The sequence below is a fragment of the Embiotoca jacksoni genome, unplaced genomic scaffold, assembly GCF_022577435.1.
Source record: "Embiotoca jacksoni isolate LCO1_2020_lvr unplaced genomic scaffold, fEmbJac1.0.p SCAF_69, whole genome shotgun sequence".
NCBI classification, from domain to species: Eukaryota; Metazoa; Chordata; class Actinopteri; family Embiotocidae; genus Embiotoca; species Embiotoca jacksoni.
In genome coordinates, this window is record NW_027185424.1 from 1,154,002 (window position 1) to 1,298,180 (window position 144,179).

A 144,179-nucleotide genomic window follows, 5' to 3' on the forward strand; every position below is an offset into this window, starting at 1 on the left:
ATGCTGGAAGGAGTCTCCCCTCCGCATCAGGACCGAGTCCAGACGTAGTGCCGCTCCTCACGGCCATGTTTTCAGGCTGCATTCACACCTGCAATTATTTGTCTTAACACAGTCCAGACAGATCACATGATGACACCACGGGGATGTGGAGTCTGGTTCGATAGATGAACTGTTTCTCTGCTTGTTTGCCGGCTGACTGCAGCTCCTCGTTGATCCCAGTTAAACTGGAGTTTAGTAACCGTGTCCTGCAGCGCGACATGAAGCTCCTGCACTCATTGTAGAAATCTCCTTATTTAAATGTGGTGGAGCTCCAGCAGCTCTCGATGACACCTGATGTGTGTCGGGTTGATGTTTGGGGTGAAATGATGCAAAGTGCATCCTGAAAAACACCAATGTAAATATCATGTAGTTCAAATGTTGGAACGCTTTTTGTTGATTTAACCACTGCTGCTTCATTTTAATGTTACTAAAGGGAAAAAAATCACTGTTCAAAAAGGTCAAGTAGCTGTTGAAGTAAACCATCAACAAAATGTGATGAAATGTGGTCCAGGTTGGAAAAGGTCCCAGAAAATCTCAAATCTGCCCACCACACAGGAGGAGGGGAGAAAGAGTGTTTTATCCCCTTTAAGTGTTGCGTATTATACGACCAGGGATGACGAGGATTTCCCCTCTCGGATCACTTTTCTTTTCTAAAAGGTACATGTCCATCTGTCTCCTCCTCCACGCCTCCTGAAGTTCAGCAGCCGTGATGTTACTGATGAATCAATCTCACTGTTGTATAAAGTTCATGTAGAGTTGACGTGGTCCTCCGAACTCCTCTTCTGTCTAACGGATGCTCATGTTCCCTCCCGCCGCCACTAACAGCTGATGTAACCTCGGAGTCTGATTGTGATGTCCTTGTTCTGCTGTCTAGTTGATTTAAAGCAGCAGGTGTGTGTTGGTCTGGCGGTGTTCAGACGCTCCTGCTCCTCAGCTTCCTCCAACGGGTTCAAAACATCAACACCAAAGGTCTCCGTCTGCTCCTGCAGATCGTCGGCTTCACTAATTAAATCCACATTTGAGCTTTTGCACTTTAAACCTGATCCCTTAAACAAAAATGGTCATAAGTCTCTACGTACGTGGATTTCTTTCTTTTATGTCTTCATAGTTGTTGTAATTGCTAATGGCAGCTAATCTCTGAAATGACTGAATAACACTGTTTTAGCTTGAAAATGCCCCCCCCCCCCCCCCCCCCCCCCCCCCCGAGAAGTTGTTTGTGAGTGAGTTATGTGTCGGGTGTCTGTAGGTGTGATGTCATCACAGACCTTTTCTGTTTACTCCTGGTGTTAATAAGCATTTCTGTCTCCACCCTGCGATCCATCAAAAGAAAATTCATTGGTCTTAATAATCACTTCAACGGTGCTTTAAAGATTAATATTCATGTTTTAAAGGACCAAACCTGCCCAGTTGGAGGTTTTACTGCCTTTTCTATTCTAATTGTTTAGGTTTTTTATGTGTTCTTTTTGTTTGACAGAAAACATGGCAGATTCAATGGCTACTGACGGGTTTTACAGTCATGACTTTCCTTTTTAAACGTACCTACAGCTTATCTAATTGTCAGCGCTGATCTTTGATCAGCTACAGTTCAATAAGTGTCACATGATGAGTCGGCTCTTTCTGTCCGTCACTCGTCACTCGGCCCGCCTTCCTCTTTTCTCCTTCACATTCACACCGAGTCAGTGTCACATGCAACCCACTTCAGATCTGACTTTCAAATGTCATGGTGAGATAGGGATCGTCTGCTGTCACTCAGAGAGAGGGAGAGAGAGGGAGGGAGGGGAGGGAGGGAGGTAAGTGAGAGAGAGAGAGGGAGAGAGAGAGAGAGTGAAAGCTGCAGCTCAGTGAAGGCGTCTTTGTCTGTTGTTGCACAGTTATGTCATGTCATCACATCAGGCCAGACAACAGGCTGTTGTTGTGCTCTCTCTCTCTCTCTCTCTCTCTCTCTCTCTCTCTCTCTCTCTCTCTCTCTCTCTCTCTCTCACCCACACACACACACACACACACACACACACACACACACACACCATGAAGTCATTGCAGATGAGGGCCTTTATCTGAACAAACATGGTTTTGAGTATTAGACAGAATATTGTCCCTCAGAAGCAGATGTGTGATGTTTCACACCCTCCTTCAGGAGACGCCTTCATGATGTCACGTTACCTTCACTTAACATCAGGATGAGCACGACCTTCCCTCCTTCATCAGTGCTTTGACAGGACATCTGATGGCTTAAAAATTCTTTAGAAAAACTGAGAACTGTCAAATTTCAATCGTACTTCAGGGGAAAGAAAACCATCTTTTACTTGTACAGCTTATTTTAGTGTATGTAACAAAATCTCGACTCACCGTCTGCTCCTTCTGGAGCTTTTGGCCACATCTCTGTCTTCCTCAGTGAATGACGCTCGCTCACAGTCCTATAATGGTCCTACGCCAAAGACCATCTTTGGACCGAGACCAGCGGCTGTAATGGGACCAGAGGGACACCGGAGCAGCTCCGGCTGCTGATGAAGACCGAGATACATCCGATCTATGAAAAGCCACTTAGTGTTCAGTCAAACGTAATTTATTTTATTTACACATTCTGAGATTAAACTGCAGAAAAAGTCTGAATGTCAGAACAATTCTTCAGAGATGTCTTAATGTCCCAATTCTCTTTCAAACACAAGCCGTGGTCGCTCTGCTGCACGGACTTTATTTTTTAAATCCCATGAAGGGTTCAGTGTGCTGAGACAAAATAACGTGTGTTTGGTTCAGCCATGTTTGAAAGCCAACATGGAGGCTGTTCAAGCCTGCAGCGCGTCCTAACACCACTAACTGGGATAACGGCGCCCTCTTGTGGACAGACGCTACTTAAAAGCATCTGCAGGGTCTCACGTTCACCTGCCGAGTGATAGGAGTAATATCCTGATGGAGCAGTTTACACCCCGCCTACTTTAAACACCTCCACACACACCTGACCAATCACTGTGGGAGCCTTTCTTTGTTCTGCCTCCAGGTTTCAAACTGTTCCAGGATCTGACAGGTTTTATTCCTCCACACCAAACTGAATTGTAAAGCCTTAAAACTCTGAGCTTGGTGAGTTGTCTGTCCTGACATCCGTGTCAGCACGGTAACTGTCAATCAAATGTTTTTTTTATTAATTTCTCTGAGAATTCTGAAAAAAAAAAACTTTTTAAAGAGGTGTTGAGATGAGACGTGTCACCTTAGAGGGTTCAAACTATGCAGCAGCACGACTCGCTGTTCTTACTGATGATCCTCTTAATGCCAGTGTCTTATACAACTTTGTCTGTAACCACATCAGGAAGCAAATGATCTGCCAAATATTCTGATGTTTTAGTGCCTCCGTTTCCGAGCTCCGCCTCTACTGTAGCAGCCACGTTAACAGGTTTGATACCGTTTCAGTGCCACGCGAACAGTCGATGGCCTCAAGTCCTTCACATAAAACCTTTCTCACCCCAGTTGATCTATTTCCAAATAGACACGTTTTCCATGTACAGTCTAACTTATGCTGTCTTAACCTCCTCCTCAATAAATCCAGCTGTTTTTTAACCTGTCGCTGTCTGTGCCGTTGATGAGAGGACGAGGCTGTTTCATGTATTATGATCTTTCGGGCTGTAACATCAATCAGGATATCAGAAAATTCACCAGCAACTGTTTTGATTGGAAAATTGTCCAAATATACCCAGAAACAGAAATTCATGCATTTCAACAAGTGCAATTTTAAATACATTTTTGTTGTTAAATGTTAGTTCAACAATTATTTTTTTTGCATGATTTGTATTTATGATATTGTTACAGAGTTGTAAACATCAAAGGTTCATTCATGTTAACTTATTAGGGCCCAAGCACCGATGGTGTGAAAGCCCTATTGAATTATTCTTGTTCCTTATTTTTCTCCGCAAAGAACTCCCTTTTTGGCGGTTTTATCATGTGAAAAAACTCATGGAAGTTGGTAAACACGTCTCTCCCGGCAAAACGTTTTTTATTCTTGTGGATAAAAAGAGATGCCCCGGCGGCCACATTTACCTAAATTCACCAAATCCGGTGGACACGTGTATCACACCGAGACACAAAAAAGTTACATTGCACCACGCCCACTTGCAAAACACATCAGATGTATCGTCTCACCACACCGGACGTATGTGACACGTTTCGTGAGGTTTCAAGCATCCTTTGACCTTAAACATCAACTTCCTGTGTCACGGTGAGACATCCAACTTTGCCGCATCGTCACGGCGACGCCCATTGACGAAGTCGAACGAATGTCTCAATATATCGTCAACTACATGTTTAGGTTATTGTGACCCGACTTTAGGTTCATGGGATCAACCAGCTCGACGTAGAATGTGAAAGTATGAAAAGTCATTTCCGGTGGCCACCAGGGGGCGCTATGACTATGAGCAAATATTACCACACAGGGGTCTTCAGGGCGGGGCTGTTATCATACCTGTGATGTTTGGAGAAGGTCGGTCCATGTACATAAGATTTAAAGCAACTCATAGTTTCATGGCGAGACGCTCAAAATGGCCACCACGCTATGGGCACACACATCGATGAAAACAAATTATTTTGATAACTTTTAATCCCAAACATGTTTTCTATCCAGAGAACCTAAATTCAAGTCGGTCCGACAAAATCCCTCGGAGGAGTTCGACAAACTACAACGTGTCAGAGTCGCCCAAAATGGTGACTAAATTCAAAATGGTGGACTTCCTGTCGAGTTGACGTAACGGTGCAATGTAACTTTTTTGTGCGTCCAGGTGTGATACACGTGTCCACCGGATTTGGTGAATTTAGGTAAATGTGGCCGCCGGGGCATCTCTGTAGGGGGCGCTCTCGAGACGTTTGGCCACGCCCACTCGCAACTCCACTAGAATACGACATTTTTCACCGGGAGACAAATGTGTTTCCACTTTCATGAGTTTTAGAATATGATGAAGATTCCAAAAAGGAAAATCATTTTTCGTAAGAATAAGAAGAAGGACGACGAACGAGAACATTTTTATGAAAAACAACAACAGGGCTTCAAACCAACGGTGCTCCGACCGAATAAATCACAGCATCACAGGCATAGTGGTGCAGGACTTATGACTGGTGTCTCTCAGAGGACAGAGAGGAGGGAGAGAGGAGGGAGAGAGGGAGTGAGGAGGAGGGAGAGAGGAGGGAGAGAGGGAGTGAGGAGGAGGGAGAGAGGAGGACAGAGAGGAGGGAGAGAGGAGGGAGAGAGGGAGTGAGGAGGAGGGAGAGAGGAGGGAGAGAGGAGGGAGAGAGGGAGTGAGGAGAGAGAGAGGGAGTGAGGAGGAGGGAGAGAGGGAGTGAGGAGAAGGGAGAGAGGAGGGAGAGAGGGAGTGAGGAGGGGGGGAGAGAGGAGGAGGAGGACAGAGAGGAGGGAGAGAGGAGGGAGTGAGGAGGGAGAGAGGAGGGAGAGGAGGAGGGGAGAGAGGAGGGAGAAAGGAGGAGCGAGAGAGGGAGTGAGGAGGAGGGAGAGAGGAGGGAGAGAGGGAGTGAGGAGGAGGGAGAGAGGAGGACAGAGAGGAGGGAGAGAGGAGGAGAGAGGAGGGAGAGAGGAGGAGGAGGACAGAGAGGAGGGAGAGAGGGAGTGAATGTTGTGACTGACAGGTCCAGAGTCTGTTGATGTGGTCAGGTTGTCAGTTTGAGAGAGTCAGAGATAAAGAAGTGGTCGGAGACATGAAGTGGAGTTACAGTGAGGTTAGATGTGGAGCAGTTTGTGGTGAAATATAGTCCAGGTGGTTCCAACCTTTGTGAGGAGGAGGGGAAGGACTGAGGGAGACAGCAAAGGAAGACAGGAAGAGCACAAGGTCAGATGACTTCTCAGTCTGGATGTTAAAGTCACCCAGAAGGACAAGTGGAGGACCATCTTCTGGGACATTTGACAGGAGGACGTCTAATTCGTCCAATAAATCTCCCAAAGGACCTGGAGGACGGTAGAGGACAATGTTTAATTGTACCGGATGAGTAACTGTCACAGCATGAAACTCAAGAGACAGTGAGGTAGGAAGTGGAAGTGGGTAAAGAGAAAACCTCCATTTAGGGAGATGAGTAGACCTGTACCCCCCTCCCCCCCTACCAGAGGGTCTGGTGGTGTGGCTGAAGGAGAAGACAGAGGAGAGAGCAGCAGGGTGGATGTGTTGTCTGGTGTGATCCAGGTCTCAGTGAGACCAAGGAAGTCCAGAGACATTTAAAATTACATTTCAGAATAATAAAAACAATACTCTTTAATCTGTGTGTTAGTAATGTTTATTGCTTAGCAGAAATTATTGCCAAAAACATTGTCGTCCCACCATTGTTATCAAAAATTGTAATGTGCTATTAGGTCATGAGTATGAGCAGTGAGAGAGAAGAGAATGTCATAATTATACGACAGTCCAAAGTAATTTAATGGGGAGCCTTAACAGCACTATGCTATAAGGTGCTGTAAAACTCATATTATGTAGGCCTACTTTATAGCTGCACAAAACGTAATGTTCATAGTCTTTACAGCTGGGATTTTACAGCACCGCAAGCATAAGTAGAGTGAGAGTTAGGGTTCGGGATTGTGAATCGTGGAATTGAGGATGTTGAACATGTTATTATGTACTGTCGGAAAATAATTTAGAGAGCGAGATAAAAAAGGAATATTAAATTAAAACTGCAAGCAGTGATGTACGGGCCCTCGCACTCTGGCGCGCCGTCTCCCCGAAGCCGTCTCCCCGACGTGCAGCACGCGAGGGGACCGCGTATACCCGCTTAAAGTTGCTATTTTTGTCTCATTTCCTGTCTCCAGCAGGGGGTGCTGGCGAAGCGTTTGGCCATGCCCACTCACAAAACACATATCAGATGTATCGTCTCATCACGCCAGATGTATGTGACACGTTTCGTGAGGTTTCAAGCATCCTTTGACCTTAAACATCAACTTCCTGTGTCACGGCGAGACATCCAACTTTGCCGCATCGTCAGGGCGACGTCCATTGACAAAGTCCAATGAATGTCTCAATATATCATCAACTACATGTTTAGGTTATTGTGACCCGACTTTAGGTTTATATGATCAACCAGCTCGACGTAGAATGTGAAAGTATGAAAAGTGTCATTTCCGGTGGCCAACAGGGGGCGCTATGACTATGAGCAAATATTACCCCACAGGGGTCTTCAGGGCGGGGCTGTTATCATACCTGTGATGTTTGGAGAAGGTCGGTCCATGTACATAAGATTTAAAGCAACTCCTAGTTTCATGGCGAGACGCTCAAAATGGCCACCACGCTACGGGCACACACATCGATGAAAACAAATTATTTTGATAACTTTTAATCCCAAACATGTTTTCTATCCAGAGAACCTAAATTCAAGTCGGTCCGACAAAATCCCTCGGAGGAGTTCGACAAACTACAACGTGTCAGAGTCGCCCAAAATGGTGACTAAATTCAAAATGGTGGACTTCCTGTTGAGTTGACGTAACGGTGCAATGTAACTTTTTTGTGCGTCCAGGTGTGATACACGTGTCCACCGGATTTGGTGAATTTAGGTAAATGTGGCCGCCGGGGCATCTCTGTAGGGGGCGCTCTCGAGACGTTTGGCCACGCCCACTCGCGACTCCACTAGAATACGACATTTTTCACCGGGAGACAAATGTGTTTCCACTTTCATGAGTTTTAGAATATGATAAAGCTTCCAAAAAGGAAAATCATTTTTCGTAAGAATAAAAACATCCAAGAACGAGAAGAAGAACATTTTTACGAAAAACAACAACAGGGCTTTCGCTCCGATGTTCGGCGCTCGGGACCTGATTATATTTTATTATAAGACAGGATAGGTATGGACTGGAAAAGGAAGACTTCGCACAGAACAGGACTTCAGGAAATCAGAAGGGGGTTTAACACAGGCAGGATTTGGAAATAGGGTGGAGGTTCCAGACTAACTCTACACACCCCGAGACGGTAGGTGGCGGTATGCACCTATAAAATTGGTTTGCAATCCGCCAATAAACAAAAAGAAATGCACCTGTCCTATCGGTGCGCACCTGCGTCACTCCAACCCTGGCCACGCGCTGGCAGCGGCTACAAGCGCGCGCGGCACTCAGCAGGTTTAGTTCAGTGCGGTTGGCGAACTTCAGCCGGGCAGGACGAAACTTCACATGGGAAACTTCGTTGGTGAGTTCTTGCCTTGGAAATGTTCAACTGTACCTTTTCGCTAAAGTCAATGTCTGCTGTTGTTTCCGCGTTTAAGCGCAATGAAAGTTTTTGTTACGCCTTCGGAATTTTTTATTTTTTTAAAGTTGATATTTGAATGAAACGTCGCTCTGACGGCAGTTTGGCGCATTAAACCTGCTTCACTAAACATATGTGAAGTATCCAGCAGGTCTTTGGCTGGATGCCAGTGTTTCTGTCGCCGTGGAGCTTTAATAGGACTCTGGTTTATTAAACCTCGTGCTTCTCTTCAACAGAAGTCAGCTGTATGTTGGTTTGCCGAGTAAATTGCCACTGAATTTGTTCGCGGATTGAGGGATGACTACGTTGTTTCTTCTTTTCATGTTGTTATGAAGTTTTGTACTTGTAGTGTATACATTTTGAACCTACTTTTAAATGTGCGAAACCTTAATTCTATTTGTGAAAATGTAAAAAACAAACTTTCCCTGCTTTTTTCACAGCAAGACCCCATTAGACCTGGTCCAGATTTAAAACCAGTATACTTGGATCAAACCTGTACTCGCTCATAATAGAGACTAAAGATTGTCCAAAATTTTTTTGACTTGTGAAATCTGGATTCTATTTGTGAAAAAGCAGTGAATTGACATTTCACTGCTTTTTTTTTTTTTTTCAGACATCTAGATAAAGTTATATCTGGTTCAGATCTGTATTTAGACAGACTATCCTAGAGAGGTTGAACATTTTGTCAAACACAGTTTATGATTTATGAAACATTTATTCATTATGTAAAAATGCAGCAGAGGGACATTTTAATGCCCCCCTCCCCCATGGAGATGTGGACTAGTAGCCCACAGTCAAATGCAGCAAAATGTCGTTTTTTGTGTGATTTCACAAATAGTGTAAAAGTTTGCAATTAAGATCTTGAACAATCTCTAGCCTCTCTACAAGTCTAGTCCGGGTTTGACCTGTCTTAAGTGTAGTGGTTTAACATCTACTGCAGTTTAGATGCAAAAACCAGCAGTGAAATATCCCATTTATTCAAATTTTGTAAAGTAGAATTAAGGTGTTACAGGGCCGGCCTTCAACGTGAGCCCGACTTCAGCTGGTTCACTGCCTCTCTGCTGTCTGTGGTCAAACACTGACGGGGAGAAAGTTCTGCAGTCAGCTGCTGCAGGTGGAGAACATGCATGTGATCATCAGGGTTTTCCCAGAATAACCAGCAGAACATTGAAGAGCAGCACCCAGGCGTTATTTTACAGCCTCCAAGACCAATGAACAGAATAAAACTGCTGATCCCAGGTTGTGTCTGAGAGATGGTGATGCTCAGTCTGGTGAGCAGAGCCTGGACTTAGCTGTGTGTTTAATTGATTTGTAAGTGAATACAATTTCAGTATTTAAAAAGTCAGTACTGTGTTCTGCTTCCCACCTGCTGATAAAAGTGAAGGTGCTATCCCCACCGTTGGCACCAACGTGTTGTTCAAGCCCGACCAGGCCCACTTCAGGTGGACCATCTATTCTCATATTAACAAACCCAGCTGCTCCAATATTACACTATTTCTGCTCACGCACATATCACTCTCCTTCTTTTAATAACCTCAGCTTAGCAGAAAGCGATGGCTTCTCTCCCTCTTAGTCCTGCTCGCTGTGTCTTCTATTGCTTTACATGCTTTCACCTTTAGTAACAATGGTTTTCAACTGCGATGAGTTGGTCGTCGTCATCTTGAAGAACGCTGACGGTCAGAAAATCTCAGTTGCATATCAGTGGAAGCAGGCGGATCATTGGTGGTGTTGGAGCTGCAGGTCGACTACTGCGCAGTCAAAATACTGTCAAAGAAAAAGTCCTGTTTGTAATAATGCTGCTGCAGTTTGCTACTCGGTGATGTTGATTTATATAAAGTACATGATGGGTTGTTTTTTTTCCTTTTTAAAAGGACCAATTGGATTAATAAGCAGTACAGTTAAGAGCAGCAGTATCAAACAATATCCATCCCTGTTCCTCATTTACTGTATATACAGGGAACTTGATCTCATCTTTATGTTATGTCTTTATTTGTTGTGCCAAATTATGGAGAGTAGTTTCAATAAGAGTATCAACAAGTATATTCTCCACCGACGGGAAACTCTGCTATCGGACAAAGTCACAGCACACGACCCTGCGAATGTTAAAAGAAGCCCAACAATCTTGGACAGCGATGTTCTGCCTGTTGACATGAGAACGTCACTCAGGACACCTCACTGCTTCAGTGCTGAAGGCTTTCTGAAGCATCTCATGGCTCTTTTGCCAATTTTCAGTTTGACAAAATAATTTGTTGTGCGCTCTCTGCTCAAGTCTACAGTGACATTGCAAATGTGCACGTGCCTTTGGTCACAAAACACATGGAAGTCAAGTATCCAGCGGGTGAACCTGAAGTACTGGAGCACGTTGTGTTCACACAGCGGGAGCTTCTGATCCACCCTGAAGTACTCAGCAGTCAAAAGGCCATCACATTCTTTTCCTACTGTGTGCCATAAAAATAATAATCACAAAATAAGACTCATATTGAATAGATTTGAACTGCAATTTACTTTTTCATCTCATTCATACTCTTCTGGTCTGGTTCTGTATCAAAACCCTTATTAGGTCTGTTTTATTACTAAAGGACTGGGTTCACTCTTGTCCTCATTAAAAAAAAAAAAAAGAAGAAGAATACCTTCACAACAGGATCAGAATGAATTTAGATTTTAAATGTTTTTATTTTTAAATGTGTTTTTTTCAACAGCAAAGTCTTTATAAACTTAACATCTCACTCGAAAGAAACCTTAAAAACCTTTTTAAATGCTGTCACAAACACCAGAAATGAAGTGAATGATACTAAAGAGCGCTTCTGTCTCATTTACAGTGTTGCCACCGTCAGCTAAAATCATCTTCTTCTTCTTATAATAAAGAAGCCTGTCTTGAGTGTGAAAGACTGCAGGTCACACGATTCCTTGTATTGGACTTGAAAGTGTTTTGTGAGCACTTGTGTAAGAGATCCTATCAGTCCCGTCGGGCCGAACCTCGCATGTTACTCCGGCACATTCTTGGAAAGAGGAGGGGAGGAAGAACCAGTCTGTCCAGCTCTCAGCACAGACGTAATGCTGCACCACAAACACACGTTTATTTCTCCAAATGAGGAAAAAACATGTTCACAGTTCTCTTGATCTGGCTGAAATTGATTTACATTTTTGAAGTGCTTAAAGATCCAGGGCCAACAGAAGCAAATGAAATGGTGAAAGTTGTCCTACTGTCTGAAGGTGTACCGAGTCACCACCTCAACTCAAAGCCTTGTTTTGATCCTCTCCAGTGTGCCGTTAAAAGGATTGCATTACGATGTATATCCTATGAAACTGCCTATGTCTCGTCTGTATGATGAAGCTTTGAAGAAAAAAATGGATTTAGAAATTTGATCCAATTTAAACATTGTTGGATTTTGTGTGCAGCTCCATGCCCACTACTCTTGATCGAATGACACACGAACTCGTCATTGCTTAAATATGAAACGCATGTCACAACAGCCTAGGGACAGAGCTTTGTAATGACGACTGTCAACATATAAGTATACTGAATTTTTCACGTAATAAAGACGGGTGAAACACCTGCAGTATAATATTTAGAATTTCCTCACTGATTTTACAACGAGCATGGTTAAATAATTCCCTAACTTCTGATGGCTTCACAACATATTACATGTCAAAAATAGTCCAGCTCCTCCTGTCGGACTCTTATTAGGATTCAAAATAATGACATCATCATGATGCTGCTGTTTCCTCCAAAGTGTCTAGTAGAGCCGCGAGTGCAATTATTGAGGATGGAATAGAAAGGTACAGAACGCAAGTAAATAAAGGTTAAATTATTAATTTTACTAAGAGTACAAAGTACTAAATCAAGAGATGAGTGCATATCAGTAACAATCAACATAAGATGAATGATAAGTACATATATGAATACGAATAAGATAAATTCAATCAATGACTGAATCTAAATAACATTTCTTCACAATAGAAGAATAGGAAAGAGCAAAGATAAAATGATCAGTGAGAAGATGCAATGTAACACTGTTGGAGATGTAAACACATGCTGGGAGCTGGAAATTGACTGTTCTTTTAGCCTTTCTTAACAATGTCAATACAATAACTCATCTTTGCATGTTAAGAATGTTTTTATGAGGAGTCTATAACCAAGATATTCATTTATTATGATGATGTGTAGTGTAAAGTATGCTGGGAATGTTTTGGTCTCCATTCAAGTTTCTGTCTCCTCCTGAGAATTTACTAGTTTTCTGAATTTGTAGCAAGAAGAAAGTAAGTTCAGATGTTTCACTTTTTTATTTATTTTTGTAAATCCTATATGGTCCGATGGTTTAAAAGTCAACACAAGAGCAGACGTAACCTACATTACAAATAGCCAATGTGAAGGGGCGAAGATTCCTGTTACAGCATCCAGAGGTGGACATGTTGATGATGACATTTAGAAATGTGACACTTGACCTGCTTTTACAATCGCACACTATTTCTTTTTACTTTTAGTACGGACAGCAGCTCCCTTTAAAATGAACTGCAGTTTCATGTACTATGTTTACAATTAAGAAAAACTACGTCATCATAAAAATGTATCTTGAACTTTGACCCACTTTGTCGTCTCCATCGACATCTGTAGTTTGAAGTGAGAAGAAAAAGGACGAGGTTTAGAACGAGTACGCTTCCTTGTAATGCCTCTTCTTCTTTTTCTTCTCCTCCTTCCATTTGCGGGGGGAGTATTAGCGCCACCAACTGGCTCAGTTGATGCGAAGTATTTTCGGCTGTGCAAAGGATTGTGGGTCAGAACAGCCAGAGTAGAATGCTGGCCTGCATACTGCAAAATAAGAGTATGTATGTATGTATGTATGTACACACACACACACACACACACACACACCATATATATATACACATAAAATATGAGATGAACCAGTCTGATCAAGAGTACCTCTACTGCAAAAATACATTGTTTTCTGAACTGTAAGCCAGGGACAGCTGTGGTGGAGTTGGTGGAGTTGGTAATCAGAAGGTTCCCCGTGTCCTCTTTCCCACTTGCCAAAGTCTTTGGGCAACACTGAAGCCCAGTTACTCCCGATGACAGCTAGCATCATGTGTGTGTATGTTTGGTAGATGAGAGGCTAATTGTAAAGAGGGCAGACCATCCAACCTGCGTTTTGTCATTTGACCCTAAAATTTCTCTTCTCAAAGTTGCTATTGTTTGTCTTTTGTAGGTCTGAACTATTTAATACAACTCTTAGAGTTTCGACTGCGTATCAACTGACAGCAGATCTGTGACAGAGCTTGTCATTCTTGTAGCTTCATAGCTGGCAGACTTGTTGGGTCAGGTAGAGTCGCTCAGCCCCGCCTAGATACCTGCTGGCTTTGACATGCACCAGTCTGACAAGCACCTCATCACTCAGGTGTGGCTCAGCTCTGCAACTCTCAGGACAACACGATACCTTTTTCACATGCTGAAGGAACGTTCCGGGGTTCCTAGTTTCCTTTTTTTTTGTGGTCAAACATTGTTTTGGAGTGTAACTAAGAGAATAATTTTTGCAAATCTACAATTACTCTGAGAAAGTTTAAGGAACTCCCCGGTGACATCTGAGGAGCAGCTTGGTAGATATCATATCTTTTGTTATTGGATCCAAATCTCTGGATTTTTAAGAGTTGCATTCTATTTCTTTGACATGTAGTTTTATGTACGTTCTGTATGTCTACACTGGCATCAGTATTACTCGTACTGTGGTTGTGCACTTTTTTTTTTTTAACTTGCTCCCCCCACCCTCCTATGAAATTACATACAAAATGGTATATCAATATATACTTTACATCATTGCATGTACTGTCATCAATATGTAAATCAGGCCGCCAGGTTGGTTTCTATCTGCGTAGAAAAAACAGTGTTTCTGGATGACTTTAAAAACCTGATTGAAGCCTGCCGTTCCTGTGTGTTGTGTGCGTGTGCATGTGTAGACCAGTTCAGGTGTAACTATCCATCCCAAATAACCTGAAGAGGAAAATATCCCGATTTGTGTATTATTTTTTTGAGCATATGATAATGGATGCATGCCATCAGCAACAATTAGCTGCTGGAATCTGGTTAAACTTCTTGAAACTGGAGACTGGAATTTCAACAACGAACACTTCCTCTTTCAACAGCTGAATGGAAAAAAAAAGGAAATGCCACTATGGGGAACAGTTTTTTTTTTTTCGTGCTGCACAGAAGGATGCGCTGGCTAAGCTTCAAACTAAACTTGTGAAAATGAAGAGTTATAAGCCTCATCTTAAAAGTAGAGTGCATGTCTGCCTCCTGAACCCAAACTGGGAGCTGGATCCACAAGAGACGGGCCTAAAAGCTAATTACGCTGCCTCCTATTCTACTTTAAAAACTCTAGAAACCACAAATAAGCCTTTTGGAATAACAAAGTGCTGTTACTTGATATGGTTTCATATGCTGATAGGATTCTCTGTGAATTTGTTGATTTTACAGGGAACCAATGAAGAGAAGTTCAAATGGAAAAATATGATCTATCTTGCAAAATCATGTCAGTACTGTTGCTGCAGCATATTTAATCAACTAGAGCTATTTCAGAGTGTTCAGACATAATTGATAAGAAACAATTACAATATTCCGACCTAGAGGTAACGAATACATCGAATCGTTTTTTAGTATTGCAGAAATCTTAGAAAATATTGCGCAGGTTTGAGAGGGCAATCCTGGAGACATATATTGCCATTTCAAATATGTTTGAGTTTTTTTTATGTAATCCTGTAGTGTGAACGAAAGTAAATGAATATTGGGCAGGAACCCACATTAGCCAATGAGAGCAGGCTCACGGGATGGCTTCATCAAACCCACGAGGCCACAGCCAAGTAGTAGTAATGTGGAAGTGCATCTCCAGGCAGTGGAAGGTCAGAATGTATAGAACTGAATGCATTTCTAATCATCCCAGGTTTTCACTGTCCCCTCTGCCTGTGTAACGTTAGCTTGTAGCATTAGCACTAGCCCCATGTGAGACTCTCAATAAAACTCTCATCCCAGCTTGCCTCCAGTTTACACTGCAAAATGTCAGCCATGCTTGATTCTGTCTTCAGTCATGACTTCATCCTTTTTTCTTTTTTTTTTCATTCTCCGCAGTGCAGTGCGCTTTGCCATGAGACCTAACTTTCCCTGAAGGTCCTCCATGCACCGATTTCCTCATCACATAGCACCGATGGACCCTCAGGTGTGCCCCCCCCCGATGAGCAGCATCCTCGACAAATCCCCGGCCAGCACATTCAAACCTGGGCATTCGCGGAGCAACAGCACGGGCTCATCCAAACAGTCAAAACAGGTGAGACCAGATATCCAGCTGCAAAGCATGAAAATGAGAAAATATAAAGAATAATTAGCTGTGTTTGTGTGTGTGCACACATTGTATATACATCTGTAGATTTACGTCTTTTTTACATATTAAAGTGTTTTATTGTGTCTCTGTCAGTCTCGTCACTGGGAGGTTATGGATGACTTGCAGAGTTTGGATGTGTGTTCAATTCCTGGCTCCTCTATGGACCTCAGTATCCCTGGGATCTGTGAGGGCTACCTGATGAAGAGGAGGAAGTACCCACTGAAAGGCTGGCACAAGGTGAGCTCAACACAACTTCAACACAGCATCTCAACTACTCTGCTTTCACATTTCCTCAATGCAACTTAAATACTATGCCATGATTATTGTCATTAAATTAATCTGTTCATATTTTTTTTGGATTCATAGTTTGGTCAATAAAACATCACAGAATAATAAAGATGTCTTGGGCAAATCTCTAAAGTCAGAATCTGTCAGATTTGAATGAGGTTGGTCGGTGACATTTCACCAGTTAGCTGCTTTAAAATGTCTGCGATCACTTGAAGCCCAGTTGTTGAACACAACGCTTCAGGGAGGAGAGAGTTAAACACCGTAAAACGGCACAATACAGAGAAGCTGCACCAACTCACTGAGGCAGCATCTTCCAACAAGTCACTTCGTTCAGTACCAGAAACGCATTACAAACATACTCGTAGAACTGCAGTGACGTCCACTAACTATTTATTTACTTTATTTCTGTGCAGCCGTTTAATTTCAGCTCAGTGTGAGAGTTGCTAATGCATTTTTCTGTCATACTTTAATGTAAGAGGCTGAAACCAGATAATTTCTTATAATTTATTTACTGAATTATTGTTGCTTGAAAATGTTTGCCGTGACTTTAGGCCTCATGATCTGGGTTGTGTGTTTATACGTCTGTGCAGACGACGCATGTTCCTATTCTCTTGTGATCGGTTGTCAAAGGTCACATGGACGAACTGATTCGATTTTAGGGCTCGAAGGTCAAGATCACAGAGATTGCACCACACTATCTATTTTTTGTCTTTATTGGTCAAATTCCTTTAAAGTCTTCCCTACATACAGTTGAAACCAGAAGTTTACATACACTGTGCAAAAAGACACATAACACTTTTTTTCTCACTGTCTGAAGTTAAATCAGACTAAACCTCTCCTGTTTCAGGTCCGTTAGGATTACCAAAATTATTTAACTTTTGCTAAATGTCACAATAATGAGAAAGAGAATTTCTTAGAGAATTTTATATTACTTTCTTTGAGGTCAAAAGTTTACATACACCAAAAGTACTATGTCTTTAAACAACGTGGGCAAGCCCAGATAATGATGTCATGGCTTTTGAAGCTCCTGATAGGTTAACTGACAACATGTGAGTTAATTGAAGGCACACCTGGGGATGTATTTTAAGGCCACACCTCAAACACTCTGCTTCCTTGTTTGAAATCATGGGAAAGTCAAAAGAAATCAGCCAAGAAATCAGGGAGAGAATCGTGGAGCTCCACAAGTCCGGTTCATCCTTGGGTGCAATTTCCAGATGCTTGAAGGTGCCACGTTCATCTGTGCAAACAATTATACACAAGTATAAACATGGGAATGTCCAGCCATCACACCGCTCAGGAAGGAGACGGGCTCTGTGTCCCAGAGATGAACGTGTTTTGGTCCGACATGTGCAAATCAACCCCAGAACAAAAGCTAAAGACCTTGTGAAGATGATGGCTGAAACTGGTAAGAAAGTGTCATTATCCACAGTAAAACGAGTCCTGCACCGACATGGGCTGAAAGGCTACTCAGCAAGAAGGAAGCCATTTCTCCTAAAGAAACATAAAAAAGCCAGATTACAGTTTGCAAAAAGACACCAAGACAAAGACCTTAACTTCTGGAGACATGTCCTGTGGTCTGATGAAACTAAAGTGGAGCTGTTTGGCCATAATGACCACCGTTACATTTGGAGGAAAAAGGGGGAAGCTTGTAGACCTGAAAACACCATCCCAACTGTGAAGCATGGAGGTGGCAGCATCATGTTGTGGGGCTGTTTTGCTACAGCAGGAACTGGAGCGCTTCATAAAACAGACGGCATCATGAAGAAAGAACATTACCTGGAAATATTAAGGCAACATCTCAGGACATCAGCCAGGAAGCTAAAACTTGGGCGTAAATGGGTCTTCCAAATGGACAATGACCCGAAGCATACTGCCAAAATAGTTAAAAAGTGGCTTGAGGACAACAAAGTCAATGTCTTGGAGTGGCCATCACAAAGCCCTGACCTGAATCCCATCGAAAATTTGTGGGCAGATCTGAAAAGGCGTGTGCGAGCGAGGCGGCCAACAAACCTGACTCAGTTCCACCAGTTCTGTCGGGAGGAATGGGCCAGAATTCCATCAGAGTACTGTAAGAAGCTGGTGGAAGGATACCCAAAACGTTTGACCCAAGTCATGCAGTTCAAAGGCAATGCTACTAAATACTAAGGAACTGGATGTAAACTTTTGACCTTGAAGAAAGTAATGAAAAATTCTCTAAAATATTCTCTTTCTCATTATTGTGACATTTAGCAAAAGTTAAATAATTTTGGTAATCCTAACGGACCTGAAACAGGAGAGGTTTAGTCTGATTTAACTTCAGACAGTGAGAAAAAAAGTGTTATGTGTCTTTTTGCACAGTGTATGTAAACTTCTGGTTTCAACTGTATATTATATGAGTCTGAAAAGACATGCGTATCAACTGCTACTTGACTGGTTGGCAGTGACTTTAGTTTTCTTTCTAACACTTCACTGTGATTGGTTCTTTTCAGAGATACTTACTGTTGGAGAAAGGAATTCTCAAGTACTCAAAAACACAACAAGATGTAAGTCATTAACACACATAGCCATAAGCTTGCTTCAGTTGTTTGGATTCAGCTGCTCTCTTTGATTTTGAGCTTATAGTAGAAGGAAATGGTAAGAACACTCTTATTATTTTAGATTCAGAGAGGGAAGCTCCACGGCTCTCTGGATGTCAGCCTGGCTGTCATGTCTGTGAACAAGAAGTCCAAACGCATAGATCTGGATGCTGGAGACAACCTCTACCACCTCAAGGTAAAAAATATATTCCTCTTGTTGGTGCAGAATGAATGAATGGAACCAGCGACAGCATGTTGTTGATCAGATCACTCTCGGCAAAGCAAAAACATTTAAAACACATTTCTGGATATTCTTTAGTCTGCAGTAAAATTGACCTTTTTGTGTTTCTCAGTTTTAATGAGTCCTCTTTTCTTTTTTTCCTTTCCTTCCGGCATGCTAGGCAAAGAGCCATGACATCTACTACATTTGGTTGACCAAGCTGTGCGCCCATCGTGTGTTTAGGAAAAATGAGGCGATGAGCGTCCATCGTGGCGTCCTTCATGCTCTCTCCTTGGGACAGAGCACTCTGCCAGCTATGACCTCACTTTCCCAGCAAAGCAGAGCAACGGTCAGTAGAGATTCCTGCTCAAGTAAAGCGTCACCAGGCCAACAGAAAATGTAATTCCTGATATTCTACTGTAAATCATAGCAACAAAGTTACTGGTCCTCAGTGGTGTTTGGTTTCGCAACTAAATCCATGATGTTCATCAAAATTTGGTCGGTCAAACATCAGAAGATAAAGAAAAACTGTTGGTGGTGCTAATTCTCATGTGCCATTAAACTACAGCAGTTGGGGGTGCCACAAGATGACGTCATTAAAAGAGCTTCAGTCATGCCTTAAAAGGCAGAAAACTATGGAAATAGTGATGGAAATATCATATTTCTAAAGATTATGCTAAATAATTTGCGGTCTGGTGATTGTGGAATAATAGTTCCATTCTTAAATGTGACCAACAAATGTTTGCCTATCTTAACCTAAGGAATAATTTGACAATGGATTTGAAAACAATCAACACAGTATTATATTATTTCCTGGAATGACAGTTGCCTGATGGAAAAAAAACCCAAGTAAAATAAGAATATGATTTTTTTTTTGGGAGGAGGGGGCAGCAGCAATCTGTGTGACTTTAACTGTGTTTGGTCCTCCAGCCTCCTCACTATGCCAGCTCAGCATCAGTATACAACCCAGAGATGGCTGGCTCTGCCCCGGCCGTTGCTTCTCATCCAGGGGTGACCAGCAAGGTGTCGGCATGGCTGCAGCAGACCCACGACATCGATGCTACATCCACCGGTGAGAACCATCTGACATCGGAGCCAGACTGATTGATCAGTCTGACCATATTAATCATCTTTATTTATACAGCACTTTTCTGAACTTACAGTACAAAGTACTTCACATAAAACAAGCCCATCAAATCAAAAGAACCCATGGGTTTGAACAAGCCTTCAAATCCAGCAACACAGTAATAGGATTAAAAAAATAAACCATTTCAGAATAAAAGAAATAAAAGTGTATTACTAAAATCAGAAAAGGCTTTCCAATACAAGTTTGTTATGAGAAGAGATTTATTGACCTCGTTTCCTCAGGCAGCGCGCTCCTGAACTTGGAGGCAAACGGGAAGTCCAGAGTTCAGGGAAGATCTAAGAAAGAAAACTGTAGATTTACATTCCTCAGGAATGTCTCTTTCTGATCACCTGCTGATTCCAAGATCATCAGTTCAAACATCTGTACTTAAGTACAAGGTTGTTGGGAGGTGCAGCCTCTTACCAAGGTCTGAAAGAAGACCCAAAGTGTAACCCTCCACTATAATAATATATTATAATAATGATAATAAACTTCCTGATGTGATCCTTAGTGTCCACACAAAAGCCAGAAACCTTTTCTGTGTGTCTGAACTGTAACCTTTGACTGCCTGTCTTTCAGACCTTGGTCGATGTCAAGCAGAGCTGACAGAACTGGCTCAGCTCATCCAGAGACTCAACTGGCTGGAAGGAGGCCTGCCAATCACAAACACCGACCTGGAGATGCGAATCAACATGCAGGTGAGGACTCTTTTCACAACGGACTGTGTCGTTGCTCAGGTCGCATCTTACAGGAGAAATAACAGTGGGCTGACATCCTTCATCCTATTTTTAACTCAAGCAAATGTATTGTAATGCTTTCATTCCTTTGTGGGGAAGTATAGATAGCAGTATGGAGGCAACAGAAATACATTCAGCAACAGGAAAAAAAATGTTGTTTCGAGAGGAACGTCAACTCTTTTGATCTTTTTTTAGAATCTCTCTCTGGAAAAACCCAAGAAGAAGACGGGGAAAGCGACCGGTCACTCCAGGACGTTGTCCCGTGTTGAAGCAATGGGAGGAATGGTGAGAACCTAATACTTTCATCATAGCAACATCATTTGGCTTTCCACAGAGAATCCTAAATCCTATGAAAGGTTTAACCTCGGAGCACTGTTCCTCTTCTTTCTTTTTGTCTTTTTATTTTAGTTCACTTCCAGCCACCTGAGTACTAATTGCAGTTCTGGTTTGGGGGCGTCCGTTCAGTCCATCCCTGACTACGTCTACACTCAGCTGTCCAACCCTCAGGTCACCTCACCCGAAGCCAAGAAGCTGCACCAGGACATCTGCACGATGTCTCAGAGGGGTACGGCCATCAGTCTGTTTGAAAGTGGCTCTCACTAGATTCAACTTATTCTTTATAAGAAGTGTTTATTTTCCAGACAAGGCTAAAAATACAATTTTGCAGTTTATAATGAAGTAATTTATGCAATATTCAAAAACTTAGTGTTAAGATTCACATGTCTTTTGATATATATGCAAAATAAAATGAAGCAATTTCTAAATCCCTCTGATACTGTGATTACCGTTGATTTGACTTTAGTCTACTGATTGGCATCAGTTAATTAACTGAAATCAGTTAGTGTGATTCATAAAGTTTGTGTATGTCGTGTTGCAGTTCACACTTCTCTCAGGTCCGTTCATGAGGTTCTGACCTTGGAGAGAGAGAGACTGAGGCAGGCCTGGACCGGCCCGGATCTCAGGAACAACACCTCACAGCAGCTGGCTACACTCTGCAGCACTCTGTCTGAGGTAACTCTCTCTCTCTCTCTCTCTCACTCGCACACAGACACACACACACACACACACACACACACACACACACACACACACACACACACACTCTCTCTCTCTCTCTCTCACACTCACACACTCTCTCTCTCACACACACACACACACACACACACACACACACACACACACACACACTCTCTCACACTCACACACACACACACACACACACACACACACACACACACACACACACACTCTCTCTCTCTCTCTCTCTCACACTCACACACTCTCTCTCACACACACACACACACACACACACACACTCTCTCTCTCTCTCTCTCACACTCACACACTCTCTCTCACACACACACACACACACACACACACACACACACACACACACACACACACTCTCTCTCTCTCTCTCTCTCACACTCACGCACTCCCTCTCACACACACACACACACACAGACTCTCACACACACACACACACAGTCAGAGACAGACACACACACACACACACACAGACTTTGTTACTCCTTCGTTACTCCTTCATTGCTTCTTCACTGTTTCCTCCACAAGCTCCAGCCTTAATACTGATCATTGCTTCAAAATATTAGTATCGACCTGAAAAAACAAAACAATGGAGGCCAGGCCTTCACTGTCTGTTTTGTGAGGTGCTGTGTGAAACTGTAAAGCAGGTTTGGGCTGTTTCTCAGCAGGATAGGCACAAGTTATCACAGGTGTGACCTGAAGGAACACACCTCGAGTCTTTCTCTCCTCATGTAACACAAAGACACAAGTCAAAGGAAGTGTTGGTACACACTGAAAAGCAGGAGTCCAGTCAGGAGAGCTGTTTGTTGCTGCTTCCACACTCACTCGGTGACCTTTCTTCTTTGGTCAACACCAAAGAAGAAAGGTCACCACAAGGTTTTTTCTTTGCCGCTGGTTTGTTGGCTGCATGTGTCTGTGTTGGTGAGCATCCTCAGCTGCTGAGACTTTCAGCTTTCTTTAGTTCTTGGTTGCCTGGCAGCCAACTGTCACCCTGTGTTCATTCTGAGCAACATGTCGGTTCGATGACACCTGTGAAATCTTACCTGTTGACTGATTTTTTTTAAAGGAGTTTTATATGCAGATCCATTTCCTGCTTGTGGTTGGCACTACTCGGGCTATAGAAACGGTTCTTGTAAATTCTTTTGTCCATTAGGTGCCGTATTCACAAAGATTCTAAGAATTCTCTCAAAGATCTCCTATCTTAGACGAAAAAGATTTAGCAAGGAGTCTGAGTTTAGGAGTGATTCAGGAAACTTCTCGGAGCAAGGAAAGGAAAGCCTGATCTTTCTGAGGAGGTGTGGTTGACCCCGTTGCTAGGTGTAGTTGACCCCATTGCTAGGTATGACTCATCCTTTTAAAAGATGTAATTGGTTGATTTAAAAAAAAAAAAAAAAAAAAAAAAAAAACCACTCTTGGTGAGAAAGGGCACAGAATGGACAGTGACATCCAGTGGCAATAAATTGAACTGCGTGCTGCTGAAAGGCTTTCTGTTTGTGTGCTCACTACAGATGAAGGTTGTAACAGACTTGTGTAATTTTTTCAAGTCACCAAATATCTTCACGCTGCGACCTCTTTCATTTCTGCCGTTCTTTCATTAAGCTGGAGAAGTGAGATCGACCACAAACTTCCTCCCTGCACCAGATCATTTGTAGCGTTTCATTCCGTGTCTGAAGAACATTTCTCTGACCTCGCTGTACTGCTGCAATTTTCTCCTGTTTTTAAGAAATTCTTGAGCCTTTTAAAAGTCCTCCTACCAGCTTTTTTAAGGGTTAAGATGCTTCATGAATATCTTTTATCTTTACAAGGATCTTCTCCGAACTTTAAGGGGAAATTCTAAGGAAACCTCTAAGAATTTTCTTAGAATTTTGCCACCAGGAGTAACTTTTAGTCTCCCTGGAGTTTTTCAGTGTGATCAGTGTTTATGGATCAGCTTTGGCTTAGAGATCATAAATTGTTAACAGCAACGCCTGCGTTATATGGACTTTTAAAGTCATTGGTGTTTACCATGCAGAAATTTAAACGCCATTCACTTATTTTATTGTAAATTTGATTCAATTAAATTTTATTTATATTGCGCCAAATCACAACAGAGGTTATTTCATGGCACTTAACACATTAAAGTCCTTACAGCAGAATTTTACAACATTATACAGAGAAACCAACAATTCAACAATTCCCACATAAACTAGGAGGGAAAAAACTCCTCTTTAAGGGAGAAAAACCTCCAACAGAGGGAAGAAAAACTCCCTTTAACAGGAAGAAACCTCCGACAGAACCAGGATCAGAGGTGGGCGGAGCATCTGTTAACAGAACCAGGCTCAGAGGTGGGCGGAGCATCTGTTAACAGAACTAGGCTCAGAGGTGGGCGGAGCATCTGTTAACAGAACCAGGCTCAGAGGTGGGCGGCCATCTGCCTCGACTGGTTGGGGTGAGAGGAGAGCAGAGAGAGAAAAGGACAGAATAGAGATACAAGAGAAGAACTGTTGGTGGAGACGACAATCACAGAGCAGAGACATGCAGCTCCATGACGGGACATCTGGAAAAGAAAGAACAGAAACTATATGAGCGAAGGAACTTAATGGAGACAACAGATAATAAGAAGAAACTATGGGAGAGAAAAAGATGGTGAGGTATGAGTCAGTTAAAGAGTAGGAGGAAAGAAAAGAAGATCAGCATGTAACGAGGTCCTCCAGCAGCCTCGGCCTATAACAGCATAACTAAGGGTTGGTTCAGGTCTACCTGAGCCAGCCCTAACTATAGGCTTTATCAAAAAGGAACGTTTTGAGTCTAATCTTAAAGCTAGAGAGGGTTTCTGCCCCTCCAACACAAACTGGGAGCTGGTTCCACAGGGGAGGAGCCTGAAAACTGAAGCTCCGCCTCCCATTCTACTTCTGGAAACTCTAGGAACCACAAGTAGACCAGCGTACTGAGAGAGAAGTGCTCTGCTAGGATTATATGGTTCTATAAGATCTCTAAGATATGATGGAGCCTGGTCATGTAGAGCTTTGTAAGTCATCAAGAGAATTTCAAATTCTATTCTTGATTTCACAGGAAGCCAGTGAAGAGAAGCTAAAACTGGAGAAATATGATCTCTCTCGTTAAATCCCATCAGTACTCTTGCTGCAGCATTTTGGATCAGCTGCAGGTTTTTAATGAGTAATTTGGACATCCTAACAACAAAGAATTACAATAATCTAGTCTAGAAGTAACAAACGCATGAATGAGTTTTTCTGCATCACGCTGAGGAAGGATTTTCCTGATTTTATTAATATTACGTAGATGAAAGAAGGCAGTTCTGGAGATTTGCTTTATATGGTGTCTAAAGGACAAATCCTCATCAAAGATGACTCCAAGGTTCCTCTCAGTTTTGCTGGAGGCCAAGACAACGTCATCTAGAGTAACTAAGTGATTACAGAAAGAGTTTCTGAGGTGTTTAGGACCAAGTACAAGAACTTCTGTTTTGTCTGAATTTAGAAGCAGGAAGTTTTTGGTCATCCAGGCCTTTATGTCTTTTAGACAGGCTTCAAGTTTTACTAACTGATTAGTTTCATCTGGTTTTATAGAAAGATATAGCTGAGTGTCATCTGCATAACAATGGAAGTTGATGCAGTGCTTCCTGATGACATCTCCTAATGGAAGCATGTAGAAAGTAAAAAAGTATTGGGCCTAACACTGAGCCTTGTGGAACTCCATAACTAACTCTTGTTTGTCTGGAGGGCTCATTGTTGACATGGACAAACTGGAATCTATCTGATGAGTAGGATTTGAACCAGTCTAATGCAGTTCCTTTAATCCTCGTAACGTCTTCTAATCTCTGTTATAAGATCGTATGATTAAGTTGTGTTGCCCCAGTATTTTTAGAGCTTCTCCCCCAAAAGGGATGCAAAGTCAGGATTTCTTCTCCTTCGTTTCATTGATTTTTCCCAATAGATTTTTGTAATAATCTTTTGCAACCCTGACTTCATAAGTGATTTACTGAGTTTCAAGAGTGACCCGTTTCACTCTTTTATGAAGGATTTTCCATCAGTAGAAGATAATTGATGGTTAACTAAGTTAATCTGCTATTTTATGAAAGAAAGAAAAACACCCATTGAAATCCATAAATCACTTAAATGTTTTGTAACTTGACATTAATTCAATTGAATTGAATTGTGCTGCTAAAGCATTACATATTTCATGTCAGCGCAGAGCGAGGTGAAAACCTGACGCATTAATGCTGCATGGAAGTGCTCTGGAGTCTGCATGGCAGTCGATGCATTTATTTTTGATCATCTGTGTTTCCTCTGCATTTCTCCTGCATGGCTGGTCTTTGTATGTCCACATGTGTTGTATGTCCACACGTGTTGTATGTCCACACGTGTTGTATGTGTGTGTAGTTTGACATACAGTCCCATCTGACCAAAGTCCACTCGCTTTCCCTGTCCTCTGACTCTACTGAAGAATCCTTCTGCACCGTCCGTCCTTACCAGGTGTGTACTGCATTGTGTGTGTGCGCGTGTGCGCTGCGTTGTGTGTGTGCGCGTGTACTGCCTTGTGTGTGTACTGCCTTGTGTACTGCGTGTGCGAGTACTGTGTGCGCACGTACCACGGTGCATTAGTACTGCGTTGTGTGTGTACTACTACGTTGTGTGTGTGCGTGTGTTTTTTTAATCGTCCTGTCAGTCATTTGCATCCATTTTTATTTTGAAATTTTGTCTCACAATCGTTGAGAAATAGTTTTTCCAGAAATAATGACAGCATCTTAGACTAAGTTTTGTCCTGCGGTTGATGATGGTTAGATTGATGAACACGGCTGACGGACCGACGCTTGGTGATATTTTGTGGGTCGCACCAGTTTGTATTGACCCTCATCTGAATGTGTCTGTGAGTGGATTGCATCTTTTTCCGCCTGTTTGTTGTACGCTTCTTGCCTGTCACTTTACGTCCCTGTTGGCTGATGGTCTAAAACTCCCTCTTATTTTCTACACTTTAATGGCTGATTTTTCCTGTAGAATGGTAAAATACAGTTTGAAACACAAATCCTTTTTTCCCCTTATTTGTACTCATCACAGAGGACACCATCCATGGGTCGTCACATTCATCGTGCACCCTCCGTGGCAGAATCCATGGTAGAGTATTTTGACGCCAGCGAGGTTATAATGTGTGAGACTTCATCTGAGGCAGAGGCTTCAGATGAGTCAGGCCTGAGTGACATCACCACCACCAGCAACTCGGAGCCTGAGGAAGGACACTGTGAGTGTTTACCTAACTTGTTACCAGCATCAGTCAAATCGTCCTGCCAAACCACACCAACATTTACTGACCAGCAACTCTGAAGATGAAAAAATAATGTCTCTTCTCTTCTCTTCTCTTCTCTTCTCTTCTCTTCTCTTCTCTTCTCTTCTCTTCTCTTCTCTTCTCTTCTCTTCTCTTCTCTTCAGCCACAGCCACTCTAAACTACAGAGCCAGTTTGAACAGCGCGACTGATAAACCCAGCTCCGTGCCTACAAATACTGGTAACATCAATCTAGTATATACAGAGTACACATTGGAACTGTAAACGTGTCTTATAGGCAGGAAGAATGATGATTGTACAACCCTGTTTCCAAATAAGTTGGGACGCTGAGTAAAATATAGCCTAAATAGAAAAACAAATGCTTTGCAAATGTCATAAACCCATATTTAATTAAACAGACCAAAGACAACATGTTGAAACAGAGAATTTGTTTTGTTTTATGAAAGATATATTCTTATTTTGAATTTGATGCCCGCAACACATCAAAAAAAAACTTGGACAAGGGCAACGAAATACTGAAAAGTTGAACACAAAGGTGTTGGGTGGAACATCTTGCAACTAATTAAGTTAATTGGCAACAGATCATTAACCTTATTAAGTATAAAAAGAACACCCTAGAGGGGCAGAGTTTCTGTCTATCAGAGAATGGTGAACCCCTCTCCATCTTCACTGCTGTGTGGGCAAATAGTGCGACAATTAAGAAAAAATGTTTTTTCAAAGTAAAACTCCAAAGAATTAGTGGATTTCATCGTCTACGGTTCATAATATCATTAAAAGATTCAGAGAATCTGGCAAAATCTCTGAACACAAGGGACAAGGCTGGAAACCAATATTGGATGGTGGTGATCTTCGGGCCCTCAGGCAGCACTGCATTAAAAACACACTATTCTGGAGTGGAAATCACTGCATGGGCTCAGGAACACTTGTGAAAACCATCGTCTGTGAACACAGTTCATCGCTGCATCCACAAATGCTGTTAAAACCCTCCAAAGAAGAAACCAGATAGAAACATGATCCAGAAACACCCCCGCCTTCTCTGGACCGAGATCATTGAAGATGGACTGAGGTGAAGTGGAAAACTGTCCTGAGGTCTGATGGATCACAATCTGAGATTCTGTTTGGAAATCATGGATGCTGCATCCTCCAGGTTAAAGAGGAGAGGGACCATCCAGCTTGTTATCAGCTCAGTTCTAAAGCCAGCATCTGTGATGGTACAGGGATGCATGGGTAGCTTGAACATCTGGAAGGAAGCATTAATGCTGAATGATATATTCAGGTTTTGGAGCAACATATGCTGCCATCCAGACAACGTCTCTTTCAGGGAAGGTCTTGTTTATTTCAGCAGAACAACGTCCAACCACATTCTGCACGTATTCCAACAGCCTGGTTCTCTAGTAGAAGAGTCCGCTGATAAACTGGCCTCCTGCAGTCCACACCTGTCAATCATTGAAATAGTTTGGTGCATCATGAAATAAAAAATACGTCGAATGAGACCCTGAACTGTTCAGATCCTGTATCGGGCAAGAATAGGACCACATTTCACTTCTAAAACTCCAGAAACAGGTCTCCTCAGTTCCCAAACGTTTACAGAGTGGTGTTAAAAGAAGAGATGATGCAACACACTGGTGAACATGATCCCGTCCCAACTCTTTTGAGACATGCTGCTGGCATCAAATTTGAAATATGCATATATTCATGCTTATAAAAAGAGTTTGAGTTTCCTTGAATACCTTGCATTGTTTTATGTTGCTACGATTTAGGTCGTCGCACAGTCCTCCCAGCCCCAGGAGCAGACAACAGCCACATTGGCATTATGAACATGCTTTACAACAATATTGGCAAAGACCTGTCCAGAATCTCCATGCCTGTTGCTCTGAATGAGCCGCTGTCCTTGCTGCAGAGAGTCAGTGAAGAGCTGGAGTACTCTGAGCTGCTGGACATCGCCAACCACATTGACGATCCATTTGAGAGAATGGTAAGTCGGGTTTACATAGAGTCCTAACCAGCTGGAGCTCAGAGCAAGTTGAGCTCAGTGGAAGGTTTATGAATAACTGAGAATAAACATGTATCTTTCTAGGTTTACGTGGCAACATTCTCCATCTCGGGTTATGCCTGGGCTTCCTGGAGGTATCGCAACAAACCCTTTAACCCCGTCCTGGGAGAAACGTATGAGAATCACAGAGAAGACCGAGGATTCTACTACATCAGCGAGCAGGTAACCAGCAGAGACCGACCTGCTGACTAAACATCAACATCTGCTTTATAACACGCTATAATGCTGTGTTGTATGTCGTTCAGGTCTGCCATCACCCACCCATCTCTGCTTGCCACGCAGACTCGGAAAACTTCACATTCTGGCAGGGTAGGCACAGCATGTTTACTGATCAGTGCATGATCCACCTGGACCTTACCGGACCGGACTATACTAATGTCTCATCGGTCTGTCTGCCCTCAGATCAGAGATGGAAGAACAAGTTTTGGGGAAAGTCAATGGAGATCATCTCCAGTGGACTGGTCAATGTTACCCTCCCCAAGTAAGTCACTTACTTTTAATCATACCAGTCACACAATAATGCAGATCATAGTGGGTCTGGAAATAGTAGTATAAACTACTAATATTTAGTTTCAATAAGGGGCAGCTGTGGCTCACACTATAGTTTGGCGGTTCAAACCCCATTTCCTCCAGTGTACATGCCCAAATGTTTTTGGGCAAAAAACTGAACCCCAAGTTTCTCCCGATGGCGGGCGAGCACCTTTTTATGGCAGCTGTGTCGCTGGCAAGCTGTCCTGGCTCAGATGCAGCAGAACAGGCCCAAACCATGATAGTACTACCTCCATGTTTCTACAAAGGGATAAGGCTCTTATGCTGGAATGCAGTTTCTTCTTTTCTCCAATCATAACACTTCTGAACCAATAAGTTCTATTTTGGTCTCATTCATCCACAAAACATTTTTCCAATAATCTTCTGGCTTGTCCATATGACCCTTGGCAAATTGCAGATCAGCAGCATTTTTTGGAGAGCAATGCCATTTCTCTTGCAATCCTGCTGTGCACACCATTGTTGTTCACATTAATGAATATAAAAGTGTTCGTAGCTTCAGGTCTGAAAAATGAGGCCGATCCAGAAGTGTCTTCAGCTGCAATACCAGCGAGTGCCACTAGAGGTCGGCTCCAAAAAGCCTCCGGCTCCATAGACTCCCATTCAACTTCTCTCATCAAATCCAAAGTGAATAAAATGTGTCCATCAGTTCTCTCGGTGTTGTTAGCTAAAGTCACTCCTTCTTATTAGTTTTCTGGAGGTCCATCTGAAAATAATCCCTCATTCATTAGAAAAGAAGATTCAAGAAGACCTGTTTTTGGGGGCGTGTCTGTTTGATTGACAGGCCTGTGGTGCAGTCAGGTTACAGCTATCGGTGGGTGGGACGTAGTATCGTCAGGTTTCCAGTCAGATTCACCGCTGGCTCCTCCCCCAGTTTGTCCAAATATGGTCACGTCCTGCTCTGAGCGAGCAAGAACAAAAGTTTTGTGAAGATCAGACTTTGACAGAACCCTGTTCTTCAGATAAAACGGGGCACCCACTTCCACTTGATAATCATCCAATTGACTGAAAGAAAAATTAGTCTAATTTCACTATTAAATTAACTGCTAATAATTTTGCTCAATAAATAAATGCGAGTTAACCTTGCACTGCCAGTCCTCTGATTATCCTGTTACTGAGGCATTGAATTTCCCTTCGATAATGGCAATCAGTTATGAATGTTTGAGGGTCGCTGAGTAAAGAGGCTTTATGTCTCTTTGACTACAGCTGGAAATATTGTGAAGAAGCTTTAGATTCATAGGACTGCAGCCAATCTCCATGGATACAATGATGTGTTTGGAAGTTTTCCACAAACTGATGCAGGAAGAAGACGCAAGAGGACTCCACTGTTGAGAGAAAAATATTCACAAGCTGAAATGCTTCCGGGAGAACTTCCTTTGGACAGATGACACAAACCTGGAGCTTTTTTATACTATATTCATATGTCATATTTCTCCTGTAACAATATTCCATTTATTGTAAACATATGTTTATATATATATAAACTGTGTCACTTGCATTATAGTCGTATCGAGGGACATTAAAAGCTGCAGAAGTTCATCAAATTTGAATTGAAATAAAATCTAATTGCATCATTTGTTTGTATGTGTGCGTAGTTACGGCGACCACTATGAATGGAACAAGGTAGTGACGTGTATCCACAACGTGCTGAGTCAACAGCGCTGTTTGGAGCACTACGGCGAGGTGGTCATCAGAAACACAAATAGCGACGTCTGCACGTGCAAGATCACATTTGTCAAGGTCAGCACACACTTGTTCACACGCACTGCCATCTTTCACTGTTGTACAGACCGACGTCTGACTTGCGGGACGTCTACATAGACATGAGGACTTTTCTTGTCCTAACCTCCTCTTTCGACCACCATGACTTTCCTGCTGATTTTGCAGTCTCGCTACTGGAGCTCTGACAGCAGTAAAAACGAGGTGCAAGGTGTGGTTCTGGACCAGGCTGGAGAGGTGATCCATCGTTTCGGAGGCCTCTGGCATGAAGGCATCTTCTGTGACACTCTGCCGACACCAAAGTGCATCTGGAAGCCCAGTAAGTAACATGGCCTCACGTCCAAGTGCTTAAAATCCATCACACAATACTGTCTGAAGATTACTGTTGACCTCCGCCGACTGATCGGACTTTCATCATTCTTGGAACTGACTAAACTATTGATGTATTCTTTTTCACAAAAACAAATGAATCTTGACAATCCATACTTTTTTTTGCAAATGGGGAAACTTATCTCCCATAAATTCGATAAATTTTTCCACATTGTGTAATGTTCCTATTCTTAATATATATATATAATGTAATTTTTGATTCAGATGTGCAGCCTGATGACCACTTCCAGTTCTACGGCTTCTCACAATACGCCCGAGAACTGAACGAGCTGACTCCGGACCTGCGGGCCGTTCTTCCACCTACGGACACTCGTTTCAGGCCCGACCAGAGGTACAAACAAGCTTTTGTGTTTCATTTAATTTAAACTCGATTTTTACCCTGTTTACTGCACCATTTTCTTTGTGTCCCGGTTGTCGATTCCTGTCCCTCTTTTCTCAATCAGGCTTCTGGAGGAGGGGAAAGTCACGGAGGCGGATAAAAAGAAAGATGAGGTGGAGGAGAAGCAGAGGGAGAGGAGGAAGGAGATGGCAAAGAGAGGGGAGGAGCATGTCCCCAGGTTTTTCAGGTGAGATGTTACGCTTTGGAATGTTTAGGAAGGAAGGTTTGGTATTCCCTCAGCACTCACATCAGCAATACTTAAGAATAGTATTCCTGTAATAGGAGACTCGCAAGAGACAGATACAAAATTTGTCACAACTAAAGCATCTTGTGCGTCTTCTTCTGTGGTGGTTTAGTGGCACCTGACTAGAGAATTTGCACCACCAGCTTTTATTTCAACGAACTTTCCAACAAACAAATAACTCTCATTTTCTTTTGCACATTTTCTTAATTCAGTTAAAATTTGTGCTACATTTGGTTTCTAACATATTGTAAATATATATGAATTGTTTGCATTATTGATTTGGGGTACAGCTTTTTCTTTTCTCACAAAGACACGATTTCAGGAAGTTTAACTTTAAGACAAGAAATAGTACAGCTCACAACTGACTATTAAAATCACTTATAATTTGTAGACTTTGGCCAAACAAGGTGTAACATGCTCATCAGTAAGTTACATATATTGATAGCCAGGGCAAACGTGACTTTTGGGGCTTATCCAGTGAGGGAGACTGTCGCAGTTGGTCCCATGCAAACGTTCATGAAGCAGCTGTAGGAGAAGGCTCACCTGCTATTAACAGATGGTCGTAGATGATCCGATCACAAGTGGCCAGCTCTCAGTATGGCAGTTGTACTATCATGTGACACAAATGCATCTTGAGTGACCAATTGTGGTCGGATCTCACCTCCTCACTCTATATTCAATTCAATTCAACTTTATTTATATAGCGCCAAATCACAACAGAGGTTATTTCATGGCACTTAACACATTAAAGTCCTTACAGCAAGACTTTACAATATTATACAGAGAAACCAACAATTATGCAAAGAAACATGTAGAAATGTGTACAAATTGTCAAAGCAATAGGTACCTAACACCGAGATGTCTTCTCTTCACTGTAGGTTCACATTTAAGTGCCATCTAGTAGTAGTTTGTGATGTTTATCACATTTTTAAATGTCTGAACAAAGTTTAGTATATTTGTTATTTGTAACCTGAACCGTTAGAACCTGGTCTGTCAAATTGTTCCCTGCAGGTTGGGCTCTGCTGCTGTGGATAAAAGAACTGAGCGAAGGGGTTACTGGTCTGATACGTGTCAGAAATTAAACAAGATGAACTGAAATAAAAAATGATGAACTCAGAGGAGGCTTTGGTGAAACAAGCGCCACGTTACAGTCTGTTTTTAGTCACTATGCAGGGTCAGATACAAACACGGGAACGTGGCACCGAGAGCTGCATTTATTTTTGTTTCTTATTCAGAGGACATCAGCTGAATAAGCGTTTTTTGTTTTTTTTTACGTGGCCCAGGACTCATAGTTTAGACACTGCTAGAAGAATGTGACCAGTAGCCCCTTCGCTCAGTTCATTTATCCACAGCAGCAGAGCCCAACATGCAGGGAACAATTTGGTAATCTGACCGATCACGTTCAGATATTTTAAAAATGTGATAAATGTCACAAATTACTAATAGATGGGGCATAAATATGAGGCTTCGGTGAAGAAAAGATGTCTCTTAGTACCACACCACCTCAGAATGTGGTCAGGGCAGATCAGATCCAATGGTTCCTCGGTGCATTCACACCTGTATTTTAAGAGGACCACTTGTGATCCAAAAAACCCCGGGATGAATCCGATCACATTTTATTGCCAGGTCTGCCTGAGGCAGGAATCATCGAACCTTTTTTTTGACACTGCCCCATTTATTCACATAGCTGAGCTCCACTAAACCAGCTGAAAAAACTTCTGTTATGTGAACAATAAAAAATATATACTCAACACACAGTTGCGCGTGAGCTACAGGGTAGCTATTGGTTGGAGACACTTGGCCTAAGGTGTATGTTTTACTCTTTACCAGAGGTGTTAGTTTATTCAACTTACGTTTGCCAGACTAACCAGCTTCATGGCCACAAGAGACACAAATGACAATATTCAATACTCAAAGAAAACTTGGACAAGTGAGATTTATGCTTTATGTCACAATAGAAAATGTCTGCCCACCGCTGCTGCTCTGCTGCTTCCGTGAGCATCTCTGGGGAACCACGCTGGCCTGGTTCCCCCACACTGAATAAAACCGCCCTGAACTGGGAAAAGTTAAACTACCCATCCTCTGGTGGTGGCTTTATATTTATTGCACACTTGAGGGCTATCAATCTTATACTTTCAGCAAGAAACGAATAGGCCTGTTTCCCAAAATGTCAAATTATTCCTTTAAATGTTTATTTTATTTATTTATTTTTAAATATTGGCAGAAAAAGCATTTTCAAGACGATTGCGTCACAATTTTGCGTGCGTGTCTGTTTTCACAGAAAAGCAGTAGATGAGGCCGGCAGAGATGTGTGGCTGTTCAACGGAACCTACTGGAAGCTCCGCAAAGACCCTGGCTTCTCCAAGATGGAAAACCTGGACCTGTGGTAGAACACTAATCGTATTGCTGAGGCTAAATGACAGCAGCCAGCTGCTAAGCGCTTGGTGGCATGATGGAAGAGGAAAAGTTTACCCTTCTCTTGGTAAAAAAATTATAAATTGTAACCATTTTAGATCAATTCCTTGTGCATAAATAGTCCCAGAAGTGTGCTGCTACTGTTACTGTGGGGGATGTAGTGCAGAAGTGCTCTCAGAAGCATAAATGAACCTCCAATTGGTTGTTTTGTGCCATGTAGAGGTGAGGTGCCACTATGGAAAAAAACACGGACTGATTTAGACGAAGGCGGATGTGTTTTCTGCCTGCCTCCACCCATAATGGAAACCTTAAATATTATTATTCACAATTCAGCAACAAATATGAACTGGAATTTTTCTTTTTAAAGCCTTTATTGCTGCCCTTTAGAAAATTGTGGGTAAAAATCTAAACAAGTGAGGCCTCTGGCTACATGTAAAACAACTTATATCATACTTGTGGGATGAATGTCAGATTATATATTATGCTTTTAGTTTTAACATGTCTGATTATTTTTATTCAGTGTCATTGTTGACTGCTTCATAGCAGTTGTGATGTATTCAGGAAGTCATTGTGTCAGAAGCTTGCTGCCTCTAAAGGAATCTTGAACACATGGGGGCCTAATTCTGGTGCTTGTTGGGTTTATTACAGGTCAACTGGTGCTGTCCTGCTTTCTTTCTCAGGGTGTTACTGCGTAAAACAACCAATTGGAGGTTTCTTTCTCAGGGTGTTACTGTGTAAACTTGGTCAAGTTGGTATACATTTTGTTTTCCTATTTCCTTTTTGGTTTGTTTTTGCACACTGCAGATGCTGTTTTTCTGCACACAGGAAAAATAGAGCTCTCCTGTTAGACAAGCCATCTTCTCTGTTGAGGCAATGAACTATTTTTTTATTGATGTTTCAACAATTGATTTTTAAAAGAAAAAGAAACTTCTGTTGAATCCTTGTCAAATGTTTTTTTTTTCTTCATGTTTTTTCTTTTTTCAAATAAAGGTTCGATACTTGGCACTCTTTTGCCTCCTGTTTAACTTTTCTTCATTACTCATCTGGAGTTTTAAGGGAGTTTTTTGCAGTAAAAGTGTTGAAATTTGAAAAAATTGCAAGCAGAGTACATGAAATTGTGATTTAAAAAAACAAAAATATATATATATTTTCTTAAACTACCTTTATAAAGAGTAATATGTAAACATTTTCTTTGAAATAAATACTCTATGTACATCAGACATATTTTAGTTATAATCTTTTCTTTCTATAAGCTGTCAAAATACGAGCTTTACATGCCGTTTAATTAATATTAATTTAACACAGGCCGCATGTATGCACGAAAACAAAGGGCAGTCTCCTACAATTGGAAGTGTGTATAAACCTAATTTAACATACAGTATTCCTCATTCCAATAATAAGACCACATTTCCAACAACGCCGGTCACTTCTGTTGTTTTGCGGGTAGCTAGCACGGAGTTTGTTTTGCTGATGAAAGGCGAGGGAGTAGAGCCATGCTCATTCTAAATGAGGTTGGTTTTTTTTTCAAAAGTGATTTTTGTTTGGAAAGACTACTTTATGCCTCAAGACTTGTAGCAGAGCTTCTGCAGAGGAAACTTTTTGTGGAAGAATTGTGGGAATTTTGCAAAATTGAAAGCTCCCGTAATATTGTAGCGATTGCTTGGATTTTTATTTGCATATGTGGTTTAAATAAATTTAAACCAAATTTATTAGCTTTCTCTTGTTCCTGAGGTTCAAATTGCAGTTCAATTAGGTCTCGAGACAAATCTCAACACACTGCAGGAGTCCTACTCGCTTGGAAGGGGAGGGTGAGACCAGGGACGTCTGATGGTTACAATCTGCAGCATCACCACTAGATGCACTAAATCCTACACACTGCTCCTTTAAATGCAATCAATAGGTGGAGCTTCTGGGCTTTGTTTACAGCGCCCCATAGTGATCATTGTGGGAATATGAGATGTGATATGAACAGAGAAATCTGCTTCTGCATATCCCTGGGTACATTATAAATACTTGAATCTTGTACTTGGTACAGTCACATATAGTATATACATATACATAAACAACATATATATGTTAGTACACTTACTGGTGTTCTTGAGTTTTGATGGTGAAGTATTGTCTGAAATCACACATTTCTGTTCTGCACTTACTGGAAATAACTGACATTTGACTGCATCACCCACCAACAACCACCAGCTTCAGTTATTTGACCTAGAAATGCACCAAATAAATATATGCTTTGTTCCAAATGAGGTACTTCCCATAGTACACTAATAAACAGTGTTAAAATTCATGGACTATACAAGTAAGAGCAGTGTTGTTTCAAAACGCACACTGCTGTTCTGCACTTACAGGAAATACCTTCAGCATGTGAACACATCCCCCTTTAAAATATCTACAGCTTTAATTATTTTACCCAGAAATCAGTATGTTTTTGTGTCCTCTGTTTAAGACAATTAATAAACACACTGATTCTTCTGTCCAGCAGCAGCAGTGGAAAAGAAACACTTTTATGTTCAGGAGCAGCTGCAGCTTCTTCAGATGCCTTAATTTGAAAATTCTCTACGTACGGAGCCAAGATGGCGACCGTTTAGGTTGGAAAGTGTCCAGCGTTTCACACTTCTTTTTTGGACCGTTTTGAGTTCATCATGCTGGTACTGGTAGTGTTCTGCATGTTTCTGTGCTGACAGTGTGAACACACTGATGGACTCAAAACAGTGAGTGTTAGTACACAAGAACGCCATTTGGAACACGGGAATACTGATGGCGTCTGTCCAACAGCAGTTCTGGTACTTACCCTGCGTTCCAACAGCCATACTAACATACTATTCAGTACACCAGAAAAAATAGTTAGTATGTCCCAGTACTTACTATGTTAAACGTAGGATGCCAAAAGAACCAGGATGACCTACTACATCCGGTCGTATTTTGTGCTTTTTATGCAGACTCCTGATGTTACTGAACATGAAACTGCAGTTGTGAAGCGTTTAATGTGACATTCCTGAAATCATTACCTTCGATCCATTTTTTATTTTTACTATTTTCCTAAAACATTCAATATCCGACAAGCAGAATTAGTGGGTGGGTCGGGACATTGGATTTTTGGGGGTGCACACAGACAGATAGGACAATGCTGGAATGGCTTCAGCTAAAATTAGACTTGTGAACCCCACATAACATCTCTGGAAAGACCTGAAGATGGCAATTCACAGATATAACCTGGTGAAGCTTGAGAGAATCTGTAGGACGAATAGGAAAGACCAAAATCCAGATGTACAAAGTCTGTAAAGGTTTACCCAAGAAGAACCGAAGCTCTCCCTAATGCCAAAGGGCCTCCTACAACATACTGAATTAAAGGTTTCAGTACTTTTACAAATGAGGGATTTTTAATAAATTTGCAAAAAAAATGTAAAAAATGTTTTCACTTTACCATTGTGGTTTATAGTGTAGATCAATGCAGAAAATGGAAATTTTATCAATACAACATGTGTGCAAAGACAAGATTTCTGAAAATATATATCAATGCAGATTTGAAATCACATGGGAGAAAAAAACAAGCTCATCCTAGTTCAGCAGCTGTGTTGATGGAGTAAATGTTTAATGGTCTGAACTTTATATAACACTTGATCACCTCAGCAGTCTCAAAGCACTTTACACTGTTTCCCATTCACACACTAACGGTGCAGCAATGACATGCAAGGTGCTCCAGGTTCAGTGTCTTGCCCAAAGACACTTTGGCATGTGGACAGGAGGAACTAGAAATCAAACCGCCAACCCTTTGGTTGATGGGCAATCCCCTCTACCATCTGAGCTACTGCTGCTGAACTGTAATAACTGAAGAAAAGCAGCTACTCAGCATCGAGTAAAAAAAACCCCAAAAAACTCTATTTATATTACGTTCAACATTAGAATTTAAAAAAGAAAAGAAAACGCATCACCTTCTTCCCAAGAGGTTTTCCTGGAGAGGTTATGGTGTAAAAAATTCTACCATTTTCATGCATAAAATGGTTTCTCATGTTATAGCCCTATAACCTATTATGTCTATTGTTTGTACGATATAGCAGTTCAATTGGTGACATTGAACATGTACGTTGTCGATGTACACTGGTGCACCTGCACTTCAAATCAATGTTTTATATTTTTAGTTTGGGACAAGACAAAACTTGAAATGAAAAGTACTCCACTGTGTTTGTATTAATTAATTTTCTGACTGCAGTGTTGAGAAGATGTGATCTGGACAGAACAAGTTAGAGTCGAAGGTGTTTCCAGGGGCGGTGGGGACAGCTTTCCATCCAGCAGTGTTTGTCTTTGCAGATGATGTCAATTCCTTCTTCTGAATCGAGTGGCCGACATTCAAACAAGCGCAGAATATCTGAATTAAAGTATCATAATGGTTTCTGATCTGTTCTTGCTGTCTCTGAGATTTCTGCCTCCATCCCAACACGACCTGTGTTTGTGGCCATTGTGGTGTCTTCAGCCAGACATCCTTATCCTCATCCTCATCCTCATCCTTACCTTGATCCTTTTTCTCATCCTTATCCTCATCCTCTTCCCTTTATCCTCATCCTCATCCTTTTCCTCATCCTTATCCTCATCCTCTTCCCTCTATCCTCATCCTCATCCTCATCCTTTTCCTCATCCTCTTCCTCATCCTTACCTTGATCCTTTTTCTCATCCTTATCCTCATCCTCTTCCCTCTATCCTCATCCTCATCCTCATCCTTTTCCTCATCCTCTTCCTCTTCCTCATCCTTATACTCATCCTTATCCTCATCCTCTTCCCTTTATCCTCATCCTCATCCTCATCCTTTTCCTCATCCTCTTCCTCTTCCTCATCCTTATACTCATCCTCATCCTCTTCCTCTACCTCCTCCTTATCCTGAGCCTCTTCCTCCTCCTCCTCGTCCTTATCCTCATCTTCATCCTCTTCCTTTTCCTCATGCTTATTCTCATCCTAATCCTCATCCTCATCATTTTACTCTTCCTCATCATTTTCCTCATCCTCATCCTTATCGTATGTTAGGTGTTGTCTCAGTTCTTACTAAAAGTTGCTCTAGCAGCTGTGAAAACTTTAAAGAGTTGTAGAGTAAGGAAAACTCAGCCGCTGTTGTTTAGTGACGAGTGACAGTTTTTTATTTCACCAATCTAATGTGCATTTTATGCACATCTGAACTTGTTGTCATTTTGAAATGTGCAACATGTCAGAAACATCTCAACAACTAATAGAAGACTTGCTATTAAGATTTCATTCATACATCGATGGTGCCCAGAAGATGAATAAGCACGTTGGTGCTGTCCTGAGCTTCCCTGCCACACTGCCCACAGGTAAAATGTTGCTTATTTACATTAATTCTCATTGTCACTATGAAATATTATAATTTTAATCACTTAAAAAGATCTGATAACTTTTTCCCTTGCGTGATCATTAGACCACAATTTAAGTTTATTTAATATTTTGCTTTATAACTTAATACCTGCAAAAGTAATATCTAGCTCATTAGCCTCAGCTGTTTTTCTTGGTGTTTGGTGCTTATTAACATGCTGAATTAATATAGTAAACATTGTACTTACAAAACATCAGCATGCTAGCTGGAGAGAGAGTTTTCCTCTTGTACTCACACAGATTATTTGATTTATGCTTTAATTTAGTGGGTAAAGGTAACAAATCACAGTACCTTTTTTATCCAAGACCCCCACATTTTTATTCTTAGGGTCCCAAGTCCATATCACAACCCAACTAAGCTGCCTTTCAAATATATCTCCCCTGTACATTTTACATTTGCTTACTTTAGCAATGTGTTTGCTCAGATCGACATTTCTCTCCTTCTGACCTGTGTGGGGCTCGAGACGAATCCTCAGTAGAAAGTAATGCCAATACAAACTGCGCACAGTAATGTCTGCTAACCCAAAGCAACACTGGTTTTATGAAGAAAAGTTAATGCTTAATTTTTTTCAATGTCATTTTTTGTTGATGTGATACTAAACTGAGGAAACTCCGTTAATATCAAAATCTCACACAAACCAACAAAACTGAAACCAAATTGAATTTCTGAGTCATTCTTTATAGATAGTAGTTAGACAAAAAAATACCAAGGTCCACTTACAAGCTTCATCAAAATCGTTGAACCATATCATCTAGCCATCATATTACACATTTGAACATCAGATGAAATGATCAAAAGCACGGGAACAAGCTTGAAAAAAAACCCTTCAGTTTGGATTGTTTTGTCAGATTAAACAAAAATGATGCGCATCGCTCAACAGCACTAGAGATAAACCAGAGCATATGTGATGTGTGTGTCGCAGCTAATGCTCCACTGGTATCTACCTGTTCTGGGAGAGGAGGTGGACATGGTGGAGGAGTACAAGTACCTGGTGTCTCCATGACAACAGACTGAACTGGAAGACCAACATCAACGCTGTCTACAAGAAGGGGACGAGTCGACTCTTTATCTTGAGGAAACTTCGATCCTTCAATGTGTGCAGCGAGATGTTGGAGATGTTCTACCATCTGTTGTGACCAGTGAACTGTACTTCTAGTAGTCTGCTGGGGGGGAGAGGTGGGGGGGGGGGGCATTGGAGCCGGAGACACCAACAGACTTAACAAACTGGTGAAGAAGGCCGGCTCTGGACGCTGAACAAACTATTATCCATATTGGATAATTCTGACCACCCTCTCCACCTGCTGCAGGGACAGAGGAGGACATTCTCCAAAAGACTCCTCCAGCTGCTGTCACAAGGACAGATACAGGAGATCATTCCAGATACAAGAGATCATTCCTGATACAGGAGATCATTCCTGATTCCAGATACAGGAGATCATTCCAGATACAGGAGATCATTCCTGATACAGGAGATCATTCCTGATTCCAGATGCAGGAGATCATTCCAGATACAGGAGATCATTTCTGATACAGGAGATCATTCCTGATACAGGAGATCATTCCTGATTCCAGATACAGGAGATCATTCCAGATACAGGAGATCATTCCTGATACAGGAGATCATTCCTGATTCCAGATACAGGAGATCATTCCTGATACAGGAGATCATTCCTGGTACAGGAGATCATTCCAGATACAGGAGATCATTCCAGATACAGGAGATCATTCCTGATTCCAGATACAGGAGATCATTCCAGATATAGGAGATCATTCCAGATACAGGAGATCATTCCTGATACAGGAGATCATTCCTGATACAGGAGATCATTCCTGATTCCAGATACAGGAGATCATTCCTGATACAGGAGATCATTCCAGATACAGGAGATCATTCCTGATACAGGAGATCATTCCAGATACAGGAGATCATTCCTGATACAGGAGATCATTCCAGATACAGGAGATCATTCCTGATACAGGAGATCATTCCAGATACAGGAGATCATTCCTGATACAGGAGATCATTCCAGATACAGGAGATCATTCCTGATTCCAGATACAGGAGATCATTCCAGATACAGGAGATCATTCCTGATACAGGAGATCATTCCTGATACAGGAGATCATTCCAGATACAGGAGATCATTCCAGATACAGGAGATCATTCCTGATTCCAGATACAGGAGATCATTCCTGATACAGGAGATCATCCCTGCCCACCGCAATAAGTCTGTACAATAACTCACCTCTGGCAAAATCCATCACAGTACAATAACACTGTTGACTGTGTTTCTTGGTTTGTTTGTATCTAATATAATATACATATATATATATATATATATATATATATATATATATATATACTGTACTGTATATATCGATATATATATGTTGACTGTGTTTCTTGGTTTGTTTGTATATAATATATATATATATATATATAATGTACTGTATATACTGTGCATTTTATATTTTATATTTTTTACTGCTATTTACTGCTATTTTATTGCTTTTCTATTATTCTATTCTATTATTTTATTCTATTATTTCTATTATTATCTTATTGCTTCTGTATGCTGCTGTAGCAAAAAAATGTCCCCTCGGGGATGAATAAAGTAACTACCTACCTACCTACCTACCTACCTTACACAAGTGTGTGTACACAAACGACATTAGACACTCAAAGGGGACAAACTGTGACCAGTGTTTCCACCCTAAAAGGCGAACTTCAGAAGGACTTGGCTTGCTGAAATATTTCCGAGGCTTTCAGACTTAGTTTGGCTTTCATTTGTAAAACACCAGCAACTGAGAGTCACAATCGCTGTCTAGTTTCTCAAAATGAGTTCATGTCTTTCCACCACGTGATCACAGACACGATGTAAGTTCAGAATGTTGTGGTGGCTGATTATGACTTTTTACTGTAGTTTCAATACAACAAGGGACACGTTTCCGTGTAAACTCGAGTGTGGAATGTTTCAAGTTTAAAAATGTTGTGAAATGAAAGAGTAAAATATGTGTTGATTGAAAGGATCATTCCAGTGTATTTCCCATTAATGTGTATATTGTGGTGCTACGTGTAATACTAGCTTTGCAGTCCTCATCTGTTTTTTACGACCTGTTGTTTCTCCGAGTCTTTACAACACTGTCAGTCAGCCTTTCAAAAAAAAGGTTGTTTTCAAGCCTCATATGTCCCAATTTCATAATTGTAAGAGTAATTATTACTTATGAGTTACTTGTGAGTATTCCTACTATCCTATTATCCTATGATTAGGTATTATTATTAGGTAATCTCAAAACACTTCAATGAAAAATTATAACTATCCCATAATAATTAGAACTTCTGCTATAATCATAAGATGTCAGGCCATGATTATAGATACATAGTCAGAATTTGCAGATTCTACAGTATCTAGCATTATCATATGCTCTCTCTTATTTATAACTTTCAAACAACTGTCATAAAGTTTTGTGAGAAACTTTTCCATGATTATGCGATTATGATAGTCATGAAAATCAGATTAATCATCAAGTCTTAAAATTACAGCGTTGCAAATACTCCCTTAATCATGAGAGCAAAAGTGAGAACATGTTTAATGATATACATTATGTAAATGGTCTGTGCTTGTATAGTTTTATCACCTTTCGGTCGCAAAGCTCTTTAACATGTTTTCCATTCACCCATTCACACATTAATGAGACAGATCACCATGCACGGTGCTGCCATCAGGAGAACATTCATGATGGTACAACATCGGGAGCAACTTAGGGTTCAGTGTCTTTCTCAAAGACACTTAGACATATGGACAGGAGGAGCTGGGGATTGAACCACCAACCTTCTGATTAGTGTTCAACCCACTCTACCGTCTGAGCCACAGCCTCCCTATGTGCTAACATTTAACTGAGAAATGCAAAGAATTGCATCGTAAAGTTTGAAATATCTTTGATTATAAGAAAGGTATTATAAAGAAGTAGGTAAATAGATGAATTTGGGATAACTTTTTATTATGAGATTGTAGCATAATAATAAAAGCAATGTCCACAATTTAAGATATAAAATCACAATTGTGACATAGCTTTCAGTATAATCATACATTTAGAGATGCCATGACTCCATCTTAAAGTTGTTCAAAACTATAAAAAAAAACAACTATATAATATAGTTTGTCATTATTACAACAGGACAAAATAATTATTAAAAATCTTTTAATTTATAATCATGAGATACTAATGTTTCCATAACCATTAAATACTGGGCTATAATTATATTATGGTAAGTAAGTATGAGAAAAAAAAGAAGTCATAATCTGAAAAACAAAGTTGGCTAGATGGGGATCCACTGGTAACTGTTTTACTCAAAGCAAAGGTAGTGGCTCAAACCAGACACTTACATTTCTACACCAGAAGATGGCAGTAGCAGCACTTTCTCATTTATCACATTTTGGGAGAATTGGACACGTTTGAGTTCAATGTAACTACACCAGCAGTAGATTAGTCCCATTTACTCTCGTCAATGCTCTGGTATATTTCCTGTATCCTTTCAACTCTTTCCTGGCTTGGTCAACTGAGTGATTTACATATTTTAATACGAGCTATTGCAACTGTAGCCAAGAACAAGCATATATTTCTTTCTACTGTTTTCTTGAATTTTGCCTCAGAATAGCGAAGTGTTTGTCTCAGACTCAGAACTTTGAATATTGTCATTTTGATCCTCCACAGCATGAGAGCAGTAACATGTGGTTTTATGCATGTTGAGACGTGAAAACAACACAAGTGCTTCAGGCAGTGTGCGTCGGATGATTCCAGGGTTTCTTCTGTCTCCAGGGCTGATGTCAGACCAGCATATGTGCTCCTGTCTATGTTTGGATTTCACACAGATACGGCACTGTTGTCGTGTTCAACATTTACCATTTCTTCTATGTACAAATGGCTAGTTTGGTTGAGAAAAGAGGAAACCGCACTTGATACAGAATTGTGGATATGGTGTGAGAAAATATCTGGCAATATATCTAGTGTGTCGTTGGTGAAAAAAAATTATGAGGTTTACCAGGAAATGAAAAACACACCTGGAGGATAAAAGAAAGACTTGTTCTGTAAATGCAAAGTGGCTGGTTTAATTTCACAGTCTGGTTGGAATGGAACAAAATAGTACTCCTTGAGCAAGGCATGTTAACCCCCATACTAGAAGGCAATAGTAGAATCGAATGAGTTCCGTGAGCAGCGCTGAAAGATGCATGCAGCTTCATCAAACCATTCCTGGATAAGACTTTAAATAGAAACCCATCAAGATAAGCTTGGTTCCCATATCAGCTAAAAATGCTTGGTAAAAAAAAAGTCAAATCTTGCTGTTTTCCAAGTGGGAGTCGATGTGTTTGATGAGGGCGTCGTCAGGGTAACCAGTTGGGAAGGTGAGCTGACACAGAGGACAGCTTCGAACAGCACTTTCATCTGACTCCATCCACAACTACAGACAGAGGAAAACAAAAGTTTCAAATGGATGAACTTCCCATTACAGCAACATCCCACAAGCCACTGTAATGACCAAAACGTGAACAAGCTTTGTCGTTCTCTCTATTAGAGGATGCCCGAGATGGATCTGATATATACAGATATATATGATCTGAGTGTACAACATGGTCTTCTAGAAATGAGTTTTAAAAAATTGGGATCATCTTTCGTCTACAGACTTGATTGTGTTATGTTTACGAGAACCACTGTACCAACATGACTCTCTAAAATCAGTGTTACATAATGGCTTGTTTCTAGATTTACTGTTGCTAGGCTAGCAACTGCTTTCAGTAGGTTTACGGAGAGTCCTTCAGAGTTTCTGCAGGGTCTGGTTACGTGTTTTGCTGCCACAGAGAAAATAAGCATGCTGCATGTATACAACTTTATTGCAGAAATTAACCATATGCGCCCATAAAGAACAAATGCTACCTGTTAGGGAAAAGGATTCAAAGTGTTTTAAAAGCTTGACAAGAGAGAGCATACAAATTACTAAAATTTGTGTTTTACACCTTGCTATATTTAAGGTTTTACTTATTGGAGAGAACAGACTTCAGTAATGAGGACTCTCTTCTTGGATTAATGGTATTCCCAACAAGATTAGTGTAAAAGTATTTTTGACAATCACCTTTATGACTGTAGACCATTCAGTCAGCTGCCTGTCTGAAAACTGTGAGCAGTGTTATGGTTTTAGTCTTTCTTCCCTTCAATTATTCAGTTTATCACTTGGACCACTCTCCTCAATCTTTCTTTCTCTCTATGTCGTGACGCCCACCTCACCTGCAATCAGCCCATATACTGGGGAGTTTATCTACTCCCAGTCTGCCAACACTAGTTTCTGGATCATAACTCTTTATCTCTTGGAACTTAACCTTAGTTGAGTGCCTTTTCCTCATCAGAATATGTCATCATTGTATCCTGCCCACCCTTTGGACTCTTGTTTCTCCTGTCCCCTTGGTATTGTGTTCACCTGCCAAGCCTTTGTTAATTTAACAATTTGGTGTGAGTAAGAACCTCTGTTTGCTTCAACCTGCCTTAGTGTCATGGATATGACTTGTATCTTTGGACCCTGCAGCCACTGGACTCCAAAGGCAGGAGCTTGAAGGGGTGAAACGCTTGCATCGCATTTGTTGCATCCTGCTGTAGACCTCGGGTGAATTTTTAAATCTATTGGAGCAGCCTTTGACCATTGATGTTGAGCACCAAAACTCTATCACTGCTGCCGTCATTGGAATAATTTAAATTCCCTTAACTCAAGTATAAACTGAAGGCGAAGAGGAGGAAATATAAACCAGCGGTACCGGCGATCTTAATGGGGAACGTGAGATCGTTGGCCAATAAGACGGACGAGATCGGCGCGCTGGTAAAGACCCAGAGGGAATACCGGGAGTGCAACATCATGTGTTTCACTGAGACATGGCTGCACTCACATTTCCCAGACCACAGCACGGCCGTACCCAGCTTCAGGACTGTTCCCGGCTTCAGGACAGTTCCCGGCTTCAGGACCGTTCCCTGCTTCAGGACTGTACCCGGCTTCAGGACAGTTCCCGGCTTCAGGCCAGTTCCTGGCTTCAGGACCGTTCCCGGCTTCAGGACCGTTCCCTGCTTCAGGACCGTTCCCGGCTTCAGGACCGTTCCCTGCTTCAGGACCGTTCACGGCTTCAGGCCAGTTCCCGGCTTCAGGACCGTTCCCGGCTTCAGGACTGTTCCCGGCTTCAGGACCGTTCCCTGCTTCAGGACTGTACCTGGCTTCAGGACCGTTCCCTGCTTCAGTAGCGTTCCCTGCTTCAGGACCGTTCCCGGCTTCAGGACAGTTCGGGTGGACAGAGACGTTGTGCAGAGCGGTAAGAAGAAGGTGGAGGGATTGCAGTCTATGTGAACGAGAGGTGGTGTAATCCCGACCATGTGTGTGTGAAGGAACGTTTCTGTAGCCCGGACATTGAACTTCTAGCCGTGGGGATGCGCCTGCATTATTTGCCGAGGGAGTTCTCGTCCGCCATTGTTATCGCTGTGTACATTCCTCCATCAGCTGACGCAGAGGCAGCAGTGGACACCATCTACTCCACTGTGTCCAGACTTCAGACTCAGCATCCCGGTGCATTTTTGTTAGTTACTGGATACTTTAACCAGTCGGGATAAAGTACTGCCAACTTTGCACCAGTATGTTAACTGCCCCACCCGGAACAATAAAACTCTGGACCTACTGGATGCTAATGCCATGGATGCATACAGTACTACTGCCCTTCCCCCCTTGGTAGATCAGATCACAACCTGGTCCTGCTGACTCCCAAGTATGTTCCTCTGGTACAGAGGCAGCCTGTAACCACCAGGACTGTGAGGAGGTGGGCACAGGAGGCTAAAGACGCCCTGCAGGACTGCTTTGAGTCCACGGACTGGGATGTGCTGTGTGGACCACATGGGGAGGACATCAACAGCAGGACGGACTGTATCACAGAATACATCAAATTCTGTGAACACACCACCGTACCATCCCGGACTGTACACTGCTTCCCCAACAATAAGCCGTGGATCACCAGTGACCTGAAGGTGCTTCTTAATAAGAAGAAAGCAGCCTTCAGGTCTGGGGACAGGGAGGTGATCAGGAGAGTGCAGCACGACCTGAAGGAGAAGCTCAGGGAGGTCAAAGACTCCTACAGGAGGAAGCTGGAGGCCACACTCCAGCAGAACAACGTGAGGGAGGTGTGGTCCGGTATGAAGGAGATTACTGGGTTCAAGGGGAGAGAGAGACAACCAGGGGGAACCTGGAGAGGAACAACCAGGGGGAACCTGGAGAGGAACAATCAGGGGGAACCTGGAGAGGAACAACCAGGGGGAACCTGGAGAGGGCCAATGAGCTAAACTGTTTCTTCAACAGGTTTAGTTCACCACTCTCATCTGTCTCCTCCACACCTTACACCTCCCAAACACCTCTGCTGCCTCCCCCCTCCTCCCCTCTGCCCCCCCTGGTGAGCTGCATAGACACAGAGCCCTCAACTTCAAAGGGCTCTTCCACCATCGATGCCATGACCCCTCTCCCCCCCCTTTCTGTGACGACTGGCCAGGTTAGGAGACAGCTGGAGAGACTCCACCAGTGCAAGGCTGCAGGACCTGATGGCATCGGCCCCGTGGTCCTGAAGACCTGTGCTGTCCAGCTGGCTGAGGTCCTACAACACCTCTTCAACCTGAGCCTGAAGCAGGAGGAGGTCCCGGTGCTGTGGAAGACGTCCTGCCTGGTTCCTGTACCGAAGAAGACGACTCCATCTGGCCTCAATGACTACCGACCGGTTGCCCTCACATCTCATGTGATGAAGGTGCTGGAGAGGCTGGTCTTGGCCCACCTCAGGCCGCTGGTGAAATCTTCACTGGACCCTCTGCAATTTGCGTACCAGCCTCATGTGGGAGTGGACGACGCCATCATCTACCTGCTGCAATGAGCTCAGTCTCACCTGGATGGAACCGGTGACTCTGTGAGAATCACTTTCTTTGATTTCTCCAGTGCATTCAACACCATCCAACCACTGCTGCTGAGTGAGAAGCTGCAGGTGGCGGGGTGGACACGTCCACCGTCTCCTGGATCACTGACTACCTGACAGGCAGACCACAGTTTGTCCGTCTGGGCAGTGTGCTGTCTGATACGGTGGTCAGTGGTACTGGAGCTCCTCAGGGAACTGTTCTGTCTCCTTCCTGTTCACCTTCTACACCACTGACTTCCAGAACAACTCAGAGTCAAGACATCTGCAGAAGTTCTCTGATGACTCTGCAGTGGTAGGATGTATAAGGGATGGACGGGAGGAGGAGTCAGTGGTCGGTGTATAAGGGATGGGCGGGAGGACGAGTACAGGGCAGTAGTGGAGGACTTTGTGGAGTGGGCTGGTAGAAATCACCTCCTTCTGTACGTGGCCAAGACCAGAGAGATGGTGGTCGACTTCAGGAGGAAAACGACGGCTCCACAACCGCTGAGAGTTCTGGGAGAGGAGGTGGACATGGTGGAGGAGTACAAGTACCTGGTGTCTCCATGACAACAGACTGAACTGGAAGACCAACATCAACGCTGTCTATAAGAAGGAGATGAGTCGACTCTTTTTCTTGAAGAAACTCCGATCTTTCAATGTGTACAGCGAGATGTTTGAGATGTTCTACCATCTGTTGTGGCCAGTGCATTGTACTTCTCTGTGGTCTGCTGGGGGGGGGGGGGAGAGTTGGTGGGGGGGGGGAGCATTGGAGCCAGCGACACCAACAGACTTAACAAACTGGTTAAGAAGGCCGGCTCCATCATTGGCTGCAATCTGGACAGCCTGGAAAAGGTGGTGGAGAGGAGGACGCTGAGGAAACTATTATCCATATTGGATAATCCTGACCACCCTCTCCACCTGCTGCAGGGACAGAGGAGGACGTTCTCCAATAGACTCCTCCAGCTCCGCTGTCACAAGGACAGATACAGGAGATCATTCCAGATACAGGAGATCATTCCAGATACAGGAGATCATTCCTGATACAGGAGATCATTCCTGAATGATACAGGAGATCATTCCAGATACAGGAGATCATTCCTGATACAGGAGATCATTCTTAATACAGGAGCTCATTCCTGATACAGGAGATCATTCCTGATACAGAATATCATTCCAGATACAGGAGATCATTCCAGATACAGGAGATCATTCCTGATACAGGAGATCATTCCTGAATGATACAGGAGATCATTCCAGATACAGGAGATCATTCCAGATACAGGAGATCATTCCTGATACAGGAGCTCATTCCTGATACAGGAGATCATTCCAGATACAGGAGATCATTCCAGATACAGGAGATCATTCCTAATACAGGAGCTCATTCCAGATACAGGAGATCATTCCTAATACAGGAGCTCATTCCAGATACAGGAGATCATTCCTGATACAGGAGATCATTCCTGTCCACTGCAATAAGACTGTACAATAACTCACCCCTGGCAAAATCCATCACACAACAATAACACTGTTGACTGTGTTTCTTGTTTGTTTAAATATTTAAAAAAATACATATATACTGTACTGTATATACTGTGCATTTTTATATTTAATAGTTTTTTACTGTTATTTTATTGCTTTTCTGTATCTATAAATGCTGCTGTAGCGAAAGAATTTCCCCTTGGGGATTAATAAAGTAACTACCTACCTACTTACCCACCTATAAATTCATAAAAGATTAAGAAAAAAACGACTAATGTAGCTCCATGTCTGGTGTGGATGTAATTTGGCGACTACTTTTTAATATACACAATCTTAAATTTGCTTATACATTTCTATTTCCAGTACAAAGTGGTGTTTGGTTGTCTGTTGTGTGTGGTTTTGTGCTCCTGCAGTGAGCCTATTTACCCACCAGCACTGCAGAGAATATTTTAGTATCTTTATGTAATTTCCATCATTGTTTTCCACTCACATTAATAGATGGCCATGACTGAGCATGCTCAGTGTTTATGAAGGGAGGCAGATGGCAGGAGAGGGTGGCAGGGCCCTCAGGGGCGGAGAAAGATGGATGCTGGGGCTGTTTCCTAGGAGATGGAAAAGAGGGGTGTAGAGGTTGTGCCCTCGGTGACAACGAGCCTATTCCAATTGCACCAAGTGTCCGAGGCGGGCTGGCAGACGGCGACAGATACGTGCATACATCCTGTAAATTTAGAAAATTGTCTTCAAATAATAAGAAATTGCTTTAAATCCAAACGAAGAGTCACAAATATCAGCATCACTGTCATCACCTCTTCATCTTCGGAGGACTGTGGTGGTGTCACCAGTGGGGTGGGCTCAGGTGAGTCAGCAAGGTGACAAAAGTGGTGAACCTGGTGAACGAGTGGCAGGACAGAGGAAATAGTGCAGTTTAAAGAATTATAGAGTAGCAGCTGTTGCTAAACAGCCACTCCAACAACTTTGATCTCTTCCTTTTATTAAGTGGGTGAAGGATGATGTCATGTCCACCCAAAAACTGTGCAGGTGTCAATGAAAAAACTCTATAAACATATTTTTAGGCCTCTCCTGAACACAGCATTATTTGACTTGAGGTGTTTGAGGTGAAGCACGCATTGTCCAGAGTTTTGCAGCATTACATTCCTTTTCTACACAAGGTATTACATATTCTTCCAAGCCTTGAAACACTGGTGTGTCTGTCTACCTTCTTCCCCTGACTGTTTGCTTTCAGGAAATCTAAGCAACACTCAACTGCTCCTGACAAATCAGTGGCACCTGATGAGGCTAATGAGGTCCCTCCTCCAACTCCCTCCCTCTCACTCGGCCAGGGAGGGAGGAGCAGAGTCTACCCACACCGCATTATTTGTAATCTTATCTTAATAAATGTAATATTTGGTTTACCCAATTTTCCTTCTTGCTATATGTTGCTGCCCTTGTGCTGGGGTGGCAACATTTAGGGGCTTGTCTGGGATAGACTTTTGGCACACAGCTACATATTTTGGGCTATTTTCCTAGATTTTGTAAACTTTTTTAATTGAGGTCACCTCCCTAATGTGGTGTGGTGGCATGTAGCCTGTCACTTTTTTGTTTACTACAGAGTAGAGCAAGTTATTGTTGACTTTAGGAGTAAACCCTGGTAAGTTAGGTGCTGACTGAACAGTTGAAGTGATCTCTCAGTTCTTCCCTCAGCTCACTATTTTATAATTTTGCCTCTTTTGTTTTGAGGTAATCCTGGGTGGGGACACTAGTCCCTGTTGCTGGTATGCTGTACAGTGTTTATAGTCTAGTTTGGCTGGTGGTGTAGTGCAATACTTTGCCTCGAGCCTGGTACGCCTCACTGAAGAGGGTTAGGCATAGAATTGTTTTCTGGTCACCTGTGAGGCTGGGATTTACTTTTTGAAAGCGCTTTGTTTGTAATAATGGAGATATGCAGTACTTTCTTTAAATTACGTGTTTGCATGCACATGATGGCTGTCTTGCGTATACTGCGTCTGTTTGGATGATTGGTTTTGCACGTCCTAAGAAATTAACCCAACGCATCCACAAGATCCAACATACACATGACCGATAAGGGCGGTGTTGGGGCAGTATGAAGATGTGACGGGGTCAAGGACCCAAGAAACAAAATGGAAACAAGTCTGAGACTGTTACGTCCATGCACAGCGGAAAATGCTGAAAAACAGAGTGGGGACGGAGCCGACGACGTGTTTTGTCCCCTTGTCATACCAGAATCACCAAAGTAGTGACCCTCTCCATTGTCACCGTGGTTATTGTTTACAGCAGGCAGATCAGGATGTTCTAATGGTATTATTGTTTCACCGGTGTGCCCTCTGATGGAGTCCTCCAGTAACACACATAGTACGTAGTCAGGTATATGAACAAATACGTTCACAACGCAAACAACAGCAGGTACTTGTATATCTCTGACCTAAGATGACAGTGTTCACTGTGCTTTTGTGGTCAGGAGAGGAAAGGTGCTGGTTTAAGCTGTTGTGTTGACTGTGTGCAACTTAGCAGTTTAGGTACCTGTTGCTTTGTTACTTGAATAGTTTTGAGTACGAACTTTGTGTCAGAGCACAGTTGTCCATTTTGTTGCATGCATCATAACACATGCACCCTAGCCCTAACCACCAGGCAATTAAGCTGCCTATCTGAATTTGTGTGTTACTTGTGGAGTGAAGTGCTATTGTGGTAATTTAAGTTGTCTTCTGATAGGTAAAGTGTTTGCATGGAGAGAGCTTTGTCTTGTCGTTACGTGTATAGTTTTACTACTTTGTTCAGACACTTTGTGGTGTGTATCAGCACACGATAATGTAGAAATTGTCATTTCAGTGTTTGTGGTCCCCGTGCCTTTAAGAAAGCTCCTGGTTGAGACAATATGTAACATACTTGTATGTTGGTATGTCTGTGAAAGTAAAGTACATTTTATATCTGTTTCTCTTAAAATGCAACATGGGAACCATCATTATTCATTGGAACAACAATGTGTGAGCAGATGCCTCCTCCAGGACCAAGATGGTGTTACTGCAACTTTGTTGCTGAAAAATTGGATGCCTAGTTAATTCATTCATTTTAGGACATAATTTGTTCTTTGAATTTAATTTAATTACTGAATATAATATTTGTTTAATAAGTTTTTCTTCTTTCTTAATGTTGCTGCCCTAAAGCCAGGATCGTAACAGTAGCACTTAACTGTCCTCTGAACTCTACATGTGTCTAAGTTGGCTGTTAGAGTGACATTTAGCACATTTTAGCAGAGTTTTAAGGCATTTTAGTGTCCGAGCAACTGGTAGTTAACAAAATCAGATATCCTTGCTCACTTAAGCCTTATTTCAATGTGCTGACAATCAGAAATTTAAGGCATACTTCACATTTGAAAATGTGCATGTACATGCGCATGTACATATGGTTGTAATGTTTACATTTCCATATTCTTGTGGTGTTTAGGAGGTATTCTTATTATAGCATGTTAGCACACAAACATTTGCTAATTACCTTTGAACCCACCTGATTCACCAGTACTAGTATGAATCAGATAAATAAACCCTGAGAAAATATCAGATAATCAAAGTCATTTTCTACAAGCATGAGGCAAGTAAGACTGTTAACAATGAGGAAAGTCACTGACCAAATAAAAGCGCCGTCTCACCTCAGCAGCCAGAGGGAAGGCCCGGTCCAGAGCACAGTGATGAGGACTGCTGCTCAGACTACTGCCCCCCCCCCCTCTCTCTTCCCCGTCCTCCGCCTCGCTCTCCTCCAGCTCCATGAGCTGACGCAGGTCTGACCACGCCCACCAAGGAAGTGCGTAGCTGAAGTTTGGCTTGGCTGTAGGCGTTTGTGTCCCCGAGGAGAGGCCGAGGCTTGGGGAGAGTGGACACTGGGTCTCTCATCATGCGAGCTGTGGGCCTCTGGATAGCTGACGGCTCAGACACCTTGGGAAAGGAGAGGAGGAGGTCCAAAGGTCAAGTGACATCTCTGCACAGTAGTCGATTTCACTGTAAAGTGACACAAAAGAGATGGTCCACCTGTCCCACTAATTCCCACCAAAACATGTGTAGCCTCACCTCTGAGTAACTACGGCGACCCTGGAACTTTGCTCGTAAACGGTTGCTGGTTGACTGATGTGAGTAGGAGGCGGGGCCATCACTTGCGGACAGAGGAGGTGAGGGAGTGGGGAGGAGCCTGTCGGGTGAGAGCGAGGGGTGTTGGGGAGAGGTGGGAGAGTTGAACTGTGGAGCCGTAGGAGGATGACAGACTGAAGGACAAAGAGAGAAAAGGAGAAACCGGTAAATAGATTTAGGCTGTCAATCATTCAGTCATTACACAATATACAGTTATCAACCCACAGCTGGTTACACAAGTTGAAAACTGACGCATTAACTCAGGACGTTAATCTACAATGTACAACCAATCAAACGTTAGAATTTTTAGTAGCCAAGGTATAAAAGTATGTATACATGTCATACATAATGGTGTTTAGTTTAGAGCTTTTCAGGTGTCCCACTAAATCAAAGCTGCTGAGCCAGCAGCTGATCGTCCTGTCAGACCTGCAGAAACTCATACTGTTGCTGTACAGTCACACTTCAGCCCTTTTGAAGAATATGATGTGATTTGGTTTTCAGCCCTTAATTTATCAAATCAAGTGTTGTTCTAAATCACTTGTCAACTAAAATGAAAGCGTGCAAATTCTTATTACTGTTACTGTTTCTATTGTATTTGCAGACGTTTCCCCTCACTAGAACATTTCTGTGTTCTCTGGCAAACTGGCAACAACATTAAACTATGTTTTGATACAATACGTGTAATAAGTGGATTTATGCACTAAAAAGGATGCTGACACATGTTGTTTTTTTTCCAGAATTCTGAAGCCGGTACGCCCATAAAGCAGTAACCTGGTCAGGTAACCTACCCGGCTCCTGTGAGACATGCTGCAGGAGGTCGCTCTGTTTAGCCGCCAGGCTACGAACACGACTCAGCTCCTCTGTCAGCTCAGTGTAGGCTAACGCTAGGTTCACCCTGCAGCACACACAGCACACATATAAGTAACATGTTGGACAAACTCCATAGACTTGTTTCACAATATTTTCCTCTGTAAAAAAGGACTCACTGTTCGTCCCCGGCTTTCTTTATCCATTCTACGTCACAGTGTTCACAGTGTGGAGACAAATCCTGGGACTGGCCGACAGACAGAGCTGTTAGGGCTGGAGCAACTCACACATTATCCAAGCCAATTCTTTCTCTTTCTTTTCTACACAAGATTTTTTTGCATATTCTCCTTAGTCCTGAAATTGTTGTCATTTTCTTACCTGTGGATTTTATCCATGTGTGGCAATTAACAGTCCTCTGAACCCTACACACATGCTTAGGTTGGATGTTAGAGCAACATTTAGCACTTTTGAGCCCACATCCCACCACCACCACTCAATTTTCATGACAACCCATGAAGACAATGATTTTCTTGCCCTTTCATCTTTCTGGCCCCATTTTTAGCCAAATAATTTCTCATCCCTGTTCTTTAAATATCAGTGTAATTTTGTCATCCTGCCTTTCAGACCTCCAAACAGTGCTTTGCTCAGGTCACCTTTGAACCTGTAACCACATCCTGTAACACAACGATATCATCGGGTCATGCAGTCCACTTGCAGTACCCCAACCATGTGAAAAGTTAAACCACTGGAGCTCAGCAAAAATAAGATTTTCAAGGGGTGTTAAGTTCCTGTTTAATCCCCAGGCCTACCTGTCTTTGTGCTTCCTGTAGCTGTGTTACCTCCTGCTGAAGCCTCTGAAGCTCGGCCCTCAGGTCCTTCTCCCTCTGACAGGCTCCCTCGGCCTGCTGCCGCGCGCCTTCCAGCTCGGCCTCCAGTCGCTGCAGCTGGAGATCCGACAGGGCGTCCAGACTGCGGGAGCTCTGCAGAGTTGGCACACGACCTTCTGACAAAACAGGACAATTAACAGCTTCACTCAACTTCATCTATTTTCTGCTGGTAAAATTTCACAGAATAATGACTCCTACAGCTTTGGGATGACATGCACCAAATTCAAGTATGTGATGGGATTGTTGTGCTGTGACGTTTCTGAGAGATCCTGTGTATTGTTTCTGTAAAAAATGGGAAAAAGTAGCAACTAAATGGCTTGAAAATAAAGTTGTTTTTGTTTATTTGCAATATTTCAAAAAAATCAAATAGCAAATAATATTACAGTTGGAGATTCCCCTCAGTATGTAAAAAAATGACCTTAATTGCGCCACCATGTTTAGTTCAGTTTATTGTGAATAACCCCCACACAGTATTTTCTCTATATAAAGTAACACAGATGCTCTCTGCCTACTGCAATGTGTGCAACTCGTGTGGCCAAACTGGTCTGAAAACTGTCAAAGCATTCTAATATAAGATTTAATGAGGAAAATGCGTATTTGTAATTGTTGGGACTAGAATTCACAGTCATAGTGACTTTAGCATTTGACCACCAAAATCAAATCCGTTTATCAATGAGTCCGATTGAACGTTTGATAATGAAAAGAAATGATCTGAAGGCTTTCTTTAAATATAAACTTTACAAGAATGTCAAGGGTTTGTGCTAAATTTAAAGAAATTTCTTCAAGGCATTGCTTAGATTTGCGTTCACAAGAGTGGAACTGATGGTCAGCCCGAAAACATAAAGCATCTGGCCACAGCTATTACTGGCACAAAGGCATATCGACAAAATCCGTTTTTTAAGAACTGAACAGGCTATACTTCTTTACATTCAATTGAAGCATGTTTAAAGTTATGTTTAATTTATCTTACTAATCACCGACACTATATCCCGCGCAGCATATTTGGGTGGCATGTCGGTTTGATTGACAGGTGTATGGTTGAATATAAGTGAATTGTACAGGATTGTTTTGGGTCTTGTTTAACGATGACACTCATTTCCATTGGAAACCATTTTATTCAGTATTTTTGCAACGTCTTGGCTGCTAAATGTCTTCAGATCTGTCTTTTCTCCCAGTGACTTGAGGTGACACTCTCTATTGTTCTACCGCTGCAGTAAATAATGTGAAAACCATTACAAATCCACACCATGGTTGAGGTCCATCATCTTACAGACATGTATTCGTTACAAAGACTTTAAAACTGCAAGTAAATGGCAGAAGATTGGTTTGCTGTGTCTGTTGACTTTTTAAGACCTTTTGATAGATGGATTCATGGACTTCATTTTAGAAGACAATTATTGCCTTAGTTCTACATACATATGTTTAAGAATTTTCAAAGATCCACCATGTATAAGCCTCTGATACATGGCTGACTTAAATGGCTCCTTTGATGGTTGTAATACTAGTCCTACTCCTCGGCCACTAATACTCCATTGATCTAACTTGTGATCCAAATAATGCTGACCTCTGGGTACGTCCAGGCTGGCGTGGGGTTGAGACTGATGCGTGTCTTTGCTGTGGAGTTGAGCTCTGAGTTTGTGAAAGGAACTTTCTCTGTGCCTGAGAGCCGTCTCCAGGCTGCAGATCCTCTCCACATGCTGCTCCGCCAGAGTCGTCTGACACACACAAACACAAGGACTTGGAACTGAACCGTAAACTGACACCAAACACTATGGATTCAAATATTTACAAAAAAAACCAACTAAAAAAAAACTTGCTTATATGTACATTTACCATCTTGTCTAGGTCTCTCTGGACGTTGTTTTTCTCCAGGTGAATTTTCTCGTAAGCCTGGATGACTTCCTCCAGCCGCTCCTCTCTCTCCTTACTCTTCTGGAGCTGAAACAAACAGGAGGACTCTTTGTAACAACCATTACTACATTCAATATCAACACAGCAATGAACAAAAAAGATGATTGTGAAGTGATTTCCCAAACTGTCTGTTTTAAATTTAATAACTGGTTAAAAAAAAACTACTTTCTGCCTAGAATATGACGAAATGTAAGCTGTTACTAAACAATGTAACCATGACAATATGAATGATGGATAAAACTGTAAAAATATGAAAAAGTTTTAAGACAACCAAAATTAGCCTTTATGTTGTGCCTGCTAATCATTTGCTGCAAGTTTGCGCTTCAATTATTATTATTGTAATTCCTTGTTGTGAGGATGTCCAATTACTTGTTAAAAAGCCTGAAATTTCTCCTATTTTAGCTTCTCTTTATTGGCTTTCTGTAAAATCAAGGATGGAATTTAAACCAGGCTCCCTCTTATCTCAGAGATCTTATGGAACCACATCATCCTGACAGATCTTATAGAACCACATCATCCTGACAGATCTTACAGAACCACATCATCCTGAAAGATCTTATAAAACCACATCATCCTGACAGATCTTATAAAACCACATCATCCTGACAGATCTTATAGAACCACATCATCCTGACAGATGTAATAGAACCACATAATCCTGACAGATGTAATAGAACTACATAATCCTGACAGATGTAATAGAACCACATCATCGTGACAGATCTTATAGAACCACATCATCCTGACAGATCTTATAGAACCACGTCATCCTGACAGGTCTTATAGAACCACATCATCCTAACAGATCTAATAGAACCACATCATCCTGACAGATGTTATAGAACCACATCATCCTGACAGGTCTTATAGAACCACATCATCCTAACAGATCTTACAGAACCATATCATCCTGACAGATCTAATAGAACCACATCATCCTGATAGATCTTATAGAACCACATGATCCTGACAGAGATCTCTCTCAGCCTGCTTGTGGTTTCCAGAGTTTTCACCAGCAGTATGTAAATCAGAGTTTCAGTTTTCAGGCTCCCAGTTTGTGTTCAGGAGCAGAAACCCTCTCGAGCCTCAAGGTTCCACTCAAAACGTTCCTTTTTGATAAAATTTATAGTTGAGCTGCTCTGGTGAACCTGAACCATCTTGCAGTTCTGCTGTTATAGACCGAGGCTGGTGATGCACTGGGCTTCTTTCCTCTCACTCTGTCATTCTCGATAACTCATATATAACTTCATCTTTTTCTCTCCCATAGTTTCTTCTTATTATCTGTTGTCTCCATTTAGTTCTGTTCTTTCTTTTCCAGATGTCCCGTCATGGAGCTGCATGTCTCTGCTCTGCACTTGTCGTCTCCACCAACAGTTCTTCTCTTCTATCTCTATTCTGTCCTTTTCTCTCTCTGCTCTCCTCTCACCCCAACCGGTCAAGGCCCACCTCTGAGCCCGGTTCTGAAAACAGATGCTCTGCCCACTTCTGATCCCAGTTCTGATTACAGATGCCCCGCCCACTTCTGAGCCTGGTTTTGTTAACAGATGCTCCGCCCACCTCTGAGCCCGGTTATGTTAACAGATGCCACGCCCACCTCTGATCTAAGTACTGTTAACAGATGCTCTGCCCACTTCTGAGCCCGGTTCTGATTACAGATTCCCCGCCCACCTCTGAGCCCGGTTATGTTAACAGATGCCACGCCCACCTCTGATCTAAGTACTGTTAACAGATGCTCTGCCCACTTCTGAGCCCGGTTCTGTTAACAGATGCTGCGCCCACCTCTGAGCCCGGTTCTGTTAACAGATGCTCCGCCCACTTCTGAGCCTGGTTTTGTTAACAAATGCTCCACCCACCTCTGAGCCTGGTTCTGTTAACAGATGCTCCGCCCACCTCTGAGCCCACCTCTGATCTAAGTACTGTTAACAGATGCTCTGCCCACCTCTGAGCCCGGTTCTGTTAACAGATGCTCCGCCCACTTCTGAGCCTGGTTCTGTTAACAAATGCTCCGCCCACCTCTGAGCCTGGTTCTGTTAACAGATGCCACGCCCACCTCTGATCCCGGTTCTGTTAACAGATGCTCCACCCACCTCTGAGTCAGGTTCTGATTACAGATGCTCCGCCCACCTCTGAGCCCAGTTCTGTTAACAGATGCTCCGCCCACCTCTGAGCCCGGTTCTGATTACAGATGCTCCGCCCACTTCTGAGCCTGATTCTGTTAACAGATGCTCCGCCCACCTCTGAGCCCAGTTCTGTTAACAGATGCTTCGCCCACCCCTGAGCCCGGTTCTGATTACAGATGCTCCGCCCACCCCTGATCCTGGTTCTGTTAACAGATGCTCCGCCCACCTCATCGCACCTCTTCTCTCCTCCTGACTCCCACTAATCCCATTTATCCAATCGCAGCATGCGTCAGGCCTTCTATCATGGGTCGTACCGTTCAAATAAGGTGCCCTTTCTTTATTGTCCCTCTTGCTTGTCTCGCAGGCACACACCGCCATCCCAGCTTCACCTACCAACAGGGGACTCAGGACTCCCTCAGGCTCAGACGCCCTCCCTTAGAGCTGGTAGGATCTGCAGCGGCCACAAGTGCCATCGACAGAGTCTGCACCAAAATCTCTCCAATCATTTGTCACATTTTGTAAATAAATTGTTACATCTCGTATTAATGCAGGGACGTCTCTTCTAGTTGAACTAAGTATAATTTGTATCAGCTGAATGGATGGTGAGTGCTCAGATTCACACCTTCACAGTTAATTTCATAATGTAATGCCTCTCAGGTTTTGGTAAAATTTACTGTCTGCACAGACACAGTTGAGACGATTTGCAAATAACTGCAGATACAGTTGCAAAGTTGGAAGTGGTGCAATTGACCTTTTTACAGCAGCGTCGACAAACCCAATAAACAAGTGTTGCAGGTTAAATTTATGGATGGACACGATAAATCTTGGAATTGGAGTGAGCAAACCAATTGAAATACTCAGCTCATGGTATAAATTACTAGTACTTGTAGCAGGAATAATATTAATATATACCTCCTGAGTGAGGGAGTTGATCCTTTGTTGGAGGTTGGTGGTCTCTGACTGGATTACACTGGTATCTTTGATGATAGGCTCACAGGAACAACACAGTATCCTTTCCTCTCCAAATTCACTGATCATAGGAAACTAAAGGAGAGGAAACATGGAGGGGAGAGAAGACGAGAGGAAGCTGTGATGCAATTCATGAACGTCTCCATACTAACACATCATTTTTGGTGTGTGTGTCTGTGTGAGAGATAAAGTGCTACTCTCCACCTTGACTTCATAGTGTTTGAGCTTCCTCTTGATGCTGCTGTTCTCCCTCTCCAGACTGGCCAGCCGAGTCTTGATGTCATGATAGGCTGCGGCTAGGGCCAGTCCCGAAGCTGGGTATATTTCCTCTGGCAGCCGATTTGCTGACCAGCTGATCCTGGGTACGCCTACGTCATCTCTAAGTCCCTCTCCTCCTCCCAGCAGGCCCAGCTCTTCTCGGCCAAACAGATCCATCGTCAGTTAACTGGCGGAAAAAGGAAATAAAAAAAGATTTGTACAGCAGCTGATCTGTGGGAAATGTAGTGCAAAAAAGTGGACAGAAATGTCACCTCAGCATGTCACTTTGCATTCTTCAACTCACACAGCGAGAGCACCAATGACAATCTATCTAACAAACCCAAAGTCCCGGCAGATGTGACAATCAAAGCAAAACTGTGTGTTTGTGTGTTTTTAAACTTTCTGGACGATTGGCTCGACGTTCTCCAACAAGTTTGCAAAAATAGGGACAAAAAAATTTGAAGTTAAGAATTTTGACATTTTTAAAACAGAAGACCAATTAAGAGATTAAAATGGTTGTAGAATTTTTTTGTGCAGTCCAAGCTGTTTTTTGAGATAATTACATAAATGTAAAATGTATTGTAACGGCTCCACCTTGAGATCAATGAGCATTATTATTTTGTGCCTTAGTAGTTGGAGGAACTTGTAACCTACTTGTCTTTTTTGGTGTATTTTAGTCTTACGGTTTTTGCTGCACAATTAGTTTCCACAGACAAAAAGAAGAAGAAGAAGAATCGGAACAAAGACAAGAGCGGTTTGTTTCAACCCCTGATTACAAAGGAAACAGACCCTTTTTTGAGGTAAAATTGAACTACAAATTCTTGACAATATACTTGACTGTCAATACATTTTAATCTGGTAAAATAAGACAACAGAGATTTTTGATGACATTTTTGCCACATCTGTGTTTGTTTGAAGAGACAAAGCAGGCACCATCATCACCTAATGTTGAACCAATGTTGAAATGCATTAAGATGCAGTTCCACAAATGACCTATTTGCTCAAAGAGCATTCACTCAAAGAGCACCCAAATAGTTTTGAAAATACAAAACCTGCAGCCAAGTGGTTTGGTAAACAGTGACGGTCTTATTTTCAGCTTTTTTACTTTCTCTGTTCGTAGAGCGCTTCCAGCCACAAAGTCACGTAAACAACTGCTGTAAACTTTGGTGAAGTGGTGCTTGACATTAGATATTTTACTGACACGCTCGCAATGCAAATTAGACAAACACACTTGTCGTTTACAGTTGTAAAAGAAGTTTCCCATTTTTCATGAAGATAGTATACTTTTTGCCTTTTATTTTGCCTGCATACTATCCCTGTTCATTGTCAAATCCTTTGCATTTTTGTTCACCTCCAAGTATCCCTGATGTTACTACGTCGCTGCTGTAATTGAACTTGACAGCAGCAAGGAAAAATCGACAGATTTACCGAGAGACTGTACGTTATCAACTTTACATACATATTGTTCGAACCTTCCACAATCTACTCAGAAGTGGGTTGCGGGTTGAAGACCCCTGGTTTTTATGGATGAGTCAGCGGTTTCGCTACGTAACATTAGAGCTACATTTATTCATTTCTACAAAACCTTTTCTCAACAAGTCTTCAGCTGCTGACCAGAGGAGACGCATGCAAGTCTGCAGTACATTAACATTTCATACATGAACATCTTACACAGGATGAACTGCAGCTTCAACAGCAACCGGCCGCACACACTAACTGAACACACACACAGATCCCCACCGTGCAATTCTGGAAGAAAGATGGAGATTTGTGAAATGAAATGGTCTTATAATTAAAACTCAAATCTTTATTTTGTGCTATAGTAATTTGAAAAGAATAGAATTTTAGTTTTAATCATTCGTGTCAGTGGGTCACTGCCTCGATTTCTAATCTTGACTGGCAGCCAATAGTCAGTGATGTACAACATTAGCATCAGAAGGTCAAAGAGAGGATAAGATCATTCTTCATTGATAAGAAGCAGACCAATGGAATTTAAAAGGAAAGCTTAGCAGCACTATGCTTTACAATGCCGTAAACACTCATATTATGTACTTTTTAGCTGCACCAAATTTATGATTTGCCATCATGTTTGGAGTTTTACAGCACTTAAGAATAAGCAGAATAAGCACAAGCTTGTCAAATGCCGTGGCCGGTCAAAATGGCTTGCAGGCCCCAAATTTGGCTGCTGTGGATTAAACAACACTGATCGTGTTAACTGAAGCAACTCCAACTCTCCTTCACAAATACACCACGGATCTATGTTGTTCAGTGTGTATGTGTGTGTGTGTTTAAAGCCTGAGGACAACTGCAGTAACACGGAGGTGGAGGGGAGGTCAAACATCTCTACCGATAACTCCCACTCTCACAGCCCACAGACTCCACCTCCCACTCACACATTCAGCCCACACACTGCCTGCGTATATCATCTATCTGTTCCACCTCTACATCTCACTCTACAATTTTGAACTCAATTCACTCTATTTAGTGTGTTTTTGCCTTTTTTTGCAACAACACACACGCACACACACGCGCACGCGCACACGCGCACACGCACACGCACGCACGCACGCACGCACGCACGCACACACACACACACACACACACACACACACACACACACGCAGTGTCAGCCAAGGGCTTATCAGAGCAGGCCCATATGTCTTCATTGCATGGTTGTTTAATTTATTAATGGACTAAGTCTGCGTTTCCCACAACTCCCTAAAGTCAAACCCAAAACCGTGGACTTGCACATCCTCTGTGTGCATCCATGTTGACCACATTCAGTGGCTGCACTGATCCTGAAACCATCAGTTTCATTTCATTTACATTGTTTGTTATCCAAGAACATTTTTGTGCATTTAACAAAGGGAATACAAAATTAAAGAAAATACAGTATTGTTTAGAAAATGTATAGAAACAACTGAACAGTGCTATCCAATGGAAAAGTGTTCAAACTGTTCAGTTTCTAGTTGTAGACATAATTGATTCAAACAACTTTACTTGTTCTTCTATTTGCAGAATTATCAAATGAACTATGGAAAAATTCCGCGAAAAAGTAGACCACCTGATTTGATTTTTTTGGAACAAGTGTCACCACAATCAATGGTGCATGAAAGTTTGAAAACCCTTCATTTACTATATTTCTGCATTAATATCTCCAAAAACATCGTCTGATTCCTAAAAGTAGATGTCAGAACATAATTAAACAAATGAGACAGAAATATCTACAACCCCGACTTTGAAAAAGTTGGGACGCTGTGTAAAATGTAAATAAAAACAAAATGCAGTGATTTGTAAATCTCATAAACCCATATTTAATTGCAAATAGACCAAAGATAACAAATCAAATGTTGAAAGGGAGAAATTGTATTGTTTTGTGAATTTTTTTTTGCTTATTTTGAATTTGATGTCAGCAACATGTCTGCAAAAAGTTGTTACAGGATCATGTTCACTATGTTGCATCACCTCTTCTTTTAATAACATTCTGTAAAAGTGTAAAAGCTACCCATGTCATGGCAGCACATGTTGCTCCAAAACCTGAATATATCATTCAGCATTAATGCTTCCTTCCAGATGTTCAAGCTACCCATGCCATGTGCACTAATGCGTCCCTGTACCATCACAGATGCTGGCTTTAGAACTGAGCTGATAACAAGCTGGATGGTCCCTCTCCTCTTTAACCTGGAGGATGCAGCGTCCATGATTTCCAAACAGAATCTCAGATTGTGATCCATCAGACCTCAGGACAGTTGTCCACTTCACCTCAGTCCATCTTCAATGATCTCGGTCCAGAGAAGGCGGGGGTGTTTCTGGATCATGTTTCTATCTGGTTTCTTCTTTGGAGAGTTTGAACATCATTTGTGGACACAGCGATGAACTGTGTTCACAGACGATGGTTTTCACAAGTGTTCCTGAGCCCATGCAGTGATTTCCACTCCAGAACAGTGTGTTTTTAATGCAGTGCTGCCTGAGGGCCCGAAGATCACCACCATCCAATATTGGTTTCCAACCTTGTCCCTTGTGTTCAGAGATTTCTCCAGATTCTCTGAATCTTTTAATGATATTATGAACCGTAGACGATGAAATCCACTAATTCTTTGTAGTTTTACTTTGAAAAAACATTTTTCTTAATTGTCACACTATTTTCCCAAACAGTCTTTCACAGGGTGGTGAACCTCTCCCCATCTTCACTGCTGAGAGACTCTGCCTCTCTGAAATCATTATTATCTTAATTAATAGTGAGATGTTCCACCAGGTGTTTTTTTTTTTTTTTTGACTTTACACACATTTTTCAGTCTTTTGTTGACCGTTCCAACTTTGTTGAGACCTGTTGCTGCCATCAAATTCAAAAAGAGCATATTTTTTTATATTTTTTATAAAACAACAACATTTCTCCATATCAACAGTTGATATGTTGTCTTTGGTCTATTTGCAATTTAATATGGGTTTGTGAGTTATTTTGTTTTTATTTACATTCTACACAGCATACCAACTTCTTCAGAAATGGGGTTGTAACTTGGTCATCAACCGTTTATGAAAATGATCCAATATTACAATAAATGTGAGTGGGAAAGGTATGTGAACCTTTGCTGTCAGTATCTGATGAGACCCTTGTACATTACTTACTGCAACAAAACGTGTATGGTAACTGTTGATTGATCTTGCACATTGGCCAAAAGGAATTTTAGGTCATTCCTTGATAGAGAGCTCTGGAAATTGACATCTCTTTGAGAAACATGAAGTTAGCAATTTCAGCAACCACAGTCAAATGTATTTCTGGAGCCAGAGCAAGCAACATTCAAATGAATTTGACACTGCTGGCTAAGGCGAGTGATGCGGAAATAATGTTCTTCAAGGCGGAACAATAAACAAATCTGTGCCGTCACGTTTGCAATGGTGCACATTCAGTAGGTGTTCAGAAGGAAGAAACATTTGACAGGGACGAAAAGAAAAATGCTTTCGGAGACAAATGTATCACAGCTCAGAGGGGAGTCTGCATTTGTGGGTTCCTGACTTAAAAGCTCATTTTCATGTGTAATACATTACTTAAATGTGTATGAATCATGCACCCCCTCATTTCTCCTTCTGTAATCACCCACAAGTTAGATTTTCCCTTTGAAACAGACAAATGTAGAGAGTAAATGAGCAAATCATTTTCCTTCTCGTCAGTGTGGCGTTGACAGCTATATAAAACACCTGCTTGCAGTAGATCTTTTACTCAATTAGTTAGTCATGAACTAGGCAATGTCACGGCTTCACAGTGGAAGACAGCTAATGAGCTGTTAATACAAAGCAGTACACTCATTGTGCCTGAATGAGGTCATGGTACATTTATCCATGTCACTACAACCTACAGTTGGTGCGTTGGAAATACGTCTTATTTTCACTGAAAATATTCTATCAGTAGGCCAGCTGTCACCAAAGTTTAAAGCTGACCCACAGTGCCTTTTCAGAATGAACACAAAACCACAAGCTAATGTCCAACACTTACATTTCAAAACACCCGTCTACTGTAAATATACTGCACGTGTGCACATGGAGTAAATAACAGTGAAGGTTTCAGACTCTCTTTTGTTCACTACTGGTCACTGTATCAGTTCACTGCAACATAACAGATAGCATGAAAAACAATGTTAAAGTTAGTCATTGTAACATACATGTTACTGTTTTTTAATATGTTGACTTTTCAGCTGCATAATGTCCTGTTCAGTGCATGTCTTGGTCAGGTTAAAAAAAAAAAGCTGTAAATGTTGCGCTCAACAACTTTACAACTCACTGAGAGTGAACAGGGCAAAGCCTTTGGCCTTTGTGAGAAAAAAATGGATCGTTTTACACTAAGGGTTTAAAACTATTAGTAACAGAAGGATAGCTGAATTTATATAAACCCAAATGATGAAAGAAAGAAAGAAAGAAAGAAAGAAAGAAAGAAAGAAAGAAAGAAAGAAAGAAAGAAAGAAAGAAAGAAAGAAAGAAAGAAAGAAAGAAAGAAAGAAGGAAAGAGCTGCTCAATCATTATAAAAAAAAAACAAGGATGAGAAATAGAGGGGAAGATCCTGGAGGACATGGCACCATATCTGTGAGCACAGCTGAGGGCTGAGAGAAAGGCAGGCAGAAGAAAGGAGGGAATGGAAATGGGGTCGGTGGCCTGCTCCTGTAGTCATGTGACCTTTTTTACATAACACCCATGTTAGAACAACTTCCCATATCATCCCAAATCCTTCAGAAACATTATAGTGTGGCTTCAGAAAGTAATTAGACCCCTTCACTTTTTGCTCACTTTAATGTTTTGTTGATTTAATTCTAAATTAAAACTGGCATTTTCCCTCACTAATCTGATTTCAGTAATCGCTAATAACTACATTAAAACTTGTTTTCATAAATTATCGCAAACTCAAATATTCCACTTACAGTCCAAATCATACTCTGGTTTGTTGCCAAATAAGTTTGCATGTACAAGGAAGTTGCCTTCATGTGGTGGGATGACAATCAAGAAATAAGAGAAAAACTTGTATATCCACGAAGCAAGAATAAGATTACAACTAACACAAAAAAAGGTGATATAAATATGTGAATAAAATTAAATAAAATTTTACATTGAAGTTTATTTAAATAAAAAAAAAAGTATTCTATATGTGAAAAGAGCCATTCAGTCACAAAAAAAAAAAAAAAAAAATCAGACCACTTATAATAACTCTAAATTGTGGACAGGTTTATCTTCTTGAGATGTGTCTAGAGCTTGATTGAAGTAAGACTATGGCAAATTGAATGAAAGGAAGGAAGGAAGACACGTGCACCGTTTCTAAAAAAGTTGGGGCACTGTAAAAAAATGTAATTAAAACAGACTGCAATGATTTGCAAATCATGTAAACCTACACATAATTGAAAATAGTTTAACAAAGACAACATATCAAATGTTGAAAGTGAGAAAATGTATTATTTTATGGACAATCGTACTGAATATCATAAAACGATTCAGAGAATCTGGAGAAATCTCTGAACACAAGGGACAAGGCTGGAAACCAATATTGGATGGTGGTGATCTTCGGGCCCTCAAGCAGCACTGCATTAAAAACACACTATTCTGGAGTGGAAATCACTGCATGGGCTCAGGAACACTTGTGAAAACCATCGTCTGTGAACACAGCTCATTGCTGCGTCCACAAATGCTGTTAAAACTCTCCAAAGAAGAAGCCAGATAGAAACATGATCCAGAAACACCGCCGCCTTCTCTGATCATTGAAGATGGACTGAGGTGAAGTGGAAAACTGTCCTGAGGTCTGACGAATAACATTTTTTTTCATTCTTTTTTGGAAATCATGGACGCTGCGTCCTCTGGGCAAAGGAGGAGAGGGACCATCCAGCTTGTTATCAGTGCTCAGTTAAAAAGCCAGCAGCCGTGACGGTACAAGGATGCAGCGGTGCTCATGGTATGGGTAGCTTGCACATCTGATGCAGAACGATATACATGGTAATACAGGTTTTGGAGCAACATAAGCTGCCATCCAGGAATGTCTTTTTTGAGAATGCATTGCTTAATTTCAGCAAAACAACGCCAAATGGCATTCTGCACATATCACAACAGCGTGGCTCTGTAGTGGGAGAGTCCAGATCCTAAACTTGGCATGCTTGCAGTCTAGACCTGTGTCCCATTTAAAAAAAAAAAACATCATGAAAAAACAAACAATAAAGGTGACCCTGAACTGTTGAGTGGCTGAAACCTTATATCAAGCAAGACTGAGACAACATTTCATTTTCAAAATACCAGCAACTGGTCTCCTCAGTCCCCAAATCTTTACAGAGTATTTTGAAAAGAAGAGGTGATGCAAAACACGGGTGAACATGTCCCTGTGCAAACTGTTTTTACATGTCTTCTGAACTTTAACTATGTGGGCAGAACTTTAAGCATTATGTCTTTTCAGCTCCAGACACTGCTTATCACATGCTCGTACCATTCCTACAATGAAGCAGTGTGGTTGTAGCAACCTATTGGGGTTCTTCTGAGTAACAGGTACTAACTGGTCAGAGCTGAGGGAAATCAGTCAAATCGAAGAAAACCAGCTCCAAAGTGCAATGACCTGAGACTGGAAGAATGTTTTACCGCCCAGCATCACAATGACCTGAAACATACTGCCAAGACAACATTGGATTGGCTTTAAGTCTCTGACTGTCCAATCTGGCTCTGTGGAGAGACCTGAAAATGAGAGTTCACAGATGCTTCTCATTAGGAGGATCAACAGGAGGAATGGGATTAACTGCCAAAGTCCTGGTGTCCAGAGCTTGAGTCTTTCCCAAAAAGATTCAAAACTAATTGCTTCTGAAGGGGCTTCTACAAAACTCTACTGTGTGAAATTATACAGTAGTTGGGAGTTTTCATTAACACTGGTGAAAGTGGTCAAATGTAGTTAGTGAATGATTTCACACACTTGTTTCATCACTCAGAGGATGTTTGGCCAATTGAGACATGTTTTTTTCTTGATTGTACTTTCCTTTAATGAAGTCAGGTCTTGGGTACATATTCTGTAGTGTTGTAGATAATGCTCTGCCCTCTCCTCCCACACATGTACATGTACATACAAACTTAACATGTACTTTGAAAACCTCCTCTAAAACAAACTGCTGTTGCAGCCAACCACATGTAAAGCAAAGTTTTCTACTACTTCTGGCCCTGCTGGAATTGATCCAGCTTTTGTATTGACTGAGAATGACCGCCCACCTCCAGTTAGTTTTAGTTATTTCAGATGGAGGAAAGTTCAGTTAAGAGAAATAACAGGTAAGACCAAACATGTTTCAGTTTCTCATTTAAAAGAAGGAGTTATGCAAATACAGGATTTGGGTGATAACAGAAAGCCAAGCCTTTTACGAATCTGACACAGTTTTACAAACAAGTTTCATTTATAAAATGTTTTTAAAGAGTAGTGAGCCCTGTGCTGATAATTGTAGTTTAAAAGTAGTTTAAAGATGAATGTGTTCATGTGTAAAAAAAAAAATGTGTGCGTGCCAGTTCTGCAGCTGCATTACATTCTTCCAATTAACCTCAATCTTGTTTAACTGTAAGTCCCCTAAATTTATTTCCATTTCACTGGGGCAACTACTAAACTTGTAGGAACATTTGAAATGTGACTACGAGCCACTGCTAACTGGTTCTACTTGCTACTAGATTTCTGAAAGGATTTAAAACTAAGAAACAAACACAACCCAATTTAAGATGACAGCTACTGACAATTTTGAGACAGACCACAAGGCAAAACTAAAACCTATATTTTATGCCTTATCAGTTGACGATCTACTTCATTTAGAAATAACCAAACCCAAACTCTTATCAAACAAATGATATCAAATCTAAAACTGTTGACATTAGCAGCTCCATTTTTGTGACTTTTTCAGAGCATGAACACAGGTCTAAGTTCTGTTAGCTCTGAGCAGATGTAGTTATGGCCAACGTTTTTGATAATTTGGTGAACACAAATGCAGTTGGATTAGCACAAAGGAGTAAAAGGAATAAATAATTAGAAGCTGACTTCAGTTATGGCCAATCAAATCAGTGCCTCTTATCATCTTTAAAACCGTGGTGGTATTGTCAGATATGTAATGACTGAAAACGGAGCAGACCTGCATCACCAGTCAAACTTTATGCAAGTAGAAACGGAAATACTTGTCCAGTAGTTTCAGGCTTGTAGTCAGCAAATGTATTACTACGAGTAGGTCTCCATTGCCTTGGAATAGATACATAATATTAGAATTAACTCTTTCCCTGGTATTATGAGAACCGCTGTCCAGTGTAGGAAGCAAAGCGGTTTAATTCAAATGGTAAACCAAAAGCACGGGCATTAATTGAACATCAAAGAGATTAAATAACACTCCTTAACTATACTGAACGATGTTGAAGGCAAATTGCACGCACTCAAAGCCTCCAATGCAATTAAATGGCCTAAGCTGTCATACATAAAATTCTCCTATTACTGTAGCACATACAAGTCCGGCAGGAAGACGACCAAAAGTTAGTTTGCACAGGGTGAAATAAAGTGTTCTAATTAAAGATTTAAGCCACACAAGTTAAAAAACGGACTGACTTGATCTACGTGGACGGGCTGCCTGAGTAGAGGCTGCGTTTGTTAACTGCTGCGGCTCACAGACACCAATGACATTTACTCCTGTGTAAACGTAGCAAGAGATGAGCGTATCAGAACTGAAACTTTTTGGTGTAGATGTAGCATCATTATAGAAATTTGGTACGAAACCCAAGGCCTTTTTCAAGGCAAGATACTAACGAAACAGTTTGGTGGGTGCCATAAAGTATCAAAGTTTGATAACCAGCTATACACACCACAGCTAAAAACACGTGGTACCTAAAATTTAAAGGACTTTTTAAATGGTAAAGTCTTTTATCTTCAACACAACTCCTCTGTCCTTAAGTTACAGTTACTAAAAAAAGTGCAAGCCTGCAGCTAGGTCAGTTGGTTGTAGCACTTCCTTGTAATCAAGGAGGGTTTATCATTGCATGGTAAGCACTACATATTAATATATGAGATTTAAAAAATGACACAGAACTTTAAAACCTTTGACAGTAACAAATAGGATCTTAGTCAGGTAAAATAATGAAAATGCATGAATTAGCATTTTATGGAAAACCACATTCCTCCATTAGTTTGGTTATACTGCTTGCACACGTTCAAATTAAGTGACATTTAAAAAGAGAGAAAATGTAAAAAATGCCACTTGCTGTACAATATTTACAACCTCTGTACAGATTTAAGGCTGATGATGTGATTAATTCAATGTGTGAGCTAAAAGGTGTTCACAAAGCCACAGTAAAGAGGAGGAAGTGTTGGGACGCCGAGCTGAAAAGCCTTTTTAGTAGAACAGATTGATTGTTACACTGGGTCAGCCTGAAGTGAAGCTAATGCAGAATTTACATCAAATTGTTTACAGCTGGGTGGGAAAATATGTCCATGCCAGTGCATGAATTGTAATTCTCTGCCAAAGACAACAACTGTCAACAACTGCAAGTGCATCAAAATAAAACACAGTATTAATACTAATACGAAAAAGTCAGCCCATTTTAGAGGAGCTGTTAGGGCTGCAGGATCAGCAGAATCTGGATTTGTCTTGCTTTCAAATGATATTACAATTTTCTTGTTATTTATTTTTTTTAGATACATTTTTGTTGCACTCATTTACGTGATGCAGAAAGAAACGTAACACAAAAGTTGACGGTGCCTGATATAGGACCTGCACATCAACTTTACAACAGAGAGTGAGCGCTCCTGTTTTTAGACGTTTTTAAATGAAACAAGTTCACGAGTCTGACACTGAACATCAAAACAAGTACGTCCAGTGTCTTCTACTTACACCACCTTTAAACAAGTCTTTTTGTGCATTTTCTCTTTTTTTTCATTCACTCAGTCTTACTGGATTTATTTTCCTTACTGCCGGTTTGTGCTGCTGGATCAGGTGCTGTGACATCGTGTTGTCATTTGTTGAGGGAGAAAGTGGGAATGTTTGATGCAGTTAATGTCCTGAATTAAATGTGGCAGAATTGTTGTCATTTAGAAATGAGATTGCATAAATCAAGATCGCATTTTCAATATGATTAATTGTGCAGCTGTAGGAGCAGGCAAGAACCAAAGTGCTGAGTTTCCATGGTACCTTAGGTTAGACCTGTTTAAAAAATAATTAGTGGCAATAACATTTATAAAAATAAATTGAATTTACAGATGTAAATCTGATTTAGTGCTAATCTTGCTTTATGAGATTTCTTGGCAATATGAGCAAAAATAAACATTTTGTTTACTGTATTTCTATCAGTATTACAAAAGTGAAACTTCATATCATGCATCTTGACATGAACTACCAACTAATGGGAGTGCAAGGAGGTGTTGGTCAGTATGGAAGTGCAAGCACACTTTAAGTTTCTTCAAAAATGTTCCAGTTTTCAAAAATATATGCTAATTATATGCAATTTAGTATTGCAGTTTTATACATTCTCATTCACCTTACTTAAAATCACATTGACTGTTCATTTTCTAGGGAGAGTGGTGACAGTATACTCTCTTCATTTATGGACGTTGAGTCTAAAGGTGGAGGGATGAATATCTAAAGATGAGTACAACTATGACTCCTGCTCATTGCACAATAAAAGCTGGTCCTGATGCTGAAGTGAGGAGGACAACATCGGGACTCTGAGAAGGGGTCATGTCTCTCCTCCCCTTGAAGCAATTAAGCTCCTGTGTTGCCAGTATGATCCAGAAAACGGAAAACACTCGAAGTCAGCTTTATTAAAACGCAACAATATAGCTTAACACGTTCCCTGTGGCAGGACCGCATATAATCACAGACACTGGCGCTGCTAACTGCATGTTCATATTTGTCCTCCATCATTCGGTAGTGTCCACATCACAACGCATCTGACGGACTGAGAGTTTTAATCAACCTTGTCGAGCCTGGACGGATTTTCTCCTCTTTGTCGTGTGGAGGAGATGATAGTGTCCGAAGGTTTCATTACAGCGTCGCTGCTGAGCCAGTTTCCCGACAGCATTCACCGCTGCGCAGCCATAACATGACAGGAAATACGGAAATCTTTCCACCGGTAAAGAATCAAGATGACGGCAGATTGCAGCGGCAGACACACGGTGACAAATTCTAAATGAATATAAAAGCTGGTTTACTTACGACTCTGAAGAGAAGCCATGAAGATGGTGCGGATGGTGTTGAGGAGGGTCGACATGACTGGAGTGACATCAGCAGTGGATGCCTCGGTGTGTGTGTGTGTGTGTGTGTGTGTGTGTGTGTGTGTGTGTGTGTGTGTGTTTCCACCTCCCCCTCTGACCATACAATAAAAAGGGAAGGGTAAGAAAATAGGCTACACAAAGCAGGTCACATTGCTGTCATTCTATTTACTCAACCTTTCTTTTGATATTAATAAAGGAAAATATAAGCTACACATGAAGTGGATAGAAAAGGTAGGTATGTGAACCATTTAAAGATTTTCTGTTTTTTGGTATTAAATGGTGTAATCTGATATTCACCTCAGTTACAAATATATTCAAACACAATAATAACATAATTATTGAACACATGGACTTAATAACATGCAAGCTTACAATTGGTCTTTGGTTTAATGTAACGTAGTAATGATAGAACCTTTCAGACTGATAGATCTCAATTACTTTCTTTCTCATTTGTTCCTGAATTTCTTTGGATCTCGGCATGATGTCTATCTTTTGAGGATCTTTTGGTCTACTTCACTTTGTCAGGCAGGTCCTGTTGAAGTGATTTCTTGATTGAGAACAGGTGTGTCAGTAATCAGGCCTGGGTGTGGCTCAAGAAATTGAACTCAGGTGTGATAAACCACAGTTAAGTTGTGTTTTAACAGGAGGGGGCAAACACTTTTTCACACAGGGCCATGTGGGTTTGGATTGTTTTTCCTCCCTTAATAATAAAAACCTTCATTTAAAAACTGCATTTTGTGTTTACTTGTGTTATCTTTGACTAATATTTAAATTTGTTTGATGATCTGAAACATTTAAGTGTGACAAACATGCAAAAAATTTGGAAATCAGGAAGGGGCAAACACTTTTTCACAACACTGTATACAACCTTACCACAGCAGATGCATATGCAATCACTGAACCTTACATGCACTCATCCTCTGAGTGTGTTCTCATGAAGCATGTAGAGTTGGTTGACCCTCACTGTACTGGTCTGGTTTCAATCTCCTCCCACCTGCAGCAACCATATGGATGACTTCTGTTTGTTCTGTGTAACCTTTCAGTGGCCTTAATTATTTTCAAAGCAATGCTTAATACAGATAATATTTTTTTAATAGCTGTGAAAACAACAACACCAAAACATTCTTCAGAATGTTGCACTGGTAAAAAACAATATAAGAAATGAAGCAAACATCAACAAGTTATTCAGTAGTGTCAGCGTCAAACCACATCAGAGAGCGATCCCACTTTAGACTGTATGGTCACATTTGTCAGTGCACTCATTTACACACACCTGACTGTGCAGTCAGTTCACATTCTTTAAATCACGGTTTATAGAACAGTGCTTCATTAGTAAGAAACCCAAATAGAAAACAAAGAAAAGTGTCTTTCCCAATCACACTTCACTTTGACTTTTAGCTAAAAAGTGATTGCAGACATAAAAGCAAATTACAAACGACAGGTTAAAACTCTGGCTCACTTTTCTTAAACTGTAAATTACATGAGCTTGAAAAAAAAAAGAAGTGAATCCAAGCTTGTAGTCTTTTAATTGATAGTTTTCTGGTCACACCTATACATAACCTTTTGTACTGTAACTGCCACTTTGGTGTTTATAATTTACTAATAAATCTAGTGAGTAAAAGCTGAAAAACAAAACGAATTAAGAAAATAATCTGTATATGTGGTAGCTTTTTGGTGATACCACCTTTGTTGTGGCTCACTTATCTTATTCACATCTAACAGAACAAATACACTCTTGTATTGATCAGTCCAGCCATCCACACAGGCTGTGTAGTGAGCATCTTACATATAGAAATAACTAACTGAAGGCTGCCAAACCACCGCAGGACCTAAAGCTCAAACAGTCCCTTTATGTCTGTTGTGTAGATGGAGACAGTACTGAAGCTGCTGCTCAGCTTACACTACAGCTTCTGTGTGGACACCATGGATGTATTAAAGGGTAAGTGTGCAGAATTTAAGGGAATCTACATGCAGAAATGGAATGTAATCTGGGATGTAGTGCTCTTTGTCACAGCACTGAATCTGAATATTTTTTGAGCGCGCCATTTCTGCTTCTATGCCAACTACACCTTTAGTATGGATTCTATACAATGTTTTAAAAATGAGGGCCCTCTACTTAAAAGTTAAACAGAAATGCATATCTGCTCTGCAAATCACTTGTCTTGAGTCTTTAAGGGAAAAAAAAATCTGAAACCAAAAGAGAGAAATGTATATCAAATATATTTGCTGTCAACATGGCATCCCTTGTTTTAGGAGGTTAGATCAATAAGTTCCATGACTGCTCCTGATGCGTGTGAGCAGTAAGTAAGTAACATGCACAGAGCAGGGGGAAGCCATGAACTTTGTGAGGTAGTCCAACTTTCATCAGCATCTGAGTTACACACGCTTTTGTGAGGGCATGTTCGGGCGATTTCATCACAGACATGAGCAGAGGGCGCAAATTCACTTTTGTGTCGAACTCTGGAAATTTGCAATGGAGAGTACTGAAGTGCTTCAGAAAGCCTCTGGCCATGAAATAAAGAGCCAGGCGAGGTGTTTTGAGTGATTAGGTCAAGAGAACATCTAGATGGGTTTCTTGTGACATTTGTGAGGTTGTGCATCATGAATCTGTTCCTCAGTGTCAGACTGTCAATGTTGATGTTCTCAGGCATCTGATGGAAAACAATCTAAACTGTGGCACAATGGCCCCTGGGATCCCAACATGACAACGTGCCTGTTCAGAGCACATTAAAAAAAGGGCAAGTTTCTCAGCTCAAGTTTCAGGTGCATGGAAAATCATTGTTCGCCTGGACTAGTGTTCACAAACATGTCTGTAACTTACGTGCTGAGGCTGATCAAGCTACCAAATTTTGAATAATTCCTTACGAAGGTTATAACTTCCCCCTGGTCCAGATGGATAAGTCTTTGAACTTTCGATCCTTATACCCTAATTCAATAGAGTGCCATTGAAACACATTAACCAGCATGTAAGCAAGTGTACCTGCATATGGCCCTTCTCCGCATCACATCTTAATGACATGTCTAAACAGGAAAAGCACAGGTGCAGTAATGATGTGCATGCTGGTGCAGTGTCGTAGCTTAAAGAGACACTTAATGAAAGCGAGCCAGTCAAAAATGTTTCTTGATAGATTGTTAAATAAGCCATATCACATCTCTGAGGGTTTTTTTTTAGGACTTGAAGGCTATTACCCAGCAATGCAATAAATCACAGCCAGTCCTCAAACTTCATTACTCCCTCGAAGCCGTGGTAGCTGAAGTGCTCCAGGACTGGGCTACAAGTCTCTTGAGCAAGGCAGGCCATCCTGTTGTTCTCACAGCTCTCTTCGCCCCCGGGGCCAATGTACACCCCATCTGCAGAATGGATGGACGGGTCCTCGTCAAAGTAGTTGTGGGGTCGCAGCAGGACCCCACCCCCATTGCCCACGGTTACCGTGTTGGGAATGTCTTCGGAATGAGGGATGTGGAGAAAACCTGTGGTCACCCAGGCAACCAGGTCCTGCAAACACAACATTTAAGTTCTTTTAGCCAAGTATTTCAATTTAAGGCTGAAATATTACATGTATTATTTTATCATGGAAATTCTCTACATACCTCATCTTCAATGTTTTCGTTGTCTTCAACATACTTGCTGAAGTCGACAGCTGGAGTCCAGATGTCATTTTGATTGTACAGGCTGCTGCTGGTCTGCTCTAAGTCCTTATGCCTGGTAATGGCAATTTTATACCTGAAGATAGGGAAATGAGATGCAGAGAAAGACGCCTTTGGATGCGAACAGAGCTATGGTTAAAGATCTGAGGCCTGGGACACAGTCCATGTGTGGTGTGTGCATTACTTATTGTTACTGTTTTCATTTTGATGTCCATGATAACAAATTAGAGCAGCCATACTCACGCAGGCAGTGAGACGCACATTTCACACAAGTGTTGCCAGGCAAACACACAAAAATAGGCAGGTAAAAGGATCTATGATGAAATGTACACTCTATCATCGTAGTAGAAACCCAGTATCGGCTCTATTTCCATCATGTCGATAGTTAACCCGGTGAAGGGCCACGTTTCCCCGCTGCTCTGTCCCTCTCTCTAAACTTCTTGCTCTGAACGAGGGTAAACTAAATTCCAGTATCTGCTTTATTGGTTGCAACTCATCACTTTTGTCTGACCTCGAAATACTGATGGCCATTATCAAAGGGAAACTCTATGATTGATAGGACTGGCAGCTGGTGAGCACGGTTGTACCCCGGGGAGAGGAAACACACCCAAACACTAGACGAGGACGTTGCTACTGCTGATTCTGCAAAAAAAACGAGATTATTATTATCAACATTTCTAAAATGATGTAATGAAATGAATGAAAAGATCCACACTGAACACAGTCAGATCTGATCCTCCACACAGGTCTGTCTCTCGTCTCTCGTCTGACGTCACGGTGAGCGTATTGCATCACTTCCTGTCTACAAACATTGTGACTAGTGTTACTTCTCTGTTATTTCAGCTTCTTTTCCTGAATTCTACGTATCTAAATCTCTCCACACTTCTTCTCATCTCAAGTTAAAACTCACGTTTGCTCTTCTTGAGCAATTCTAAATCTTTGACCAACGTTCACTAACTTGGTGTTTTGGTGCTGCTAGCTTGGCAGTTAGCAACGTCTTCCCTCTCTCCCTCCTCTTCTGGTTTTTCCTGCTCAGTGTGACATGTTTAGTTACAACCCTGCTTCCTTAATGAGGAGGAGGAAGAGGAGGAGGAGGAGGGGGAGGAGGAGGAGGAAGAGGAGGAGGAGGAGGGCGGCTGGGTGACAGTACGAAGGAGACATAGTCCCAAGAAGAAGCCCATGGTTCACCACCGACCTTCACGTCTCCAACTGATGTTCCACACTCTGTGAAACACCTGCTGAGAAACCAACTCTGGTTATTGGAGACTCTATTTAACATGAAGTTAGTGAAACCAGGGGACAGAGACAGATGTCTTCCAGGGGACAGAGTCAGATGTCTTCCAGGGGCTAGAGTCAGATGTCTTCCCGGGATCAGAGTCAGATGTCTTCCAGCGGCCAGAGTCAGATGTCTTCCAGGGGACAGAGTCAGATGTCTTCCCGGGACCAGAGTCAGATGTCTTCCCGAGGCCAGAGTCAGATGTCTTCCAGGGGCCAGAGTCAGATGTCTTCCAGGGGACAGAGTCAGATGTCTTCCAGGGGACAGAGTCAGATGTCTTCCCGGGATCAGAGTCAGATGTCTTCCCGGGACCAGAGTCAGATGTCTTCCCGAGGCCAGAGTCAGATGTCTTTCAGGGGACAGAGTCAGATGTCTTCCAGGGGACAGAGTCAGATGTCTTCCCGGGCCCAGAGTCAGATGTCTTCCAGGGGCCAGAGTCAGATGTCTTCCAGGGGCCAGAGTCAGATGTCTTCCAGGGGACAGAGTCAGATGTCTTCCAGGGGACAGAGTCAGATGTCTTCCAGGGGCCAGAGTCAGATGTCTTCCAGGGGCCAGAGTCAGATGTCTTCCAGGGGCCAGAGTCAGATGTCTTCCAGGGGCCAGAGTCAGATGTCTTCCAGGGGACAGAGTCAGATGTCTTCCAGGGGACAGAGTCAGATGTCTTCCCGGGATCAGAGTCAGATGTCTTCCCGGGACCAGAGTCAGATGTCTTCCCGAGGCCAGAGTCAGATGTCTTTCAGGGGACAGAGTCAGATGTCTTCCCGGGGCCAGAGTCAGATGTCTTCCCGGGCCCAGAGTCAAATGTCTTCCAGGGGCCAGAGTCAGATGTCTTCCAGGGGCCAGAGTCAGATGTCTTCCCGGGGCCAGAGTCAGATGTCTTCCAGGGGACAGAGACAGATGTCTTCCCGGGGACAGATCGGGTGACATTGAATCAAACCTGAAACTGTTGACTAAGGCGAATCATAAATCCAGTCAGATTGTTATTAACGTCGGCAGTAATGACACCCGGTTACACCAATCAGAGGTCACTAAAGTTAATGTTGAATCGGTGTCCAACTTTTCAAAAACAACGTGGGACTCCGTAGTTTTCTCTGGACTCCTTCCTAACCGGACCAGTGATGATATGTTTAGCCGTACGTCTTCACTTCACCGCTGGTTGTCAAGGTGATGTCCCGCTAACAACGTGGGCTTCATTGATAATTGGAATACTTTCTGGGGGAAACCTGGTCTGATCCGGAGAGACGGCATCCATCCTACTTTGGATGGTGCAGCTCTTCTTTCTAGAAACATGGCCGTGTCTCTTAACAGCCCTAAAACCTGACATCCAGGGTTGAGGCCAGGACGCAGAGCTGCAGTCTTACAGCTCCTCTGCAGCTTCTTTAGAGCTGTCACTCACCCAAAACCTTCAACATCCTGTAGAGGTTGTGTCTGTACCCAGACCACCTATATTTAAAAAACTCAACAAAAGATCTGTCAATAAAAATGGAATAAAAATGGATCCTACCAAATTAATGGATAAAAAAAAAATCTGACAATTAAATATGAGATCTCTCTGGTCTAAATCTCTGTTAGTAAATGACTTGATAACTGATCATCAGATTGATTTACTCTGTCTCACAGAGACCTGGCTGCAACAGGAAGAATATGTTCGTATTAATGAAGCAACTCCTCCCAGTCATATTCATTATCATATTCCTAGAGATTCAGGCTGAGGAGGAGGAGGAGGAGCAGGAGGAGGAGGAGGAGGAGGAGGAGGAAGAGGAGTAGGAGGAGGAGGATGAGGAAGACTGGCAGCAATCTTCCACTCAAGTTTATCAATTAATCCAAAGCCTAAACTTAGTTATAAATCATTTGAGAGTCTGACTCTTAGTCTCACACCCAAACTGGAAAGCAGAGAAACGGATTATATTTGTTGTTGTTTATCTCCCACCTGGTCCTTATTCAGAGTTTCTAACTGAATTCTGACTTTTGATCAGATTTAGTGCTGAGTTCAGATAAAGTGATGATAGTGGGAGACTTTAACATTCATGTTGACGTGGACAACGACAGCCTCAGTTCTACTTTCAGCTCATTATTAGATTCTATAGGCTTTTATCAGAATGTAAATAAACACCGTCGCCGTGGTAACCACACCCTCCATCTGGTTCTGTTGTATGGGATGGAAACTGAAAATGTAATAGTATTTCCTCCAAACCCTGTTTTGTCGGACCACTTCTTATTAACATCTGAAGTTCCAATAATGGACTACACAGCATGTGGGAATAAATCCCACTACAGTAGATGTCTGTCAGATGATGTCGTGGCCAAGTTTAAGGAAGCAGTTACATGTTTATCCTCTTCGATGCCGTGTGTTAAAGCAGTGGAAGACATCTACGTTGATCTTAGTCCCACACAAGTGGATCATCTGGTAGAAAACACTGCAGTATCTCTGCTACAACTCTAGATGATGTCGCCCCTCTGAAGAAGAGAGTCATGAACCAGAGGAAGTTGTCTCCGTGGTACAACTCAGAACTACGCTCTGCTAGGCAGCGACTAGAAAGATGGAAAGGAAATGGAGTTCCACTAATTTAGAATAATTTCACCTGCCTGGAAGGAGAGTCTAATATTATATAAGAAAGCTCTTCGTAAGGCCAGAACTTTATATTATTCATCATTAATAGAGGACAACAAGAACAACCCCAGGTTTCTTTTCATCACTGTAGCAGGCTGACAAAGAGTCCCAGTTCTGTTGAGTCCTCTATTCCTTCAGCTCTCAGCAGTAATGACTTCATTAACTTCTTTACTAATAAAATTCTTACTATCAGGGAGAGAATCGGGCCGATCCTTCCTGACACCATCACTGATGTGTTGCTAAGCAACAGCAGCCCTGAAAGCAACTGTAGGACCAGATGTAAACTTGGAACATTTCTCTCCTGTTGAGCTCTCTGAGTTAACTATAACTATTTCTTCATCTGGATCCTCTAGCTGTCTGTTAGATCTCATCCCAACTAAACTTTTTAAGGAAGTCTTCCCTTTAATTAATACTTCCATATTAGATCAGATCAACCTATCTATTGTAGCCGGCTATGTACCGCAGGCTTTTAAAGTGGCTGTAATTAAACCTTTACTTAAAAAGATGACTCTTGATCAGCTGTTTTAGGAAACTACAGACCAATTTACAACCTGATGTTTATTTCTAAAATCCTTGAAAAAGTTGTTGCAAATCAACTTTGTGATTATTTACAAAGGAATGATCTGTTTGAAGATGTTCAGTCTTTAGAGTTCATTATAGCACAGAAACAGCTCTGGTGAAAGTTACTAACGACCTTTTATTAGCCTCAGATAATGGACTCGTCTCGGTACTTGTTCTTCTGGACCTCAGTGCTGCTTTTGATACGATTGATCATACGATCTTATTACAGAGATTAGAAGACGTTACGAGGATTAAAGGAACTGCATTAGATTGGTTCAAATCCTACTTATCAGATAGATTCCAGTTTGTCCATGTCAACAATGAATCTTCCAGACAAACAAGAGCGAGTTATGGAGTTCCACAAGGCTCAGTGTTAGGCCCAATACTTTTTACTTTCTACATGCTTCCATTAGGAGATGTCATCAGGAAGCACTGCATCAACTTCCATTGTTATGCAGATGACACTCAGCTATATCTTTCTATAAAACCAGATGAAACTAATCAGTTAGTAAAACTTGAAGCCTGTCTAAAAGACATAAAGGCCTGGATGACCAAAAACTTCCTGCTTCTAAATTCAGACAAAACAGAAGTTCTTGTACTTGGTCCTAAACACCTCAGAAACTCTTTCTGTAATCACTTAGTTACTCCAGATGACGTTGTCTTGGCCTCCAGCAAAACTGTGAGGAACCTTGGGGTCATCTTTGATGAGGATTTGTCCTTTAGACACCATATAAAGCAAATCTCCAGAACTGTCTTCTTTCATCTACGTAATATTAATAAAATCAGGAAAATCCTTCCTCAGCGTGATGCAGAAAAACTCATTCATGCATTTGTTACTTCTAGACTAGATTATTGTAATTCCTTGTGGTTAGGATGTCCAAATTACTCATTAAAAACCTGCAGCTGATCCAAAATGCTGCAGCAAGAGTACTGACGTGATTTATCAAGAGAAATCATATTTCTCCTGTTTTAGCTTCTCTTCATTGAATTAAAATTATTGATGTCCTCCTCTGTGGTTAATGAAAAGTCCAATATTAAATGCAGGTTTGCGAATGAAAATGTCTTAATTTTTCCTACACGAAAGTCCGATGTGTCAACCAACCATCTACCACGTTGACCACCAGACTCTCAGGGCAGTCCTCAATACGAGGCAAATGATAACAGATTTGGGGACAGCATGAAATGTTAAACCAACCAAACTTATCTGCCAAACATGGAGAGGCCCGGCGAGCGGGCTCAGCTATCCCATCTTCCAACATCTACGCTACCTCTTTTTCCATCCTCCTATCTTTTGCCCCATGCATTCTATAGGAAAGGTGCTTTATTGGTTGAGCAGCCCCCATATCTATATTGTGCTCAATTAGGTTGGTGAATAATGGTACAAAATGAGTCAAGTGAAAATTAAACAGCTTCACTGGTGCGCCCGCTGCATCTCTGACAGATAATGGAACTGATCACTCTAAATTTCTCAGACTCTATTAAAGAATGGATTCGGATGGAAAATCCTCTGAACACAAGACTATGTGGTGACTGATCGTATGGATGCTAATGTAGAATTGTCTGTGGGAAATGCATCGCCTTTTTACATCAGAAGAACAGAAGGGTTTAATAAGTTACATGACACCACTGAACTTTCTTCCTCCTGTCTGGAGTAGATAACAAGTAGTCCATGTGTGACAGAGATTACTTTTCTCTAATTAGCACTTCCATATTAGATCAGATCAATTCATCTCACTCAACAGGTTATGGACCACAGGCTTTTAAAGTTGCTGTAATTGTACATTTACTTAAAAAGCCTACTCTTGATCCAGCTGTTTCAGGTAACTATAGCCCAATATCCGACCTGCCCCTTATTTCTAAAATCCTTTAAAATGATTGTTGAAAATCAGTTATGCAATCATTTACAGAGGAATGGTCTGTTTAAAGATTTTCAGTCGGGCATTAGAATACATCATAACACAAATACAGCACTGGTGAAAGTGACAAATAATATTTGAATAGCCTCAGACAATGGACTCGTCTCTATACTTGTCCAGCTAGACCTTGGTGCTGCTTTTGACACGATTGACCGAAATATGTTTTTTTACAGAGATTAGAGCATGTTATTAGGATCAAAGAAACTGCATTACGTTGGTTCAAATCGTATCAATTAGATCGATTTTAATTTGTTCATGTCAACAGTGACTCTTCCAGGCAAACAAAAGTTAGTTCTGGAGTACCACAAGGTACGGTGCTAGGGCAAATACTTGTCACAGTAAACATGCTTCCTGTCAGCGATATCATCAGGAACCACTGCATAAACTTCCATTGTTATGCAGATGACACCGAGCTATATCTATCTATGGAACCAGATGATACAAATCGGTAGAACTTCAAGAATGTCTAAAATATATAAACGACGGGATGACCTACACTTTTATACTTCTAAACGTGGACAAAACTGAAGTTATTGTATTTGGCCTGAAACACCTTAGAAATTATTTCTCCAATCACTTAGTTACTCTGGATGATGTTGCTTTGGCCTCCAGCAGCACTGTGAGGAACCTTGGAGTCATCTTTGATGAGGATTATTCCTTTAACTCACACATGAAGCAGGTCTGCTTTCTTTCATCTGCCTAGTATTACCTATCTGGTCATATCCTGCACAAATGCGACGCAGAAAAGGTAATCAATGCATTTGTTACTTCAAGGTTAGATTATTGTAATTTCTTGTTGTCCGGATATCCATATTACTCATTAAATAGCCTGCAATTAATCAAAAATGCTGCAGTGTAAGTACTGACAGGATTTAGCAAGAGAGATCATATTTCTCATTCTGGCTTTCATTGGCTTCCTATAAAATCAAGAATAGAATTTAAGATGCTCCCACTGACTTACAAACTCTTCATGGCCACCGCCATCTTAACATTATTAGTGAGTGATCAGAATGTTTTGATTCATTAGTGTAACATCATATTTGTGATATACAGTATGTGGCCCAGGTAGAACATAACAATAAAAACATGACTGGAGAAAAAAACCTTTACACACAAACACATACATACAGTGTGTTTCTTCAACTTCCTTGTCCAAAGGAGGCCTTACCAGCCATACTGCATAAGTATTGACTACGATTTTGACTGGAATAGTTCTAAATACATTTCACCTGAATCAAGCCTGTGGGAGATCATATTTCATGGTCCAAAAAGTATCTGTAAAACACTTGTCATCAAGGCAGAGAAAATGCTCGCAATCACTAAGTGATAAACAGTAAAACTGTTTTGTTTTATCTGCTTGAAGACATCATGAGCAGAAGAAGCAGAAAATGCTATTGTTTTGCATTTCTTTTTTGGAAGTGCAGTTACTATTTGGCAAGCTCAAAAACATAGATTCAGAACATGGATTCACAAACCTAAGGAAACAAATCCCTGTCAACCCCCTTAGAGGCAGGGACTATCTGCATATTCATTGATCCACAAGTACTGAATGATAGCAAAGTTGTTAAATTATATGTAACTTCACACCTTGGAAAAGGAGAGGGATTTCAAACTTAGAGAATGTGTTGATTTTGCAGCAGTCCAATCCTACCTGGCCCAGGACATAGCCCTCTCCTCTGCCTGGCTCTCCGGGAGGTGGTCCCCTGCAAAGCTGAATACCTGTAGCCTGTAGGAGCGCTGGTGGCCCCAACGATTGGTCGCATTGCTGGCGATGTGGAGGTAGCGAGGAGTCTTGGTATCGTAACGCAGGGCAGCCTCCTGTGGAGACGTCACAGAAGACATTAGTGGCACAGTCAAGATTCAAGATGTAACAATTGGCAGCCGGTGATCTGCTTACTGACTGGGAGAGGAGTTGTATCAGAAATGATTGAGTGTTCTTCTAAATGGAGTAAAATTCTGGTATTATCAGACCAAAATATACTACGTGAATGGATAGGGTCTGCCCATGCTTCATTGGGGATTGTTTCCAGTCATTGCATCGTAATAGGTATAGATCTCAGGTTAATTTTGAATCAATTGGCGCAGCATTAACCGCCACATGGTGAATGTTGTTTGACAAAATTTGCCAAGATATTAATAACCGAGACCCTCCCCCGATGTGAGCAGAGTGCAATGCTATGTTGTTAAATTATGACTGCAGACTCTACCGACTCCAGCCTCAAGCCTTAATATTTGCTGTAGTTGCCACAACTGTTAACATTGCTTCATCAACTACATTTAGACACTACATTTGCTTGACCTCGACATCACCTCACTGGTTGCTGATTGGTCGGCCCCTCAGTGTGGACTAAAACAGCAATAGAGAGTTACAGTAATATAACTTCCTAGTAGTAATTAAAGCATGAATTACGATTACCAAGTTCTTTGAAGATACAAAGGATATAATTTGTAAAATATTTTGATCATGCAAATGTAAATTTTTCTGTTAGAGGCGTACTTAATGTTAGTGTAGGACTTTAGAACTAGATTGTCAAAGCATTATTTTGATAGCTGTAACATTAGTGGATTTATAAATTGAAAATTCTAAGAAACAGTACGTATAAGTGAATTGTGGGTTACCATAAACAAATGATTAATGGGTTATTTGACAAGTTTCATGTTTCAAACAACAGCCCTTTGAGCCAACTGATTTCCTGCGATATTACCACAATAACGCAAAAACAATTACAATAGATGAATGAAAACACAATAAGTCATACCCTTAATTAAAAAAAATCACCCTTGTTCAGTAGGTAGTTTCTGTGTCAGATATTGAAAGCAGATTTATCGCAGCTTCGTCACTTAATTCTGCTGGAAATAATCATGATGAGAGTGAAGTTCTGTAGTTTGGCGGCATATGTTCATGCAATCATCACCTATAACAACTAAGTTTAAAGTTAAAATAAATGTGTATTCTGCAACCTCTTTTTTTGAACATACTGGTCATTATCCAGTATTATTGTTGCGTATATATATGCGGCGTTACAAAACTGTAAACTGCTATTGTGGGGTCAGACACTTCACGCTGTCTCAACAATGTCAAAGTTTGAGTTCATGCAGTGCATTAACTTTGGTTCAGAGTGTAACTCATTCCTGTTACTTTCCTTTACAAGTTATAAAAAGAAACCTTAATAAAAAAAAAGAAAGAGAGACATAATACAAGTGAAGGCTTTAAATAGTTACTGAAGGTCAAAGCATACCTGTTCTGTTTTGAGCTGCTTCTCCACCAGCTGAGGGACCATAGCATAGTGATGAGGCATCCACGGCAGTGACACATTAACATACTCCATGTCTTTGGTTTGGAATACATTCTTCAAACCTGCAAAAAGGGAAGGGGGCACATTTTTTTTGTCACAATAGGCCTTTTTTGTATTTTTTTATTTTTTATCACGTTGGTGTTTCTGTTGATTGATACCATTACACAACACAACGCATGGTATGACAGGCATTAAGCACATAACTTTACGCAAAACAACAACAAGCATGATTAAAAGCAGCTTTTCAGTGGAGGAGTTGGTTCCAAAAGGGGGTGACTTCAGCAGTGTGGAAGTTAACAAAGATCAAATGTTCAACAAACCGCTAAGAGATTGGTTGTTCTGAATATTTGAAGGAAAACTGTTACATCACATAAAACATCATATTATATTTGTTGCAATTGTATGTTCTTGAAATTAATAATGAAATATGTTTAGTATTTTGTCATATCATTAAGAATATCTTTATTGCAAAAATAGTCTGTGATATTGTCATTATTACATTTTAGGACCATAATACTCACCTTAACTGCAAATGCAAAAACAAAACAAAACAAAACGCTGAACGGGCAGCAAATAACAGACCGTTATAGAAATGATGGGCAGAGTTGAGAATTAAATGAAGTGAATGTAAATGAAACAAACAGAAAACGTGCATCCCAGCTGTTTTTCTAACACAACTCACAGTAACTTCATGAGTCAATAAGTGTTACAACAAACCATGTCCATCACTATTCTGTAGCCTGTTTGGTTGTGCTTTCTGTATTTGCAAGACTTTTTCCTAAATGCTGTAAGTTTTAAAGATGGTTAAGATGTTTTCTTAATTCGCTTATGTTTTGTCTATTTACATGCTTTCTCAGGCTGCATTGTGTTGAGTTGTCCAGGCTACCACGGACATTTTGAATAAAATGTATTTAAAGCTCCAGTGGCGCATTTGAAGTGGTTTGACTTGTTGGTGTGCTCAAAATTTAGTTTGCTGCCCAGCTGCACTGTCAGTAGGGGCATTTTCTCAGTAGATGTAAACACACACACACACACACACACACACACACACACACACACACACACCTCACCCCACCCTCATTGCATATTTTACAATGGCAACCAAAAATCCTCTTTAACGCCCCATAAATACACTTTACAGTCCACCGTTGCTGCCCCAAACCCCCCATAAGTTGGGCCCCTCCCAGGTGCCATATCCTACTGTAACTAAAAGGGTCCCACTTAGAGTGTGTGTACTTATGTTCAGAGTGTATATAAATCATGTGCAAAGAACTGTTGTATACTAAATGCTGTACTGCCTTACCGAACACATCCAGGTCAACCTTGAAATGAATGAAGTGGGTGTGGATGTTCCCAAGTACGTTTTCCGCCACCTGGTGTCCGTGTTTCAGACTACCTTCCACCAGGTATGAAGAAGAGATGTAGCCGGTGGCGTGCACCTTGGCCTCCACTGACCCACTCTGGTAGAAAATGAAATCCCACATGTAGTCATAGTTCCCTATAGCCGTGATGGTCCTGAACACCAAGGCGCTGTTCACCACCCCCCCATAATTGTTGTGGAAGAAGTCAGAGAAATGCCTCCGCAGGGGCTGACCCATGTTGTGCTCAAAGATGCAGATTGAATTACGGAATCTATGCGGGGCTGGGACGTCTATGTAGCGATATGTGTCCACAAAGGTGGCCTCGTAGGGGCAATCCACACCACGGACTAGTTCGTGAGCGAAGCGTCCTATCCCGATGCTCGAATCCAGAAACTTGGTAAGAATCATCCCCGGTGTAACTGAACCGTACACCGACATGGCCTCCTGCACGCTCAGCTCGTAGGCGATCCGCTCACCCTTGAACCGCACATCAAACACCCTCATGCCCGTTAGAGAGCTCAGCCCGAAGGCGAAGCTCCAGTCCAGGTACAGGACGTGGTTTTTGCTCACGCTGTAGCGCTTCCCCTCTGCGTAAAACTGCTGTGGTCCGATCTGCAGAGGTTTATTTCTGGGTTTCAGAGAGCCGTAATCAGGCGACTCCTTGTAAACTATTTTCTTAACTGATCCCTTTTCATATTTCTGTTGAAGTTCTTCCACAGTGTCGAAGTATTTGCCGTTATAGAGCAATCTCTCCACTCTCCATTGGGACGCGTTCAAGCTCTCGTGGTTGAGAAGCACTTCGAAGCCCACCGGGTGGATGTACATGCCGCTCATATCCCTGAAGAAAGATACCCAAGTCTTTCTGTCTCCGGATCGGACTCCGCGAGGCATCTGCTCGAACGAGTTAAGGTTCTTCTCCAGACCCACACCGAAGCTCTCTTTCAGGAGCTTCTCCAACTTGGAAAAAACCTTAGTCTCCAAAAACTTGAATATCAAGGCGTATTCTCCGACAGTGACCGGACGAGCACTGATAGGCAGATCTATTTTGTACCTCTCTTTGGTGACATCTGTGTGGTCTGTCGGGTTTGGTAGAGGGCCCACTACATACTCCTTAACGTAGCCTTTGGCACCGTGGAAGACCACTGCCGTCGCCTGTCTCATCGGCTTGGCACCGTTCCCGTCCAAATAAGCCAGCGCATCCGCTTTCTTTGGGAGGGACAGGTCTATTAAAAACAAGAAATTTTGCGATGGTTTGGTGATCTGGTTGGTAGATATGTCCAAACTTTGCTGCTTGAGCATGTACTGCTGGACCTGCAAGTACTCCTCTCGTGTGAGATCAGCGAACAGAAGGCTGCGCTCGTCGTGTTTGCCCCGCAGCGGAGGGACACTTTTAGCAGAACATTTGGGCGTCCTGTTAGAGTGGATGCCAATCAAGATGATGTTTAGAATGATGGAGACAAAGACAAAAAAGATGAGCATCCATTTTACCAAAGAATTCATCCTGCGCTCTACCATTTCACACACGCTCAAAGAAAGTCGGGGAGAGGAATGCGCTATAGGCAGGAGGGAGCGGCCAGACAAATCTGGAAAGGAGAGGCGCACCCTTCAACGGGTGCCGTCTTCCCGCCCCCCTCTACAGGGGTCCCATAAAATCCTGCCTCTGATTTCACGGAGTCCTCAGAGATATGTAACGGCTTCTCGGGTCGACTAAACTATTTTACGCGCTGTTTAGATATTTTACGCACGGCATTTAATAGTTTATTCATCATCACAATTACATGCTTTCGGGGGAAAAGACAAGAGGTGTGATGTGAGCATTCTTGCTTACAGAGTGAAGCTTACAAACTGAAATACTATTTCAACCTCTGAGTAGACGCAAGCATACCAAGTATTGTGAAATTACGTCAGAAACTGTTGTGAAACAGGTGGCGGACAGTAATGACCATTACCTACCTCTCTTTACTGCTGTGGAACATTGTGCTTTCATAACCTACAGACGTCATTCCAGTATTTAATGACAGAGGAGAATTGGATACTGATTTACAATAGTAGTTCATATCTTTTTACTGTCTTTGAAGAGGAGTCGTTTAACTTTCATTTTTATTTTTTGGCCTGGTCAACTAACTCAGCTGGCTTTCTGTAGGCAAACCCTTCACCACATACCAGACATCAGTCCAATGCCGGTTTACTCAAGACTCACAGAAGGTTTTCTGGTCAACTACAAACAGGACAGTATTTGTTTACATATGGAAGTTTCTTCACCAGCTTTAAAACTTTAAAAACCACCAAGTCAGACAGAATAGACACCCTTCCCGCCTTTAGCTGATATCTGGTTGCCAAATTATAAATATGGACACCTCTCAGGTTGGAATTCAAAGGAGACCAATAATTCACAAATAGTGGATTTGTTCTGCTCCCCTGACTCTGTTACCATGACAATATGACCCTAGGACCCTTTCTAGATAATCCCCTGGAGAACCATACAGGAAACTCACTTTGATGATCACAGAAGGACATTTTCTTATTTTAGTATTTTTTACTGGTTCATGTTGGTGGTAACAAGAGTGCCCCCTGAGGCTTTTAAAGGAAGGTTGTTTCCGTATATTATTGATTAGGGTTGTGTATTTATCTGAAATAGCTTTCTTGTGCATAAACACAGCCATACAAAATTGAAAGGTTATATAATTGCTAATGGCACAAAACTGTGCACAAACTGTGCATACGCACGTGATGAATACCAATTTTCCTTTGTGTATCCACAGTTCCACATCATCGGCTACAATCTGGATAGTGTGGAAAAGGTGGTGGAGAGGAGGACGCTGAACAAACTATTATCCATATTGGATAATCCTGACCACCCTCTCCACCACCTGCTGCAGGGACAGAGGAGGACATTCTCCAAAAGACTCCTCCAGCTGCTGTCACAAGGACAGATCCAGGAGATCATTCCTGATACAGGAGATCATTCCTGCCGACCGCAATAAGCCTGTACAATAACTCACCTCTGGCAAAATCCATCACATAACAATAACACTGTTGACTGTGTTTCTTGGTTGTTTGTATACAGTATAATATATATAGATATATACTGTACTGTATATACTGTGCATTTTATATTTATATTTTTACTGCTATTTTACTGCTATTTTATTGCTTTTCTATTGTTCTATTATTATCTTACTGCTTCTGTATGCTGCTGTAGCGAAAAAATTTCCCCTCGGGGATTAACAAAGTAACTACCTAACCTAACCTAACCGAACCGAACCGAACCGAACCAAACCAAACCAAACCTAACCTAGCTGGGGTCTGCTGGGGAGCAACATTGGAGCTGGAGACACCAACAGACTTAACATACTGGTTAAGAAGGCCGGCTCCATCATCGGCTACAAACTGGACAGTCTGGAAAAGGTGGTGGAGAGGAGGACGCTGAACAAACTATTGTCCATGTTGGATAATCCTGACCACCCTCTCCACCTGCTGCAGGGACAGAGGAGCACTTTCTCTAAAAGATTCCTCCAGCTCCGCTGTCACAAGAACAGATACAGGAGATCATTCCTGATACAGGAGATCATTCCTGATACAGGAGATCATTCCAGATACAGGAGATCATTCCAGATACAGGAGATCATTCCTGATACAGGAGATCATTCCAGATACAGGAGATCATTCCTGATACAAGAGATCATTCCTGATACAGGAGATCATTCCTGATACAGGAGATCATTCCTGATACAGGAGATCATTCCAGATACAGGAGATCATTCCTGATACAGGAGATCATTCCAGATACAGGAGATCATTCCTGATACAGGAGATCATTCCTGATACAGGAGATCATTCCAGATACAGGAGATCATTCCAGATACAGGAGATCATTCCTGATACAAGAGATCATTCCTGATACAGGAGATCATTCCAGATACAGGAGATCATTCCTGATACAGGAGATCATTCCAGATACAGGAGATCATTCCAGATACAGGAGATCATTCCTGATACAAGAGATCATTCCTGATACAGGAGATCATTCCTGATACAGGAGATCATTCCTGATACAAGAGATCATTCCTGATACAGGAGATCATTCCAGATACAGGAGATCATTCCTGATACAAGAGATCATTCCTGATACAGGAGATCATTCCTGATACAGGAGATCACTCCTGATACAGGAGATCATTCCTGATACAGGAGATCATTCCTGCCCACTGCAATAAGACTGTACAATAACTCACCTCTGGCAAAATCTATCACACAACAATATCACTGTTGACTGTGTTTCTTGGTTTGTTTGTATATAATATATATAGATATATAATGTACTGTATATACTGTGCATTTTATATTTGATATTTTTTACTGCTATTTACTGCTATTTTATTGCTTTTCTATTATTCAATTCTATTATTTTATTCTATTATTTCTATTATTATCTTATTGCTTCTGTATGCTGCTGTAGCGAAAAAATGTCCCCTCGGGGATGAATAAAGTAACTACCTAACCTAACCTAACCTAACCTAACCTAACCTAACCTAACCTAACCTAACCTAACCTAACCTAACCTTCTTAGTGAAATGTAGAACTCTTTCTATGCAAGCGTTGGTCAGCGTGGCCACTATAGAGTATGATCAGGACCTGACATTGAGACATACTTCTTCTGCCAGCACTGATAAAGTTAAAATCCAAGAGAAGAGCTTGTATTCAACTTCCTGACTACAAGATACGTGAATATTTTTTGTGTATCTTTTTAACTCCCCTTGCTGAGTTGCCCTCTCCTATCAATGAAGGTGGACGTGCAGACTGCAGGACTGCATGATCCCTGTTGTTGTTTTTTCCAGGTTGTGTCAGGTCACATAGAAAAAGGACGTTGATACTAATTGGCCTGCTTGTGACCCGCCTTGCTTCCTGCTAGCCCAGTGGGAAATGTCTGTTTCAGAATAGGCATGCAGCCAGAATTTTCTTTTGATGTGTTTGATAGCAATGGGGGTTTTAGACTTCCCTCCAACGTGTTGATGCAAGGCGATAGCCAAAGATTTTACATGGATTGAAGCGTGTTTGAACAGAGTTCTGCAATATGATGATGTGTTCTTGTGCAACTAGAAATTGTTCACTTTAAATGTCTCAGGTCCAGCACTCCCACATACCATGAAATAGAGACTTCCTCTGGTGAATACATTTAATGCATGTGTCGGGATTATTAGGGTTGAAGTATTGTAGCCTAGCTTGAGTGATAAAATGTCTGCTTGGCCATTCATATTGTAATAATTTGAAGTGTGTGTTTTCTATTTGGGTTTGCACTAAGCACCAAGCCTCTGACCATTCCTTCACAGTTATATTCTACTTAAAGTATGTTTTCCATGCCTGCAGGATATTTTTGAGGATTTTTTTTTGCACTAGTTTACAGCAAGGGAACCTGTCCTTTGGCCTTCAAGCACTCCAAAGTGATGCCTTCCAGGGTAGATAAACAGGGAAGCTCTAAACTGTTGCACTACCCAGACATGATGAAACTTTAGAGCTAAGAGTGCTCTGTGGATTTCCTACCCGGTCTAAAGTTCATGTGAATGATATCGATTTATTACCATTATTAAGGTTCAGACACTTTAAATATTCTTTTCGTAGACCAAGATTTTAAACTGGGGTCTGCGCAGCCTGCCAAAACTTATCACCGACAAAAACTGGCGAAAATTTAGATAGTTGTTGTGTTTAATCCAGATGTGGTGAGAGCACTATCTCAAACCATTGTTGTGTTTTTTTTTTTTTGTCTGTTTAATTATTTTTTTCTTATCTGATGAATACATATACAAGTTAATAGGGATTGTAATTGACTAGGATTCTGTTGTGACCCACACTGGGCGATGGTCTTTAACCAAGTATAACATACCTGTTCTAATTTGAGCTGCCCAAAAAATACCATATGAGAGTTGGTAATTGTAGTCCACCTCTGTCATACGGCAAATATAGCAAAGAAAGTCTAAGTCTTGGTCACTTGTTGCTCTCATTTTTTGGCGCAAACATTATTACGGATTTGTTGTTATTTATTTTGTAGCCTGAGAAGACACCAAATACACCCGTCAGATCAACCAACGTAGGCAACGTTTGTTCCAAACTGGAGCAAAGCAGAATTATATTATCTGCATAGAGGGCTATTAAATGCTCTTTATCTCCTGTTTTTAACCCTTGGTTAAGCTTAAAGGAAATCAACACAAGCCTATTAGTTAAAATTTCAACTTGTGGGTTAAAGTATGGAAGCCGCACCCATTAAAGAAATGTCCTTCCGATACCAAATGTCTCCAAAATTTAAAACAGGTAATTCCATCCTGTCAGAGCCGTCTCTGCATCTAGCAACAGGATCACATTATCCAGGCTACCAGATTTCTAAAAGAGTATGTTAAGACTCCTTCTTATGTTGCGAAACCTCTCCCTTCCCTGTCCAAATCCGTTCTGATCAGGCTGAACTATTGTAGGTCAAATTAGCTCCAACCCTTTTAGCGCGTGCTTTACATCGAAGCTTTAAGATCTTTATTAAGAAGAGAGATTGATTTATACGATCCACATTGTCCACAGTATGTGGGAATTGTTCAATTGTTGGGTTTCTCTGTATAATGTTGTAAAGTTCTGCTGCAACGACTTCAATGTGTTAAGTGCCATGACATAACCTGTGTTGTGATTTGGCGCTATATAAATAAAATTGAATTGAATTGAATTGAGTTCATAGTTTTCCAGGTTTTAATAGTAACAATAATTGCAGTGGAACAGGTTATCTGTGCTAAATAGGTTAACATGGCAGTGTACCTCAGTTAAAGACCCAAACACATCTGGTCTGGCCACTACATGTGTAAAATATGCCACCATCCTATCATATTCTCCTGTCTTTTTGTTTAAATGAAATGGTATCAGGTGACGGCCCTTTGTGCATGTTCTTGGTGCTCCCTGCCTCTTTGTTGACTACTCTCTGCTAAAACCATTCAATGAACCTTTTTCTTCTTTCAAAACAAAATAATAAAGATAAGATAAGATATCATGCTTTTCTGCATGTCTTTGTTGTTTCCTCACACTTTGTTGTCGCACCAAAAGTTTTCTGGATGTCACCATTTAATCCCCTGAAAAAAGGGTTCTATTACATGCTTTTGTGCTTCATTTTTCCATGTAGTTATGCTTACATTCAGGAAGTTACTTATTAGAGAAACAACTTGTTTTCTACGACATTTAGCTCTGAACTGCTCTACATCTGTTACTTTCTGATGGTTGTTGTGTTATTTAAAATCTCAGACTTTCACAGCTTTTAGCTGTGACTAATCAGAACATGATGGGAGTGTGTCTATCTGTCTTTCCCACCAAAACCCGGCTGCTTGTGTAACTCCTCTTGGAAGGGCTCTGAGTTTTTGATTGGCTAGTAGCAGCAGCTGACCTAAGATCAACCTTCTCTTGTTGGCTGTCATATATATATATATATATATATATAAATTAAGCTAAAAGGACTGCAAGCTTTTTGTCCAACTCCCATATGTATACACATACATATTTGGGAATGTTAAACCTACAACTACTCTGCTGAAGTAGCAGACACATGCACATTCGCTTGCTACACACACGCAGCGATCTTTGGATCTTGCACATACTACACACTGTAAAACATTATAAAGGAATTTAGTGGAATCAACTCATCTTTTCTCAAGTTAATTCAACTTAAAATATTTCATTTTTACACCTCTTCAATCAAAGCTAGCTTATTATAGAAATTCATTAATTTCAAGGTCAGATAAACTCCATCTTATCTAAAATAATGTATAGAACTATGTTGTCCCAACAGAGTCCTCGTGTAGTTTTATTAATTTTTTTTCCAGACATAAAGGACAAAACAAAAGGACACAGACACATCCAGTCAAGCTAATATGTTAGTATTAATGAAGCAACTCCTCCCAGTCATATTAATTATCATATTCCTAGAGATTCAGGCCGAGGAGGATGAAGAGGAGGAGAAGGAGGAGGAGGAGGAGGAAAGGGAGAAGGAGGGGGAGGAGGGGGAGGAGGAGGAGGAAGAGGAGGAGGAGGAGGAGGAGGAGTGGCAGAAATCTTCCACTCAAGTTTATCAATTAATCCAAAGCCTAAACTTAGTTATAATTCATTTAAGAGTCTGACTCTTGGTCTCTCACCCAAACTGGAAAGCAGAGAAACGGATTGTATTGTTGTTGTTTATCTCCCACCTGGTCCTTATTCAGAGTTTCTAACTGAATTCTGACTTTTGATCAGATTTAGTGCTGAGTTCAGATAAAGTGATGATAGTGGGAGACTTTAACATTCATGTTGGCGTGGACAACGACAGCCTCAGTTCTACTTTCAGATCATTATTAGATTCTATAGGCTTTTATCAGGATGTAAATAAACCCCGTCACCGTGGTAACCACACCCTCCATCTGGCTCTGTCGTATGGAAACTGAAAATGTAATAGTATTTCCTCCAAACCCTGTTTTGTCAGACCACTTCTTATTAACATCTGAAGTTCCAATAATGGACGACACAGCATGTGGGAATAAATCCCACTACAGTAGATGTCTGTCAGATGATGTCGTGGCCAAGTTTAAGGAAGCAGTTACATGTTTATCCTCTTCGATGCCGTGTGTTAAAGCAGTGGAAGACATCTACGTTGATCTTAGTCCCACACAAGTGGATCATCTGGTAGAAAACACTGCAGTATCTCTGCTACAACTCTAGATGATGTCGCCCCTCTGAAGAAGAGAGTCATGAACCAGAGGAAGTTGTCTCCATGGTACAACTCAGAACTATGCTCTGCTAGGCAGCGACTAGAAAGATGGAAAGGAAATGGAGTTCCACTAGTTTAGAAGAATTTCACCTGCCTGGAAGGAGAGTCTAATATTATATAAGAAAGCTCTTCGTAAGCCCAGGACTTTATATTATTCATCATTAATAGAGGATAACATTTTTGATGAGGATTTGTCCTTTAGACATCATATAAATCAAATCTCCAGAACTGCCTTCTTTCATCTACGTAATATTAATAAAATCAGGAAAATCCTTCCTCAGCGTGACGCAGAAAAACTCATTCCTGCGTTTGTTACTTCTCGACTAGATTATTTTAATTCCTTGTTGTTAGGATGTCCAAATTACTCATTAAAAACCTGCAGCTGATCCAAAATGCTGCAGCAAGAGTACTGATGGGATTTATCAAGCGAGATCATATTTCCCCGGTTTTAGCTTCTCTTCACTGGCTTCCTGTGAAATCAAGAATATAATTTAAAATTCTGTTGATGACTTACAAAGCTCTACATGACCAGGCTCCATCGTATCTTAGAGATCTTATAGAACCATATAATCCTAGCAGAGCACTTCTCTCTCAGTACGCTGGTCTACTTGTGGTTCCTAGAGTTTCCAGAAGTAGAATGGGAGGCGGAGCTTCAGTGTTCAGGCTCCTCCCCTGTGGAACCAGCTCCCAGTTTGTGTTGGAGGGGCAGAAACCCTCTCTAGCTTTAAGATTAGACTCGAAACGTTCCTTTTTGATAAAGCCTATAGTTAGGGCTGGCTCAGGTAGACCTGAACCAACCCTTAGTTATGCTGTTATAGGCCGAGGCTGCTGGAGGACCTCGTTACATGCTGAGCTTCTTTTCTTTCCTCCTACTCTTTAACTGACTCATACCTCACCATCTTTTTCTCTCCCATAGTTTCTTCTTATTATCTGTTGTCTCCATTAAGTTCCTTCACTCGTGTAGTTTCTGTTCTTTCTTTTCCAGATGTCCCATCATGGAGCTGCATGTCTCTGCTCTGCACTTGTCGTCTCCACCAACAGTTCTTCTCTTGTATCTCTATGCTGTCCTTTTCTCTCTCTGCTCTCCTCTCACCCCAACTGGTCGAGGCAGACGGCCGCCCACCTCTGATCCTGCTTCTGTTAACAGATGTTCCGCCCACCTCTGAGCCTGGTTCTGTTAACAGATGCTCCGCTCACCTCTGATCCTGGTTCTGTTAACAGATGCTCCGCCCACCTCTGATCCTGGTTCTGTTAACAGATGCTCCGCCCACCTCTGAGCCTGATTCTGTTAACAGATGCTCCGCCCACCTCTGAGTCTGGTTCTGTTAACAGATGCTCCGCCCACCTCTGATCCTGGTTCTGTTAACAGATGCTCCGCCCACCTTTGATCCTGGTTCTGTTAACAGATGCTCCTCCCACTTCTGAGCCTGATTCTGTTAACAGATGCTCCGCCCACCTCTGAGTCTGGTTCTGTTAACAGATGCTCCGCCCACCTCTGAGCCTGGTTCTGTTAACAGATGCTCCGCCCACCTCTGATCCAGGTTCTGTTAACAGAAGCTCCGCCCACATCTGATCCTGGTTCTGTTGGAGGTTTCTCCCTGTTAAAGGGAGTTTTTCTTCCCTCTGTTGGAGGTTTTTCTCCCTTAAAGAGGAGTTTTTTTTCCCTCCTAGCTTATGTGGGAATTGTTGAATTGTTGGTTTCTCTGTATAATGTTGTAAAATTCTGCTGTAAGGACTTTAATGTGTTAAGTGCCATGAAATAACCTGTGTTGTGATTTGGCGCAATATAAATAAAATTGAATTGAATTGAAGCTTACACAAGCAAAACAGTATGATTGCTGTACAAAAACTATATTTAAAAGATTGTGATGGCTGCACTCACAGCCACACCTCACAGTCACAGAAACTCACGCCCTACAGTCTTTTATTTACATTTGTCTTTGTCTAGTTTACCTTATTTAGTTTCAAAACTCATTGCACATTGCACAAATTAACTTTTTTTTTTAAGGATTTCATCCAACCTACAATTTATTTAGCAGTTTTGTACAGTCAACATATTTATCTTTTGTTAAGTTTTCTTAAGTTCTAATTTTCATTCTGTTTTTAGTTACCATTGGGGACGGCACAGTGGTGCAGTGGTTAGCATGGTCACCTCACAGCAAAAAGGTCCAGGTTCAAATCCAGGCCTGGGCCTTTCTGGGTGGAGTTTGCATGTTCTCCATGTGCCTGCGTGGGTTCTCTACGGGTACTCCGGCTTCCTTGTACCATCCAAAGACATGTGTCTCAGGTTAATTGGTGGTTCTACAAATGTCCCTGAGGTGTGAATGAGAGCGTGAATGGTCTTTGTTTCCATCTGTCTCTATGTGGCCGTGTGATGGACTGGCGACCTGTCCAGGTGAACCCTGCCTTGCACTGGGCTTGCCGCTGCTGGAGGACATCTTGCAAGGCCTGACTAAAAGACGTGCTCCAGGAAGTAGAGCTGTTAAACACAGGAAGTGGCCAATCAGCCTCTACTAAACCCTTCCTACCACAACAGCTAGTGATACTGAAACAGATTTGCAAGTTTAAGCAACCACCAAAAACCAAGACGTTAAACAAGAAAAATGTATCAATCAAACCAAGAGAAGCGTTTCCACGCAACATGAGATTTACTCAAGGTAACAGTTGAAGAAGAAATTGGTATTTTTGACTTATACATAAATGGCAGTTAAAACTGTAACAAGTTCCAGTATATTTTACAGTGTACAGCTCAAATGAATAAACCTTCAGGCACGCACTCTTCCACACAATAACACATGCACGTCTGTTCCCTTTTAAACTTTATAAATGGCTGTTTAGACTGACTTTGTGATCCATACTGTATATTCTAGCTTTCTATGAAATAGACTGCCAGTCCCGGTCTCAGCTCCAGCTGGTTAAGTCATCAGAGAACTCACTCTCCCTGATGGGGATGCAGCATGTTTAATTTGATATCTTGTCCTCTTATTATTCCTTTAAATTTGTATAGTTTCATTTAGCTTGAGCTGCAGTAAGTGTTGACTTCCCTCAGAAATACTTAAAAGTCCCAACTGACTTGTTTTTCCATGTGAGAATTCCATGTAAGAACATGAGCAGTCAGTAGACAGGATGCTGAAGCCCCCAGGTGGTGCTTTGTGCACATCTGTGAACCGGATTGCTTTCCCCAAAGCTCATGGGGCTTTTTGATGAATGTCACAGGTTACATAAGATTGTAGGGCCAGTCGCTTTTTTCTCATTACATTGACCCTATTTCCATTTGGCTACTTCAATCCGGACATATGCGACCTGGCCATGATGTGACCACAAGTGGCCACCAAAAGTCCAGGTGGAAACACACTGAGGAAGCATCGAGCTCTGATGTGTTCAGGCCACATTCGGAGGTTACTGCTCACACTCTTGGAGCTTTATCAGAGCTGGATTATGTTACTGCTAATGCTGTTCAAGTTAACCCTAAAATGTGTGTTGCACTTCAAAAGGTATTCAGACCCCTTTAAAGTTTGCACACTTTAATATGTACATTTTATTTTAAATAAATACAATTTGCATTTTTCCTCATCAGTCTTCACTCAATAACTATGATATGGGACTGGATAGGACCCAAACGCAGACACAGAATCGAGATCAGGTAATAAACAAACTTTATTTTCCCGTGGATGAGACCGAGGCAGGTTGGCAAGGGGTCATGGAAGACCCAGGCAGAGTAGGGGCTGGATCACTGTAGGGTTTCCCGAGGTCCGACACAGAGCAGCAGGAAGGGCATGAGGTCAATCCAAGGCGAGACATTGGAACAGGGCGGATGGACCGCAGGGTCGACGACAGGTTGCGGTTGAGTGGACATAGCAGATATTCTGGACCAACAACCCAGGACTGAAGGACCAGGGCTGATATACTGGCAGGTGGTGATCAGCTCGATTGTCCGCAGCTGTGCAGGCTGATCGGGGACGTAGCCATGGAAGGAGTCTGGAGGTGGGCAGAGGAGGATGCAGACCAAAACACCAAGCACGTGGCAAACAACAACAAACAGGGGAATGACAGAACACATCAGGAGAGGAGGTTGGGGGATCAAAAGGTGAACACTCAAGGTTAGACAGGGATCCTGTGTTATGTGGTGAGGTGTAACAGGACCCAAACGCAGGCACACGGACTCCGGTACAAGTTCAAAACAGTCTTTAAATGAACACAGGGGTGGTACCTACAGTCTTAGTCTTCTTATTCCTCCCGAGTCGGGAGGGCAACTCAACCGACTCGCACCGGGGGGGCGGCGAAGCTGGCAGGACCGCTGGACGGACAGCTGGTGGGAGCGCTGTCTGGTAGCGCTGGCTGATAGCGCTGGCTGGTAGCAAGAACAGATACTGGTACTGGAGCTGGAGCAGGAACTGGAGCAGGGACGGACTCACTGGCGACATATGGTGGGAGATTGGCAGTAACAGGCAGCATCTGGTCGAAACTAGACAGAATCTGACAGTAACTCACAGTATGGACCGACACTCCATGACTGCAGGGGCAGGGCAGATATAGTCTGGTGAGGTGATCAGTGGAATCAGCCACCAGCAGGTGGTGATCAGGACGAGTGGCAGCAGCTGCTCCGACCAGTGAGGGGTGTGGCCATGGGAGGTGACAGAACACATGGGGACACAATAACAAACAGACAGGGGAATGACAGCACACACGAGGAGAAGCGACTGGGGACAAAACAAAGGGAGACACACCAGGGTCAGACAGGGATCCTGACATCCTGACAATAACTCATATTGACAGTGAAACATTTAATTTAATTGAAAATAATAACCTAAAGTATTCAGAGCCAACATTTAGTAAGAAACGTATCAGTAATACAGCCCTGATCACTTGCACTCTGGAGTAGATTTTTTTTCAAGGACCCCAGTATTTTTCCGTTGCATTCATCCTTTTCTCACTTCTGAACAGTCTCCTAATTGCTGCTGCTGAGATGCTCCCCATAGTATGATACTGCCACCACCATGCTCCATAAATATAGTATTAGCAGGTGATGAGCAGTGCCTGGTGTTACAACGGCAGTGCTTGGAGTTCTGCCCAAATACATCGTTTTTTGTTTCATCAAAGTAGAGAATCTTTTTCCACGTGCTCACAGAGTCTTTCAGTTGTCCTTTGGCAAACTTCGAGCAGGCTTTTACGTGGCATATATGCAGAATATTAAGGTACCATAAAAACTGACGGATGAAGTGCTTCTGAGATGGTGGTCCTTGCAGCAGGTTCTTCCATTTCTGCTGAGGACTTATAAAGCTCTATTCAAGTGACTGTTAGGTTCCTGACTGAGAATCTATTTGTTTGGTTACATAGTTTGGTTGGACAGTCAACTTGAGGAAGAATCGAGGCATTGCAAAGTTTTTCCATTCCCGTTATTGAGGCCACCATGTTGGGAGCATAGAACAATTTAGAAATAGTTTTATGCTCTGACTTTGATCTATGCCTTGCAACAATTTATCATGGCGGTCCATCAAAGGGTTTCTTGGACTTTATGGCTTAGTTTGATCCTATTGTGAAATTGTTGTGAAACCTTCATATATAGTTTATATTTATATAAGTGTGAGCTTTTCTAAACAATGACCAATCCATTCAATTCAGTCTAATTTTAGATACACCTGACATATTTTTAAACCAAACAGAATGCACCTGAAAACAATTTGGAGCCAGAGGAAAGGGCAAACACTTTTGTAAACAAAATATTTCAGCTTTTGTATCTATTTGAAATTAAATCTACAACAAAATAAACCCCAACCAAAAGTGTTGGGGTTTAATATTTTCTAATGGTAGCTGCAACTGTCATTTCTTTTAGTTTTAGTTGTGACTGGGATGCTCACAAAATAAATGAAACACTATCGGGCCAGTCTGAGGCATGGGTAGAATTGTAATTAAAATTACATTTAAAATGAGATCAAATGTTTGTAATTTTTTTGCCATGAGGTTAGTTTTACTGAAGATTTGTTTGGTGTACTCTAACTGTCCACTTAAAAGCACAAATGTTGACTGGAATATTGTACAGATAACTTTAAAGTCACACATTTAGATTTTCTGTATGCCATTGTCAATTTGTGACAAATATAACATTTACTGTAAACTGATTCATGTTTACAGTGCAGCTGTGAGGAGGAACATTTGGGATAAACATTACAGTCAGATGTGTTATGCATGTAGTGGCGGTCTCACAGGCCATGAGTATGGGAGCAATTATGCTGCGCTGATTATATCAGCATCAGTCGAGTCATCCAGTTCCTATTAACAGCTATGGTAAGCCCAAAGTGGAGGTTTTACTGTTTAAATGTATTGAGTATATCAAAAGTTAGAGTAGTTTAGCTGCATTAAGTTCCAGCATGTTATGTTGTAAAAAGTTGCTAAAATAAATTGATATGAGTAAACAGGGATGCAGAGGGGAAGTAGTAGGGGGGTGGGAGAGAGGTAGTAATGGAAAAGATAAACTGGGGGGCCAATAGGAGGTGATTTACTTATCACATCATGTGGGAGTTTGGAATCCCAAGAATGAACCACTGGACAGCTACTTTGAGTCATTCATCATTCAGCCTCCTCCATAACAGGAAAATATCAGAGTTCAGTTTGTGGTCACTTCTGTTCTCTGACACCGAGCAAACTAAAGAAGAGAACCAAAAGAGAAACCGTTTTTTAAAAAAGTAATATTTAACACATCTGAGAATATGAATATACTGTTAATTATTGCTTCTGATTGACAAAAAAATAAAAATAAAAAAAAATAGAACGATACTCAATTTTTCAAGTGTGTACAGTGGATTTGTTGACACTGCAGACACTAAAATAAAATGTGTTGATTTGGTTTTATTCCATCATAAAACTGCCAATACATAACATAGGTTGAATCCAACACAATACATGGACATGCCAAAACACTAACTGAATAGATCAAACTATTAATACATTATTAGTCATAATGTATTAATAGTTAGGATATGTTTTATTTGGTGAAGCACGTTTTTACTTTTGAAAGGCGCTTTAGATGTAAAGTTTATTTTTGATATTAACGGCATAAAACAAAGCGTTACACATCAAATTAAAGCGTAGAGGGATTCTTCTTTTTTGTGTGCAAAACTCATGTTTACCCGTTTCTCAAAATATTCAGATTTTTTTCTCAAACACCTAAACGTTTACATTTCTTCTGGCCCCCCCCCCCCAAAAAATGGGTGTATTATGATACATGTATAACAGAAAACTAGCACTGGTTGCAACCACCAGAGTCATTGCACCCTCAGCTTTGGCTGTCAGCACCTTTGAAGACACCCTCCAGTTCATCGGCTCACCCACTAACTGCTGCTACGACCCACAGATCCACAACCAGTGAATCGGCAGCTAAATCAGTCATTAATTCTGCCGTTGACCGAGGCGTGTTCCCAGGAGTGGCCGGCCAACCAAAATTACCCCAAGATAGCAGTGACGACTCATCCAAGAGGTCACAAAAGACCCCACAACAACATCCAAAGAACTGCAGGCCTCACTTGCCTCAGTTAAGGTCGGTGTTCATGACTCCACCATAAGAAAGAGACTCGGCAGAAATGGCTGCATGGCAGAGTTCCCAGACCAAAACCACCGCTGAGCAAAAAGAACATTAAGGCTCATCTCATTTTAGCCAGAAAACATCTTGATGATCCCCAAGACTTTTGGGAAAATACTCTGTGGACTGACGAGACCAAAGTTGAACTTTTTGGAAGGTGTGTGTCCCGTTACATCTGGCGTAAAAGTAACACTTCATTTCAGAAGAAGAACATCATACCAACAGTAAAATATGGTGGTGGTAGTGTGATGGTCTGGGGCTGTTTTGCTGCTTCAGGACCTGGAAGACTTGCTGTGATAAATGGAACCATGAATTCTATCGTCTACCAAAACATCCTGAAGGAGAACGTCCGGCCATCTGTTCGTGACCTCAAGCTGAAGCCAACTTGGGTTCTGCAGCAGGACAATGATCCAAAACACACCAGCAAGTCCACCTCTGAATGGATGAAGAAAAACAAAATGAAGACTTTGGAGTGGCCTCGTCAAAGTCCTGACCTGAATCCTATTGAGATGCTGTGGCATGACCTTAAAAAGGAGGTTGGTGCTGGAAAACCCTCCAATGTGTCTGAATTACAACAACTCTGTAAAGATGAGTCGGCCAACATTCCTCCACAGCTGGAAAAGACTCATTGCAAGTTATTGCAAACGCTTGATTGCAGTTGTTGCTGTTAAGGGTGGCCCAACCAGTTATTAGGTTTAGGGGGAAACACTTTTTCACACAGGGCCATGTGGGTTTGGATTGTTTTTCTCCCCTAATAATAAAAACCTTAATTTAAAAACTGCATTTTGTGTTTACTTGTGTTATCTTTGACTAATGTTTACATTTGTTTGATGATCTGAAACATTTAAGTGTGACAAACATGCAAAAAAATAAGAAATCAGGAAGGGGGAAAACACTTTTTCACACCACTGTACATGGTTCACTTCCTCTGACCTGCACTCAAAGATGTTGGGCAATGTTGAGATGGACTGCTGTTCCCTCTGAGAGACAAAACTTACAAGACCCTGTTTCTTTTCTCTTTTGTCACATGTAAACTTTATACGTTTGCTACTTTATTGACTAACCATTGGCCCGAATAAATGAGGACCCTGATTGGTTGATTGAAAAGGTGACCGACCTTATCAAACATTTGTTTTTAAGAAGACTTTTAAGGACAGGAAACACATTGACACTCTTCCTCTTTCCCTGAGATCCGATTCATCTGAGAAGATAAATGGGATCATCATCACTTAAGTCATTATTCTTGTCCAAATTATCTACCAAACACTGTAAACATTTTAAATATTAAAAATCCATTTTGAGTATGTTACTTATGCTCTCTACTGTCATCACCTGTGACAGCTGTAATTCTTGACTGATTAATTTTCTCCCTCTTTCATTTCTGAAGTGAAAATGTTGACTGAATTAATTTTTTATCTTTCTGCAAGTAAAACTGGGTTTTAAAACCATTTTAGGACCGATTCACTATGAATGCATTAAAAACTAATGCTAGCCGAGAAACATTAATGCTTCAAACAACCCATGATGTAGCACTGGTCTTTTGTAATTGTTTATTCCTTGAATATAAGATTACCCCAGCTTTATAAACCTAATTACCCCAACTCAAATACACTGCTCAACAAAATAAAGGGAACACTTAAACAACACATCCTAGATCTCAATGAATGAAATATTCAAATAGACATAAATATCCTTGCACAAAGGAGCAGATAGCGGTCCCACTGCTGGGTTGTTGTCCTCCTACGGCCCCCTCCACGTCTCCTGGTGGACCGGCCCATCTCCCGGTATGTCCTCCGTGCTCTTGACACTGTGCTGACAGACACAGCAAACCTTCTTGCCACAGTGTACATTGATGTGCCATCCTGGATGAGCTGCACTACCTGAACAACTTCTGTGGGTTGGAGACACCTCATGCTCCCTCTAGTGGTGAGGACACTGGCAAAATGCAAAAGGGACCAACAATCATCCAGAAAGGACAAGGACAGAGAAACGGTCTGTGGTCACCACCTGCAGAACCGTTCCTTTATAGGGTTGTCTTGATAATTGCCTCATTTCCACCTGTTTGTTCCATTTGTACAACAGCAGGTGAAACTGATCCTCAATCAGTGTTGATCCTAACTGGACAGGTCGATTTCACAGAAGTGGGATTGATTGGAGTTACATTGAGTTGTTTAAGTGTTCCCTTTATTTTTTGGAGCAGTGTATATGACTGTGGTTGCTAGAGTTGCTAAATTCACCTTTCTCAAAATAGAGCTGCTTTTTTCTCAACTTTCTTTTCACATGCACATCCACAACCTACTCAAAATGGTCCTTCAAAATACTGTTTGAGAAGCACTGCTATTCAGTTCAGTAAATACATTCATACACTTCATTCTGACAAAAATGTAAAATAACCCCCTCGCAGTTGTATACCTCCACTAACCACTCAAGTTGTAGTTTGAAACAAATAAATGTTGCTGCTCTAAATGAAGCTATAAATGAACTGTACTTCAGTTCTTGTGTTGAATAATGTATAAAAAACAGAATTCTATCCTATTTAATATTTTTTTGAAATATAATTTTAATGTCAGTCACAATTGCATTTAAATCACAATTCTAATCAGTTCATCATTGAGTCCAGACTAATATTTTTATGAATCTACTGACTTCCTCCTTGAGTTTAAATGAATGTTTGTGCCAAATGTGAAGAAGGGCTTCAAGGTTTTCCTGAGATATTGCATTCACAAGAATGAGAAAGATGTGAGGTCACAGTAATCGCAGTCTGTGACATTCCTTCGAGGTGTTTCCCAGATATCTTGGTCACGACCATCGGTCAGTGAGGTGGAAATGACCTTGAAATCGAATCAATTTATCTTTGAATCCTAGTAAATATTTGTCACATTTGAAGAGATTTCCTGAAGGCGTTCCCGAGATATCATGTTAGCAGTGATAAATGGATGTGAACTCACAGTCACCTTAATCTTTGACCACCAAAATGTTATCAATTCATCCTTCAGTAAAAGTCAATGGGTTTCAATTGAACTTTTGTCTAACTCCATTATATATATATTATATTATATAATATATATATATTACATTATATATATATATATATATATATATATATATATATATATATATATACAATATTATATATATATATATATATATATATACAGTATAAAACTACGACATCCCAAAACCATAAACATCATGTACAGAAATACTGATAAGAACTGGCAAAAAATGTATTGTAATTAACACAAGTGACTATTAGTCTTTATTTACTGTGTATAGCTTTAAAAGTTAGAAAAGGATTCCAGGGGAATATCACCATGTAAAAGCAAATTATGTCATAAAACTAGATCATCTATGTCTATATCTACAAACAGAAAAAAACAAGAGAAGGGGCTGCATTAGTCTCCATTGTTCAGATGGGTAAAACACTCTAACAACCACCATGTTTTTCCCGTTTCCAGGCTGCTGCTAATTGGAAAGACCTGCCCTTGGCTACTGTGGAGCGGGCTTTTGAAATAACCAAGGAAGAATAGTCTGTTGTTTGAATTTGAGTGTACAGATAGATCCTATTATACAGACAACTTGGATAATTCCTAGAATTATATATAAAATGTTAAGGTGCCCTTTAAATTGTCTAATAAACTTTTGTTTTTAGATCAAATCAATGTAATTCCTTGTGCAATCAATTCATCGAGTAAAATTTAATTTATACAGCAACTTTCATTCAGGCTTCAGTAATTCTAAGTACTCTATAAATAAACAACAAGCTGACAATTAGACTTTTTCAGATGTAAAAGGTGAGACCGCAGCATACTGGAAAAAGGAATTGTGGAAAATTACTAATTGATGCCGCCCTTCCCTGGAGTTATGTTTGTTGTCTTTCTCAGTTCTTCTAACCCTAACCCTAACCCTGTTTCCCGTTTTATTTTGATACTCAGTATGCCATCTCATTTTAGGCACCTTAACTTCCTCGTCTTTTTGCCTCACCTAGTGCTACCTTTGCCTAACCTTAGATTACTTGGTTATCGGACTTTGCACTGTACCTGGCTGTATTTTTTGGATAATCCGTGAATGCTTTTGCTCGTTTCTTGCACATTTTCTGAGTAAAGAGACTAAACTCCCATCTGTCTCTCAGTAGTGCTATTGGGTCTCCATGTCTGTATCGTTTGAGTAATGAAATCAGAACATTAATAGTATATGTAAAAATAAAACTTCCTAAATCAGATAAAACTCAACAAATACAACTAATAAAACAATTTAAAACAGTGATTTTAATCAAACAAAACAATGGCCAAAGAAATGTCTTCTGAGAAGCCAGGCTGAACAGCTTGGTTTTAACTCTGGTAGTGTTAGGGGTGGATCAGGAAACGGACCCAACAGCAGAACACAGAGTTGAAGGATAAAACCAGGTTTATTGAAAAACGGGTTGTGGTGTGGTTAATGTCCAGGGATGGATGGACAGAATGTCTGAACAGTCCAGGTCCTGGTCAAGGCTACCCAGGAGCCTGCAGATGGTGACACCCTATCCACGCCCATACAGACACAGACAGACAGGAGGACAATGAGCCGGGAAAGGAGGGGGGACACAGAAAGGGAAAAACACAGGGATCCTGACAGGTAGTTGGGCTTATATGCTCACATTATCAGGTCAAAACTATAAACTATGTATTTTTTCAATACATTTTTCTCCAAGAATCTAACATAACAGAATCAAATCAGAAAACTAACAAGCAATGCATTTTCAAAGATGTAAAAGCTATATGTAAACAAGAAGGACTGCTAAAACACAAATTATGTTCAATTCAGTATAAAGATTATTATTATTTAGATTACACATGTGGAGATATCATCACTTATATTGTATCTTTTATTTTATTATTTTTATCAAAACATTCTTTTGTGTCAAATCAAGCTAAACTGATGCACCAGACCAAAACATACAGAAAAAGACAAACCAGCCAAGAATCCTGCCGGAGAAACTAGGCTACAAATTACAAAACACGTTATCACCATGCTCCAGTCAAGTTTTCAGTCAAATGACAGGATTTGACCAAAAGGTTTCAGAGACCATCTGAGGATAAACTTTAGCCAAGTGTTCCTGAGGGACTTGAGTTTTGCTTTTACACTCCGTTATGCCTAATATGTGTGTGTACGTGCATTAGGAAATAGTTTTTCCAGCTGCTGATAGCATTTAGCATGAAAACAAACTACAGTAAGGGCACACAGCAGCGTTAACATTTCTTTTTCAGTCAGAAACAATAGGGAACAGAAGGTTTAAGAGCAGGCCATGTACAAAGACAGACCACTACAACAAACAGGCACCCTTCATCTTCAAACTGCGCAAGTACAAGAAGCTTATTTCTTATAAATTAAATCTATAACTAAAACTACAACAAACTAAGGTTTGTTACAAAACTCACCGTTTACATTAGTTGGTTTGACCAAAGGGATGTTTTGTGAAAGGTGTCTGAGAAAAGCAAATCTTGTGAAAAGTCTTGAGTGTGAAGGTAAGTAGTCATAGTAGTAACTGCAAAAGGGCTTGTAACTGAAAAAAAATATTTTTTCATATTATTATAAAACTATATTCCGCACATCAATTAGTATGGTAACATTTATTTAATCAAGATAACTCCAAAACACCATGTGTAAGGCTGCAATGTTAATATTACCCACCCTGATCAGTGATTTTAATATAATCCAGAGCAAATAAGATGTCATTTTTCAACCCCCTCCTCAGTAATAAAAAAATCAAAATTACCTATTTTATTTTCAGTGACCTTGCCGTTCCTCTTGTAATTTAAATCCCATCTGGAGCCACGAACTTGTATCTTAAAATGGATGGATGAGTTTTTTTCTTAATCCTAAATTCTACCAGCACTTGCTTTGAGTGAAAAATTTAGGAATTTTAAAATGTTTTTGACAGTCAGTTAAACACCAACCAAGAGGCCTATTTGGGATGCCTAAGTGTCCTTGAGCAAGACACTGAACCCTAAAATTGCTCCCGATGGTGTACCATCGGTGTGTTGTAAGACGCTTTGGATAAAAGCGTCAGCTAAATGAAATGAAATGTAATGTGTGGTTCCAGTTCCAAAGTCTGAACACCCCAAGGAGCTAAATCATTTCAGACCTGTAGCCTTAACCTCCCACCTGATGATGATAGAGAGGATCATTCTTCACTGGACCCCCTGGTGAGCACCTCACTGGACCCCTGCAGTTCATCTCCAGAGCAGTGTTGGTATGGAGGACACAGTGATCTACCTGCTGTACAGATCCATCTCTCACCTGGAGAACACTGGCAGCACAGTGAGGGTCATGTTCTCTGACTTCTCCAGCGCATTCAACACCATTAAGCCATCACTTCTGGGCGGGAAGCTGGAAGGATCTGGAGTGGATGGCCACCTGACTGCATGGACCAACAGACTTCACAACTGTGTCTGCTGTGATGGTCTGCAGCACAGGGGCCCTGAAGGGCACCTCACCCCCCCTGCTCTCCCTGAAAACTCCCCCTTCCTGTTCTCCCTGAACACCTCCCCCTTCCTGTTCCTCCATCTTCCTGTTCTCCCTGAACACCTCCCCCTTCCTGTTCTCCCTGTACACCTCAGACTTCTGACTTCTGCCACATCCAGAAGTTCTCTGATGATACAGCCATCGTTGGACGGGTATCAGAAGGGAACGATCTGGAGTACAGGGAGGTCATCGCTGACTTCGTCCACTGGTGTTGATCTCATTCACCACCGCATTAACGCCAGGAGGAAGAAGGAGATGCTGATTGATTTCCACAGGAAGGAAACACCACCTCCACCGGTGAACATCCAGGGATTGGACATGGACATTGTGAACACTTATGAATTCCTGGCTGTTCACCTCAACAATAAACTGGACCGGTCGGACAACACGGATGTCCTCTTCAAGAAGGACCAGAGTTGACTCCATCTGCTGAGAAGACTGAGGTCCTTCAGAGTCTGCAGGTCTCTGCTGAGGGCATTTCAAGACTGTGTGGTGGCGTCAGACCATCTTGTATGCAGCGGTCTGCTGGAGCTGTGCAGGAACAGAGAGGACCAGGAGGTCAAAGTTCAGCTCTGTCCTGGACAGTCCTCTGGACTCCATAGAGGAGGTGGGGGAGAGGAGGGTGTTAGCCAAGTTGACATAGATCATGGACACCACCTCAGAGCAGGAAAGAGTGCCACCTGCAGGTCGTTTGTTCTGACGGCTGTTAAACTGTTCAACACCACAATAAATTATGTTGCACTGTTCATTTCATTTCACAGCACTTTATTCCTTTCATCCCAAACTGTATTTATTTATTTTTATTTTATTTTATTTGTTTGTTTTTTGTGTATATAGTCTGTGTGTGTGTATTTATTCTAAAATAATTATTTCTTATATCTTATACGTAGTTGTAAATGTTTTCATATTGTGTGCACTTTTTGTTTTTTTCTTGCTGCTGTGACGACTTAATTTCCCCACTGTGGGATTAATAAAGTAAATCTTATCTTATCTTTTGTTTAACTGGAGGCCTATGTGATGTCAGCCCGTGCTGATAAGATGTTGGTACATTGCCTGCCACCCAAATAGCTTAAACCCACTGAGGCATGGACTGTACAAATGTAACAATTGTACCTGAGCACTGACTCAAATACAGAGGTCATACAGGAGAGTAGGAATGTATTTAGTCTTTACCTTCAGTCCGTAGGTCTTACACATAAAAGCAGAAAACGTTGCAAACAATATAAGCATTGATTAGGCAAAAGGCAATACAGGTCCAACATGAAAAACACAAACTAAGAGCAAAGAATGGCTGAATGCAAAGAACACAAAGACAATTATTTTATGCTTTTACAACTATTCTGCTTCTTTTGTTCCATGTCTGTATCTCTCTACCCACCAGAGGTTTTCTGTGTGTTTTTCTTTACATCTCCCACAGTCTTTTTCTTTGTCGAGTCCCTGTGTCACTCTGTATTGTTGTTCATGAGAAATCATCAGTGCCGACCTGCCCTCCATTCAGGACTTATTCACATCCAGACTCAGGAAACCAGGCAGGTAACATCTCTGCAGATGCATCCCACCCTGGACACCCTATGTTTCGGCTCCTCCCTTCTGGTAGGCGCTACAGAGCACTATCAGTCACTCAGTGGCTCATAACATTTGTTATAGTAACTCTGGGTTGTTGTATTGATTCCTTTATTGTGAAGTTTAATACTCTGTGAGTCCATGAAGCAGTAACAGTATTTGCTTTTTGCATTGGCAGAAAGGACAGACGGTCACACAAGCAGAGACTGACTGAAAGAGGGGCAGCTTGGAAGCATTCTCCTTCTCTAACAACAGATATTTTAATTCAAACCACTGCACACACCACTCACTGCACTGCTTTCTGCTGTGGAGTAGGGAAGTACTGCCACCCAGTGGCAAATACATTAACTGTAACAAAACAAAACAAAATTGACAATGGTTTAAATTTGAAATATTACATAGAAGGAAATCCTGATGAGGGAAGCCAATCTGAACTAATTCTTGTAATGATAATTTATAACGTTTGAGGGGGAGGTGGAAATTATCCTCAAGTTCAGGTTCAGGGGAGATGAAAAGCAGTTTCACAATATTCAGTCAGTGGCATCTGCCAGAGCCTCTGCTTCAGAGTCATATCACCTGCAACATCATCTGCCTCTTCCAGTTCGGCTCCTCTGTACCAGGCACTCGTGTATAAAGTCTGCCTACTCCTTACCTCCTGTGTCAGATCGAGGCTGTCAAGCTTTCAGTTACAGCGCCTAATATCAACCTTCCTTTCCTGAAGTCTGTGAGTTTTTCTTACATTTTGCCTGTCTGTTTCTCTCTTTAAATGGTTTCATTGTGGACTGTGACCTGACACTGCTTTTGGATTCCCCACCTGTTGTAATTCTAACAGTAAAAACTATGGAGGTAGTGAACAGGGCATCCCAGTGGGTTGTAAGGGGGGGAGGGGCAGCAGAACTGGACGCCTTCCCCCAATTAAAGCATATATCAGCACAGAAACAGCACTGGTGAAAGTTAATAACGATCTTCTAATAGCCTCAGCTAATGGACTCGTCTCTGGACTTGCTCTTCTGGATCTCAGTGCTGCTTTTGATACGATTGATCACATGATTTTATTACAGAGATCTATTCAATTCAATTCAATTTTATCTATATAGCGCAAAATCACAACAGAGGTTATTTCATGGCACTCAACACATCAAAGTCCTTACAGCAGAAACCCAACAATTCAACAATTCCCACATAAGCTAGGAGGGAAAAAACTCCTCTAAGGAAGAAAAACCTCAAACAGAGAGAAGGAAAACTCCCTTTAACAGGAGGAAACCTCTGACAGAACCAGGCTCAGAGGTGGGCGGAGCATCTGTTAACAGAACCAGGATCAGAGGTGGGCGGAGCATCTGTTAACAGAACCAGGCTCAGAGGTGGGCGGAGCATCTGTTAACAGAACCAGGATCAGAGGGGGGCGGAGCATCTGTTAACAGAACCAGGATCAGAGGTGGGCAGAGCATCTGTTAACAGAACCAGGCTCAGAGGTGGGCGGCCATCTGCCTCGACCGGTTGGTGTGAGAGGAGAGCAGAGAGAGAGAAAAGGACAGAATAGAGATACAAGAGAAGAACTGTTGGTGGAGACGACAATCACAGAGCAGAGACATGCAGCTCCATGACGGGACATCTGGAAAAGAAAGAACAGAAACTACACGAGCGAAGGAACTGAATGGAAACAACAGATAATAAGAAGAAACTATGGGAGAAAAAAAGATGGTGAGGTATGAGTCAGTTAAAGAGTAGGAGGAAAGAAAAGAAGCTCAGCATGTAACGAGGTCCCCCCAGCAGCCTCGGCCTATAACAGCATAACTAAGGGTTGGTTCAGGTCTACCTGAGCCAGCCCTAACTATAGGCTTTATCAAAAAGGAACGTTTCGAGTCTAATCTTAAAGCTAGAGAGGGTTTCTGCCCCTCCAACACAAACTGGGAGCTGGTTCCACAGGGGAGGAGCCTGAAAACTGAAGCTCCGCCTCCCATTCTACTTCTGGAAACTCTAGGAACCACAAGTAGACCAGCGTACTGAGAGAGAAGTGCTCTGCTAGGATTATATGGTTCTATAAGATCTCTAAGATATGATGGAGCCTGGTCATGTAGAGCTTTGTAAGCCATCAACAGAATTTTAAATTATATTCTTGATTTCACAGGAAGCCAGTGAAGAGAAGCTAAAACTGGAAAAATATGATCTCGCTTGATAAATCCTGTCAGTACTCTTGCTGCAGCATTTTGGATCAGCTGCAGGTTTTTAATGAGTAATTTGGACATCCTAACAACAAGGAATTACAATAATCTAGTCTAGAAGTAACAAAGGCATGAATGAGTTTTTCTGCATCACGCTGAGGAAGGATTTTCCTGATTTTATTAATATTACGTAGATGAAAGAAGGCAGTTCTGGAGATTTGCTTTACATGGTGTCTAAAGGACAAATCCTCATCAAAGATGACCCCAAGGTTCCTCACAGTTTTGCTGGAGGCCAAGACAACATCATCTAGAGTAACTAAGTGATTACAGAAAGAGTTTCTGAGGTGTTTAGGACCAAGTACAAGAACTTCTGTTTTGTCTGAATTTAGAAGCAGGAAGTTTTTGGTCATCCAGGCCTTTATGTCTTTTAGACAGGCTTCAAGTTTTACTAACTGATTAGTTTCATCTGGTTTTATAGAAAGATATAGCTGAGTGTCATCTGCATAACAATGGAAGTTGATGCAGTGCTTCCTGATGACATCTCCTAATGGAAGCATGTAGAAAGTAAAAAGTATTGGGCCTAACACTGAGCCTTGTGGAACTCCATAACTAACTCTTGTTTGTCTGGAAGATTCATTGTTGACATGGACAAACTGGAATCTATCTGATAAGCAGGATTTGAACCAGTCTAATGCAGTTCCTTTAATCCTCGTAACGTCTTCTAATCTCTGTAATAAGATCGTATGATCAATCGTGTCAAAAGCAGCACTGAGGTCCAGAAGAACAAGTCCAGAGACAAGTCCATTTTCTGAGGCTAATAAAAGGTCGTTAGTAACTTTCACCAGAGCTGTTTGACTGAAAATCAAACAGATCATTCCTTTGTAAATAATCACAAAGTTGATTTGCAACAACTAAAGGATTTTAGAAATAAACGTCAGGTTGTAAATTGGTCTGTAGTTTCCTAAAACAACTGATCAAGACTCGTCTTTTTAAGTAAAGGTTTAATTACAGCCACTTTAAAAGCCTGCGGTACATAACCGGTTACAATAGATAGGTTGATCTGATCTAATATGGAAGTATTAATTAAAGGGAAGACTTCCTTAAAAAGTTTAGTTGGGATGAGATCTAACAGACAGCTAGAGGATCCAGATGAAGAAATAGTTATAGTTAACTCAGAGAGCTCAACAGGAGAGAAATGTTCCAAGTTTACATCTGGTCCTACAGTTGCTTTCAGGGCTGCTGTGCTTAACATCACATCAGTGATGGTGTCAGGAAGGGTCGGCCCGATTCTCGCCCTGATAGTAAGAATTTTTATTAGTAAAGAAGTTAATGAAGTCATTACTGCTGAGAGCTGAAGGAATAGAGGGCTCAACAGAACTGTGACTCTTTGTCAGCCTGCTACAGTGATGAAAAGAAACCTGGGGTTGTTCTTGTTGTCCTCTATTAATGATGAATAATATAAAGTTCTGGCCTTACGAAGAGCTTTCTTATATAATATTAGACTATCCTTCCAGGCAGGTGAAATTCTTCTAAATTAGTGGAACTCCATTTCCTTTCCATCTTTCTAGTCGCTGCCTAGCAGAGCGTAGTTCTGAGTTGTACCATGGAGACAACTTCCTCTGGTTCATGACTCTCTTCTTCAGAGGGGCGACATCATCTAGAGTTGTAACAGAGATACTGCAGTGTTTTCTACAAGATGATCCACTTGTGTGGGACTAAGATCAACGTAGATGTCTTCCACTGCTTTAACACACGGCATCGAAGAAAATAAGCATGTAATTGCTTCCTTAAACTTGGACATGGCATTATCTATTACGATATCTATTAAGAAATCAATTGTATAATCTTTCTGTTCAAGACTCAACTTCACAAAACGCAGAGCTCCATTTTCTCCACAAACGAGTATCCACTCCTGTTGCCAGCTGCAGCTTTGACGCCTACACGACTAGCAGCACCGGTGCTGGCTCATGCTCTTCCAACACCAGCCGCTGCTCCAGCAACCAATAAGTATATCCAGAGTTGTAGCACAATATTCTGTGCCCTCTTATTGACCTATACAACTTTTTAAAAAACATTTTTTTTTACAAATATTAAATCAACAACTGTACCCATTAATCTGCCAGGAGTAGAGCCAGGAACTGCTGCCGTATCTTCCTCCGAGGAGTGGGAGTCGGTCGGGCTAAAGCCAGCGGCCGACTGCCGTCCCCCTGACCTCTGGGAAGGACAGTGAGGTCCTGTGTCCTTCAACCGCTGCGTGTACGCGAAGTGCCGGTCTCCGGACCCCAGCCTGGCCTCCCGGAAGTTCCTCCGGTGGTCCTCCGGGGTCAGGCCCAGCCGGTCCATGATGGCCCTCTTCATGTCGGCGTAGACATGTCTGGCCCCTGGGGCAGCCTCAGGGGTGCCGTCTGTGCCTCCCCTGCCAGGAGAGGCAAGAGCCGCACCGCCCACTTTCCAATCCAGGATTGGACCTCGTATGCTGGCATCATTTCATGCAGGGCCACCCCCGCAAATGATGGGCTATTCCCAGGAGTGGCCGGCCGACCAAAATTACCCCAAGAGAGCAGAGACGACTCATCCAAGAGGTCACAAAAGACCCCACAACAACATCCAAAGAACTACAGGCCTCACTTGCCTCAGTTAAGGTCAGTGTTCATGACTCCACCATAAGAAAGAGACTGGGCAGGAATGGTTGCATGGCAGAGTTCCAAGACCAAAACCACCGCTGAGCAAAAAGAACATTAAGGCTCGTCTCATTTTTGCCAGAAAACATCTTGATGATCCCCGAGACTTTTGGGAAAGTACTCTGTGGACTGACGAGACCAAAGTTGAACTTTTTGGAAGGTGTGTGTCCCGTTACATCTGGTGTAAAAGTAACACCGCATTTCAGAACAAGAACATCAAACCAACAGTCAAATATGGTGGTGGTAGTGTGATGGTCTGGGGCTGTTTTGCTGCTTCAGGACCTGGAAGACTTGCTGTGATAAATGGAACCATGAATTCTACCGTCTACCAAAAAAATCCTGAAGGAGAATGTCCGGCCATCTGTTCGTGACCTCAAGCTGAAGCCAACTTGGGTTCTGCAGCAGGACGATGATCCAAAACACACCAGCAAGTCCACCTCTGAATGGATGAAGAAAAACAAAATGAAGACTTTGGAGTGGCCTAGTCAAAGTCCTGACCTGAATCCTATTGAGATGCTGTGGCATGACCTTAAAAAGGAGGTTGGTGCTGGAAAACCCTCCAATGTGGCTGAATTACAACAACTCTGTAAAGATGAGTGGGCCAACATTCCTCCACAGCTGGAAAAGACTCATTGCAAGTTATCGCAAACGCTTGATTGCAGTTGTTGCTGTTAAGGGTGACCCAACCAGTTATTAGGTTTAGGGGGCAAATACTTTTTCACACAGGACCATGTGGGTTTGGATTGTTTTTCTCCCTTAATAATAAAAACCTTCATTTTAAAAACTGCATTTTGTGTTTACTTGTTATCTTTGACTAATATTTAAATTTGTTTGATGATCTGAAACATTTAAGTGTGACAGACATGCAAAAAAATAAGAAATCAGGAAGGGGGCTGTAGCAAGGTTGGTGCTACCAGGGTGTCTCCTGGACACAGATGACACGCTCAGCCGTACGCTCAGGTGTAAAATGCTTTTTATTTGCCCGGCCCATACACCAATGTACTCGTATAACCGCTTCCTTCCCAGCCTCCTTCTCCCTGCTCCCTTTATAGGGGAGAGCTCATCAGTTCATATTTGGCTCAGCTGTGCTCATCAGTTCGTATTCGGCTCAGCTGCGCTCATTACACCTGCCCAGCACCGTTCCCTGAACCACTCCTCCCACTCTCTACCCCTGCAGCTGAGCTAACCACACCCCACCATCACATACCCCCACCGCCTGACTTAGGCCAGGGAGCCATCCGGCCTAACCTACTCCCCCTCCCCCCACTGAGAGCGGGAGAGGAAGTCAGCCACAGTCATCTGCGCCCCCGGCCTATGGACCACCTTGAAGTTAAAAGGCTGTAACGCCAGATACCACTGAGTGACCCGGGCGTTGGTATCCTTCATGAGGTGGAGCCACTGGAGCGGAGCGTGGTCCGAACAGAGGGTGAATGAGCGTCCCAGCAGGTAGTACCGCAGGGAGTCGACCGCCCACCGGATGGCCAGGCACTCCTTCTCCACCGTGCTGTACCTGGCCTCCCTCTCCGATAACTTCCGGCTGATGTAAAGAACAGGGCGGTCCAACCCCCGCACCTGCTGGGACAAAACAGCCCCCAGCCGGGGGGTTCGACGCATCAGTCTGCAGAGTAAAGGGGAGAGAGAAGTTCGGGGTGTGGAGAAGTGGTTCCCCACAGAGAGCCTGTTTTACCTTCTCAACCGCCTGCTGGCACTGCTCCGTCCACTGGACCAGATCTGAGGCACCTTTCCGGGTCAGGTCGGTCAAGGGGCTGGTCAGTTCCGCGAAGCCCGGGATAAACCGTCTGTAATACCCCGCCAGCCCCAAAAACCGCCTCACCTCTATTTTTGTCTTGGGCCGCGGACAGGCCGCAATAGCCGCCGTCTTGCGCACCTGGCCGCCGCCCAAGTGGTACCCCAGATACCGTACCTCCCTCTGTCGGACAGTAAGCGTGTTCAATACTTTTTCCCTGTGTCATTTCACATTATTACACATAACTTAATTTCTGAACTTATTTGTTTTGGTTTCTTTCTATGTTTGGATTACTTGGGTTGTTACCAACATCTGGTGAAAATTTCATGTGAATAGCACCTTTGGAAATATATTTACTGAGAAAAATGGTGACATGTTCAATACTTATTTTACCCGCTGTAAACATATTCAGGGCAGAACAAGTTCCATAAAAACAGTGTTGGGAATTTGGAAAAGTCCAGATCGGTGTCTTCTGCCAGCAGTACACCTTAAATTCTACTGCTAAAATCAATGCCGCTGTGAGAGATCTTGAAGCTAACATCAAAACTATTAAGGAGGGTTTTCAGAGAGACTCAGATTCCACTGTGGGCCATAAGAGGAGGTTGGAGTTGAAGGGAGCTCTTGTCAGGTCTCGCTTCCTCCAGTTAAAAGACATGGATTCCCCAAGTTCCTTCTTTCTCAACATGGAGAGGTCAGTGGCGCAGAGAAAGTGGATGACCTGCCTGAAGATCCCAGGAGACAGGATAACCACCGACTAGAGGGAGATGAGGAGCCATGCCATGGACTTCTTCTCTGCTCTTTTTGGGGCAGAACAATGTTGCATAGGAGGCTGGGAGGACCTCCTGGAGGGTCTTCTCCAGCTCCGTCCAGCGGAGGGGCTACGCTGGACTGCGAGCTGATGCTAGAGGACTGGACAGTTGCTGTGAACCAGATGGCTTCAGGACAGGCACCAGGAATTGACGGCCTTTCATTGGATTTCTTTAAGTGGTTCTCATTGGTTCTGACTTGCATTGTGTATTATTGGAATATTTCAAAACAGGATTATTTCCAGTTTCAAGTCAGCTGGCAATACTCTCCCTGCTGCCAAATAAGGGAGACCTGCCCCTGCTTAAGAACTTGAGACCAGTGACCCTTCTTGGTACAGACTATAAGGTGCTTTTCACAGCATAATACAACAGATTTAAAGACTACCTGTAAATACTTGTAAATAGTGATCAAACTTATTGTGGACCTGACAGGACAATTATGGACAACATTTTTTTTTATTGGAGATGTGTTTGATTAGTGTAAATTCTATGATATAAATGTTGACAGGAGAAGGTTTTTGACAGGGTGGATCACTCTTATTAGTTTTCTGCTAGGCTTTTGAAATTGGTGAAAGTTTATTCACTTGGGTGAGTCTGTTTTACAATGGTGCTTAGTGTATGGGGAAAATGGTAGCTGGGCTGAGCCGACCGATTGCTGTACGTGTGTAATATGCCTTTGGATTAAGCAGATCGACTGCAGAGAAATTGCGATAGAAGTTCCTGTAATATCCTACCATCCCCAAGAAACTACGCAGTTTCTGGGTGTCCACATCTCAGAGGACCTCTCTTGGACCTTCAACACCTCAACCCTGGTCAAGAAGGCACACCAGCGTCTTTTCTTCCTGAGGAGACTGAAGAAAATTCACGTCTCCTCCGATCCTGGTAAACTTCTACCGCTGCACCATCGAGAGCATCCTTACAAACTGCATCACAGTTTGGTATGGCAACTGCTCTGTCTCAGACTGCAAAGCACTGCAGAGGGTTGTAAAAACTGCCCAGCGCATCACCAGTACACCCCTCCCTGCCATCGAGACCATCCACCTCAAGTGCTGCCTGCGGAGGGCATGCAGCATCGTCAGGGACACCACACCCCAGCCATAGACCGTTTGCACTCCTTCCCTCTGGGAGGCGCTATAGCAAGGGTGGGCAAACTTTTTGGCTCAGGGGCCACATTGACTTTTAAAATTTGACAGACGGGCCGGGCCAGCACCAGATGCATACATATCAAACATAAACATAAAAAAGGCATTACAGTGTTAATACGTACATTCACTTTTAGTGGGAACAGTGTTGTTGATCACCTTCTCTGTCAGAGCATCGAAGTCTGGTGTTAGTTTTGTTGTGTTCTCAGAACAGATCTGAGGTGTTCATCACTCAACTGGGATTTGTGAGGTGCTTTGTTGGTGTTCATCACACTAAAAGTCTGTTCACACACAGTAGAGACAAACAACACCAGCATCTTCTGGGACATCTTCTGGATGTTTGGAAATTTGGCTGCGCTTAATGAAGCATAAAACTCATCCAGTTTAAGAGAGTTGAACTTCTCCTTGAAGACGGTGTCACATTGGAGATCAATCAGTTCCAACTGCAACTCCTGTGGCGCCGTTTCAGGGTCTTGTGTGAAGGGACAGGACATCAGCTGGAGGGACAAGACACCAGCTGAAGGGACACGACACCAGCTGAAGGGACAAGACACCAGCTGAAGGGACACCAGCTGAAGTGACTTGTCAATTTTTCCAAAATCAGAGAACCGATGGCAGAATTCTCCGTGCAGGTCGTCCAGTGATTTTCTGTATGTCTTCATGTCGAGGACGTCTTTCAGCGTAGCCAGCGTGGGGAAAAGAGCAAATGACTTGTTTGACATTTGCTTTGAGAATAAAGCTAGCTTGGTTTTGAAGGTTCTGACGTTTGTGTACATTTCATGGACAAACTGGTCTTTCCCTTGTAGCTTCACGTTCAGCTCATTCATGTGTGTCAGTATGTCCTCAGCAAAAGATAAATCACAAAGACAATCTGTGTCACTCAGGTCAGGAACATCATCAGCTTTCTCAAGTAGCTCCAAAAATGAGATAATCTCCTGTTTGAGCTCCAACACTCGTTGACGTACTTTCCCCAAACTTAACCAGCGGACGTTGGAGTGGTGAAGCAAGTCCTGGTGATCAGAGTCAGTTTCTTCAAGAAACTTAATAAACTGAGGATGGTGAAGTCCCCTCGCTCCAATAAAGTTAACCACTTCTACAACCGGCTTCACTACGTGGTCGAGCTGCAGGACGGATTTACACAGTGTAAGAAAATGACCTCCTGCTCAGGGTTGTCCTCTTTCACCCTCTCCTGGATTCTTTTGAGCAACCCGACGTTTTTTCCAGTCAGATTTGTCGATCCGTCTGTGGTAACGTTGGTGAGCTACTCTGAGGTAGCTGGAGCCTCTCGATGACCCCCGACACGCCGTCATACGAGTCCTCTCCCCGCGTTTTCCCCTTCAGGGATTCCACGGCCAAAAACTCCTCCGTTATCTCAAACTTGTCATTAATCCCTCTGATAAACATTAAAAGCTGAGCGGTGTCCTTTATGTCATTACTTTCATCCAGTGCCAAGGAATATAATGTAAACGACTCCGCTTTTTTGTTTGGCTTGCTAGCCAAGTCTTCGTCAATCATCTCAACATGGCGAGTCGCTGTCCTGCGTGATGAGCTCATGTTTTCTAATTTGTTCTTCTCTCAGGACACCAGATACCTGCTGCCTCTACCACGCACTCTTTGAGAAACTCCCCTTCGGAGAAAGGCTTGCTGGTCTTTGCTAATTTGAATGCCAGCAAATAGCTTGCCTTCGTGCTTGATTCTTGGATGGCAGTTTGTCAGATGAAGGTGTTTTGCTGATCCTGCAAACGATCTGCCGACCTCTGAGCAGTCGCAGTCCGTTCCAGCGTTGACTGGTTGTGAGCGCAATTATCATGTTTGGTGGAAAAGTGACAGCTGATGTTGTATTCCTTTAAAACCGCAACGGTTTCTTGGTAAATCAGACACACAGCCTTCGACCAGACTTCAGTGAAAAAGTATTTAGTCGTCCGTTCCTTATTAAACACTCGGGGCTCGCTGTTGACTTTTCTTTTCTTTGGCCCGTTCATTGTTGCAGATGGGTTCAGAGCAGCAGCAGAGTAACAACAGAGAGCAGCCCGGCCTCCGCAAAATCAAGTCAATGTATCACTGTGCCTAGTGCGCCACCTGGTGGACCGCCAGGTATTACAGGATAAGGTCAAATGAATGCAGTCATAATTATGATATGATTTGATTTGGGCAATTCTGTACCAATCTTCGGCGGGCCGGATTAAAAAGACCAACGGGCCGGATGTGACCCGCGGGCCGTAGTTTGCCCACCCCTGCGCTATAGGAATCTCTGTTCCAGGACCAGCAGGCTCAGGAACAGTTTCTTCCCCTCAACAGTCAACACTCTTTACTCTGCACCACGGTGATAGCCCCCCCCCCCCCCTCACCACCATCCCCTCCCCCCTCCCACACACACCAGACACCTTCCTCCATTGACTATACACACTTACTGTTTATACTATATATATATACACACTGTATATATCTGCATATATGACTGTGTATATATCTGTCCGTACTGTTTATACTTTTTATACTTTATTTATCTAACACACTGCCCTGTACTTTTACTGCTTTCTTTTGCACTTCTGGTCAGATGCTAAAACTGCTTTCGTTGTCCTGGTACTTGTACTCTGTGCAATGACAATAAAGTTGAATCACAATCAGTTCCTTCCTACTCGTAGGGATAAGACAGTCAGTAATGGTGGACATTTTTGAGGGCACACCTGCCCTTGACACACCTCTTGCCCTACATAAATCACAGTGGCTTACTTGCTGGAGGCCAAGTTTAGAGTGAGCGAGGTTTGAGCATACGTGAGTGAACACTGGATTTAGAACCTACAGGTGTGCTTCCCAGTTGGTGGTGTACACAATGAGGTCAGTCTGTAGCAAGGTGAAACATCAGACTTAGCAGACATGGGGAACTCCAAGTGCTGGTGCTGGGCGTCACTAACCAATGTTCTAGCAGGTGTTCTCCCTGTTTCTTCATTAACGCACGTTTCACCAGGTTAATGCAGTATGGATGCTGCTTAATGGGCTGAGCATTTTTTATGTCAATATCATGTAAAAGTACGTTTATTGTGGATGGGACATCACAAAAAATACATGCAATGCAGTCAATTAATTCAATTATGTTCTTCAATTGCTTGTCTGCTAGATGAGTTAGTTGTGACAGTAATATTTTGATCATTTCCATTTTTGGCAGTCAGGCGCTTTGATGTGAGAATTGGCACTTTAAACCGTCATCAGCATCTGACGTGCTTGATGCCTCAGTCACAATAAGCACTGAGCCAGTGAGTGACAGGCAGCTTTGGAGAGTTGGACTCCACAGGGGCACATTTGGAGAAGTCTCTGTCAAAATCATGCAGGTTTTGTGCCTTCTCTCACGTGTAGTCACTTAAGTGATCGGAGACTCTATAGGGACAAGAAAATTTGGCAAACAACACAAAGCCAGGAATCACGATCATAATGTTGTTTCTTCATTGTCTGTGATTGGCTTAACGTTTCATGTGCAAGATTTTCGGCATGATACAAATGCTCACGGAATTGACTGACATGATCCAAAATACTCATCTCAGGAGATGATCCAGAAGAGAGAAATGTTCCTGTTCAAGACTTCAGCAGACTCCCGTATGGCCAAAGACAAGCTGCACGGGACTGAATCCAAGGGATTTCTGGACTGCTTCCCAAGCTGCAAACCACACGGAATACCATCATCCCAATTTTTATTGGTTTCCAGGCAGTATTTGCAGAGCATGGATTTTAATGTTTGATGCCACCGCTCTAACTGAGGGAGGAGTTTGTGCCCTGATCGGTTTGGATTTTGCGAGGGAAACCAAGAGTGGAGAAGAACTTCAACAAAGCTTTTACAACTGATCTGGCATTAATTTTACGCATCACCACAGCCTTGGGAAACTGAGTGGAAGCACACATGATGGTGAGCAGATACTGATTGCCTCTTTTTGTACAGGGCAGTGGACCAACACGGTCAACTATGACTCATTCAAATGGTTCTCCTATTGCAGCAATGCGATGCAGTGGAGCTAGAAGGATTTTCTGATTTGGTTTTCCAGCCAGCTGACAAACATGACAGCTCCGGCAGAACTTCCGAGACATCAGACTTTAAACTTGGCCCCAAAAATATCTTAGGATACACTGATTTTTGAATATGTCCTGACTGGCTTTCATGTACCAGACAGAATATGCTGTTACATATACGGTACACTGATCAAATAACAACCTGGTACACGGTATCCTAACCAGGGTCTGCAGGTACAAAAGGAGACCAATTATGCACCAGAATGTCTTTATTCAGGAAATGTGCAACCCTTTCACTATTTGCTTTATTGACACTCATTACATTTGAGAAGCACTTTGTCTAAACAGTCCTTTGCGCATCCCACAGACGATCTATTAGGTTAGGTTGTTACTTTATTAATCCCAGAGGGGAAATTTTTTCGCTACAGCAGCATACAGAAGCAATAGATAGTAATAGAACAATAGAAAAGCAATAAAATAGCAGTAAGATAGCAGTAAAAAATATTAAATATAAAATGCACAGTATATACAATATATACAGTATAGTATATATATCTATATATATTATATACAAACAACCAAGAAACACAGACAACAGTGTTATTGTCGTGTGATGGATTTTGCCAGAGGTGAGTTATTGTACAGTTTTATTGCGGTCAGCAGGAATGATCTCCTGTATCAGGAATGATCTCCTGTATCTGTCCTTGTGACAGCGGAGCTGGAGGAATCTTTTGGAGAAAGTGCTCCGCTGTCCCTGCAGCAGGTGGTGGAGAGGGTGGTCAGGATTATCCAATATGGATAATAGTTTGTTCAGCGTCCTCCTCTCCACCACCTTTTCCAGGCTGTCCAGTTTGTAGCCGATGATGGAGCCGGCCTTCTTAACCAGTATGTTAAGTCTGTTGGTGTCACCGGCTCCAATGCTGATCCCCCAGCAGACCACAGCGAAGTACAGTGCACTGGCCACAACAGACTGGTAGAACATCTCCAACATCTTGCTGCACACATTGAAGGATCGAAGTTTCCTCAAGAAAAAGAGTCGACTCATCCCCTTCTTGTAGACAGCATTGATGTTGGTCTTCCAGTTCAGTCTGTTGTCATGGAGACACCAGGTACTTGTACTCCTCAACCATGTCCACCTCCTCTCCCAGAACTCTCAGCGGTTGTGGAGCCGTCGTCTTCCTCCTGAAGTCGACCACCATCTCTCTGGTCTTGGCCACGTTCAGGAGGAGGTGATTCCTTCCCGCCCACTCCACAAAGTCCTCCACTACTGCCCTGTACTCCTCCTCCCATCCATCCCTTATACACCGTCCACTGCAGAGTCATCAGAGAACTTCTGCAGATGTCTTGACTCCGAGTTGTACTGGAAGTCAGTGGTGTAGAAGGTGAACAGGAAGGAGACAGAACAGTTCCCTGTGGAGCTCCAATACCACTGACCACCGTATCAGACAGCACACTGCCCAGACGGACAAACTGTGGTCTGTCTGTCAGGTAGTCAGTGATCCAGGAGACGGTGGACGTGTCCACCCCCCCACCACCCGCAGCTTCTCACTCAGCAGCAGTGGTTGGATGGTGTTAAATGCACTGGAGAAATCAAAGAAAGTGATTCTCAGAGTCACCGGTTCCATCCAGGTGAGACTGAGCTCGTTGCAGCAGGTAAATGATGGCATCGTCCACTCTCATATGAGGCTGGTACGCAAATTGCAGAGGGTCCAGAGAAGATTTCACCAGCGGCCTGAGGTGGGCCAAGACCAGCCTCTCCAGCACCTTCATCACATGAGATGTGAGGGCAACCGGTCGGTAGTCGTTGAGCCCGGATGGAGTCGTCTTCTTGGGGACTGGAACCAGGCAGGACGTCTTCCACAGCACCGGAACTTCCTCCTGCTTCAGGCTCAGGTTGAAGAGGTGTTGTAGGACCTCAGCCAGCTGGACGGCGCAGGTCTTCAGGACCCCGGGGCTGATGCCGTCAGGCCCTGCAGCCTTGCGCTGGTGGAGTCTCTCCAGCTGTCTCCTAACCTGGGGGGGGGTCATGATGTCGACGGAGGAAGAGCCCTTTGAGATTGAGGGCTCTATGCAGCTCACCGGGGGGGCAGAGGGAGGGAGGCAGCAGAGGTGTTTGGGAGGAGACAGATGAGGGTGGTGAACTAAACCTGTTGAAGAAACAGTTTAGCTCATTGGACCTCTCCAGGGAGCCCCCTGGTTGTTCCTCTCCAGGTTCCCCCTGGTTGTCTCTCTCTCCCGTTGAACCCAGTAATCTCCTTCATACCTGCCACACCTCCCTCACGTTGTTCTGCTGGAGTTTGGCCTCCAGCTTCCTCCTGTAGGAGTCCTTGCACTCTCTCATCTTCTCCTTCAGGTCGTGCTGCACTCTCCTGAGCTCGTCCCTGTCCCCAGACCTGAAGGCTGCTTTCTTCTGATTAAGAAGCACCTTCAGGTCACTGGTGATCCACGGCTTGTTGTTGGGGAAGCAGTGTACAGTCCGTGATGGTACGGTGGAGTGTTCACAGAATTTGATGTATTCTGTGATACAGTCCGTCATGCTGTTGATGTCCTCCCCATGTGGTCCGCACAGCACATCCCAGTCCGTGGACTCAAAGCAGTCCTGCAGGGCATCTTTAGCCTCCTGTGTCCACCTCCTCACAGTCCTGGTGGTTACAGGCTGCCTCTGTACCAGAGGAACATACTTGGGAGTCAGCAGGACCAGGTTGTGCTCTGATCTACCAAGGGGGGAAGGGCAGTAGCACTGTATGCATCCATGGCATGAGCATACAGTAGGTCCAGAGTTTTATTGTTCCGTGTGGGGCAGTTAACATACTGGTGCAAAGTCTCCAGTAACTGCCAAAAATGCACCGGGATGCTGAGTCTGAAGTTTAGACACAGTGGAGTAGATGGTGTCCACTGCTGTCTCTGCATCAGCTGATGGAGGAACGTACACAGCGATAACAATGGCGGACGAGAACTCCCTCGGCAAATAATACGGACGCATCCCCACGGCTAGAAGTTCAATGTCCGGGCTACAGAAACGTTCCTTCACACACACGTGGTCGGGATTACACCACCTCTCGTTCACATAGACTGCAATCCCTCCACCTTTCTTCTTGCCTCTCCGAACAACGTCTCCGTCCCCCCGAACAGTCCTGAAACCGGGTATGGCTGCGCTGTGGTCCGGGAAATGTGAGTGCAGCCATGTCTCGGTGAAACACATGATGCTGCACTCCCGGTATTCCCGCTGGGTCTTTACCAGCGCGCCGAGCTCGTCCGTCTTGTTGGCCAAGGACCTCACGTTCCCCATTAAAATCGCCGGTACCGCTGGTTTATATTTCCTCCTCTTCGCCTTTAGCTTAGCTCCAGCTCTGCAACCCCGACATCTTCTCCGAAGTTCGACGGGGATCTCAGGCCTCGCTCCGGGCAGCAGCAGTAGAGGTCTACTCAGCGTGATCAGCTGATCACAAGAGTAAACAATAACAATTGCCCCCAACCAGAAAAGTGGAAAAATTACAGTCCATTGTCTGACCGTTCACTTAACACACGTGACGAAAAAAACAACAACAACAACAACAACAAAAAAAAACTCCGAAGAGAGGAGAAAGAAAGAAAAATACTTAAAACAAAACACACTCGGGGAGCTGCTGTAACAGGCTGCCACTAGCGCGGCGCCATCTTAGTACTGTCACATGGAAGGGAAGCAGGTCGGGAGTGACAGAGCACACTGGCTCCGCAGTGCTTCCTCTGGAAGATTCAGCAATAGTCTCCATCGGGTTATCTTTCTCAGGCTCTTCTGAAAAGGCTGACATTAGCACAGTGTCAGACAAGTTAAACAAATTTTTACACGCCTGGGTGCGACTGATTCAGGATGAAGGAAAAAGTTTGACAGGTGTAATCGCATATCTCCCAGAGGCGCAGGGTGTCCTCAGTGTGCTGCTAAGAATCCAGAAGCTTTAATGCTGGCACGACTTTATCGCCAGTGATATAATTTCCCATTAAAAGAACAACTCTTAATTTGAGGCGTGGGACACATAGCAACAGGGGAAAAAACTGTGACAAGTATATACTTTATGTGCACACGTGCACTGATTTAGGAGTAGAACCCAGCTCAATGCCACGCAATACAGACTTGCAGCCACATGCTGACTGCTCTGAGAATGGAAAGGTAGAGATGAGGATTACAGATTGAGAGCTTCCCATGTCTCTCAAAATGCTCATGGGCACTGATCGGCAATTTCTTCTGTTAATGATACTAAGCCATCCAAAACAAATGGCTTGAAAGAGGCATCAATGAGGTCATTGTCATAAGGTGTGTTTATGTTTTCTGCTTTGATTAGTCCTATGCCCTTTGGCTGTGGCCCACTATGAGAAGGCTGTTGGTCTTTAAGGACAAGCAATTAGCAATAACGTGTCTGGGTTTATTACAGGAGTAGGTTGAGTTTTTCTATAGGGCCTGATAAAAACACAGCCTTGTACTTGAGACATTCGTCAGCCAGAACAGTAGCAGAGGAAAGATACGTTACTGTTTGTTAATTTAAGTGCAGGGAAATGCGATCAAGCAGACATCTTTTAAATTTTTCCCACAAGATGAATTCTCAGAGAATTAGAGTCGGTAGCATAGCATCAGGAGCTCTGCTTATCAAAAAGTGTTCCCATTTCTCTAGAAAACTCTGCGTATGTTTGACTGGGGGTTTCTTCAAGATCCTTAAATCTTTGTCAGTATGCTTCTGGGACCAGCTCACTATAGCGCAGAAGCAAGGCGGTGAAGTGCTCCAAAATATAAATTAACTTTAGCCTCCCAGAAAATAGGTACTAAAGCAATGTGCTTACTAATGTCAAATATGTAATGTACTGAGGAGGGAGACGTACCTGTTGTATTTTCAGCATCAGCACCTGGCACATGAACCTCCTTCTGATATCAAGCTGCAGATGAAGCAGCCTGACTGTCTTTTCAGCTTCAATTTTGTGCCGCTTGATTCAAAGCTGTAATTGTGCTGGTCTGTTTTGGCCTTTTTCCTGGGCTTCCATTTGAAGACAAGCAAGGCAGACTTTCAGCCGAGCCTTGTCTCTAGAACCAGTACTTGCCGAAAAGAGAGGATTATAGCGGAGCGGAGTAAACTGCTTTTTGTCTGTCTATCTGTCTCACCAGCTGATCCTCCAACATTACCAGCAGAAACAGGAGGAGATTCACGCTTTGGACTAGCCTCCTCAATCAATGTGCCCTTGTCAAGCACAGCAGGCTCTGATTGCACTGCCTCTGGCAACAATATAAGCTTCAGCTTCATCAACAACCAGAGTTTTATGCTCTTTCTTAACTAATTGTTCAGGGAACGGGATGCTAAAGTAATTCATTATTTGGGCCAATTCATCTTTTTGGCACTGATTCATTTGTGTCAATGAGGGACTGGGTACGAATAGATCCAGATCAAACTGATTCATTTTCAATTTTATATGCCCAATTGCTGAAATTATGCACAAACCTTGAGCTACTAATAACATTGGCCCTGGGAATAAATAAATAAAATCCCGGACAAGCCCCCATTTATGTTACAACCCAGATCTTTAAGGGAAAGGTTATTTATTGTTAAAAAGGTGCTCAATGTTTTTACAGAATAAGAAAATGTAAAAGAGGGAACAGGACAAAATGGGTGCTGTTAAAAAAAACCTAAATCCTTACAAAAGAAGACTAAAAAAGAATAGAGCTTTCAAGCTTGCCCAGAGAGAACAAAAAGAGTGAAACAAATACTTTCTACGCTATTATAGGACTTAAAACCGAAAGTACAAGGAGCAGCACCTCCTATTCCAAGTGGCACTAGACAGGGGTAGAACTAGTATGTGTGCAGTTAGGGTCTAACCCTGTCCCCAGATATTCCAAGCACTACATATACACATGTTTATGAGTTAACAAAAGTTAACAGTTTAAGGAAAGTCGTGGGCGAGCTGCGTTGTCAGCTGCCAGGGACATCGAGTTGGCTCGGTGTTTAATCAGCTCCCCGTCCTCCTGTCATCTTCCCCAGCTGCCGCGCCAGACTGGGTGCACACCAATCAAGCAATCAGGAAGGGCAGCGGGGCCAATTACCGGCCAGGAACCACACAGCCTAATTTACATATGAAATGACACAACACAGGGCAATTAATGCAATCAAGAAAATAATTGTGTGGCTAACGGTGGCGGCAATAACACACGGGATAAGACAGGGTTGTCCTATGTTGGGGCAACTATACAGCCTAGCTATTGATCCTTTGTTGCGCAGCTGAAGCCTTATTAGTGGGGCAGTGAAAAGATCAGAAGGGATCTAGCCAGTCGGGCAAAATGGGATTCAAATTGTTGGGGGTGTTTTAAGGCTCTGAGGACTTTGACAAAAATAACTGAGGGAGTTAAGAAGAAGTTGTGTGCTCGGATGTTGAAATGGAAATTTTGCCATAGGTGGGAAGAGTTCTGGTTGCCAATAACTTGGTTGCCTTGACTCTATGGCACAGACTCATTGGTCTGATGCCACCAGGAGGCCTGATAGATGAAATACAGAGGACCATTGTGGTCTTTTTTCTGGTCTGGCCAGCACTAAGTTTGGGCTGCAGCACTCCATCTGCCTGTGGACTCCTGACTGCACAGAGGATACTCTATGGCTGTAGCCCTAGCTGGGTGGACACTGTGTGACTGCTGTTGAGGAGAGCTGATTGATTGGGCTACAACAAGCAGCTTTTTCTCTGCCAGCTTTATAAGGACTCAAACATTGCAGTATCCCAGCCTGTGAACTAAACTCAGAGGCAAGGTGTACCAAACTGGGCCACTTGATGAAGATGTCAGCACGGTATACATGGATGCCTTGAGACAGAACACCAACACCACATCTGTCAGGCTAATAAACAGCAACAAGCTGTGGAAGACGTCTGAGCTGTCATGCCACAACACCCGAGTGGTTACAGAGAACATTACGCTCTCTGACCATTGGGATGGAGAGTGTAAATACGGCTTCCCCCTTCTGTCCATCACCCCAGCTGTAGGGGAGTGGCAGGAGGGAGGTCAACTGCTGTCATTTACAACCCTTCACCTGGACAAATTTCAGTTGTAGGGGAAAAAAAAAGTTTATTAAATGTGCGTGAAAGTTTTAAATTTATGGTAGTTGGCAGGAATGGAGTCAAAGAGTTATTTGGTCCAGATGTGTCACATTGTCAGAATTTGGGACTCAAATGCACAAAACACAAGTAACACAAAGAAAACTCTTCCAATGAAGGTGGTGCAGAAAACAAAACTAAATCAATTCAGGGGAAATTTCAAAAACACTCAGTCAAAAGGCAGTCCAGGGTCCAAAAGGCAGGTGCACGCGCACACCAAAACTTAAAGGATACTGGTAGAATAGTAGTTGCAAACTGGCTTGATGAGCTGGAGCCAGCAGTGCCGATGAAACAACAATCTGACAAAGGAGGAAGGGACCACGCAGACTTTATACACAGGATGGCAGTGAGATAATTAGACACAGGTTGAAACAATCAGGGCAGGGAAGAAAATCACAAAGGAGGAAAGATACAAGAGCAGGAAGTAAATATAACAGAAACAAGACACAAGGTGAGTTACCAAAATGAAACAGGAAATGAACATGAAAACGTCAAAATAAAGAGAGACATAACCGACTGGCAAGGAAAACAGAAAGACAACAAAACAATGAGAACACACTGAAACTGACAAGATGTTTTCCCAAATGGCAGCTGGCAATGTATGTACAAGCTCCCCATTGAAAAGTGAACTGTATGTGGAAGGATGCACATGTGGCAAAAGCTACCACAGATACAGAGTACACCTCGAGCCAAACCTTGGGGAGGAGTGTTTGTTCTGCTCTCAGGCTGAAACCCGAGCACATTCATTTGGTCAGTGACCCCAGCTATCATTACTCTTCGAGCTTTTAAAAGATGGTTTCAAGGTCTTGGAGAGGGTTTACTTTTTGTTTGTTTATATTTGGTCCTAAATACTGAAGGCTGCACATACACTCATGAACTTTTTGTCAGGTTTTGCTAAACCGGCCATTTGGCTGACATGCAGGAAAACGGTTGGCTCTGGTGTCTGTGCTGGTTTTGGAGGGAACGTTGAAGGCCCAACTCTGGGTGGAGCACTTCTATTTTCAGTTGGTGGACAATATGCAAGGCTTCAGCTGCAGATGGACTTTTGGGGGTGTTTTATGTTTGGTGGGGAGGGATGGAGATTATCTCTGAACATCATCCATTGTGAATGAGAAACACACCCTTCATTGTGATGGTGGAGTGAGTTGCCTAAGAAACAAAATGTTGCTTCCGATGGCAGATGAGCACCTTGCATGGCATTTCTGTCATTATTGGTGTGTGAGTGTAAGCCCATTGAGACCCTGAAGGTGAAAAAGCGCTTTAAAAGTGCAGACCATTTACCAGTGATTGTTTTTTTTTTAGTTTCGGAAAAGTTGCTTTTAATCGATATTTCACAGTGATCTGTTTCCCTGAAATGGTTAAAAAAATAATAATAATTTTTTTTTTTAAAAATATGAAAACCTCTTCTCTGTTCTCTTCTACTTATCTGATAAACCAAAGGGCACATCCTCAATTATTATCTTTAATTACATGCTCAGGAAAAAATAATGAAAGAAGCAAGGACGTCAGTGAGGGCACAAAGACTGCTAAAGGTAGAGAGAGAGAAGAGGTGACAAATTGGGAGGGGGGAGAGAAGACTGCAGTGGTTTGGTTCCTTGCAGTTCTCTCGTTTGGCCCATAGATGTCTCTATGCACCAAACTGCAATAAAACAGGTTCAAGTTCAGATCCAGAAATTGCACTGCACAGAAAGGGTGTGTGAAAGACAGAGGGCAAAGGAGACATACAAGAACACACTCGTTCTTTTTTCTATAGCAAAAGTACAGTTTCACATTCTTGTTCATCACTCTGTCACTGTTGTCTTTCTCTGGTTTTGTTACACTAATGGTTCAGCATTTTGTACAATGCAGCCATTTTTAATGAGTAAAATAAGAAGACAATTATCAATTTCCTGTCTAAGTTAAATACAGAGCTGGAGTCAGGACTCGATTAGCTTTGCTTAGCATAGTGAAAGTGGGGACAACAGGTGCTTGGCTCCACCTCCTAAAAACAAGCTCATTTATTTACATCTCTAATATCTCATTTGCTTTATTTAAAGTGATGACTAACCTTCCTGATATTATTACACTGTATACAACATATGCTGTATTTCTGTCACCTTTTCCTCTTTGTTTTTGTTTATGATGCTATTTCACTTACTCTTCTTTTGCAGGGTTTATGGTTCATGTCAAGTGTTTCTATGTTTCATGCTCTGATAGTTTAAAAGGGAGAAATGTGATTGTAGAGCTTTGATTACTTTCCGTGCTCACAATTATTTGGTAACACTTCACAATAAGGGTACATATACGTATGTATGTATGTGTGTAGATACACTGCTCCAAAAAAATAAAGGGAACACTTAAACAACACATCCTAGATCTCAATGAATGAAATATTCCAGTTCAAATCTTGATTCATTACATAGTGGAATGTGTTGAGAACAAAATAACATCAGAATGATCAATGGAAATCAGAATCATTATCCATGGAGGTCTGGATTCAGAATCATACTCCAAATAAAAGTGTAAAAATCAGATCACAGGCTGATCCAACTTCTGTGGAGATTCCTGAAGACAAGTCCAAATGAGTCTCAGTAGTGTGTGTGTCCTCCACGTGCCTGTATCACTCCCTACAACGCCTGGGCATGCTCCTGATGAGACCACGGATGTTCTCCTGAGGGATCTCCTCCCAGACCTGGATCAAAGCATCGGTCCACTCCCGGACAGTCTGCAGTGGACGTGGCGTCGGCGGACGGAACGAGACACGATGTTCCAGATGTGCTGGATTGGATTCAGGTCTGGGGGACGGGCGGGCCGGTCCGTAGCGTCGACGCCTTCATCGTGCAGGAACTGCTGACACACTCCAGCCACATGAGGCCGAGCATTGTCCTGCATCAGAAGAACCCAGGGCCCACTGCACCAGCAGATGGTCTTCAATGGGTCTGAGGATCTCATCCCGGGACCTAATGGCAGTCAGGGTACCTCTGGCTAGCACACGGAGGGCTGCGCTGCCCTCCAAAGAAACGCCTCCCCAGACCGTCGCTGACCCGCCGCCGACCCGGTCCCGCTGGAGGATGTTGCAGGCAGCAGAACGTTCTCCACGGCGTCTCCAGACTCCGTCACGTCTGTCACATGTGCTCAGTGTGAACCTGGTCTCGTCCGTGAAGACCGCAGGGCGCCGACGGAGAAGCTGCCGATCTCGGTGTTCTCCGGCAAAGTCCGATCGCCCCGCACGGTGTTGGGCTGTAAGCACAGACCCCACTTGTGGACGTCGGGCCCTCGTACCGCCCTCATGGAGTCTGTTTCTGACAGTTTGAGCAGAAACATGCACATTAGTGGCCTGCTGGAGGTAATTTTGTAGGGCTCTGGCAGCGCTCCTCCTGTTCCTCCTTGCACAAAGGAGCAGATAGCGGTCCCGCTGCTGGATTGTTGTCCTCCTACGGCCCCCTCCACGTCTCCTGGTGGACTGGCGTCGACCAGTCTCCTAAACGACCTAAACGCAACTCGGCGAGAACTCAACAGCCTACTATCAGATCAAACTGAGGGAAGTTTAAGATTCACAAACCAAAGATACTATGAACACGCCAACAAGGCAAGCAGGTTACTAGCATTTAGATTAAGAAAACGGTAATCATCTAATACAGTACAGAAAATCAAATCAAAAGAAACTTGTTACAAAACCAGATAAAATAGCAGAATCCTTTGCAGAGTTTTACGAATCTTTATCCAAAAATACGGATACCTGCCCTAATGATGCAAAACTTACAGAGTTCCTAAATCTGTCAGGATCCCTGTCTGACCCTGGCGTGTCTCCCTCTGTTTTGTCCCCAGTCGCTTCTCCTTGTGTGTGCTGTCAGTCCCTTGTCTGTTTGTTATTGTGTCCCCATGTGTTCTGTGTTCTCCTCTCCCCACCTCCTGTCACCTCCCATGGCCACACCCCTCACCGGTCGGAGCAGCTGCCACCACTCTCCCCAATCACCACCTGCAGGTGGCTCATTCCCTTAATCACCTGCCCCGCCCCTGCAGTCATGAGGTGTCGGTCCATACTGCTAGTGACTGCCAGTAAGAGGTTGTCTCTGCCAGTCTCCCACAATCTGTCACCAGTCCCTCCGTCCGTCCATCCAAGACTCTAAGTACCTGACCTTGTACGAACAATAAAGACATTTTTGAACTTCATCCTGCCTGTTACCCAAGTCTGTGTGCCTGCGTTTGGGTCCATTTCCACCTCACATCATAACAAAATCTTATAAAATTAACTGAACTGACAGAATCAGCAGCTAAGAAATTAGATGAGCCCATTGAGGAATGGGAGATCAAGCAGGTGATCTCAACGCTCAAAAATAATAAAAGCCCATGACCAGATGGATATATTAATGAATTTTATAAAACTTTCAAGGATATGTTATCACCACTGTTGCTAAAAGCATACCACCATGCACTAGAATCTAAAACTATGGCACCGTCTTGGACTGAGGCAATTATAGTGGTAATTCATGAAGAAGGTAAAGACCCCACAGAATGTCAATCCTATAGACCGATATCACTGCTGAACGGGGATCTGCGCATTCTAACAGCAATCTTAGCGAGAAGAGTTAATTATATCATCACTGAAATCATCCATCCTGATCAGACAGGATTCATCACTGGAATATACTATGGCGATAACTTACGACGCTTACTAAATATAATATCCCATCAAAAAGAAGAGAAATCAGAATCAATGATTATGTCCCTAGATACTCAAAAAGCATTTGGCCGGGTATCATGGCAATATTTATTCCAAACACTAAAACGGTTCAAATTTGGCCCCAACTTTTTAAATTGGATACAAACATTATATTCATCACCGCAGGAACTGTTAAAGTTGATGGATATAGATCACAAAGATTCACATTGGAACGCGGCTGCAGACAAGGCTGCCCTTTATCACCCCTGCTATTCGCAATTAGTATCGAACCCTTCGCCCAGCTCATCTGAGATGACAACAAAATAAAAGGAACTGTAATACATAAAGAAGAGCATAAAATATCTCTTTACGCTGATGATGTATTATTATATCTGACGCAGCCTGCATCTAAAGGACCTCATCTCACAGTATGGATACTACTCAGGATACAAGGTAAATGTGGAAAAAACAGGCTATGGATGTCAACGGTAACATCTCAAGCAGTGTAAAACTCCAAAGTGGATTTAAATGGCCAAAAGACGGTATAAAATACCTTGGCATATACACCCCCCCCATCCTTACAGAATCTGTACGAGGCCAATTATAGTAAAGTAACTCAGTGCATTGATAGTGACCTTGAACAATGGTCTACGCTCCCTCTGTCCCTGCTCAGTCATGTTGAAAGTATTCGTATGAATGTTCTGCCCAGACTTCTCTACTTATTTCAGATGCTACCTGTAGAAATTCCAAAATCAATTTTTGATAACCTGGATAAAATAATTTCCAAATTTATCTGGCAAAAAAAACGTCCCAGAATTAGACTTAAAACCTTACAGCTAAACTTCAAATATTACTTCTGGGCTGCACAAATGAAACCTTTGATAGCGTGGATTCAGAATAGCACAAAACCTCCATGGGTTAATATTGAGAAAAACTTAAGCCCAGAGCCCTTACAAATTTTGACTTTTTTTAGATGCACCCATAAAAGATCTGGCAGAGTGGACTAAGGTCACGCTTAAAATCTGGAACAAAATACAGACAGCTTTTGGGCTTCCGAAGTTAATTTCACCATTAACAAGCATTGGGTCTATGAAGACCTTCACACCTAACGATCTAGATACGGGCTGTAGAAAGTGGTCAGATATGGGACTGGTTTAACTGCACCAGCTATTTCATGAGGACAACCTCAAGAAATTCGGGCAGCTGAAAAAAGATTTTGATCTCCCCAAAACAGACTTCTTCAGATATCTACAATTGAGAACTTTCCCAACAACACACAAACAGTGGGGAAAGCTTGTGAAACATACGCCTATAGAAAGATTTTTAATAGAAATACAGATGGGGAACAAATAAGAAAACAACAAGTAAACGATATAATATTCCTATCTATGAATCTACATAATTCCCTACAGATAAAGCAGAGATGGGAAGCGGAAATGAACAAGGTCATACCACAGAATACCTGGGAGGAAATATGCACAGAGGCACACCTAGCTACAAACTCGAACACCTGGAGGGAATTTAAATGGAAAATAATCACCAGATTCTTCAGAACACCAGAAATAGTAGCCAAGATGGACCCAACACATCCCAACTTGTGTTGGAGGAACTGTGGAACACGTGCTGCCAATCACACACATATATTCTGGCTCTTCCCCAAGTTAAATGAATACTGGAGAGAAGTATTTGATGCCCTCAAAGAGATATTCCAACAGGACATCAAACAAGACCCCACAGTAGCACTATTGGGAGCGATACCTGAAGGCCTGGATGGGAGGGCAAAACAATTGCTTCTAAACATACAATTTATAGCATCACTGAAGTGCATAACTATCAGATGGTTAAAACCGGATCCCCCCACGTACAATATATGGATCCAAAAAGTATGGGACATCTATCAAGTGAATCACATATTCATTAAGGCTCCAAATGCCTATCTTTACTAAACGATGGGGTCCTGTTGCAGCATTATTAATACAATGAGGGTTATCACTATATGTTGCTCGGCCCTCGGGCTGAACTATTATCTGTTAACTCTCTCTATAAACAACTCTGTAAATACACACACTCTCTGAAAATCATATATAGCACCTACGATACTACATTCAAGAGTGGACAATTACTACTTTTTCATCCCTTGTTTTACTTTATTTGAATTTATTTTACTTAATTTGTTTTTAAATATTTCTTTCTTAATTTAATTATTTATGTATGTAATCAGTTATTTATTCCAATTCTTATTTCCCCTTCTTTTTTTCTCTTGGAGTGAGCACCATTTTATGTTTGTTGTTCTCTCTATGCGTTGTACACTGTACCTGAATATCATGTGTAGCAAGACTACATACAGTTGAAAAATGGACAAAGAAAGTAACTGTCTGTAAATGCATGCTGTTATGTTGTTGAAAACAAAATAAAAAGTGAGTTAAAAAAAAAAAATATTAGACTATCCTTACAGGCAGGTGAAATTCTTCTAAATTAGTGGAACTCCATTTCCTTTCCATCTTTCTAGTCGCTGCCTAGCAGAGCATAGTTCTGAGTTGTACCATGGAGACAACTTCCTCTGGTTCATGACTCTCTTCTTCAGAGGGGCGACATCATCTAGAGTTGTAGCAGAGATACTGCAGTGTTTTCTACTAGATGATCCACTTGTGTGGGACTAAGATCAACGTAGATGTCTTCCACTGCTTTAACACACGGCATCGAAGAGGATAAACATGTAACTGCTTCCTTAAACTTGGCCACGGCATCATCTGACAGACATCTACTGTAGTGGGATTTATTCCCACATGCTGTGTAGTCCATTATTGTAACTTCAGATGTTAATAAGAAGTGGTCTGACAAAACAGGGTTTGGAGGAAATACAATTACATTTTCAGTTTCCATCCCATACAACAGAACCAGATGGAGGGTGTGGTTACCACGGTGATGGGGTTTATTTACATTCTGATAAAAGCCTATAGAATCTAATAATGAGCTGAAAGTAGAACTGAGGCTGTCGTTGTCCACGTCAACATGAATGTTAAAGTCTCCCACTATCATCACTTTATCTGAACTCAGCACTAAATCTGATCAAAAGTCAGAATTCAGTTAGAAACTCTGAATAAGGACCAGGTGGGAGATAAACAACAACAATACAATCTGTTTCTCTGCTTTCCAGTTTGGGTGAGAGACTAAGAGTCAGACTCTCAAATGATTTATAACTAAGTTTAGGCTTTGGATTAATTGATAAACTTGAGTGGAAGATTTCTGCCACTCCTCCTCCTCCTCCTCCTGAATCTCTAGGAATATGATAATTAATATGACTGGGAGGAGTTGCTTCATTAATACTAACATATTCTTCCTGTTGCAGCCAGGTCTCTGTGAGACAGAGTAAATCAATCTGATGACCAGTTATCAAGTCATTTACTGACGGAGATTTAGACCAGAGAGATCTGATATTTAATAGTCCACTTTTAATTGTAATTTTTTTTTTGATCCATGAATTTGGTAGGATCCATTTTTATTGACAGATCTTTTGTTGAGTTTTTTAAATATAGGTGGTCTGGGTACAGACACAACCTCTACAGGATGTTGAAGGTTTTGGGTGAGTGACAGCTCTGAAGAAGCTGCAGAGGAGCTGTAAGACTGCAGCTCTGCGTCCTGGCCTCAACCCTGGATGTCAGGTTTTAGGGCTGTTAAGAGACATGGCCATATTTCTAGAAAGAAGAGCTGCATCATCCAAAGTAGGATGGATGCCGTCTCTCCGGATCAGACCAGGTTCCCCCAGAAAGTATTCCAATTGTCAATGAAGCCCACATTGTTAGCGGGACACCACCTCGATAACCAGCGGTGAAGTGAAGACGTACGGCTAAACATATCATCACTGGTCCGGTTAGGAAGGAGTCCAGAGAAAACTACAGAGTCCAACATTGTTTTTGAAAAGTTGGACACCGATTCAACATTAACTTTAGTGACCTCTGATTGGTGTAACCGGGTGTCATTACTGCCGATGTTAATAACAATCTGAATGTATTTACGATTAGCCTTAGTCAGCAGTTTCAGGTTTGATTCAATGTCGCCCGCTATGGCCCCTGGAAGACATCTGACTCTGGCCCCGGGAAGACATCTGACTCTGGCCGCTGGTTTCACTAACTTCACGTTCCGCAAAATAGAGTCTCCAATAACCAGAGTTGGTTTCTCAGCGGGTGTTTCGCTGAGTAGGGAAAATCGGTTGGAGACGTGAAGTGGTCGGTGGTGAACTGTGCTTTTGCTTGGGACTATGCCTCCTTCGTACTGCCACCCAGCCACCCTGCGGTCCCGGCTGTTCGGGTACTGCGGGGGACCGGCTAACTAAGCCTGTAGCCCTGGGCAGCTGCACACCCCCTCCCTGATTAGCTCCTACGGCTAGCTGGTTGTTTAGCATGGTGCACAGCTGTGATTCTAATTCTATGACCCTGGCCTCCAGAGCCCTAACTACACTACATTTATTACAGGTAGCATTATCATTAAAGGAGGCAGGGTCGTAACTAAACATGTCACACAGCAGGAAAAACAAGAAGACGTGGAGGGAGAGAGGGAAGACATTGCTAACTGCTAAGCCAGCAGTACCAAAACGCCAAGTTAAGTGAATGTTGGTCAAAGATTTAACAGTAGAATTGCTCAAAAAGAGCAAGCGTGAGTTTTAACTTGAGATTAGAAGTGTTGTGTGGTGGTGTTTTACCAGGACCCAAATGCAGGCTCACAGACTTGGGTTTTAGTTCCAAAATACAGGCTTTATTTCCATAAACAAAACAAACAAACAAACAAACCAAAAAGGTGGCACCTACAGTGTCCACTTGCTTCCAAGTCGGGAGGGCAACTCAACCGACTGATCCGGGGAGACACGGCTGGCAGGACAGCCGGCAGACCAGCAGACAGGACCACTGGAAAAAACAGAGTCTATATCCTCCGAGTCGGGAGGGCAACTCCACCGACTGGTGACTCCGACAGGTAGCTCTGCAGGTGGAACAGGAGCCGGAGGAACGGGAACAGGACGGACGGAGAACGGGAACAGGACAGACGGAGGACAGACGGAGGACGGACGGAGTACTAACTAATGCACCGACAACCAGAGAAGTGCAGGGGCTGGGTACATATAGTCCAGGGAGGTGATCAGGGAGATGCAGCACACCTGCAGGTGGTCATCCGGGGTGAGTGGCTGCAGCTGCTGGGACCGGTGAGGGGCGTGGCCACGGGAGGTGAGGAGAGGAGGACACAGGACACAAGCAGACAGGGGACTGATGGGACACAGGAGGAGAGGAGAGGAGGACACAGGAGGAGAGGGGATCGGGGGCAAAACGGAGGAAAACAGGACTCCTGACAAGAAGAAGTGTAGAGAGATTTAAGATACATTTAATTCACCAAAAGAAGCTGAAATAGCAGAGAGAAGTAACACTAGTCACAATGTCTGTAGACAGGAAGTGACGCAATGCCCTCAACATAACGTCAGATGAAATTCCTCCAATCAGAGAAGGAAAGGTTCTCTGCACTACTGTGCCTCACAAAAAGGGAGAGATGAAAAAATTGCTATATGTCAGGTCCACTGCCAGGCACACCATGCGGGACATTACTTCTAAATTCTTAAATGCTTGAAAATGCAAAGCTGCCTCTACCACTGTTCTGCTACTGCCACCGAAATCACTGTTTATTTCTTATTGATTCTCTTGTGTGAATTTGTACCACCTCTCTTGCAGCAACTTTGCAAATGAGGTTAATCATTTGGCAGATAAGAAGAGGTTTTTAAAAAAAAATTGTCAAAAAGAACCCAGTAACCATTCCTATTGATGTTTTTCTCTTGACTCACAAATCAGCATAGAGTGTACCTGAATGGAGACATGGTTTGACGTTATGGTTAGGGCTGGGACGATGTGACTATCTCACGATTTGATGTATAGATAGATAGATAGACAGACAGACAGACAGACAGACAGACAGACAGACACTTTATTAATGGAATATGTTTTCGCTACAGCAGCATTATAGATACAGGAAAAGTAATAAAATAACAGAGTAAAAATATTAAATATATAAAAATGCACAATATATACAATAAAATAGAGTGGGCTTTGATGTTGAGGGTTCTGTGTCCATGCAGCTCACCAGGGGAGACAGAGGAGGGAGGCAGCAGAGGTGTTTGGGAGGTGTGATGTGTGGAGGAGACAGATGAGGGCTGTGAACTAAACTTGTTGAAGAAACAGTTTAGCTCATTGGCCCTCTCCAGGTTGTCTCCCTCCTTCATACTGGTTATTGCCTCCCTCACGTTGTTCTGTTGGAGTTTGGCCTCCAGCTTCCTCTTGTAGGAGTCCTTGACCTCCCTGAGCTTCTCCTTCAGGTTGTGCTGCACTCTCCTGAGCTCCTCCCTGTCCCCAGACCTGAAGACTGCGTTCTTCTTATTAAGAAGCACTTTCAGGTCCCTGGTGATCCACGGCTTGTTGTTGGAGAAGCAGTGTACAGTCCGGGATGGTACGGTGGTGTGTTCACAGAATTTGATGTATTCTGTGATACAGTCCGTCATGCTGTTGATGTCCTCCCCATGTGGTCCGCACAGCACATCCCAGTCCGTGGACTCAAAG

At 42.3% G+C, this 144,179-nt stretch overlaps 3 protein-coding genes across 4 annotated transcripts; 1 reads left to right on the top strand and 2 right to left on the bottom strand.

The window, feature by feature from the left end:
• Positions 1-8,138: 8,138 nt before the first annotated feature.
• On the top strand, positions 8,139-35,612 carry LOC138214214 (oxysterol-binding protein-related protein 7-like). 2 transcript variants are annotated; one of them, XM_069175605.1, is made up of 23 exons: positions 8,139-8,186; positions 15,361-15,556; positions 15,704-15,847; positions 18,367-18,420; positions 18,536-18,649; positions 18,855-19,022; positions 19,604-19,745; positions 20,379-20,497; positions 20,732-20,821; positions 20,945-21,101; positions 21,414-21,547; positions 25,960-26,052; positions 26,635-26,815; positions 27,004-27,078; positions 28,619-28,833; positions 28,936-29,073; positions 29,157-29,220; positions 29,314-29,392; positions 31,053-31,197; positions 31,345-31,495; positions 31,771-31,897; positions 32,010-32,132; positions 34,471-35,612. In XM_069175605.1, exons 2-23 carry the CDS (start codon positions 15,407-15,409, stop codon positions 34,577-34,579), a joined length of 2,772 nt encoding a protein of 923 aa, XP_069031706.1. In that variant the 5' UTR covers positions 8,139-8,186; positions 15,361-15,406; the 3' UTR covers positions 34,580-35,612. The 2 variants fall into 2 exon arrangements, with proteins under 2 accessions (XP_069031706.1, XP_069031707.1); XM_069175606.1 differs by lacking the exon at positions 25,960-26,052.
• A 6,781-nt stretch (positions 35,613-42,393) lies between these two features.
• On the bottom strand, positions 42,394-74,280 carry LOC138214234 (TANK-binding kinase 1-binding protein 1-like). Its single transcript, XM_069175631.1, is given in 14 exon segments — positions 42,394-45,451; positions 50,917-51,144; positions 51,233-51,313; positions 54,088-54,168; positions 54,170-54,370; positions 54,503-54,693; positions 55,348-55,454; positions 55,546-55,613; positions 56,206-56,369; positions 57,818-57,968; positions 58,087-58,191; positions 61,197-61,328; positions 61,458-61,698; positions 74,181-74,280. Coding segments are annotated over 13 exon segments (1,869 nt in total). The 5' UTR covers positions 61,689-61,698; positions 74,181-74,280; the 3' UTR covers positions 42,394-45,322.
• Positions 74,281-75,313: 1,033 nt separating this feature from the next.
• Positions 75,314-90,439, bottom strand: aoc2 (amine oxidase copper containing 2). Its single transcript, XM_069175637.1, has 5 exons — positions 88,851-90,439; positions 87,491-87,609; positions 85,903-86,069; positions 77,831-77,963; positions 75,314-77,735 (listed from the first exon to the last, which is right to left on the bottom strand). The coding sequence occupies exons 1-5, from the start codon at positions 90,421-90,423 to the stop codon at positions 77,445-77,447; spliced, it is 2,283 nt and encodes a 760-aa protein (XP_069031738.1). The 5' UTR covers positions 90,424-90,439; the 3' UTR covers positions 75,314-77,444.
• Between the last annotated feature and the right edge of the window lie 53,740 nt (positions 90,440-144,179).

What these genes read in the sequence shown, in the direction of transcription:
- LOC138214214 (XM_069175605.1), top strand. Translation starts at nt 15,407, where the DNA reads ATGCACCGATTTCCTCATCACATAGCACCGATGGACCCTCAGGTGTGC. An exon ending in AGATGCGAATCAACATGCAG is followed by an intron (nt 20,498 to 20,731) that starts GTGAGGACTCTT and finishes ATCTTTTTTTAG; the next exon opens with AATCTCTCTCTGGAAAAACC. An exon ending in GGAGCCTGAGGAAGGACACT is followed by an intron (nt 26,816 to 27,003) that starts GTGAGTGTTTAC and finishes TCTTCTCTTCAG; the next exon opens with CCACAGCCACTCTAAACTAC.
- aoc2 (XM_069175637.1), bottom strand. Translation starts at nt 90,423, where the DNA reads ATGGTAGAGCGCAGGATGAATTCTTTGGTAAAATGGATGCTCATCTTT. An exon ending in GGTTGACCTGGATGTGTTCG is followed by an intron (nt 87,610 to 88,850) that starts GTAAGGCAGTAC and finishes CCCTTTTTGCAG; the next exon opens with GTTTGAAGAATGTATTCCAA. An exon ending in AGCAGCTCAAAACAGAACAG is followed by an intron (nt 86,070 to 87,490) that starts GTATGCTTTGAC and finishes ACGTCTCCACAG; the next exon opens with GAGGCTGCCCTGCGTTACGA.